This window comes from Marmota flaviventris, chromosome 14 (assembly GCF_047511675.1).
Source record: "Marmota flaviventris isolate mMarFla1 chromosome 14, mMarFla1.hap1, whole genome shotgun sequence".
Lineage (NCBI taxonomy): Eukaryota > Metazoa > Chordata > Mammalia > Rodentia > Sciuridae > Marmota > Marmota flaviventris.
This window is the reverse complement of record NC_092511.1, coordinates 12,214,729-12,358,907: the sequence shown is the minus strand read 5'-3', so window position 1 is coordinate 12,358,907 and position 144,179 is coordinate 12,214,729. Positions and strand designations below refer to the sequence as shown.

The 144,179-nt window shown below is 38.5% G+C and overlaps 1 protein-coding gene across 1 annotated transcript; it reads right to left on the bottom strand.

Moving 5' to 3' along the window:
• Positions 1–3,451: 3,451 nt before the first annotated feature.
• LOC114094622 (zinc finger protein 431-like) lies at positions 3,452–5,143 on the bottom strand. Its single transcript, XM_071601981.1, has 2 exons — positions 4,950–5,143; positions 3,452–4,175 (listed from the first exon to the last, which is right to left on the bottom strand). Exons 1-2 carry the CDS (start codon positions 5,138–5,140, stop codon positions 3,452–3,454), a joined length of 915 nt encoding a protein of 304 aa, XP_071458082.1. The 5' UTR covers positions 5,141–5,143.
• Between the last annotated feature and the right edge of the window lie 139,036 nt (positions 5,144–144,179).

Genomic DNA, 144,179 nt, shown 5'->3' with positions numbered 1-144,179 from the left:
CTAAGAGTCTGTCAATTTTATTTATTTTTTCAAAAAACTAACTTTTTGTTTTGTCAATTTTTTCAATTGTTTCTTTTGTTTCAATTTCATTGATTTCAACTCTAGTTCTAATTATTTCTTGCCTTCTACAGCTTTTGCTGTTGGTTTGCTCTTCTTTTTCTAGGGCTTTGAGATGTAGTGTGAGTCATTTATTTGTTGACTTTTTCTTCTTTTAAGGGATGAACTCCATGCAATGAATTTTCCTCTTAGTACTGCTTATATAGTGTCGCAGAGATTTTGATATGTTGTGTCTATGTTCTCATTTAACTCTAAGAATTTTTTAATCTCCTCTTTGATGTCTTCTATGACCCATTTTTCATTCAGTAGCATATTGTTTAGTCTCCAGGTGTTAGAGAAATTTTTAGATTTTATTGTCATTGATTTCCAATTTTATTCCATTATGATCTGATAAAATGCCTGGTAGTATCTCTACTTTCTTGTATTTGCTAAGAGTTGCTTTGTGGCATAGTATATGGTCTATTTTAGAGAAGGATCCATGTGCTATTGAGAAGAAAGTATATCCACTTAATGCAGGTTGAAATATTCTATATATGTCAGTTAAGTCTAAGTTATTGATTGTGTTATCTAGTTCTATAGTTTCCTTATTCATCTTTTCTTTGGAATATCTATCCATTGGTGAGAGGTGTGTTAAAGTCACCCAAGATTATTGCGTTGTGGTCAATTTGACTCTTGAACTTGAGAACAAGAGTTTGTTTGATGAACATAGCTGCACCATTGTTTGGGGCATATATATTTATGATTGTTATGTCTTGTTGGTGTATGGTTCTTTTGAGCAGTATGTAATGTCCATTTTTATCCCTTTTGATTAACCTTGGCTTGAAGTCTACTTTATTTGATATGACTATGGAAACCCCTGCTTGTTTCTACTGTCCATGTGAGTGGTGTGATTTTTCCCAACTTTTCACCTTCAGTCTGTGTATATCTTTTCCTATCAGATGAGTCTCCTGGAGGCAGCATATTTTTAGGTCTTATTTTAATCCAATCTGGTAGCCTATATCTTTTGATTGGTGAATTTAAGCCATTATATTTAGGGTTACTATTAAGACATGATTTGTATTTCCAGCCATATTTGTTTATTTTTGTTATTTTACTTGAGTTGGCTTTCCTCTTTGATTAGTTTTTCCTTTAGTGTACTACCTCCCTCTGCTGATTTTCATTGCTGTTTTTCATTTCCTCTTCATGAAATATTTTACCAAGGATGTTTTGTAGTGCTGGTTTTCTAGCTATAAATTCTTTTAACTTTTGTTTATCATAGAAGGATTTTATTTCATCTTCAAATCTGAAGCTTAATTTTGATGGACACAAGATTCTTGGTTGGCACCCATTATCTTTCAGAGCTTGATATATTTTGTTCCAGGATCTTCTAGCTTTCAGAGTCTGTGTTGAAAAATCTTCCATTATCCTCATTGGTTTTCCCTTATATGTAACCTGATTCCTTTCTCTCATTGCTTTTAAAATTCTCTCCTTATTCTGTATGTTGGACATTTTCATTACAATATGCCTTGGTGTGGGTCTATTGTGATTTTGTACTCGGCGTCCTGTAGGCTTCTTGAATTTGGATTTCCAATTTATTCTTCATGTTTGAAAAGTTTTGTGATATTATTTCATTGAATAGATTGTTCATTCCATTGGTTTGGATCTCTATGCCTTCCTCTATCCCAATACCTCTTAAATTTGGTCTTTTTATGCTATCCCATATTTCTTGAATGTTCTGCTTGTGGTTTCTTCTCATTTTCATTGTGTGTTTTATGTTCTTTTCAAGGTGATTTATTTGATCTTCATTGTCTGATGTCCTATCTTCTAAGTGGTCTACTCTGTTGGTGATGCTTTCATTTGAGTTTTTAATTTGGTTTACTATTTCTTTCATTTCAAGGATTTCTGTTTTTTTTTTTGAGCAATCTCCAGAGAGAGAGCTCTAATGCAGCTTTCTCTGGGTCATTTTTATTGCAAATTTTCTCATCATTATAGATTCAGATACGCCATTGATTATACAATTTAAAACTTTTGCCAAGACATGACATTTTCTTAACCATGATTAAGGGTACAAAAAATGTAACATTAATTTACATTTTTCCAGGATATGACCTTTAGTTATTTAATTATTAAAAGTACAGAATCATTAATAAAATGCATCAATAATTTACATGTTTCAGATTTTTCCAAGATTTACTATTTTCTTATTAACTAATGCCAAACTACGTAACCAGACTCTAAGTCTCCTAACCTATCATTAACCTTTAAATTTAAAGTATACCTTTACTTTATTTCTAATCTAAAATACCCATCTAAAAAAGCCCGCTTAAATCTTATACTTAAAATATCCTAAAGTTTATAAATCATTCTTAAAACATATCAGAAACCCATACAACTAATAACTTAAGAATTTCTAAACCCCAAAATCTAAATAGGATAATATTTCTAACATCGTTGTAAAAATATATCTTATAAAGCTAATTTAATTAATTCCTAAATTTATTCTCATAAAACTGGTTGAGCTGCTTTCTCAAAGAGTTTCTTTGTTTCTCAGTCAAGGTGCACTAGTTCTCATATCTTTATAATCTTCCTCAATAGAAAGTAAGTTCTAAACATCAGTCCACTTTCTGCCAATATTAACTATATTCATCATAAAACCCTATGTAAAGTAAAAAAGGGTTTATAAAAAGAGAAGATTATATCTTTATATGTTTTAACTTTCCTAAGTGTATAATATAACTTTCCTCAATCAAAAATGAGACTACATATGGTGGGCTTTGTAAAATAAGCATAATAATTAGGTTTTCAAAGAGGCCAGAAATATGAGCTTGGGTTCTAGTTGATATAATCAATGTGGTGCCTAAAATTCTCATGACCTTTCAGAGGATGATTGTTGTCCATTATCAGATTTGTTCTCAGTGTTCTGAGATAGAAGAACAGCCTTCTACTTTGTCCTTGATATGCTGAGGGGAAAAAGAACAGCCTTCAAGGCATGAACTACCTGTTATGTTCTAACCATCTGAAATTTAATTTGTTTGGCATTTAACATACTCATGCCTCCTGTCAGGAACATAAGCATGAAAATGAAAAGTCCCAATTATATAAAAAAGGGTCTCATGGTTTCAGTTTCCCACCAACCAGTGCGGCTTTGCCAGCATTCATCCTCACTGTGACCCTATCAAGACAGTGAGTGGGAGATCACCTTCACCATGCCTCAGTGATAGATGACCACCAGACTAAATCCCCAGTAGTATTTATAGATAGATAGATATATTCAAATATGTGAGCACTTTCTTCTCTTTGAATTGGACAAGAAATATTGATTTACCACATTTCACATTCAAAGAAATTTTCTATAGAAAACTTACTACATGGTAATGAGTGAAACCTTATTAACAGAAGACTTTGCCAATTGTTTTCATGAGTACAATTTCTCTGCACTATGGGTTCCTTCATGTAAGTGAAGCTGAGCAGATGTAACAAAGTCTTTACCACATTGTTTACAACCATAGAGCTTCTCTCCAATATGTGTTCTTCCATGTCTTTGAAGATTACTGGAACTAGCAAAGGCTTTGCCACGCCACTTACACTCATAGGGCTTCTCCCAAGTATGCATTCTTCTATGAATCTGAAGGTAACTGGACGTAGAAAAGGCTTTGCCACACTGCTCACACTCATAGGGCTTCTCTACAGTATGATTTTTTTCATGTGAGTGAAGGTAACAGGATGTAGCAAAGGCTCTGCCACACTGCTTACATTCATAGGGCTTCTCCTCAGTATGTGTTGTTCTATGTCTGTGAAGGCTACTGGATGTAGCAAAGGCTTTGCCACACTGCTTACATGCATAAGGCTTCTCTGCAGTATGAATTGTTTTATGTGAGTGAAGGCCAGAGAAATGAGTGAAGGCTTTTCCACACTTCTTACACTCATAGGGCTTCTCTCCAGTATGCGTTCTTCCATGAATTTGAAGGGAAGTGGATCTAGCAAAGGCTTTCCCACACTGCTTACAGTCATAGGGCTTCTCCCCAGTATGTGTTCTTTCATGTATTTGAAGGTCACTGGATCTATCAAAGGCTTTACCACACTGCTTACATTCATAGGGTTTCTCTCCAGTATGTGTTCTGTGATGTCTTCTAAGTAAACTGGGATAAGCAAAGTCTTTTCCACATATCTTGCATTTGAAACGTGCATTCCCTGTGCGTGTGATCCTGTGCCTTTGGAGACTTGTGTGTGAAATAAAGGTTTGAACACCTTGTTTACATTGATAGAGTTTCTCTCCAGAATGAAAAGGCTTTCCCACATATCTCACATTGAAAAGGTTTACCTCCACTGTATGTTCTCATGTGTCTTTGAACATCTGTGGGAGAAGATGAGGCTTCACCACATTGTTTATATTCATAGGGTTGCCACCCAGTATGAGTATCTTCATGCCTTTGAATGTCACTGGAAGAACTGGAAACTTTCCCATGTACTGTACTTTCATAGGGTCCATCTCCAGTTTGTATTAACATTTGTGTGTGAACACTTTTGAGAGAAAACAGGGATTGCCTGTGCTGTTTAAATTCACATGGCTTCTCTTCACATTCTCTCGTGCTTGTAGCATTTGTGTTCAGAGTGAGATGTGATGTGCCTATGAAGGAATAAAGTGCATATGAAGTCCTTGGCACACATATAACAACCACATGGATTTACTATATTAAAATTTTTCTTTGTCCAGTTAAGAAGTGGAATCTCATTGAAAGTTTCCCCACACTATCTTCTTGGCTGTTGAAGTTTACCACATGTCTTCTTCGAAGAATGACCAGCATATTATCAATGCTCAATTCATTCATGATTTTATATTTATTTATAGGTCCTAGGCTTACATTACTACCAGCATCAGGTAAAGGCTAGGTTTTCTGATGTGTTCAAATTGCCTTAGAATGATCTCAGAATTTCTGATCTCATCTTCACCGTTTTTTTCATACCATTTGTTTTCTATAAAAGCCAGGTTTCTGAGGACTTCAAGCATCACATCTCTGTAAAGGTTCCTCTGGGAAGGATCCAGCAATGCCCACTCCTCCTGGGTGAAGTTCACAGCCACATCCTCAAAGGTCACTGAGATCATTTTTATCTTCCTAGGGGACCCAGTGTTCTCTTGAGGAACCCCTGAGCACCAGAGATCTCCGGGACACGGGCTGCTCAGAATCACCTAGGCCTTTTGGGCAGAGCACATGGGGCCCAGAAAGAAGAGCGGAGTTGATGAGTTGTTTTTTGTATAACCTCTATCTCCTTGTTGAGGTGATCTTTTGCTTGTTGGATTTGTTTATGTAGTTCATTGTCAAAGTGATCTTTCACTGCTGTATTTGTTCTCTTGTGTCTTCTTTGAGATCCCAAAACATTTTAACCATGTATATCCTGAAATCTTTCTCTGTAATTTTTTCTGCTGTAGCTGCCAATGCTTCTAACGATGTGTGGTCTTGATTTGTTTGTGGTACTTTCTTCCCTTGTCTTTTCATGTTGCTCATGTGTCTTCCTTTCCAGCTCTGTGCATCTGGTATGTTATTGTTTTTACCCTATAGATTTGTAGTGCTCTTATAGGGTTTAAAGATCTCTTTTTTGTGGGGAAGGACAATGTTAACACATCCCAATATTAACAATACATGACCTATAAACAAATTGTTGTTATTAAGACATTTACAGTTTAGTCTCAATGTCCAGAAATGTTGGATTCAATTATTACTTAAAATGTAATCAGTAGTTTCATAAATAGCTTTGTAGCTTCTGGTGGTGGACAATGAACTTGGGGTGAGGCATAGGATGATATGTTTAGGGGAGAAGATGTGAGGGTATAGAATTAATATATCTTAGGAAATATAAAGGAGAAATCTAGTGAAGAGGGTTAGTAGCATGAGAATAGATAGGAGGTAATTTGGGGTAGACAGTAGAGTACATAAAACAAACACACATATAGTTTTAGAAAAACACAGGATGTTAAAATAGTATAATTTGGAGGGTAAAGAAAGAAGAAAGACAAAAAAAGGGAATGAAAGAAAGAAAAAAAAGAGAGAAGAAAAAGAAAAAAGAAGAAAAAGGAAAGAAAAGGCTTACACAATTCCTCTATATTATATTATTCAGGTCACTCAGTCCTCAAAGTCCTATTTAATGCAAAGTTCTTGGTTTTACATGTTGGGGATGTGAGGGACAGAGGATAGAAGGGTAGAAGAGAAAGAAGAAGGGGAAAAAAATTACTCTTAGAGATCCGTTTCTTTCTCTTCTCATCCAGTAGGTGTCTCTGCCCTCAGGGAATAGTGCCTCACAGGTCTTTTTTTGTGACCACTTGTCTGACTTGGGCCCTCAGTATGGTCTCCCTCTCTTGCCTGGAGATTTCTCAGATCCTGGTCTCTCTGTGATGCTCCAGACTTTAGTCTCTTCCCCTTTCTTACTTATCAGGTCCCAACTGTGGGACTGCTCTCTCCCACAGGCTCACACTAGGTGGGCGGTGCCCTGTTTGCACTGCACTCCTGCCCAACTGAGAGCTGATCTTGTGTTGGGTGGCCACTGTGCTGAGTTAACGCCATTGGGGAGGGGGAGGAATTAGAAATCAGGTACCTGCTCAAATGGTGATCTGATCTGATAGCAATGCCCACCACAAAATGGCGAGGAAGGTTTTCTAAGATGGAGTCGTCTGCTTCCAGCGTGTGGGGGGAGCTGGGCGATGGTAGCCGCAGAGTGACCTGCATGGGAGCGGTGCAGTCTGGAGTTCTGCAGAGGTGCTGGTGCTGGTAGGTGTTTCTGCTAAGCTGCTTGTGAGCCGTGCATGAGCTAGAACTGTGGGCTTTGGGTCTGGAGTCTGGAGACTCACTTGAGCCGAGAGGCTCTGATTTCTGCACAAGTGGTCATAGTACTGGTGATTTCTGCGAAAATCCACTGGCCCCTGGAGATCCGATCTGGGAACTGCCCCCACCTAATATGGCGAGAACATTGAGCCAAGATGGTGGCAGTGTGCTTTCAGCACGGGGGGGGGGGCTGGGGGGGCTGGGGAGGGGGGGCTGTGAGGTTGGGGGAGCTGGGCAATGGCGTTGTGCTGTGGGTAGGTAGCAGCTGAGTGACCTGCGTGGGAGCCAAGCGAAGTCTTGGTGATCTGCTGATGTGTTGATAGGTGATTCTGCTAAGGCGCTAGCTCTCTTTCGTAGACTGGAACTTTGGGCTTTGGATCCTGCTTGAATGCCAGCGTCCCACTGGAACCTCTTCTTGTATTTTAGTAACTTAAGTTTTCTCTCTTTTTCTCTTCATTAGCATGGCCAGGGGTTTATCTATTTTATTTAGTTTTTCAAAGAACCAACTTTTTTTTTGTCAAATTTTTCAATTGTTTCTTTTGTTTCAACTTCATTGATTTCAGCTTCAATTTTAATTATTTCTTGTCTTCTACTGCTTTTGGTGTTGATTTGTTCTTCTTTCTCTAGGATTTTGAGATGTAGTGTTAGGTCATTTACTTGTTGACTTTTTATTCTCTGTCTTTTTCCCCCTCTGGTTGTATATAAAATATATTCACACCAATTTGTGTCTTCATACTGTACTTTGGATAATGATGTCTACAACATTCCACCATAATTTCTAACCCCCTGCCTCCTCCCTTCCCCTCCCACCCTTCTGCCCAATCTAGAGTTCATCTATTCCTCCCATGCTCCCCCTCCCTACCCCACTTTGAGTCAGCCTCCTTATGTCAGAGAAAACATTTGGCACTTTTTTTTTGGCGCGGAGGGCAGATTAACTAACTTCACTTAGCATTATTGAATGCACCAATGCAATAAACTTTCCTCTTAGTACTGCCTTCATAGGGTCCTAGAGACTTGGTATATTGTATCAGTTTTCTCAATTACCTCTAAGAATTTTTAAAATTTCATCCTTGATTTCTTCTGCTATCCAGTTATCATTCAGTTGTATATTATTTAGCTCTATTTATTACAGTAGCTTCTATTTTTATTTTATTGTTGATTTCTAATTTCATCCCATTGTGGTCTGATAGAATGCAGGGTATTTTCTCTGTGTTTTTTTTTTTTTTTTTGTATTTACTAAGAGTTGCTTTGTGGCATAAGATATGGTCTATTTTAGAGAAGAAGCCAAGTGCTGCTGAGAAGAAAGTATATTTGCTCATTGATGGGTGAAAAAAATGTATATATAGTCTAATTATTGATTGTATTATTTAGCTTTATAGTTTCCTTATTTAGTTTTTGTTTGGAAGATCTGTCTAGTAGTGAGAGAGGTGTTAAAGTCACCCAGTACTATTGTATTGTGGTCTATTTGACTCTTGAAATTGAGAAGGGTTTGTTTGATGTACATAGGTACTCCATAGTTTGGGGCATAAATATTTATAATTGTCATGTCCTGCTTATATATACTTCCCTTAAGAAGTATGAAATGTCCTTCTTTGTTTCTTCTGATTAACTTTGGTTGGAAGTCTTCTTTATCTGAGATGAGAATGGAAACCCCTGCTTGTTTACACCATCCATATGGGTGATTAGTTTTTCCCATCCTTTCACCTTCAGACTGTGAATGTCTTTGCCCATGAGGTAAGTCTCTTGAAGACAGCATATTGTTAGGTCCTGATTTTTAATTCAATCTGACAGTCTATGTCTTTTTATTGATCAGTTTAGGCTTTTAACATTCAAGGTTATTACTGAGATATGATTTGTATTACCTGTCATTTTGATTTATTTCTGGTTTTTGATTTGTCATAGTTTCTCATTTGGTTGAATGTCCCTTTAGTGTAGATCCTTCCTTTGCTGGTTTTCACTTTTTTTCTACTTCATCCTCATGGAATTCAATCCTACACTACTCTGTAGTGTAGGATTTCTACTTGTGAATTCTTTTTTTTTTTTTTAAAGAGAGAGTGAGAATTTTTTTAATATTTATTTTTTAGTTTTTGGCGGACACAACATCTTTGTATGTGGTGCTGAGGATCGAACCCGGGCCACACGCATGCCAGGTGAGCGTGCTACCGCTTGAGCCATATCCCCAGCCCCATACTTGTGAATTCTTTTAATTTTTGTTTATCTTGGATTGTTTTAATTTCATCTTCAAATATGAAACTTAATTTTGCTGAATATAAAATTTTTGGTTGGCATCCGTTTTCTTTCAGTGCTTAAAATATATTACTCTAGGACCTTTTAGCTTTGTGGTCTGGGTTGAGAAATCAGTTGAGATCTGAATTAGTTTCCCCCTATATGTAATTTGATTTTTTTCTCTCACAACCTTTAAGATTTTATCTTTATTCTCTGTGTTAGTAATTCTCATTATAATGTGTCTTTGTGTGGGTCTGCTGTAATTCTGTACATTTGGAGTTCTGTAAGCCTCTTGTATTTGATTTTCCATTCAATTCTTTAGGTTTGAGAAATTTTCTGCTATTATGTTATTGAAAAAGATTGTGCATTCCTTTAGTTTGTATCTCTGCTCCTTCATCTATTCGTTTAACACCAAAGTTTGGTCTTTTCATGTTATTCCACAATTCTTGGATGTTCTGTTCATGGTTTCTTACCATCTTCTCCACATGTTCAACTCTATTTTCAAGATTATATATTTTGTCTTTATTGTCAGAGGTTCTGTCTTCCAAGTGGTCTAGTCTCTCTTCCAAGACAGGATCTCACTAAATTTCTGAGGCTGGCCTTGAACTTGTGATCCTCTTGCCTCCTGAGTCACTGGGATTACAGGCGTGCGCTCTGTCCATGCTTGTTTCTGTTTTTTATTACCTGTTCCATTCTTCCTCTAGCTCTTTCTTCAGTTTTAGCATGCAGAGCCTGATTGTCTTGGACGCTTGCTGCAGTCTGGCTGGACACAAATCACAAGCCACTCAAGCAGGAACAAACTTTATTTCTGAACTCTACCAGCACACTCCACACACGCTCCCCGGGAACTCTCCCGAACACCACACGGCTCCTCCCGGAACCACCAACCAGAAATCCCTCCTCCGGCACTTCCCCAACCAATGGGAACTCTCCGGGAATCCCCGCGAGAACTCCAAAGTAGCACGAGAACTCCAAAGTAGCAGGCCGAGGCAGACAGCAGGGGTCTAATATACACAGCTTAACATAATCATTATCATCTCAATGGCTTGCTGGCGTCACCTCTCAACCACTCCGTTCTGGCAAAAATGTCATGCATCATTCAGACTCGGCTATGGCTCTCAGCAGACACTTTGCTAAGGTATCCTACTCCTTCCTCAGCTTCTTCCCTCCCCCTGCTGCTACAGCTACTCTCTGTATATCAACTTATTTATTTCTTTCATTGACCTTAACAATCTGAAATTATAATAGAGCTGCAGAACTATGAAAGTTATTAGATGGGAAGACTGAAAATTCCTATACTCTAGTAGGGGAGACATACATATATATTTAAACCAGTAATATGGAATAAAATATAGAAAATTATTAAATCAAAATAAAGTAGGAGGAAAGTAGTCAGGATTATGATAGGTACATTAAAAGGTTTCCTTATAACCTGTGTGGTGTTCACTTTAAAATAACACAGTAAGTCAAATATTTGATAAATGTGATTTTTTGGATCTGTGTATAATTATACAATAAAATATTATAAAAGTGCTTGAAAAAAATACAATGCTATAGCAACTGGAAGGAAGAAGGAGCTTCCAAGTCTGGTTATCAGAAAGGCAACCTGTGAGGTATACTCAACTTTATAGGATTATTAGGAGGTGAGATATGAGAGGGCTTGGTAGGGAGAAAGGAATAAATAAAATTCCAGAGTGGGAAAACCTAGAGTGTCTTTAGAGAATGACACAGGTCCAAATGTGGTTAATTGCAATTGCCTTTGATGGAGGGGTGGAAATAAAGATAGATTGGGACCTTGGGAACATTTGTGACAACTTGAGGTAGGATCTGTACATTCTTGACTCAGGTAGTCATCTTGGAAATACTTTTGGAATAAATGCATTCTGTATATAGTTAGCTTAGTGCTTGGGTTGATATGAATTTCTCTCTTGATCAAAAAGACTTGTCATATTTTTCAGTGCATCATTGATGCATAAACAAGTACCTGAAGAAGAATGAAAGGAAGATATTTAAAATAATCAGTAGCTGTTTATGCAAAGGGCAGTAAAGAACAGAAGGGGCTCTAAGGCAGAATTATTGGCACATGGTAACTCCATTAATGAAACTTTTTCTTAAGTTTTAAAATGTCTGTGTTACATTATAAACTAGGGAGTGGAATAACTTAGAAACGAGGAAGAAAATCAGTGAATATTGAAGTTGGAAACATCTGGGCAAATAGCAAAAAAAGAGACCAGTTTTGGTTAAAAGTTGGAAGGAATAAGTTGGAAATAAAAAATTAATAGTGCAGTGGGAATTAGTGAGTGGTTGAGCAAGAACGTCAGAAACTCCTGTGTGAATGTGCTTTTGAGGTAGAGTTGAGGCTTTCAATCTTGGTCATTCATTGACAGTGACCTGGGCCAGACACCTACCTTACCAAACCTCATTCCTATTCAGGTCAAACATTGTTGATTTAAGTGAGATATTGCACATACATATCTATCAGTGTGTCTGGTACCCAAGTAGTTCTCAGTAAATAATGGTAACTTTCCACTTTCCCTCAACTTTCATTTAGCATAACTACTGTGCTTCCACACCAAAGATGAGTTAGTAAGATGCAGTAAATTTTGCTTCACAAAGTCAGAATTGGCTTGCTATTTATCCAGCCTGGTGCCTGGATGTCTTTTCATATTTGATCTAAGTAAAGACCAAATTCCATCTGGAGTTTATAAAACATCTTTTACTTGTCATTTTCAAACAGATTTTTCTGCATGTGTCTTCTAGATGGTTTGAAAGCTGTAAGGAGAAAGAAAATGGTGTGAAAAATTTCCAAGGTAACTAGATTTCCTTATTGCACCAAATAATTTTTTATTACTAAAATCACCAAAATTTATTATCACAATTGCCAATTAGACTTTCCATAAGAGAGGAATAGTAAAGTTTTTTATTTAACATATTCAATTATCTTACTAATTCTAACAGAGTAAACCCTAAGTTATTAGTTTGTCAATTACGTCCTCCATCTCTGAGTCTAGGCTTTTCTGTCTTATATATATTTGTAAACTCTGTTTCATATTATCCTTCAAGCCTCTCATTATCTATCTCTTAAGTAGTGAGGCTACTGATTTAAAACTTGATCTCTGTGATTTGAAATTTGTTCTTTTTCCATAACAGAATGCTTTCTTTCTTTTTTGCTTTACGTCAGTTGCAACTGTTTTGATATATACTCTGTACATTCTGGTCTCTATGCTTTTGCTCACAGTATTCCCTCTGCCTGGAGTACCTTTTTGCTCATATATCTTTCTGATTATCTTATTTTTTGTGACCTGGCTCACATGACACCTTCTCATTTATGGTTTTCCTGATGCTTCTAGTTGCAATTGTAGTTCCTCCCCTGTACTCCCAAAGCAGTATGAACTTTTATTATAGCCCAGTATCTTTGTTTTATTAGAGTTAATTATTATGACAGAGATAGTGGTTCGTTCCCTTAACATACCTTTTCTCTCTTCTCTTTGATAAGTGTAGAATTTTCAGTTTTTCATTACACATAAGCAGCATTCTCAGCCTCTCCTGTGGGAAGAAATGCCACAGGATTACATTCTGGCCATTGGGATGCAAGTGGAAATGTCATGTATTAAGGGTACTTAATGGGAGGGTGATTATTCCTTTTCATTCCTGCCTGCTCTAAAAGATGCTTTTCATCTCTGGAACTCAGGCAGCCAAACTGGGCAATGGATTGCAGCTGTATGCAAGAAAAGGGGGAGGAATTAAGAAGGAAGCTCAGACCCCCAACAACTTTAGAATTAATGTACCAATCCTGTCCTACTACAAGTCTTCTTTGGATTTATTTTACATGTGGGACAGACTTCTACTTGTTCAAGCTATTGTTTTGGTGCCTATTATTTGAGCTGAATGTAATTCTATTGATGTTATTATTATCATTCCCATATAGGCTCTCTTCTGCACCCAACCTGACCTCTTTCTCCTCTTACCTGGCTGAACTGCATTTTACATTTGTGTTAGAGGGTTAGGTTCTCTTTCATTTTCAACAAATACATTACCATATGTCAGGCACTGTGTTAGGCAGAAACAATTCAGACATAGTTCATGTCTTAATAGAAGCACAAAATCTAAAGAAGCAGATAGATTGTGATTAATCAATGATAACTGTGGTTCTCAATATTTATTCCATATTATTTTCACCTGGGAGATTTTTCAAGACTACTGAGCTGTGTATCCACTAAATCCTAACAATTAAACAGAGAACTCAGGAGATGGGGACTGAGTATCCATGTTTTAAGAGATTCCCAGGTGATTTTAACGTGCATTGAAGATTGAGAACCATTGAATTAAACCAACAAAAAGGCGTAACAGTGACTTTGATCTGATTAATAAGATACCATATGAGAACTATATCAGTTTCCTGTGACTGCCATAAAGAATTACAAATGGGTGGTGTAGAACAACAGAAATTTATTCTTTTACAATTCTTAAGGCCAGATATCTAAGATGTTGGCAGGCCACACTTCCCTGGAAGTGCTAGAGGAGAATTCTGACTTGCTTCTTCTAGCTTTTGATGGCTCCAGGCACCCCTTACTGTCCTTGGCTTATGGTAACATTACTCCATCTTCATGTTGCCTCCTTTTTTCCTGTTTATCAAACTTGTATATTTCTTATAAAGACAATTTCCACTAGATTTAGGGCCCAATAAGATAATTCAGGTTGATCTCTTTGCCTCAAGATCTCTAACTGATATCTGAAAAGATCTTGTTTTTTTTTTTTTCACCACATAAGGTAACATTCACAAATTCCAGGAATTAGGATATGAACATTTTTGGAGGGTTAATCATTGCAAGAACTTATAGTATGTCAGGTATTAAGACAGCTTTCATGCATCTACTCTTAGTTAATTCTGTTTTTTTAAATTGCAAATTTGGTCTTGAGGTCGCTCTCTGGATAGTGGCCCTGCATTGACTGGGCTCTAGGGGAGATGGTTGTGGATGTTTACTGTGGGTCTTTCATGGGATGCTCCTTTCTCTGGCAGATGGCCCAAAGCCTAAGTGTAGACCCAAGGCCTGATGTCCCTGGCAGTCACCTGTGGTTCTTGTCTGACCGAGGTCAACTTTATTCCTATGGATATCACCACACTCTAGGATAGCTCCAAATGGGAGGAGAGTTAATTTCATATCAAACTGAACAATTGAAGATCAAAGATTCTCATTTGGACAGGCGAGACACAGAGAAGAGAGCACAATAAAACCCTCGAAATAACAGAAGTAGTTTATTACTCTCAGATCCCAGAGAGAAGAAAGGAGCTCATGAGGGCCAGTGGGAAGGCATGTTCAACCAGTTTGTGGAAACCCATACACTGAGTAGGGGAGAAAGCGAGGTGAGGAGCAGAGGGAGAGGGGTTAGGCAGAGAATGGATGAGCACCTTTGGGACTATGCCTTTAGGATCCATGGGACGTACTGGAGAATGAAGTTGACCAAATAACTTCATGTATGGATATGTCACAATGAAGCTCACTCTTATGTACAATTAGAACACAAATTAAAAGTGACCTTAAAAAATCCATGGAGTTATTCCTATGAGAATTGTGGATTGGCTGTTTTAAAGAGAACATACGTGAAGGGGAGACCTTAGTGATTTGTGCTGAACATCAGGACTTTTTCATAGTCAGCACTGCAGGGTGTGCTAGGTTTCGAGTTAGTGAGATGAGAAACAAGTTTTGTGGTTATGGTGAAAAAACACACATACTGGGAGGGGAGGTTTTAACTGGACCAAAGGTATGGGGTCCAAACAACTTATATCAGGTTCTAAACAACTTATATCAGTCATAAAATAGCAACTATATTATAGAAGTTTGTGACAAATCCTAATGTTAGATCTGTGATATCTAAATTTAACAAATGTAAGTATAGAAAACTATGACTTTTTGATAGAAGACAACTACTTTGATATTGTTCTTGGCTTGATTTTTGTCTTTAAAATTATATCTACTATTAGCAATACCAACACTGCTGTATAGGGTATAATGTCATATAACAGGCAAAGAGCAGCCTAAAAAATTATTGTTTCTGTGTTACTGCTAGGACTACCACTCAAAACAGAAAGTTCTGATACAGTGTTTGGGTGAGGGGAAGGCCAATGGTCATGTTGGAGATGAGGTACAATTAATTTCCCTTTGGTTATTGACATATTGTAGGTAATCATATTTTGAATGAACACATAAGATAGGAATATGTTTATTTAGAATACATGATTGTTTCTACTTATGAAAAAGCAAATGAATAGAAGATCACTGCTAATGTTTCTCTCACAGTTTGAGAGAATGAAACAACATTCCTGTAGTTTTACATGCCTAGTCTCTGTAATACTCAAGGCAGGTTGAAAAGCGTCTATTTTGATGCTTTACTTCATCTCATGATTTCCTACTAGCAATGAAAACTGTATACTTCACATTATATGTACCCAAATATGCAGTTACTTGTATATGTAGCATATTCTCAGTTTCCTTTCTGCATTTTAAGTTCTAATGATGATTGATATTTTGGCAGGAAGATGACTGTTTTTAAGAAGATAGGTCTTATGTATATGTTAATCTCAGTTTAAACATGTTGTTAAGAGTGGAAAATAATACCTACCTAGTAGGACAGTCATAAAAATTTAGTGACATTATGAACATAAGAGGACCTGGTACACAGCTATCATTCAGGACTTGGTAGTTACCTTTCCTCCCTTTATATACCTCTCCTAAAGGATGATTGGTAACATTTGCTAGATTCTGATTGCCTATAAAGATAACACTTTTTGCTGAATACATCAAGGAGGAGATTGATCATGTGCATTAAAATCTTTAATTCAATTTAGAAAGTATATTAATGCTAAGAAAATGTAATTCCTTAAGAAATTTTTTTTATTTAATATCAAGAAGACTATAGAATATTTTTATAGAATGTTCTCAAGAAACTCCACTGGTTCTTATTTTTTAATGTAAATAACAGTTAGGCATCATGAAACTGGTCAAAATTGATGAAACTTTAACCCAAGCCTGTATTCATAGCTAAAGAAAAAGAAAAGAAACCTGGGGAAAATGCTGTTTTATTAAGTTCACCACTTCACTTCCTTAGAGAATCTTTGTCTCATAGAAAATGCTACATATTTAATTGTACACAATAGATGATGGGGCTTATTATTTCAGAGAAAGCTCAGAATGGGTGGAAACTAATTAAGGGAGAATCAGGTCTTTTAAATCATAAACACCCGCACATACCCAACAGTATACAAAAGAATGAAAATAAAAGCTCAGTACCTAATTAAAACTCATACTATCTAATTATGCTTTAAACAGTACATAATTAAAACATGCATGCATTTAGTAGGCTATTTTCTGAAAGTTAAAAGTGTTTCAAATAGTAAGAAATAAAAAACATCTAATTTGAGCTATTTCACCTAAGAGAATTCATCAAGTTTAAAACGTTTTAGTAAAGAATAATTCCATTGGATTTTAAAATACTTGCCTTTTGTAAAGAAAGACCACTGAGGCTATGCCTTCCCTCTGTATCCGTTTATGAGAGATGGGCACTTTGGCTCAATGCTGTATGGTGAACATTACTGATTTAATGACATTGCCACCTAGTAACTGGAGGTTTCCTATCTAAGGTTAGGGTCTTTGCACAGGCTGTCAGTGAAAATTTATCTGAGTGCCCCAGAATGCCTTAGGAGGGGACTGGCCTTAATAAGAATACATAGTAAGTCCTCTTTGCTAACTTTCTTTCCTACGCCCTTTTCTCAGAACCTAATTTGTGGTCTGTTGCCATTCCTGTCCTTTTTGTCACTATGAGGAATGATTTACTCATCAGGTGATTTTAACTGGAGTACCTCTGAATGCTTCAGGGGCTGCTTCATGGGGTGAAGGGGTTGCTAAGAGGGACAGACCCTGGTTCACTGACCTTCTTCAATCAGGACAGTGCAGCTCCTTCCCTGTTTGAGTAATTTTAGCTTTACAGAGAAAGTTAGTAAACAACAAATATTAGACTTTGACTTCCAGGATAAACATTTTCTGACACCCTAAGAAGTCAAAAGATTTTTAGATTGAGCAGCCTTATGCCATCCAATGAGACACAACAGGTGTCAACATTTTCGCCAATTTGCTGAATCATTTCAGAGAAAGTTACACCCCTAAACAGTTCAGCATACATCTGCTAAAATTAAGGACATTCTCTTGCTTAGGCAAAATATACTATTATTGCACATAGAAAATTCACAATTCTCACATTTTTTTAACACTTGGTACATACTTTACGTACAAAGTTTGAGCTGTGGCCTATTATTCTAGAATAACTCTTATACAATTTTATCTTTAATGCATTAAATTATTGGAGAAATCAGACCCATTGTCTTGTAGAAAATCTACATTTTGAGCTTATCTGTTGGTTTCCTGTAGTATCTTTTGTTTCTTTATCCCCTGAATTTCCTATAAACTGCAGATGAGGTCAAAAGGCCTGATTAGACATGATTTTTGAATTATTTTTGGAAAAAGTATTTCCACATGAAGCTATAGCTCACCAGTAGATATAAAGCATCGCTATTAGTGATACTTACTTTGATCATTCAGTGAAGGTGGTAATCACAAGATGTCTCTCTTGCAAAGGTTAAGTTTTCCCTGTCGTAGTTAGCAGTCCATCTGAAGGGTGAGATGGGAATACTGTGGTCCATCAGCTTGTCTTCTCATGGATCTATCCACTGATGATCCTTGACTGAATTATTTTTAAAAATTACTTTATAAAGCTATTGTTTCTTCTCCATTTGCTATACATTCTTCTATAAAATAAGAGTTTTCAATCACCAACTTACAGTAATTTATAGTTCATTTTTAAAATAAATGTTTAACTCTTCCTTTGATGGCTGATTTTCACAGGTAAGAGCTAGAATAAGGGGCTGGAGCTGTGGCTCAATGGTAGAGCACTCACCTAGCACATGTGAGGCCCTGGGTTCAATCCTCAGCACCACATAAAAATAAAATAAAGGTATTGTGTCCAACTACAACTAAAAAACCCCCTAAAATATTAAAAAAATTAAAAATAATAAAAAGAGCTGGCATAAGTGCTATCTCAAGTGTGTTTCCTCCCTACCCCCTTCCCGCCTCTCCTCTCTTTCTTTCTTTTCTTTCTCACATTTTCTGGCATTACACAAAATAAAGATGAATGGTAAATTTATGCTAATAAATTAAAAGTGTGTTTTTTCTTAGAGAAAGATTTTAATCAGCCACTGAAAATCACACAGTTAGAGAAAGACAGTGGAAGAAATGGAGAAGGTCAATGTGCTTCTTGAGAGGCACTTTACCCCTGCTTTTGAACAGGGGTTCCACATTTTCGTCTTGCACCGGAACTCTCAAACTGTGGAAAATGCCTTCCTCTGCCGTCTCTTCCTCAGTATTATGTTTGTGAGATTCAGTGACAGGGCAGCATGGGGATGAGTTTGTTCATTCCTACTGCATAAAATAAATCTCATTGCACAAATGAACCTTTCATCTTTGCTATTCTCAACATTTAGCTTGCTCATTGCAGTCCTTACAAAAAAGTTGTGAACCTTCTTATATTTATCTTTTGGTGAAAAACAATTGTATACCTAGGAGTGATATGTTAAGTTATGTTAAGGGATTGTATATTGGTTATATTTTATTGGATAACACCAAATAGGTTTCCAAAGTGGTTATAATAATTTCTATTTCTAAGCATGATATAATGGGAATTCTAATATAGTTTCATATTCTCAACAACACTGGTGTTATGGATTTTTTTATTTGAGACTAGCTTGTGATTTTATTTTGAAAAAAATATTACTAAGGCAGTTGGGTAGCTTTTTTAAAAAAATGTTTATTGGTTTTTGAGTAGACTATAAAAAGCCTGTTAACTCTCTTGTTCATTTGTCTGTATGTGTGTTTGTGTGTATGTGTGTACACTTTCTCTTATTTGTTTTGAAGGAGTTCTTTCTTTTTTTTTTTTTTGTTGGGTACTGGGGATTGAACCAAGGGGTGCTCTACCAATGAGCTGCATCCCCTTTTTAATTTTTTCTTTTTTTTTTTGAGAATGGGTCTCACTAACCTGCTGAAGTTTTTGCTAAATTGCTGAGGCTGGCCTTATACTTGGGATGCTCCTTCCTCAGCCTCCCAAGTTGCTTGGATTACAGGGATATACCGCCACCTCTGGCTGAAGGAGTTCTTTGTATATTCTGGATATGAATCCTTTGGTTCTAAATGTTGCAAAAATCTTTTTTTGTGTTTTGCCCTTTCTATTTCTTTAGAATATCTTGAGGCACAGAGGTTATTTGTGGTTATATAGTCTGAGTTATGACTCTCATAAAGATATTTTTATGTTATTTACTTGAAGTCTTATTAGTTTATCTTTCACGGTTAGAGCCACATACCTATTAGAAATGATTGTTAAGCAAGATGTGAAATAAAGGTCAAGATTCTTTTTTCCCCCTTTGGAAAAAAGTTGACTAGGTTACTGGATAAAGACCACCTTTTCCCCACTGTTCTGCACTCCACCTTTGTCATGAATCAAGGTTTTCCTATATGCATAGTTTTGTTTCAGATTCTATTTTTTACAATTGTTCTACTTGTCTTTGTTTGCTATAATAATACGTGGTTGCCTGGCACTCTAGCACAAACCTATAATTCCAGTGGTTTAGGAGGAGGAGGCAGAAGAATTGCAAGTTCGAGGATAGCCCCAGCAATTTAGCGAGACCCTGTCTCAAAATATAAAATAAAAAAAGCTGGGGATGTGGCTCAGTGGTAAAGCTCTCCTTCCACCCCATTCAATCCCCAGTACCCAAACAATAATTTAATAATAATAATAATAATGCATGGCCATTATTAATATAGCTTTTCAGTATGTCTTCATATCCAGTAGAATATGTCTCTCAACTTTGTTCTTCAAATTTGTCCTAGATATTCTCAGACTTTAGCATTTTGAAATAAATTTTGAATCAACTTGTCAATTTCCACGAAAAACTCTTCATAACTTTGATTAGGATTGGACTTAATTTATGAAGGAATTTGGAGAGAAACTAATAATTTTATAATTAGTGTCTTTGCAACTTCTGAAGGCAGCCTAAGTCTTCTTTAATTTATCTCAATAATTGTTACATGTATTTTTCTATTGTAAATAAAATATTAAAATTTTATTTTCTTGTACTTTGTTCCTGATATATGAAGAGAATTTTATGTATATTGTATGTTAATGTACCCAGTAATCCTGAAATATTCATAAATTCTCATAATTTGACTATAGATTCTTTTGGATTTTCTAGGTATTCTGATTTTTTGTCTGTTTCATATAATGATAGCTTATTGTGCTGATGTTAATGAACTATATCAACTTTCAAATGAGACACCAATTTGCATTCCTGTAATAAATTGAAAATATTTTGCAAAAATTAACATTTAAAATATTGATAGATTTTATTTGCTAATATCTTCTACATCATTTTGCATATATTTCATCATTCCTTATGCTGTTTCTCCTCTCCTCTACCATTCCTTTTATTCTGCTTTCCCTTTTTTGTTTGTCAAAGATCTCCAATATAATGTTTGATAGAAATGCTGATAGCAGACAGTCTTGTCTCCTTCCAACTACTGAGGACAAATTTTCAATATTTCCTTAGTAGAGATAATATCTTCTGAAGGTCTTTGGTTATCTTTATTTTCCTAGATATCCTTATGCAGAATAGGTAAACTTTCTTTTTTGATTTTTATTAGATTTTTCAAAGCCTTTTTCCCTGCAACTATTGAGAAAGAAAAATCATGCAATTTAAAAAAAAAAAATTTTACTGTGCTTATGTAATGAGATACATTGATTGACTTTCAAATGTAATACCAACCTTGCATTTCTTGCAGCCCAGAGTTTTTTGTAAAGCTATTAAATTCAATTTTGTTAATATATTCAATTTTTTTCTAATTTATCTTCTTCCTTTTTCTTGCTAATTAATGTTCTTATAGATATGTCCCTCTCATCTACATACATTGATAATCTTACCAACCGATGTTATAGAGTTAGCTTTTAATAGTCATACATACTTTAAGGAAACTTAAAATATATTTTCTCAGGTATCTATCATTTCTATTGCATTTTTTTTTCTTCCCAAAGGTTCAAATTTGTTTTTGGTATCCTACTCTTTGATCTGAATAAATATCATAAGCAATTTTTGTAGAGCAGATCTGCTGGTGACAAATTTATTTATTTTTCCCTCATCTGAGATTATCTGTATTTCATTATTACTCCTAAAATATTTTCACTGGATATAGCATGAAAATTCTGAGTTGATGGTTTTTTTCTCTTTAATCACTTTAAAGATATTTTTCAACTGTTTTTTCCCTCATAGTTTCTGACAAGATGTCCATAATTATTCAAATTATTGTTCATGATATATAATATAATATTTTCTTTAGTTGTTTTCAATATTTTTATTTTTGATTTATAATGGATCAATGCATAAATTTCTCTGAATTTATTCTGTTTGTTATTCTCTGACACTCTTGGCTCTAAACTGTCATTTCTCATCAAATTTGGGAATATTTTTCCATTAGTTTTTCAAATATATGTTTCCCTAATCTTTTCTTCTGTGACATAAACAGCATATATGTTAAAAATTTTTTGATATTACCCCATAAATTCCTTTTTAAAATTTTATAATAATATATTTCCTATTTCTAAGATTGAATAATAATGTTGTTTAAATCAATAAGCTCCATTAAAAAAAAATAGTCTTAGATTCAGGCAGTATGTGCTGAGTCAGAATGACCCTTTTCCAGTTACGGTTAAGTTTACAATGTTATAAGTCTTATCTCAGTCTATTTTTTTTGACAGATTAATTATAGTGTAAATATGGCTCCCTTTATAAAACTAGCCATTATAAGAAAACAAATACTTTTTTTTTTTTAATGTGTAGAAAAACAGCCTAAACAATTCAGTGGTAATAAAGATGAGAAAAGTCATATGTCTATTGTAACCATATTTAGGAACACATTGGTGACTTCTTGTCCCTTGCTGTAGTGTGGTCTTAGATAAGCAGATCTGGTATCACCGAGGTGGTCATTAGAAACAGAGGCCCCACCCCCTCCCTTACTGAGCCAGAATATGCACTTAAGCAAGATGTCCACATGATTCTCAGGCCCATTAAAGTCTGAGGCGAACTAATCTAACAGCCTGGTTTGGAATACTTTCTTTTGGAAAATTTTTGATTGACTAGTGGGAGTGATTTCACAGTAATACGAAGTCCAAATGACATGAAAGTCTTGAAAGGGCAAGTTTTTCTAGAGAGAATCAAATGCTTTCTAAACAAAATATTTGTATTCACTGCACATTTATGATGAAGTTTGATAACCATTTGTAGTTGAAATTAAGTTCTTCTAAAATGAACACCTCACCCAGAGACTATTAGAGAGAAAGAGAGCCAGATAACAGAGACAAAAATATGACTTCATCAAGTATTTACAGCCAGGAAAAATACTGGTGAATGCTTGGAAAAGATTCATTATTCATTGTTGAATGGTATTTTGATGATGAGACTGAAAATACTTCTACCAGCAAATTAATGTAGATTAACCTTATTATATATTGATGTATAAATTGTTCTAGAAGGAAGAACACATATGAAAGACATTTTTATGGTAACATTTTGTATAGAGGAGAACATACACATAAAATTATGATATTTTAACTTCAAAGATATTAAGAGATGATCTAGACAAAACCCTTCATTTTAAAAATTGGGAAAACTACCCAGACAGATTACAATCAAAAGAGTAACAAGACTCCTGGATATCTCTTCCAACTCCTGCTGCTTCTGGTTTACTCTATAGCCTATCACAATATGAGATAATATGTAAGAAAAGTCAATCCAATGACACAAATTGTCAGGTAGTGGGTATTGTTTTGCAGAATGTGGTGATCACTATAGGTTGGAGAAATTGTGAAGAACATCCAGTCTTAAACTGGATCTATTTCAAACCACTCCTACCTCTACCCCAACATGAGTCACTTACTCCATTTGACTTTTTCCATTATCCTTAACTTCTGTCCTATCATTCACATATTTAATATCTGTCTCCTTGCACCCACTCAGGAATATAAGTTCTACAACAGCAATACTTTTTTGTCTGTTGTTTTACTGATGGGTCCCCAGCTCCTAAGACTGTCTGATACATGGATGAAGCTAAATGAATTATTTGTAGAATGAATAAACTTACAAATGAGTGAGAAAAATAATTTTTAGATTTGAAAACTTCTTCATTTGGAAAATAATGAGAGACAAAAGAGGCAGAAGAGGTAGAGGCTGGAATTTGAAAATTTTGAATGCTGATCACAGAATTTAGAGCTTATAAGAAATGGATTCTTGAAGACCAAAATTGCCACATATATGTTTACCTTCATGAAATTATTGCTTGCTTTTTAAATTAAAATTAATACTTTCCTCTGAGGTTCCTGATAATATGAATGTTTAAGATGCACTAAAAATATTACTTTGTCATGCTGGAAAAAAATCTCTGGAACAAAAATTTTTGTTTTGATTTTGCCAATGTATATGTACTACTTATATATAAACAGGATGTATTTTGAACAGACACATAATTAAGCCAAAGGTAAGACCTGTTATTACCTACATTATATACTGCAAAATATTGCCCAGTAGTTCTCAGTCAATTCAAGTTAGAAATTATCAAGATGTTACAACAAGGCTTTCCCCCCACACAGCAGAACATATTTTAGATTTTTTTCCCCAGTAAAAATTATGTTCTGTTGCTTTTGAATGCAGAGGCCTTTAGTTTTATTGTAAGATAAACGCAGTCAAAAAGCAAATGGAAATACACTGGGAACATTTGGAAAATTACAATTGTTTGGCTTTAACCTCATAATCTTTTTTTCCCCATCTGTGGAAACCACTAATATCCCTCTTTTAATTTAACAATGTCTGGAGGATCCTTCATCGTACTAAATTACAAAAGTTTTTGGCTGACTTATATAGGACATAGATATCAGTGACACACATTTTGAAATAACAAATCCTGGATTTTCTGAGACTTGTAAAGCAATAGAGCTAATGCATGAAAACAAGAAGGGTCTGATCTTCCTATAAGGCTCTGTTTTGTCAATCCCATGAAAATAAATAAAATATGAATGGTATCTCCCTGAGTTTAGCCAATATTTGGTCCTACTAGTAGGACAAAGGAAACTGTAATCTGATATAGACACAGACCAGGTTTGAAGAAGTCAAGTGCAAAATTGAGAACTATTTTTATCACAAGAACTATGAAAAAACAGTGCAAAGTCAACTATAAACACAAATAACTTCTTGGGTAATTCCCAGCATGAGTGGTATAGTGATACCTAGTAGAGGAGACCCATTATTACTCAAAGCAACCAGAGACTGGAGTTTGGTCCAAAATCCTGAGGACCTCTCTTTTAATATTGGCTAGGACAAGTCAGCATGCATTCTGAATAGTGTGTCCTTAGTTAATTTCATGGTTGTGCAAACATAATAGAGGATATTTATTCAAACTAAGAAACTACAGCATGTACAACATTAGAATAATATATTAGAAACTAAAACATTAGAATAATACATTTAAAATGATAATGGGTGATATAATTTGATGAGGTCATTGCCATTTATGTAGTCCATTATTAATTGAAATTGACCATTAGGGTTGGAGAATCCAGTAGACTGAAGTCTAATATTGTCTTGTCTTTAATAATTCTTTATTTTTTAAAATATGAAATGATGGTGGAATGTGATGGACATTATTATCCAAAGTACATGTATAAAGACACAAATTGGTGTGAATATACATTGTATACAACCAGAGATGAAAAATTGTGCTCTATATGTGTAATAAGAATTGTAATGCATTTCATTGTCATATATAAATAAAAAATTAATATAAAAAATAAAAAAATCTGAAATGAGAATCATCTTTGAAATCCAGTTTCCAACTGTATAAGAATAAAGCTCAGTTTAATAGACTCCTTTCTTGACATTTACTGCATGTAGGAAATTGTGTAAGATTATCTTTGCTACATGTTTTCCAAAAACACAGTTGTGTTTGAGATTAAGTTACTTGAATAATACACTTGTGAAAATTATTTTGGATACTTGAAATTATAAAGTCATGTTAATATAGGCAGTCAAATAACAATGTTATAAATCAATTTAGTTATAATATTCTTAATTTGTATGAATTTAAATGGTTTCTATTACCACACTGAATTAATGGAGGCAAACAGGCATATTTTATATCAATAAATCATACTATCTGCCAATAAGAAATGCACAAACTTTTATGGATAAAGCAACATATAATGAAAATTGACAATACTGTTTAAATGTACAATAAAAAGGAGACACAGATGGGTTAAATATACATAAGAATACAGACATTTCAGTAAGAATTACTTAACTAGTATAAATATGTAGGTGACATATATTATTTCAAACACCTATGGAACATGTATGTATACAAGGAAGATTTGTCAAACCACAAAAAGAACTAGCAGTAATTCAGGCCAAATTGTTTGATAATAATATAATAAAACTTAAAAGAGCAACCAAGAATATCAGAAAGTTATACCAATAAAAACATATCATCAACAATCCTTTTGAGTAACTTCTGGTTAACTGAAGAAATTGAACTGAAATTTCAAACAATTTGGGAGCAAATTATAGTAAAGAATGAGCTATAGGAACTGCTGCCTAACATGGTATTAGAAGGAAAATGTAAAATATTAGAATAATACATTTAAAATGATAAAAAATTAAACAGAAATTACCTGGGGCAGGCTCAGGAACCAGAGCTGGGCGGGTCCTAATGGGGGTAGTTAGGGGTTGGATTGGTATGAGGAAGTGGTGAGCCTTTCTCAGAAACACCCCTGGGGAGGAAAGCGGGGGGGGGGGGGGGGGGGGGGGGGGGGGGGGGAGGATTTTTTTTAAATGGCACCCGTCACTCAAGATGGCCATCCAGATGCTAAGCAAAGACCTTATAATACTAATCGCATTATCAACAATATGAAAAATATTAAAACTCTTACTACTAAAATGCATATAATTTGTTGTAAAAGCATAAAAACAATGAAGTAGAAGAAAATAAAATATCATTTAGGAAAAGTGGATTGTAAATTAAATATAACCAACTCAGTAACATTAAATACCACTGAGCAAGAATACATATAAGGGGAAAAAAATTCTGCTATGACTAAGTCTAAAATGAAGAGCTGTATCTTTCCTTGGAAATTGATGGTGTAAAGCATCCTGAGACAGGCTTTTGTGAGGAGAATTCATTAAGAACAGTGAGTGTTATCTCAGCCTTGACCCGGAAGATCCCCTTTCAGTAAGGTAATCCTCTGGCAGCTTCTCAAGATAACCTGCCCAATGGAGAACAATGTCCAGTGGTCATTAAGAGGATAGGAAAGGTAGCAGAATACAACAGTTACTAATAGGGCATTATGTAAAAATGTGGATGTGTAACCGATGTGATTCTGCAATCTGTATTTGGGGTAAAATTGGGAGTTCATAACCAACTTGAATCTAATGTATGAAATATGATATGTCAAGAGCTTTATAATATTTTGAACAACCAATAAAAAAAAATAAGTAATGATTCAGCAGGCGTTTTCTTTTATGTTCAGCTCAACTTTTACCATTAATCCAAAAGCTTTTGGTAAAGCCTTTGTATTGGCCCTTATGGTTAGTATAAAGGCATCTAAATGAACTAAGTCAAGTGATCTCTCTGAAGGGTGCTGGAAAGACTGAAGTGGGGGAGTGTGAGGACCCCAATATCCTGTTTACCTTCCATAGGGTCAGGATAATGAATTCAGGTACTAAAGCGGACCCCACCCTCTTGCTTTCCTTTCTAATGTGCAGAAGCATGCTTTTTATAAGTCCTTGGAGGCAGAACACTACCTTCTGATCTCAGGGCTGTAACATTAATTATCCTTGACAGTGGTATAGCACTCCAGATGTTCGAAAGACTTCAGTGTTCAAGACTTTAAGGATTCATGAGCTCCTCCTACCTGCTTGTGAAGTCCATTTCAGACGCGAGATCAATGTCTGAGACTTGAAGAGCACATGGCTTGACATAGGCCAAACTGGCCCCAAAGTGGAATAAATGGGATTAGAACCTAGGTATCTCCAGTCTTTCAAAAACTATACCAAACCCTCTGTGTTCTACAGCCTCTTCTAGTTGAATCCTTTCATTCTGTGTAGGTTTGGGATTGGGGATTTGTATGGGAAACTGAAAAAGGCCATTTCTCTGGAACATTGGATTTCATGAAGTAACAAGAGGTACCACTTTTATTATATACATAAACAGGGTATAATATGTTCATATTTTAAAATTTTTGTCTTTTACTTTTTGTATTCTAAACTGCTAATTGCTTATTTTTTTTTATTTTATATCACCAAGATTGGATAAGTTTGGAGAAGAGGATGGAATTTTCAATTTGACATTTAGGATTTTCTTATTTTACCCCCTATTTCTTTTGTGTGTGCAGGAATTTAGGAGGCATGCAGACACATAAAAGAAAGCTAATAAGTTTTAAGATCTGTGTTTTGTCACTTATTAGCTGTTTCATTATGAACAAGCTACTCACTTTGAATCTTGCTTCCTCTTCTGTAGAATGAGAATAAAAATGCCTGGCTCAAACACAAGGCATCTTCTGTCATAGGCCTTTTGGATGCACCCTCAAAGTTTATATTTTGGAAACATAATCTCTAAGCAGTGGTGTTTTTCAGCATACTATTTCATTTGAACTTGAGGAGTATCTTTGAAAGAAACACTTATTTCTTTGTCAGATGAAGAAACTGAGGCACAAAGAGGCTAATTAGCTGGCTCTAGGTTTCTTGGCAGGTGATAACTGGGATAATGCTAGGTCTTCTATTTCATGGCAGGTGTGCATTGTACTATATGTCTTTCTTTGTATGTTTGTGGGGGACATCATTACCAAACTGGTTGTTTTTACATATACATTTTTCAGTCTCAAAAAAAATCTAACTATGAGCATAAAAGAGAGCAGTTTCTCACTTGGTTCTCTGAGACTAAGCTACCCTTTGCATTCTAAAGAAGCAGCATAAATGGGCGCCTAATGTGTCCCTATCAAGAAAGCATTAGATGTAGCTCAGTGGTTGGATGCTAGCTTTGCATTATGCAAAGCCCTGAATTTGATTCCCAGAACCACCAAAAAATCATTGACAGACTAGCTACCACTATGTTGGTACTGGGTTCTCTGTCTGTCAAGATAAAATGTCTTGCATGGACTTTTCTCTGATTTACTAATGGTTTATTAAAATATTATTATGTGAATATTCATTGAATAGTTATAAAGATGTGTCTTCAAAAAGAGGAATAAGAGTTAAGAGACCAGTGACTAGCTGAACCCTTGCTACCCTTCACCTGGTCTCCTCCAGAAATGCCATCTGACCACATTGTGGCAGACTCTGCAGAGAAGCTTGAGTGTCCACACACCGGGGCTCTATTGAGATTAAATGTTTTGGAAAATGTGTACCTCATTAAACCCACAAAGCCAAAGTCCCTGCTACACACAATTCCCTTTCAGTGTGCAAGTTGCTATGGGCAATTATCTTCTCAGTGCTCCAAATTTCATGTTTTTCATTTTTTCACTATGCTGGGCTCATCCTTCCATTCTTTGCTCCCATTTAAACCCCATCTGTTTTGGGGGGTCTGCTGCCTAGTTTATCAGGCACCAACCTAACCATTCACATCCTTCCCTTTGGCCCTAGATCTTTTCTCTGACCCCTTCCTTAGTTGATATTTGGTTATTTCCCAAAGGCACTGCTCTTCCATGTTCCTGGTGCACAGAGCTCCTTATTTTTCCATTTCCTACATTAGGGCCCAGGGGAGAATTCAACATCCATTTTTTTGAAGTCCTTATTAATGCTGTGCCATGTAACTGCTTCTCCTTCTGCTAACTGCAGAATCCAATACTCTCTAAATTCTCAAGTATACTTAAATGAAATTTATCCACCTAATTTAAAATAAAACTATGTATTTTGTCAAATAATACTCAGGCATGTATGATTACAGACAGTGAGGTGGTTATGCTTACATTTATATGTAGAATTGCTGTATATAGAAACTAACATTCATGCTGCATTAGTGATTCCAATAACTTAAACTATGCTGACATTGATCAGATTATTTTTCAAAATGTTGATCAATTTTCACAATTCTTAGCAAATTCTAAATAAGATCTTCTTTTTGTGTCTTACATGGCTCTTGCATTCCTGAAAAATCCAGTGTATATGAAAACAGCACAAAGAATGTCTTGGATTTGTATTTAAAAAGGAATTTGTTTTTAGAATCAGATAATTGTAAACAGGGTTATAACCCAATGAATGCCAGGAAAGGTATTTTAAAGTTTTAAGGACACAGGGCAATTTGTGATTGTGGAACAGTATCCCACACAGGGGGGACAGTAACAGCACTGGTTTTCACTCACTGATGCCATGGAGAATGACCCACATTGTCTTTTTTGCCTTGCTGTGGCATATATATTCTTTTATTACAGCATATCTAGAACCTGAGTGAATTTGTTTATTCATGAATTTGTGTATTTTCTTAAACTGTAAGTTCTTTGGGGACAGGCAAATCTTTATTTTTCTATCAAGAAAAGCAAACACTACTCTGGGCGCTAAAGGACATTTGATGTGTGAATATATTGTGCATGTAAATGGATGTGTGCACCCGGGTGCACATTTATGTGTGCACACTCTCTCTCTTTTTCTTTCTTTCTTTTTTCTTTTCTTCTTTTTGGTACTGGGGATTGAACTCAAGGTCACTCATCCACTGAGCCACATCCCCAGCCTTTTTTGTATTTTATTTAAAGACAGGGTCTTACTGAGTTGCTTATTGCCTTGCTTTTGCTGAGCCTGGCTTTGAACTCACAATCCTCCTGCCTCAGCCCCGAGCCACTGGGATTACAGGTGTGCACCACTGTGCCTGGCTCATGCTCTCTAAGTTTTAGCAAAATTGAAGAGAGAGGACTGAGAGTTCTCACATACCCCTTTCCCACTCAGATGCAGACTCTCTGATCAGCATCTCATACCATAGCAATCACTTGCCATTACTGATGAACCTACATTGATGCATTATTATCATCCAGAACTCATACTCTACCTCAGGGTTCACTCTTGGTGCTGTATATTCTTTGGGTTTTGATAAATGTATAGTGACATACATCTAAAGATCCTCTGTTTCATCTATTCATTCCTTCTTTCTTCCAAACCATTGGCAACCACTACTCGTTTTACCTTTTCTATAATTTTTCAAGATTTACTTTTCTTGCATGGTATTTCAATTACCAAACGCTGCATAACAAGACGTTCCAAAATTCAGTGACTCTTTGCAGTTGTTTATTATTATCGTTAACCATAGTATGGGCTGCTTGGGTTGCTCTTAGTTGCACTCCCCCAGAGGTTACTGTGAGGTGTGGTTGGCAATGTTTTCATCTAAAGATTTGACTGTATGGATTGCACAAGACCTTCTTGAGTCATGTCTAGAGTCTTAGAATGGCCAGAACAAGTGGGGGCTGGCCAGACCAAGAGTGTCTCTTTTAATGTGGTCTCTCCACATAGGTCAGGTTCCTCACAGCGTGGTGCTGGCAGGAACGTCAGACTTCCTATGTAGCAGCTGGCTTCCCTAAGTGAGCACGGTGCCAAGGAGAACGCAGAAGCTGGCCATTTATTTTAAAGGCTTGAAATGGACACAATATTACATTTGCTGAATTCTACTGATGGACAGAGTCTCAGGTCCAGCCTATGTTTAAGTGGGTGGATAAACAGATCCCATGTCTTCCTAGGGAAGTACCAAGAGTTTTGGTGTTTCTAATACATTACAGATGGAGAGAAGGATGGAAGACATAGCATTTAAATTAAGTCTGGACTGACAGACTGATATTTATGACAGATAAAAATAAGATGGGTAAAGGACAGTCTAAGGAGAGGAAACTGAAATAATATGCTAGGAGAGCAAAGTCCAGAGCATTCCAACTTCCTGAAGTATAGTCAGTAGAAAAGGAACTCGTGAAAAATAAAACTAAAAGATAGGCTAAAGCCAGACCACGGAGGTGCTGCATAGCATGCCGACTGTTCTAGCTGGAGTTAGTAGGCAGTGACTGAAAAAGAATGTCGTTTAACCACCCCAATTTGTCCTATCTTGATGAGATAATGGCTTGCCACTTATGCAGCAACTAGAGTTTTAAAAGTCATTTTTCTGGTAACCTATTCAGTACAATAAGGGATGATTTGGATTGGATGGTAAGAAAAGGATCAGTCTAAAGTCGTTCTCGGCCTTCTCATATCACCTCCAGAAGGAATGTTTCCTTCACTACGTTCCCTTAGTGCTCTCTTCAGTTTTACCACCACCGTCAGTCACAGCCTGTGGTGTCACAATGATTTCTGCCTGTGCCTGTGGCTTCAGTCCCAGAACACAGTCCTCAAGGACCTTTTCTTATTTGGTCTCCAGACCTCGTTAAATGGATCATTCAGCTCCATAAGGTCAAAATGACACCAGAAGACAACTGCATTTCTTACCAGTTGGCCAGAAAATTCATTCCTCTCTTTCTTCTCCATGATCTTGAATCATGGATATGGTTTAGCTGATCATATCTTATCTTTCCTCAACAAGGTCAACGAGAAAGAAGAAATTAAAATAACAATCACTTCTTCATCTTTTGTAAAAAAAAAATGTACTTTGGGTTGAGGGCTGAGGTACTATTTCCTACTCCGCCTCATTCTACTCTTATACTTTCTCCTTAAAAATGTCATTTTGTGAAAGGATCTACATAAATGACAGAATCCACTTGAAGGCAATATGCTTGTAGAAATGTTATGCTTAGTTAAAATTGAGATAATCTGTAAGGGAAGGAAACCATATAAAGTTTTTGACTGTAGTAAAACATAAATTTAAATGAAGGAAGAGAAGATATTTATGAGAGAAAATCTATGAATTTTTCTTCTCTTGAGCATGCACTCACACACATCTACTCAAACATTTGTCCTTTATACTATTTGAAATAAGAAAAGCAAAGTAAAATGACAGCCATTATGAGTGATTTAGAAAAGGGCTCATTATGAGTAATACAGCAAAGGGCTCCTCTTCTATTTAACTATGTCTATTTCTGTAACATGTTAGAGTTTTTTTTCCCCTAATGTTAGAATTGGGACATTAATAAGTAGATAAGATCTTATATGAAATTAATTGTGCTTCTTCACAAGCTGCTCCTGGGTCACACATCCAGAAATGAGTACCTAGCAGCTTAGAATCTCGCTGTTCCTCCTTTGATGTGTGACTCGTGGATTCTTGCTTAACCCCATTGCTCCCAGATTTGCTCATCTGTAAATCAGGAGATTCCCATGAGGAGGTGGCACATTATATTTGAATATGGTTTCGTAAATAGGTGTTGAGAATTCAAGTTAAAAGTGAGAGAGAAGTTCACAGATATTCTTTAGGTCAGCCTCTGGACTTCAAGAAAGAGACTGACTGTGTCTGTCCCAAGTATATTACCAGCTAGCCACATTATCTTTTATGTTCCCTAAAGTTTGTAGTCTTGGGATGCTTGTCTTTCTAATAATATTTTAAAACACCCCAGGATATACTGGATTTAACTGAAGTGAGACAAGAATCTTGAACTTTTTATTTGAATAAAGAATTCAACATTTTTATGATATTGTTACTACATTTATATATAATAGAAGGAAAATGAGAATACCCAAAGTGCTCTTCTGGCCTAAAAAAGCAAAAACTGCCAGTATTAATACCTTTCAGAAAACAAGAGTGTCAGTTTGAATATTATTACGGAGGTGAATGATAATCAGAATATTGACTATTAGAATTGCCAACTTAGAAGCCTAAGAGGTTAAATATTATTTGTTCTAAAAGATGCCTTCATACAAATAATACTTCCAATGACAGTTTCAGTAACTCAGCATGGATTAGATTATATTTCCCACGTTTCAAGTAGTATAAGATTGTAAATGTCCTCCATTTACTCCTTTATGAAAAGGAGAACTTGCATTTAGGAGCATGTGTGCTTCCAAATCTTAGCATTGAATATCTTAGCACCCAGGGGAAGAGAAAGGGTGGCCTAAGAAAGTAATAACTTGAAATACAGAAAAGGAAAGGACACAGAGAGTTTTTACAAAGGAAGCTGTGTAACATCTAATGTTGTGTATTTACCATTCTGCTGTTTTCTGACTGTAATGAGCATTCCATCTTAAATTTGGATTTCTGTAGCCTCTCTTAACTATCTCACTGTGGGGTGATACTTCTTTAGCACCTCAGGGAGGATATTTCTGATGTATTCTTAAAGATTTCATTGCTTGTAGCAATTCAGAAACATTATTTATACAGTATTCCCCCTCATCTTTGATTATACATGACAAGAATTCCAGTGGATTCCTGAAAGCTTGAATGATACCAAACTCTATGGATACTGTGTCATTTCCCCCATATACTCTATAGTGGTGCCTCTTCGTACTAGAGTTTATCTATCTTTCCAAGTTTTATGCCCTGGTGTCTCTTTTCCATCTCTACTCTTGCATTTTGGGGCTTTACAATTCGGTAAAATAAGTATTATGTACAAGACTATTATACTAAGAGAGTGGATCTGATAATAGAGATGAACACTAAATAGATCTGTTAGGCAGAGGGATGATTCACATCCCAGAAGAGATGGAGTTGCATGGCACAATTTCTTTATGCTACTCAGAATGTTGTACAATTTAAAATTTATGAATTGTTTGTGTCTGGAATTTTTCCATGGAAGATTTTTGGAGTATGATTTTCCATAGGTAACAGAACTGGGGAAAGTGAAGCTGTGGATAAGGGGCAAATACTGTGCATGTAAATGAGCACTCTCTTGCTTATTTTATTTTCTATTTCTTCATTTCCTACAAGGATACCAGCTGATATAAATAAGCTGTTATCTTTAGTGTAGTGTAACTAACTTATCAACTTTCTTCTGGATGGGGATGATGAACTGATGGATATACATTGAATGGACTGGAATACAGTTGGAGGGGCCTTTAAAAGATGTGAACATATCACACCTTCAGTGACTAAGGTGAAACTCCAAGCCACTCCCAATGGAGACCATATTTGGAGAAGCAGTCCTGCCTTCTCACACTGTGCCTTTGTTTTAAAAGGTTGGTTGGGTTCTTGATCTCTCTGACCCATGAGATAACCTCACAGGTTGGACAGGCTGTATCATGAAATCATGTTGCCTCAGCCCTTCCTCAGGGAGGATGAAACTCTCCCTTTTGGAGCTTTGGGAGGTTAAAATTTGTAGTCTTTAAAACTTCAGGTGTTAAAGTGAAACCAAGCTGTGATATACTCTGTAAGGGTCTCAATTAAGTGAGATTATGTATTTAGTTACTAATACTGTTTTTCAAAAATATGATAATACTTATGACAAAATAATCCAGAGATAATAGTCCCTATATATAGACCAGAGAGTTCTTTGTTTCTCTGGGGTGACATGGGAAACTACTAATTCTACCATTCTTTATTCTGACTAATACTATGCCAAGAACTTTTAGGGTTACCCCTGCAGGTACTAAACTGAAACTGTCACTTCAGGTGAAAGAATCTTTTGTGAGGTGTTGTGAGAGCAGACCCTACATGTAGAAATGCTTAAGGATGTGTTAAGACTGTGTCTTTGTCATAGAGAGAATGCAGTAGCAGTCGCTCAGTGCAGGCAAATCATTTTTGGAAGATTTAGCTCTGTCGTCTTGAAAATAAATTCTTCTCTTACAGTTAACACTCAGTGACAAAACCAGGGACAGTATTGATGGGACAGAGCATTTAGGAATTATTAAAGCACTCACTGAGGACATAACTAGCACTTTTGGTTTTAGGGCCATTTGTAAGTCTCGTCCTTTGCATTTAATGGAAGAGACTGGATTACAAGCCTCTCTCTTGCAACAGTTCTCAAGCAAGAGTGTGTTTTCAATGAGAAAATAGTCAAATTGGTACCTGGAAGAAAGGGAATATTAGAATAGCAGTTGGGACTTAAACTTTTTTGAAAAGTTTTTCTTTCCTTTTTCTATTTTTATGTTTCTAGATAAAACAGAGAATTCCAGGGCACTCTATAAGGATACAGGTAGGGAGCCCTGTATTTATGGGAGATCAGTTAAAATCTAGCCAAGAACAGTAAGGGAAGTCAAAAGCATGTCTCTGATTGACAAGCTTATGGACGAATGCTGTCTCCTTGGATACTGTTCTCTCTTATGTGGACTAGGTCAGGAAGGTCTGGACAACTTTAATACAAAACTGAATTTCTATTTTTAGGATTAGTTTAGTATTTCTAGATAGCTAAAAAAAATAAAACTTCATATCTCTACAAGAAACTTCCCATTTTCATTTTGGATCTGGGACCAATGCGTCACTGGTCCTGGTGTCAAAAACAAAACAATAGCCAGAAACATATTAGGGTAAGAGGTTTCAATTGAAGATAGTAGGTCTGCATACTTAGCTGATTATTAAAAGTCAGCAGGCTGTGAGGAGGACTTCTGGTAAGTTTCTGGTGGTACTCACTCTCCATTTGAACTCAGTCATGTCTCAGTGTCTTGTCCCTGGTTGTCCAGGGCTACTGCACAGCTTCTCACGATTGCAAATGGAATACAGTCACATAACTTACTAGTGTTGTGTAATTATAAAGCACAACATCATTTAGCACTTACATTTTTCTAGTGAGTGATCACTGGGAAAGTATTTGGAAATATCATATGCCATCCATTAATATTTTATGTGGGAAGTTCTCAGTCTTCTGTTTTCTATCGACCTCATGTTCGTAGGACCTTGGAGGAGTGCAACTAATCAGTTCTGTTTCTGCACAAACTTTAGTTGGTTAATATTTTCAGAATTTGTTTTAATATCCTGCTATCCATTGATACAGCCTGTGAAACACTGATGTGTTTGGAGGGCTTTACAGAGATTCCTTTGCAATCCCTCATCTAAGATAAGTACTTTGATAACTCCTTATAACAAATATTCTAACCAGGGAAATACAGTCTTTAAAAGTGTTTTTCTAATTATTATTTACATACTAAAATGAACATATTCATACTATTGCATTCATATGAGCATATATATTTTTTGTTTTATTCTTTATTTTAAAAGATTTTTACAAAAAAATTAATTGTACATATTATATTAAAGGGGTTTGGTGTGATATTTCCATTTTATATAGCACATATGATTGTTTCAAAATATGAATAAAATCAATGGTCTCCAAAGGAAAAGATAAGGCTGCATTCACCATTCACCATATGAGCTTTCTCATATTTATGACCTAAAAGATAAAGTGATTTTTATAATAAAATTGAATAATATTGAAAATTTTTGGAGGGTGCTAATCATGTTAAGCATTCTCAGCATCCCTTTATGTTTTTATATCTCTGCTATTAATTACAGGAAAGACATGAGGAAGTAAAAATTTTTGTGCTACTCAGTAGCTTATCTGAGAAATGTCAATTATAACCTATATGAAAAAGACACTCTGAGTGTTGTCTCACATATTATCCATCTATAAATCCATCTTATCAATTTATTTATTTAAATATAGTTTAAATTCTCTCTCTTATTTATTAATCTTAAAGTGAAATTTAATTTTTCCAATGAATCATTAAAACATACTTTTATTATTTTATTTTAATATTAAGGGAAGAATCCTAGGACATTTGTCATTGAAAGTGTATCTCCAGAGACACCATACCATTTGTTTTTGCTTCATCAACTTAAAACATTTCAGCAACTAATTTTCCAGTTCTTAGTATTTATTGATGAAACTAAGAGGGTAGTTGAGTGTTCATTCCTTAAAAGAAAAGAGAAGATTAAGTAGGGGTGGGACAGTGCAGAATTGGTAGGACTGTTACTTTGGAGTGGAAGAATGGGGGAGTCAGGGCACTCCAGGGAGTTAGATGTAGGGATACCAAGAGTGGTTAGAGAGATATATACAGTTGAGATTATGGAGGGACTAGTTTCTAGAAATGAATTTTAAATCACAGTAATGGGATTGGAGTAGCTGAGATATCATGGAGAACTCACCATTTGGAAGAGAAAAATTCAAGAAACAGAGGCTCTGGTATTGGATCCATAATTTACTCATATCCAATTCATCGAGAATCTAGGTGAGGAAAGTTTTAGAGAAAGTGTAAGTCAGGAACTAAAATGATCGAGAAATGAAAGTGTCTTTGGGGTCAGGGGTAAAGGGTGGTATAATCCAATGGTATAAGATTTAGTATCCAGGATTTTACAGAGAAGGTGAGTGATGGTATGGGAAAGTCAGTAATGCACAACAGCAACCCTGTGTCCAGTCCCAAGGGTAGAAAGGCTGTGAGTGGTTAAACAGTCACCACCAGAAGGACAGCAGAGAAGCAGTGACCTGTGGCAAAGCCAGGTTTCCATCAGGAGAAGAAGGCAAACAGAATTGTAAAGATGAACTTGAAGGGGCTGGGATCAGGGCTCAGTGGTAGAGTGCTTGCCTTCCATGTGTGAGGCACTGGGTTTGATTCTCAGCACCGCATATAAATAAATGAATAAAATAAAGGTCCATCAACAACTAAAAAAATTTAAAAAAAAATGAAGATTCAGGGAAAATTGCATATGATGCACTAAAATGGCCGAGAACACAAAGAGTTGTTTTAGGATTTACAGAAGGTGGGAAATAGGTCAAATAGGGACACATAGAGCCTTATAAGGATTAGAAAGGGAGAAGATGGGTGATCTGAATAATATGATTTTCAGTGAACAACATAAATACAGATAAAGAAGGAAATGGGATTACTTTAATATGGTCAAATTTATCAGCATTTTTCATGATTAAAGCATTTTATGTTTTGTGAAAGACCTAAAATAAAATAAATAAAACATATTCCTCTGCATTTTCTTCTAAATGTTAAACAAAGCTAAGAAATTTGCATTTAAAAAAAATCACATAAGCAAGAAGGAACTAGAAAATATTTTCATTCAGAGAAATAAAGCCACTGGTTTGAAGATTACTGTTAGTGCTATAGATAAAATGGGCTGAAGTGGGAGAAATGTGATTAAAAGACAATTTATAAGCCTATTGAATTTTCTTAATGGAAGATGACACAGAGAAAGAGAGAGGGTCAGGGGTTGGGGAGAGTGCCAGCGAGTGCGCATGCCCTCGCAAGTGAGCGAGCTGCCTGGGCACATCTGGGGTAAAATCAACACGATGCTGTGATTGGGCATAGGGTTTGAGGGTGAGGCAGGAGTCAGTGATGACTCTGGGGTTTCATTATTTGATTTCAAGGGAGAGAATACAGCTCAGAGCTCAGCTTTTCTATATTTAGCATGTTGTGTTTTCTTAGGAAATAGTACTTGGATATGCAGTGAAAACCACCTCATGACATTTTCTGAATAATATGAGGCACACATATGTACATATGATAGGAAGATATTTTGTGCCCTTGTGTATATTCTAAGTTTGATATTTGGAAGGTAAATGTTATGCGACATGGTTATAAGTGGTTTCCCTTTCGGCTTTTGGGAGAACCACAACAGACCTTTTTAAAAATATAAGAATTAGACAAAGTCACACAAAACCAAATGTCAAAGGAGATCAAATGCTTAGCTCTGTGACTGGCTCATGGGATAAAATCAGGATGATTTTCTGACAGTTCCCCAAATAGCCTAACAAAAGGGAAATATAATTTCAAACGCACTGGAGCAGTAAGTGCGGCAATAGTACAGCAGATGCTACATGTTTTTTGCTATAACCCTCATTCTGAAGGGGTCCAACGCGGGTCTCTTGTGCCTAGAGTATAATCTGGTTGCCTCGTTGCAGTGAAGCCCTCCAGTATAGGGATGCTTTCAGGTCAACACAAGCAATACATGCTCACCATCACATCCCACCCATCTTCTGGCTCAGAAAGCACACTGCCTTTAAAAGTATGTTTTAATTAGAAGTTTATCTGCAGCTCGCACTACCACAAACTTAATGCATTGCCCTTTCATTCTCTTGTTCCCTGTAACATATGCTTTCCAGAGGCTTCCTACAACTGCTCTATTTGAATAGCTCACAAGTCCTTTGGGAGGGAATTTAAAATGACAGCACACCATCACACTGGCAACTCTCTATTTTTCATAAGAATTCATATTATATGAGATTCAAGGACTTCAATAGCAAAATAAAAAAATACATAAATTGTCCAGTTCACCTTCTAAAGGAGATAGATTTTTCATTGTCAACTAGTGTCAGTCTTAAATTTTCAACACAGGTTAGTTTTTGAATAAGTAAACTCTTAGGTTTTCCTTAACTATTTAGCCAGTCTACTAATAGATTTTTCATCTGGGGAAAGATCTGTAACTCTGTTCTTTCTTTAAAATTGTTAACTCAGAAAAGCCTCAAATATCAAAGATCAAATGAAGTTCTTTAACAATGACAATATCATAAATGATTAAGTTGATGCAAGGTTAGAACTTCACTTGGCAATGATTTTGCTGGCTGTAAATTTCGAACAGTGGGACATTTACATTGTGTTGGGACACAGGCAAGGGTGTTACCAGTACTATGGGGCCGGGTTGACTTCTCTGCCTTAGTTTACTCATCGTGAAAATAGAGAGCAAAATGGCTACTTGATAAGATTCTCCAGATAATTAAAGAAGATAAGATGATTTATGTAAAGTTTTTAAAGCATAGTAGACTTTCAATAAAATATGGCTGCTGAATATTAAGTACTAGTCATGGTGCAGTTGTAAAGCTTGTAATAGAGAGTTTATTTTTGTCTCTACAGGGTAATCCTGTCCAAAGCCAGTGGTAGATGGTTTTTAAAATATTGGTCATTCCATTGTTGTTTGATGTTGATTGCTTTCCTCTGGGGAACTGGCTTTACAGTCAGTAGACCCTTCCATCTTCCCAGAATATCTCATGGTTTCTGATTTTCAATAAGTGCTTTGAATCATGGGATCTCAGACCAGTAAGGGATATAAGGATAACAGTTCTACTTAGTTTCTGTCTTTTTTTTTTTGCCTTTAAAAAATACTTCTTCCATGAAGCACACATTAAGAAAAGAAAGCAACATAGATTTTGGAGTCATACCTGAGTTTGATTCCCAGATTTTCATGAATTCATCCTGTATCATTGGCAAACTACTTCATTTCTGTGGGACTATTTCCTCACCAGAAAAACATCAGATAATTGTAAAGATTCAATTAGATGTCAAATGGAAGACATCTGGCACAATGTCTGATATTGTAGGGTTTAATGTTATTCTCAAGAAATTTACCTAAGGCCACGGTGCTGGTGACATCAAAGGACTTACCAAAACCCAAACATCTCGATTTCAACGGCAGCATTGCTTCAGTAGTGTTCAAGGGGAGACATGTGGGCAAGGAGGTTAGGAGTATAACAGAGCATGCATAAAGTGGCATCAGGTCACAGAACAGCCAATGTCCCCCTTGCCATAAATAAAGGCAAAAAGCAAATATCAGAGCAGGAGAAGAATTTTTCAATCCATATAATCAATAAAAGATTAGTATCCCTAAACAAACAAACAAACAACACCCTCCAATAAATCCTCAAGAACAGAAAAACAAGATTCTGATTAGAACATTTTCAAAGATGGAAACCTGGTAAAGTAGGATTTTTCAATAGGGATTTTGGAGTCAAAGTATTACTGAGTTGAGTAAGACAGTTCCTTTCTTCCAATCCATATTTTTGTGGCCCTAAAAACCTTTGCTGCTTTACTGCCAGCCTATAGAAGGATCTGGCTCAGTGACTGGCACACAGCACCTCAATAAACATTTTGAATAAATGAATGAATGTACTGATAGACGCTTCCCCAGCTTTACTGCCTGGTGCCTGTCCATTGGGAATCCGCCTCTGGTGCATCCTCAGCATCCAGAGAGACACCACTCTGTAGCCGCCACCAGCTATTCTATGCCAGTGTGATGCTGCTGGCTGGCAATGCCACTGCCGCTCCCACCCTGTCTGCACAGTCTTCTCCCTCTCCCCGTTTCCCATGTTTTCAGAGACTGCTCCTCCTTTCTGAATTATGTATTACCTGCTTGGCTAGGGGCGATGGAGTGAGTAGAGTTCCCAACACCAGACTAATTGGTTCCCAAATTCTTCATGAATTATTGTGACACTCTTTCAGTTAACATCTACAGAGCTGACCCCTCCAGAGTGTGTCCAAATCGATTGCGTTGGTGAAAGGCAGGTTCTGCCTAGGTTTACCATTTCCTTCTGATCGTAACACATTGTTTATAAATCAGTTTCCCTGTAACACATTCATGCCTTCTTCCTGATGAACTTTCTCTCTTTGAAATCCATGGCAACTAGCTTCTATCAACACTGGTCTCTCAGGCTCTTGAACCCACCTCAAACATGTCTGTGCTACTGAAGTTTCTTCATTTGCTATGTAAACAAGTATAGCCCAGTGGGAGCATAGATAAAGCTACAGTCCCCCTCCATTCACTGAATATTTCTGAATCTTAGCTCTAGATGAGATAATAATAACTACTGGCAGAGTTGTAAGGATTAGTGAGATAATATAACACCAGGCATATGGTAGGTAGGCTTCTCAATAAATGGAAACCATATCATCAGGGTCTGTGAGCAGATTTCCTAGAGCTAAATAGGGTGCTCAGTGTTAGAAAAAATGGGAATTATGGCAAACTATCAAGGCAAGGCACAGAAGAAAAAGAAAAAAAATAGATTACAAAGAAAGTGTGGAATAGTATTGCCAAAGCAAAGGTAAAGCTGCTAGTTTTTTAAGTTTTTTTTTTAAAAAAACATTGTTTTAGCTGTAGATGGACACAATGTCTTTATTTTATTTATTTATTTTTATGTGGCACTGATTACTCAGTGCCTTACATGTACCTGGCAAGTGATATACCACTGAGCTATAATCCTAGCCCCTAGAATACACTTTTAAGGCCAGTACAAGGTAATCTCTTGCCAGAGACTATCTTTCCTAACTACCAAACCAGCAGTGCTCTGCCTACCGGATGGGAGGTGAGCCAGGCTCACATCTCCTGTATACCATTCATTCGCTAACCACTTCTGTTAGGTTGGGGTGTCTGAGCAGCTTAGTTCAAGACAGGACTATTTATTAAGAAAAATAGCTGTGAGGAAAATGGGGAGCTGGGGCATGCTGGAAGGACCCTTATACTACAACAATGTTCTTCTGATGATAGTAGAGGAAAGAGGGAGGGTTGGATGGAAAATCCCAATGGTGTGAAGTTCTAAAAATGTTTGAAAAGATGGATGCTGACTCCTTGAGATGAACTGCAAAGTCTTCCTTAAGAGGAGTCCTGCATCTCCTAGGAATAGACCTCCTCTGAGATTCCTCCTGCATGTGATCGTGGTCTAGGTGCCCAAGAAGGGGTGGATTTCAGAATGTGGAAGCTGAGGCCAGCAGTCAACTATGTTCTTTGTAAGGGAACAGATGAAAGGTACACTTATGTAACCACCACATTCAGTATCAAACTTGGTGTTCTCATGTCCTTGTCTCGTTTAGAGGCAAAGTAAAGATATTCACCGAGATTTGTCTTTGTTAAGTGTACACATTGCAGTGTTTAAGAACAACTACAAAAATAAAGAAAAAAAAATTTAAAATCCAAAAGGATATATGGGGGAAATAAAAGAAGCTGAAAAAAGTGAACAAATAGAAATCACATAATAAAAATGTACAAATGTATCAAAAATTGCATCAGTAATTCAAATAAATAAAAATGGACTAAATTCTCACTTTGAAAGGCACAGTTTGTTAGATGGTAAACAAGACGCAAATGATGACGTATGTTTTTACAAGTGTCATACCTAAAACAAAAGGATGCATAAAAATAGGATTTAAGGAATGGAAAGACATGAAAGACAGACAAAATAGCACTGGATTAGTTGTGTTAAAACCAGAAGACTTCAAGGCAAAACATGTCACCCATAGAAAGTGATTGGGGTCTTTAGAAAGTTTTAACTTGTTTTGTGTGTAAGGATGCATTCACCAAATAAAACTTGATAGACTGCAAGTGAGAAGTTGATTAATCTTTCATGCTAGAGGGAAGATATAACACAGTATATGAGTTCAGACAAAAATATATCAGGAAGGATGAACAATATCTGAATATTAAAAATAATAATGCTGACCTCTTGGTAATATAAGGAATGCTGCACACAATCATTGGAAACTTTTCCAAGTATAACTGGAATATTTAGGAGAATTAACCACATATGCAGTCATAAAACATGATGCACTTCAAAAGACTCATACTGTATGAAAAATCAGTAACAAAAATAGTGGGGAAAAGGCATGCAGAAATGAAAAAAATAGACTGGAAAATAACTCATGATTCAGGAAGCAGACATGGAAATAAATATTAAACTCAAAACTTGAAAAACAAGGAAAAAATAAAGTAGAATTAAATGTACTGAAAATAATGAGGTAAACTTAATAAAAAGAGAAAATAGATATATAAAACTGAGAAACAAGAAAGCCAAAAGTCATTATTCCTGACAAGTACAACATTGACAAATAAATAAATAAAAATGGCAATTTTTATCAACACAGAGAATAAAGGTGCAAATAAACACCATTTGAAGTAAAAAGTGTATATATTGTTTAAGTTAAACAAATGAATAAGCATATTGTGAAAAAAATTATGCAAATATGAGGCTTAGATGGATTGAAAAAAATCCCTTGAAAAATTTAATCTGCCCATGAAGAATAGAAAATGTGTTAACGATAAGAGTTGTACCTGGCCAAATAACATCAATTAATTCTGCCAAACACGAAAGAAGAAATAGTCTAAATTTTTAAAAACAATTCCTCCTCAGAGAAGGAAATACAAAAATGAAAAAGAACAATTGAATTCATTTTATGAAGTGACAAAGATCCGATGATAACAAGAGCTCAGTAAGCAATAAGAAAACTAGCAACACTCCGGTGGGTGACGCATGTAGAGTGGGTAAGACGAACAACCAAAGGCAGGTCTCGTGTTCTCCTGCAGTCATTGACGCTAAGCTAAGAGGATGCCATCCTTTGAAGTCCACTGTCAGAGGAAAGTAATTCTTGTAAAGGTTGGTGTTTTAGACCCTTAATTCTCAATCTTAAATTTCCCTCCTTTAAGACTCACAGTTTTATGTCCTATCTCCTCCAGAGTGACCACACTCTAGCTCAGGTATGGCTTGTCTTTCTGAAAACCACTGCTGCTCTATTTCTACCAAATAGATAAATACGAGTAATAACCTGCCACCTGGCCCATTTACTTGCAATTAATGCACCAAAGACCAATTTGCTCATCTTTGCTAGAATATTCTCCCCACCAAGTTTCACTTGGTTAAAGATCAATTCTTCATGGGATATATATTTAACTATTTTTACTAGTTATTGATGTACCTTTATTTATTTATTTGTTTATATGTGGTGCTGAGAATCAAACCCAGTGCCTCATACATGCTAGGCAAGTGCTCTACCACTGAGCCGCAACCCCAGCCCCAGGATTCATATTTTGAATGCAAATATGTCTCAATATTTATAGGGTTGACTTTTCCTTAAATGCAGTTACCATTTTTTTTTTTTTCTGACTGATATCCTGAACCCGTGTCTGCCTCTCCAAGTAAATGGCTATGAAAAACCAGTTTGAGGTGCTTGGTAGTTTTTGATGATATAGAAAACTATCTTTTAGAAAATTGTTATTTTCATAACTCAACATGAAGTCCACAAAACTATTATGTTATATGCCAGATGCAGTACTTATTAGGAAGCATCAAGATGAACAAAATATGGTCTCTGTCTTCTGAGAAAAGACTCTTTCGAGTCTATGTCCCCAGTACTTAGCATACTCTCTAGTGTGCCATACTAGAGAGTATGAATGAATGTTTGAATGAGAAACTCAGTGTCTGGTAAGGGATGTAGACATGAATAATGACAATGTAAGACAATATTTACAACAACAGATATATATTAAGGCAACTGCAGATATGTAAAGACTGATGGTGGAGCATGAATGCATGGTAGAATAGACTAGAGAAACTTAGCAGAGATGTTTAAATTAATCATAAAGGATCTAGTTTATGTTTTGCTTCTTGTATTTTGCAAAAACACTTAGTAAGCAAATAAGAGACAGAGGTCATTACAACCTGAAAGACTAACTTGAACATAGCACAGGGGCTATACAAATGTACTCACAGGTGTTATTTTCTATTGCTGCCTAACCCATAGCATAAAAACAGCACACCTTTGCTCTTGCACAGACCCCATGGATCAGGATTGCAGGTATGGCTTACCTAGGTCTTCTGCTCAGGGACTCCCAAAACAGCACTTATGTTGTGAAGTGGGCTGCATGCCCTTGGGGAGCAAAGGATTTTCTTCCAAGTTACAGTGTTTAGCAAAATTCAGCTCTTGGTGTTCTTGAGGAAGGCCCTCAAATCCTAGATACTGCCTGTGTTTCCCAGCTTTCTGTCCTTCTCCATTCATCCCTTACCAATCTGACTTGACTCTTCAAGGCCGGCAGAAGAGTCTCTCTAGTGCATTTAGCAATACAGAGTCATGTAGATATTGTGACTAGATCATGGCAACGACATTTCACCACATTTGTTACCTAAGATAACCTAATCACAAAAGTGGAAGCTAATCATCTTGACTATGTTACATTGGCTAGAAGAAAGTGACAGGTCCTGACTACACGGATTACACAATAGCTTAGACTCTTGGGGGAGACTCATTGAGGTCCAATTCAGGCTACATCCACTACATGTAGTTGGGGAACAATAGAAAATGAAGCTGCTGCTTTTGAGAGTGGCAGGGATTGGATCTTACAAAACGGTTCAATGTCCTGTGGATGTCTTAGTTAGCTTTTCATTGCTGTGATCAAAATACCTAAGAATAACCCAGAGGAGGAAGAGTCTGTTTTGGTTCACGGTTTCAGAGGTTCAGTCCATTGTTGGCTGATTTTATAGTTCTGGGCCCAAATTGAGGTAGAACACCATGACAGAAGGGTGTGGTGGAGGAAAGCCGCTTAGGACACAGCAACCAAGAAGGAGAGAGAGACAAAGAGAGAGAAAGGGAGAGATCTCTCTCTCTGCTCATCAGGAATAAAATATAAACCCCAAAGTCATGCCCTCAGTGACCTTCTTCTTCTAGCCACATCCTACCTGCTTACAGTTACCACCCAGTTAATCCATATTAGTGCACCAAATAGGTTACACACCTCTCATAATCTAGTAATTTCACCCCTGAACATTCTTGCATTGTGTCACACGTTAACTTTTGGCGATACCTCATCTCTAAACTATAACACTGGGAAATTGAAAATAAAAGATTAAAAGACAGCAAACTAAGTTTATCCTTATGTTTTTTTAAAAAGAACTTAGTGGCATAAGCAAGTTTGCAGGGAACATATGCTAATGTGTCTCAGATCACTATGAATATTTGAATAATATGGAACTATTTGCTTTAGAGAAAAATAAGTGATACAGCATTTTTTCTTTTCTGTTCAGGTAGTTTAAATTGGTACACTTCCACAGTCTTGCTGAAAAGCAAGATGCAGACACTCTGTCCAACTTCTTTGAGTTATATAGCACCATTGTATTTGAGGAAGCTTTCCTAGCTGTTCTCCTGGAGCATTAGAGAATTATAAACATCTGACCCAAATGTTGACTTTTATCTTTTATTACTCTCAAGGAGGAGGAGGAAGAAGAGGAGGAGGAAGAAGAGGAGGAGGAGGGAGGGGGAGGGGAGGAGGGAGAAAGGAGAAAAGGAGAAAGGAGAAAGAAGGGGAAGGGGAAGGAGAAGAAAAAACCAACAACTGAAGGGAAGTGTATCTACCATCAACTCTTTCTGGAGATGACTTTGCTTTGAGCTTCATTGAAGTTGAAAGGACTGTCAGGATTACATTGGGTTCCCGTGTCCCATAGAAAACTGCAAGTTGAGAATGGGTGTGTCAGTTTTTATAATTTGTTTATTTTGTGAATCTGTTTTTACCTGATGAGAGATTGTCAATGGCAGTCTAAGTCTCCTTTTCACAGTATTTTTAAACAATGGGGAAGTCATACATATAATATTATAGGGAATAGTTCCAGAAGTTCCCATGCATTCAGAATCTGTCTTCCATAGTCATCAATACCCTGTCAAACTTGTTAACCTATTCTCCTCTCTCCTTTGCCACATCTATTCTTTAGAATATGTTAAAGCAAATCCCAGACTAATTCAATTTCATTTGTAACATACTCCTGTCTATGTCTCTAAAAGACACCCTTTTAAAAATAACCATTATGTCATTAAGTCATCTAAATATTAAGTAATTTGACATTATAATCTAATATTAAAGCAGTTTTAAAGTTTTCTTAATTTTTTAAAAAATTATTTTTGATTATTTGACAGGAGCCTAATGAAGTCCACATCTGTGTTTCACCAATAAGTCTGCTGTATCTTTCCTCTTTATAAGTATTTTCCCCTCACCTTTTAAAATTTCCACCTAAATTTGTTGTTGTTATTAAGATCTAGGTGGATTGTTTTGTTTGAATATTGTCAATTGCTTCACTTTGGAATTTAATTTAACTTTTATACTTAGGTCAAAATGGTCAAGCATTGGCAATTTTATATGATTCAGCTAATTATTAGGTCTACAAGTGGGATCGAATTATGCTTCAAATTTCTGATAAGAATACTTAATAATGGTGAGAACTTCATATTTCATAACTGCATGTGAAATCTAATGGTTGTTTTGTTTTTCTTTTTGTAATGTTAGGATTAATCAGTATATTAGGGGAAATCAGCTTGATTCAGCTATTAACCTGGTTTAAGAAGCTCTTGAGCCTTCGTTTCATTAGAGCTTCCAATGTGGTGCTATTATTTACTAATTAATGTAATTTTTTTTAAAAAAAGAGTAATTCTTTATCAACTGTTTGGTTATCCAGAGGAACAAGACACATGCTTGTTTCTTTGCATTTCGTTAACAGCTTTTTAGAGTTGTGTGCTGATTCTCTAAGCATCCTCCAATGGTGAATAATGAGTTGGTTTTTAATTTCCCTTTTTAGAATAGTCTAAAAACAGAGGATTCCTTTAAATTTCATGAAGACATTAATTGACTCTGATGCTTAAGTTGATATGCCTTTGATTAATTGGGTCTCTCCAACTTGATTTTTGAGTCTTTTTTTTTTTTACAACTCACAAAGACTTTGCTAACTTCCTTGATTTTTTGAACGGAAAAATGTTGTACATTTATTGTCCTAGACCTAGAATCAGCAATTTCTTGAAGGTACCACTGTTTGTTCTGGTGGGAAATGCCACAGGAAACATTTTAGGGAATAAGGGTGCCTGCAGGTATCGAAGCATCATTTCTAGGTCTTTTTAGTGGACAGAAGTTGGAAATGCATATTTTAAAAAGATGACCAATCTTTAATTTATACTATCTATTCCAACTAACGTTATTACTACAGGATTTTTAATTAACATCCTGATTCTATACTTGTATTTCTATTTTCCCACAGCAAACGTTTTACTCCCAAACTATCAACATAATTGCCTACCTGTTTTATCCTACTCACATACCCAAAGTTCAGAATAATGACCTCACTATTACCACCACTAGGGATACCAAAAATCAAGATTTCTTTGCAGTTCCTTTTTGCTGTTAGAATAAGTAGTTTTAGGGGCATAGAGGCAAGCCATTGTGTTTCTAAGTTACTTGAAATAATTTCTCTCTGTGTGGTTAAACCAAAACTCAGTTCTCAGTCAAATTCATTTGTTTCATATTGATTCCAACTCATAAGAGTTATTTTATTTTATTTGTCTAATATTTTTTTCTTAGCCATTGATGGACCTTTATTTTATTTATTTATTTAGATGTGGTGCTGAGAATTGAACCCAGTGCCTCCCACATGCCAGGCAAGTTCTCTTAACACTGAGTCACAACCTCCACCCCTATTTAATTTTTGAATAATTTTGTTTTACAGTTTTAAAAATATTGCACGATTTTGTAGGAGAGTACAATAGTTTTAGAAACGATCCTTTCTCCTTCTTACGACTGGTAGTAATCCAGCATGTAAATGTACTAAAGTTTATTTAATAAGTCTTCTGTTGAATGGGCCTTTGAGTTTCTACTCTTTTGCTGTTATGAGCAATGACACAATGCCTTTATGAAGAGATTTTTTTTCCCCAGGGGACAGAGTCAAATCATTATTGTGTTAACCATCATTAGCAGGAGCCTGCTGATTCAAATGGAAAAAGCATATGTACTTGTACTAAATGTTGTTTAATTCTGTTCTCTACAGGTTGTTCCATTTGGCATTCCACCAGCAATGTATGAGATTAATTTCCCCAAAGTCTAACCAACAGAATATATTACTAAACTTTAAGATGTTTTGACAGTCACCTGGAAAAGATATCTATGTAGTTTTAATCTGCAGCTACCTTATGAAGAAAGATATTGAGCATATTTTAATGTTATAGGACAATTTACCTTTCTTTTTCTGTTAAGTGTATATACATATCTCTTGCTAATTTTCTATTAGTTATTGGAATTATTTTTCTCAATAATAGACCATCTTTCTTTTTGTTGACACCAATCCTTTTCTTTCATGTAGGTTGCAAATATTTTTTCTAGTTTGTCACCTTTTTTCTATTTTGCTTACAATTTATTTTGCCATACTATTTAAAATGTTTGTCATTTCTTTCTTTCTTTATTTATTGCTTCTTACTTATGCTTGTTCTCTTCCAGGTTATGGAGAATTTACTCAGGCTTTATTCTAGTATTTGTATGTTTTTAATTTTTATATTTAAATATCTTATCAATAGCATTATTTTCTGGTGTAGGTGTGAGAAATAATCCAGTTTTATCTCTCTTTTTTGTGATATGGATATACAGTTACATCACCATCACTTGCTATGAGTTTTTCTTTCCTCCACTGATTTGCAATGCTGCTTATTAAATATACCAGGTGCCATATGCACCTGGTTCAGTTTCTAGATATTCAATTGTGTTTTATCTATTTGTATGTTAAGCAATTTTCCTGTGCCACATAATTTTACTTTTAGAGGGCTTATCTTTTACTATATAGTATATACCATTGTTCCCTTTCCATTCTTAGTCATTCTAGAGCTATCTGGCTATTCATGCTTATTGTTTTTTTTTTTTTTTTTTTTGAGAGAGAGAGGGGTGTGGGGAAGGAGGGAGGGAGAGAATTTTCAGTGGACACAACATCTTTATTTTATTTTATGTGGTGCTGAGGATCGAACCCAGGGCCCCATGCATGCCAGGAGAGCGCGTTACCGCTTGAGCCACATCCCCAGCCCTATTGTTATTTTTAATAATAAACTTCATAATTTACTTGTCTAGCCCCAAGAAAAAAATGTTTTTTTCTTACTGAGCTCACATTGCATTTGTAATTTAACTGAATGATAATTGCCTTTTTTTTTTTTTTTTGGTACCAACTCTTCTTACTCAAGAACATGGAATATCTTTCTGTTGTACAAGTCTGGATTTGTACCCTTCAGGAATGCTTCATATTGTTTTGTTCAGCAGATGTTGAACATTTTTGATGCATGTTTTACCTAGGTTATTTATTTGTATGGTAAATGAGAAGCTTTTCCCTCTTGTTATTTCTTCTTACTCTTTTCTGTGCATGTTCCATGCACAGAAAAGGTTCTAAATCATAACGTGGTATTCTAGGCTTTCCATATCTCTCTTTTCGACTTTGTTTTCTACATTTTTTTGGTGCAAACTGTGCACCCAGGAAAACCTCTAAGTGTTCCCAGGGAGACCTATTTTTTCCTAGTACCTCAGCATTGCTATGCTCCCTCCTGCCTTGGTTTTCCCTGATCCTTCTCTCTCATCTTCAGTTCTGTGAACCCTTCTCTACCTCTTAGGTTCTCACTTCCACATGTATCTCCCACAGCATTTAGGTCTCTGTTCATCCATGTGCTGTCTGACTTGAGCTAATTTCAATTACCATCTTTGGATGTACTTGTCTATTATCTGATGCAATCTTCTGCTATAAAAAATGACAGCAACTGTGCTTTGCTTCACACTTCTATTTCTTTCTTGTTACTCAGTGCTTTGTAAATAGTGTATATTCAATAAAATTTAACCACTGATTTTCACCAAATATTTTAAATTGTTTCTGGTTACTCTCATCAACTAATCTTTGGAAGAACTTGAAACATTCTTATCCTGGTGATCTAATATTCTAATTACCAAAGACAGCCCACTAGAAGATTAAGGGAAATTTCCCACAGGCAGATACTATAAGCCAGGGTTTGATGTCAGCTCTTCTAAGAGTTCAGGGCTTTTCCTACTAAACTCTTTGACCTCCCTCTGCTGAAAGGGATAAATCCATATTTATCCTAAATAGGTCTCAAGGGTCTCTTCTCTCAAGATCAAGTCTTGTATCCATCTCAAGGAATAAGTTGATGGAGTTTGAGAAAGAAGGAGAGTTTGGAGTCATTAAAACTTCAGTTTTTATGACTGCACAATTCAAGCCGTGGTCATTGTTAATCTTGAAACAAGAATGACCAAACTGCTTGTTTTAGAAATAAACCACAGAAACCTGAAAATGATGACAACTCTCTTAACCTTTTCAAGGTATTTGATCAATAACTAGAAAAATAGTAGCCCCACTTGACTAAAGCATCTATTTTGAGGCCACAAATAGACTTTGACCAAAGAAAAGGTGCATCCTTCCCACCTGTGCACTGCGCTGTTCTTCCACACACACTGCTTTCAGACCTCTTCCTTCTTGGGAGACATAGTGGCTCTGTGAATAGAAGCAGTGGTTTAAGCAGAGACCTAATTCCTTTCTTTCTTTCTTCTTTCATTCCTTACTGTTCACTGGGCATGTAACTTAATCTCTTTGGCTTCCTAAACCTTCCCACCATAGTGGCAGAGATTGAGAAAACTTTTGTGGAGCGCTTTGCAATCAGGAAATGAAATGTGCTATGTAAAACCCCTACCAGGTTGTTGTCAATCATAATCGGGACTTAAGTCAGCTGTCAGTATTGCAAGGAGGAGCAAGTCCACGGGGTAAATTGTCAATCCCTCTATGAGCTTTCAAATGCACAGAACTTGCTGACATCAATACTGCAGCTAGTCCAAGACTGGAAAATCAAGGAAATGACTGCAATGGAATAAAATGGCATGTGCAGGCTTTGTATCAGAGAATGCTCAGTGAAGGAAAAGAGTAATCCAAAGAGGATTTGTTTAAAAACTAGAGGCTACTGGGATAGTGAAGCTGCAAAATCCTTCCTGCCTGCGTCTAGCCCTGTGAGAACTTGAAGTGCATGCACACGCATTGGCATCTGACAGGAGAAAACGGAGTTTCTTCAGAGGACCCAGAAAATCTCCTGGTGTCGTGACTATGCTTACGCAGATTCCAATTCTCTCCCGTTGCTCTAAAAGGTGTTGTGCTTGGCAAGTCATAAGTGCTCAGTCAATGCTACCTATGGCCACTTTATTTGGAAAGAGAAAAATCTGCTTGGATTGGTCACTGCACACTTAAGAATGAAGCATTTAACATTGTTGTTACAAATAGCAAAATGTGTGCTTATCTGTCTCTACCTGAGCTGGTAAAGAATAATTCCCAATCTATTTTTTCCCTCAGAAAAAAAAATAGTTGGAACCTTTTGGAGCTCATCCTGTTTTATCTCTGAAACTAGATGTGATTCCAGTGTAGACTTTGTTCTTTGACTGCTTCCTCTAGACAAAAAGTTATTTCACAGCTATGGCAGGACATTGGCTCCTGGACTTGTTCATAGAATTCACTAGAGCAAAGGTTATGTCTGCCCAATTAAGTGATGAGAAGAAGCACAAAGAGGCTGATAACTCTTCTCCAGACTGGCCATACAGGGACACTAATAACTTTTATGTACATATTATTTCTTGACTTCTCTTTCCTCCTTTACCACCAGCTGGCTTGCTGAGTATTCAGGCAGCTGAGCTCAGGGACTCCAGCCTCCTCCTTCCTGAGAAACTCTTGGCCTCCTCAGTATATCTGCATCCTTTTGCTATGTAGGCCTGACCACCAACTAGAAACAAACTCCTAAGATCTCCCCAGGGACACAAGCAAGGGTGAGTGCATGCTACTCCCCATCATGAGGGTTCAGTTCTTCTCACCATGCAGAGCCCTTTTCCTTATCCCTGGTTTAAGAGGAACTATTTTTAGAGCATCTCTGAAGGCAGTTTTGCCCACAGAGTAACCTCAGAAGATAATAAGAGTAGCTGTCATTTGTTGAAGGCTTAGTTGTGGATGTGTTGTTGTGGCAAGTCTTTAACAAACACCACTATCTCATTAAAACAACTTGAAGCTCAGAAAGATGTGTAACTTTTCCAGCACTACACAACAAGGGAGTTACCAGGAATCATACTTAGGCTTGTCTAGCCTATATTTTTCATCATTATTAGTAATGTCAATAACAGAAGCCCAGGAATTCTCAGGCTATGCAGTTGGCCACATTTTCTTCTTGGTGTTATGCAATGAATAAATAAAGATTTCCCAAGATTAAAAAAAGCAAATGAATATACAAAAAGATAAGAACCGAGATTATGAAGATGCCTATGGATGCTGCTTTGGTCATTTAAGAATTTTACTTTCACTGCATTATGTAGCTACACATGGGGCAGGTTCAAACATTTCTTCTTGCTGGGGATATAATTTCTGCAGGCTGTTCTTTGAAATGGAACTGAACTCAATGCCATTAAAGAGTAATTACCATTAGCTGCTGCTTCTGCAGCATCATATTTAACAGGGCTTCACAGGAATTGTCATAATGATATGAAATGGGGTTTAGGTTTTCAGCTTAATTGCAAAAAGAAAATAGGTGCTTTTTAAAATCCACCAAAGAGTGTTTGATAGGAGTGCTTTCATCTCCAATAAGCAGACTACCCTGGTTTGGTTTGGTTTTAGGTATCAGGGATTGAACTCAGGGGCACTTTTCCACCGTGCCACATCCCCAGCCACTTTTATTTTTTATTTTTGAGACAGGGTCTTGCTGAATTGCTTTGGGCTTTGGTAAGTCGATGAGGCTGGTCTTGAACTTGCAATCCTCCTGCCTCGGCTTCCTGGGTTGCTGGTATTACAGGTGTATGCCACCTGTACACCATGTAAAATAAACTACATTAATTTTAATGAGATAATGCACCTGCAAAGAAAATGCAATTGCAGGACAGGAAGCTCAGTTTGGACAGAAAGGTCTAGAAGGTGAGGTCGTCCTGCAGTTTCAGCACAATGCTGAACACTGACCTTCATGCTCTCTTATCTAAGCAACAAATTAACAAAAATGTAAAACACATGCCTAGAAAATGAATAAATCACTTAATAGAGGTCCTTGTTTTCAGTGTAACACAGTGTGAGGAAAGATGGTACCCCCAATCTTAGTGTCCATTTCACTTCCTGTGACAATTCAGTACTTTGCTGAAATGTCTGCAAAATTGTGGGTGAGGAAGGCTAATATTGTCAAGGGCATGAGTTCAGTCTCAAAAGAAGACTGTTTTGTTTAAGTGCACATTTGTTATGCTCCCAAGTTGCAGGGACCTTTGCTCCAATGGATATTTTGAGCCATAAAGTCCTAGTTCAGAGCCACCTACATGGAAGTCAAGAACAGCTTAAGTAAGTATCTACACTTGGCTTGGGCCCCTTCTACAGCTATCAACTTTTCAAATCACTTGGTAAATTGGGAAAAGTAGAATATATATCTCAGGATGTCTTGCTTCTTTCTCTAACAAAGCCTGTCCAACGTACTTTTTTTCTTAAGCAATTTGCTGCTCCATGTCCTATAGATATAATGTGTTTAATGGAATAAATCAGCATGATACCTGTTTTAGTCAGCGTTTTCTCCACTGTCACCAAAAGACCTGACAAGAACAATTAGAGGAGGAAAAGTTTATTTGGGGGCTCACAGTTTCAAAGGTCTCAGTCCATTCCTCTGGGCCTGTGTAGTGGAGGAAAGCTATTTAAGACAATCAGGAGGCAGAGAGAGAGAGTTGTAGCTCAGCTCACAAAACCCCAAAGGCATGACCCCAGTGACTCACCTCCTCCAGCCACACCCTACCAGTCTGCAGTTACCACCCAGTTAATCCCTGTCAGAGGATTAATAATATGCTGATTAGGTTGAGGGTCTCATAAACCAATCATTTCTCCTCTAATCTTTCTTGAATTGTCTCACACGTGAGCTTTTGGGGAACACCTCATATCTAAACCATAACAATACCCACATGCTTGTGAGGTATTCTTGAGCACTAGACTGTGACAGACTTGGGAGTCTGACAACCCAGAGTTGACACCCCCAGGACAGTTTAGGACAATTTTGTCCTCATTAAGTGAAGGCAAACTACTTCTAGTGTTGTAAGAGGCATTATCACTGAGTTCTTGTTCCTATCACAGTTTTTCCTGATCTGCCAGAAATCAACACATATGCAACTTTTGCTATTTTATGGTGGCATCTTTGTGGTTCAGGAGGATTTGGATTATATGTTGGTAGCGATGAGGGTAATGCCAATATGTTCATTTGGTTTTTAAAACAGAGTAGTTCTGAATTCGTAGATCAGGATCCAGTTGAGCATTTTGCAAGAGGGAGTAAAAAAAAAAATGTTTTGTACTTATTCCAACTAGATATTTGTGAATTTTGGTCTTACCATAGGATGAGGAGAACATCAATAAAAATGTATTTGGGTAAAAGATAAAGGGAAAATAATAATATGATTGTCACCATTACCTGGTGTAGGTATTTACTAAATTAATGTATTGGACCTTTGTGAAGATTAAAGATAATGGATGAGAAGGAGATTTTAAAACATCGGTTTCCTCTCCCACCACAGTGGTGTACTTCTTTTAAGGGCAGGTATCATATCTCATCTACCTTTGCGTTGTCAAACCTGACTGGCATATAGCTTGGCCACAGAAAAGAGAAATCCAGAAATTTATATTGAGTTAAATTGAAGAAACTTTATAATTTATATCGCACAATTCTTTCAGCACTAGAGGGTAGCAGTCAGGGTATTAGAACAAGGGAAACTAGATGAGCTTGAGAGATACTCATGCTATAGATTGACATCTTGTCTAGAACAAGGAAAAGGACATGTTCGTAGGAAAACCATGTGCATTGGAATCAGAGAGACCTCAGATTTTAATTGCTGTGCTGGTTGTTGTTATTTTAATGGGCAGCAGGAGAGGTTCATGTTCTGCACATCCAATTCAGGTATGAATTTCAGCAAGAATATTCCAGATTGCATAAGGCTGTCCAGGCTGTGAAGGGTTTTATACATCATTGAATACAGAATTTTTTCTTTACACTGAACAAAATTGAGATCATAAAATTATAGCTACTTCATGGAAAAATTCAAATTCAATTTATGTCTAAGATCATACAGCTAGAAAAGGGCTAATATATACTAGCTCCATGACTTTGAAGCATCAACTAATCCACACAAATCTTAGTTTTTTCATTTGCTGGGTTTTTGCAGGATGATGAACATAAGTGTCCAAAAAAGTGCCTGGCATAGCAGATGACAGCTTATTGGTAAGGTTATTGATTATAAACTGCTGCACAAGAGTTTTTCTCTAGTCCATTGGAGTTATCATGATTTAAAGATTTTCTGCTTTATAAACATCAGGTTGCATGTTCATAAACTTTCTTTGTAGCATTTTTTTTTTTTTTGGTATAGTGCTAGGGATTGAACCTAGGGCCTTGTGCTTGCTAGGCCAGCAGTCTACCAACTGAGCTACATCCCCAGCTCCCTTTGTAGCATTTTTAAAACCAGCCTTTTTAAAGAACTCTTCTTTTCTCTTGATATTCTTCTTTCTAATCTGATAATAACATCAAAGATAACATCCCTTTTATTCAATGTTCCCTCTCCTATGGGGAGTTTCCACATGCACACAGCAGTTTCCTGTACTTTCCTGCCTGAGCGTGTTCTCTGGGAGAGTGCTTTCTTCACTAGAAGGGAAGTTCTGGAGAATTTAAAGTCCCAGGAATGACTCTCCAGTTACATGGGTCAGGAGGTGGTGGATTAACAAAGACCCCAGGTTCCTTGCTTCTTTGTGGGATAATTTTGAGATTGTTCCACTCCCTCCTAGCAGGTCCTTATTGGAATTGTGCTTTATGCATTCATTAAATGTTCATATTCACTTTTCTCCATTAATAAGCCACTTTTCCCTTCTCCAAGTGCTTATTAAGACCACCTCCCCAAATCCCTCTTTTATCCAAATCCCTGCTTCAGGGTCTTTTCTCAAGAGAACATTTCACCCAGAATACCAATTTGCCTGATTATACTGCTCTGATTCTGCCACTTAAAATCTGCTAGACAGGATTGGTCTCATCTATAATGAACATTTTATTTGTTTTACTTCAGAAGACAAGTTTAATATCCAAGTTCAGAAGGTACCACACTGTTACTTTATATCGATGCTGCAAAGTTTCAGAAAAGGCACTGATACTCAATTACTTGTTAATAAGAGTGGTTTTTTTTTTTTTTGGTGGGGTTCTTTTTTTTTTTTTTTTGTCTTTTTTGGAACTGGGGGGTCGAACCCAGGCAGACGCTTTGCCACTGAGCTACATCCCAGCCCTTGATAAGAGTACTCTGAAAGAAACTGGGAGCCCAAAGATCAGTTATGAACCTTCTGTGCTTTTGAACAATCCAGACAAGAGATAATGGGAACCCAGACCAGGGCTGGACGTATGGCATAGGAGGCAACAAATATGAAAGAATTTTGAGAACTGAAACTCACAGGATTTGGTAATATTTCCCCCGACTTCTTTATGCTTTGCTCTAAGATCATTGAGATTTCCTTCTACAAAACTAAGCCTTAGACTTAGGAGATAGAGATTGCTTCAGGTTCTAGAATTATGGAATATTTGCACTGACATCAAGCCAGTATTATTTAGAAGAAAGAGCTGTGACTGATTGGATTTGTCATATGAGAAAGCTGAAAATAAGAGAGGGGGAAATGGGGCTTTCAAAGTCAAGCATCTTAGGATGGGGTGGGAGTTGGGGCAATGTCTCTGTTCAGGATCCTGGATCTTTGTTCTGCCCAGAGTTTCTGTCAATAGAGGACAATATAAGCATTAATCTTTGGGAAAGCTTAGATCTTCAGCCTTGATTTTTGTTACATTTGGATTTTATTTACCAGAATATTAATGATATTGTGCATTTCTTTTTGACCCATTATTATTAATTTAAAATTATTTTTACTGACCATGTCTTGAAAATATTCTACACTGAGTCCCTAGTGATAATATTGCTTTGGTCTTGTGCTTTTTTATTTTTCCATGAGAATGTATTATTATTTTTGAATCTTATTACTACCTAAAAATGAAAGCAGAATAGCTATTCTCCCCATTTTACACATGTGAAGACTAAAGAAAAGAGAGAATGATTTGTTGGAAAAACATTTATGAAAGTTCTGAGAATCTGAAAGACTCTTGGGTCTTTCCTTATGAATTAGCCTGTATTACATTGCTTGTCAAGAGCAAGGAGTCTGGAGCCGGATTCCCTGAGCTGGAATTCTAATTGTGCCACTAGCCTTGAACAAATGGCTAGGCCTCTCTCGGACTCAGTTTTCTCATCTGAGGATTAAATAAGAATTAAATACATTAATGCAATTTAAAGTACTCCACAGAGCCAGAAGCTATTATCGTTCTGTCTACAGCTATTGAAGAAGCAGTAAGTGGACATGTTAACATTGTACAACCTAAATAAATGTAAAAGTAGGGGATTTTAAACATGCCACCTTAAAAGGTGGAATACTTTTCTATAGAGTTCTAGGCTACCTTTACCTTCATCAGTGAGTGGACCAAATAGAAAAAAATGGTCTCATTGTTTTAAACTTGAAGTAGTAGCTTTATGCCAAGCTCTTCCGTTAGCATTCAGAGAGGCTTTGCATTAAAAGCACTGGCCTGACAAATTGCTGTTGGTTTTCCAAGTGATTCAGCCCACCCATTTCCCCCAGTGATGACAAAGCCACCATTCCCAGTCACTGACCCAGTATTTCAGGAAGATGGGGAGCTCACACAAAGTACTTCACCATTACTTTCAGGAACTAGATGGCTGTATTTAAATCTGCTAGCACAAATTCATGGGTGATATATGTGTCTCTGTCTACTTCTTTCTCTTTCTTGAATACAGAGCAGGTAGTTAAGATTGGAAGTTGAAAGATTATAACTGTGAAATCTATGGTGTAAATTTTAATACATGTATTAGCATTTCAGGTGTATTTTATGGATGAAAACAGAGCTGAGCAGATAGAAACTAAATTATAGTTTGTGGTTTACAGAAAAATATGAAGCGTGTTTTTTTTTGTAGTAGGGAATGAACGCAGGGGCATTTCACCACTGAATCACATCTCTGGCCCTTTTTATTTTTTTATTTTGAGAAAATGTCTTGCTAAGTTGCTTAGAGCCTTGCTAAATTGCTGAGGCTGGCTTTGAACTTGTGATCCTCCTGCCTCAGCCTTCCTAGCTGCTGGGATTACAGACTGCACCACTGTTTCCAGCTGAAGTACTCTTAATGTAAATATATTTTTGATCTTAGGGGCTCTTTGGTTTACATTATGTTGATAAACGTATGAATCTTAACAATTTGTCATAAAATATACAGAATATTTTAAGAAATTTGCCTTTTGAGTGTTGTAGACATTTCTTTGTATTGATTCAAATGATTTCATTATGTTGGAGAAAGGACTTGCTTTATTTTTATAAACCCATTAATTTTATGAAGGTTAGGGATTTGGATGTTTTGTAGTCATACCTTTTATTAAACTGGCTTGATGTTATTCTGCTGGGTTTTACTTCCTTCAATATCATGGTAAAATCCTTCTGCTTTAAGTTCTGTAACTGCTATTTATATTCCTAATGGAAGATAAGGCCTTGGAGGCTTCTAGAGTTTCTCTTACTGCAATTGTCTACTATTAACAGGTTGTTGGTCCCCTGAGATGGAACAGCACCCAGACTTGTTACACATTGTAATTTAATATCCATCTCATAAGAACTGCTGGAGGTCGATCTTTAATTTGTCAGTGTCTTGCACTTGAGGCATTGGTTTGTGAGAAACCTGTATCATTTTTGGTAATTCCCACCTATACAATAATGGCAAATCAATATCAGTTGATGTGTTATATTTCTATCTGTTTAAACATAATATAGTACAAAATTGGTCGTCAGAAGACTTGAGGTTTAATCTGAGTTTTCCTTCAGCTCGCTTTGGCAATGTCACCTCCCTGTGCCTTGGTGTCTTTGTCTATGAAATGAAGAGGGAAAGACGGGGCCAGTTCTGAGCATCTGAAAGCTGCTTTTCTCTTTCCCTTTCTGAGCTTCTCCATGGTGGACCTGGACTAGCTTTGGAAGACTCAGAATGTGATAAGGTTGCTTGAAGTTGGAAAAAAAGATACAAGGAAATTCCTTAGGTCAATTGGGGACTGGCAAAATTAAACTGTACAGAAGGGAAAGTTCAAGTAGGGACTGCTCAAAGGTCCTATGTGTAGGCCCCAAAGGCTTGCATCATTAGGTGAAGTTCATTGCTATGCCATTGACAGAGCTGTGGTGGTGGGAAAGAGAGTGCAAATTCTCTGAAAGAGGAGTTCAGAGAAAAATTGCTGTTAGCAGGCATTGTTCAGGGTCAGGTGTTACAAAAGCATGGCTCTGGATTACAGAATAGACAGGGTCAAGAGAACCAGGATCTAGCCACAAGGGGTGGCTCAGAGCAGCATGGGATAGAAGCACAGGAAATGCCACAGCTGAGAATCTAGAGGGCTGTTGAAAGTTCAGCCCTGGGATACAGACACTGGGTCTGTTGGTAGGAAAATATTAATGCTAAATTCTGCCAGCTGTAGGTGACGTATATTTAAGAGTAAGCATGTCTCCTGAGGGATTATGGATGAAGACAGGGAGGACAGACCTGAGCTGCTATTGCTCCTTCTGTAAGACCTTATTAGTGCTTTTCAAAAATTTCCACTACACAAAAAGAGAATCAGAAAGAAGATGCAGGAGGAGGAGAAATACTCGGAGAAGAAAATTTTGAAAACTGAAAGGATCTGTTTTAGCTAGAATGGGAAAGATGTTTCTTTGGTTACAGATCTTTATATGTGGTAGAATTACGGTGAAAACATTTTAAGGAAAATTGCTTGATTGCCAGGGATATCAGAGTTTTTCAACAAATATTTCATTGAATAGAAATGGTTACGGCACCTGCTACGTGCAAAGCTTTGAACTGAGTGCTCTGGGGGGATATGAAAAATTATACTGCATCATTCCTGTCCCCAAGGAGTCCATTCTTAAGTTTAAGAGGCAAAGGAGCAGATTAAATGGTAACACAAGACTTAAAGGTCCATACATAATGCTGTGGTATGAGAAGGCCTCTCTCCCCTCCCGAGTTCTGGGCCAGTGGAGAAATGTGCCCAGCAGCAAGCACATAGGGCAATGGCTAGCCTTTCCTCTTTGGGCATAAAGGCTACATTGAAATACACGCAGCTGGGTAGAGATCTCAGTGGGCTGTTTGACCCTGGAATCAGAATTAGATTTATACTCTTAGCCCCATAGTGCCTTTGCTCTCAGGGAACAGGGAGGGGCTAGTCTTTGTGGAAGAGCGAGGTTCCAAGAAGGGAAGGACAGCTGAGCCCACTGCAAGGTTAGTCCTCCCTATGTTAGCCTGAGATGAAGCACATAAAGGGTAGGGAAACATCCTTATTGAAGCTTCTTGTCCTGGCAGAATTTCTCACGAAAAGGGAAGAGGCATGTTTCCTAATAAAAGATAACAGCATAAGAAAGGAAGAAAAGACCCAGAAAGTGTCAGGTCCAGACTGTAGGTGCTGGAGAAAGGAAGGACCTTCTAGGCAGACAGCGCTGGGACAGATGTGCCAGGCAGAGGGGTTTGAGTCTTTTTTTTTTTTTTTAGTGATGATAAAGTGGCACAGAAAAGATCCTGCTGGTGGGGATGATGCGGACAAAACATTGAGAATATGAGAAAGAATGTGGGCACTGCATTGGGGTAACGAGAATGGACACTGGAAGAAAGAGTTGAGGTAGGGTGAACTGAGAAGTGGGTGCTAGTGAGGGGGAGGAAAAGAAAAGGAGGAGAAAAGAAGGAATGCTGAGCTCATGGGCAAGATCTGAGTTCTCATTCACCCTCGGTACCTTAGTGTGTCGCTAACCTCTCTAGGTCTACCTCAGTTTCCTTAGTTGCATGAGAGAGTTTAGACAGCTAGGCTTCTCTACTCTTTGTACAGCGTGGCCAGTTCTGCTGGGAGGAGCTACGGTCAGGTAACACCAGAAAGGTAAAAAAAAAAATAACAGAGCAGATGTGCAGCGTTGTTTTCAGATGCCTGAGAACAATATGGGGATGAGGAGGCTGTCAGACATCAGCAGAGGTTTCTGGGAACAAGGCTGTGTTATTTCCTTGAGTGATGGTGGCATTTGTCATGGGACCAACCTTCATAGCCATAGCATGCTCCACAGGCAGAATGGGGAGCACAAGGAAGCTCATCTAGAACTCGCTTGGCCTTCAGTGCTCAGATCCAACGACACAGCAGAGAACGCATAGGAAGAGCAGAGGGGCAACCTTGTTTTGTACTCACCTTCCCCAGGTGACCCATTCTAGAACAGATTGGTCTTTAGAGGCGGAGGAGAGAATTTTCTTTGCACCTTGAGGTTATTCACTGGGATTCTCTTGGCCTTTCCAAATTCATAAATCTACGAATACTTTGGAACAAAGCATAGTCAAGGTAGTAACCGACCTTCAATATCTTTCTGTATTCCCCTGAATGTTCAGTCTTTCATTATTTTAGTGCATATTTGGTGAGGTTTATTACGTATTTTAAGGAAGCAGTATTTTATCTAAGCTTAAAAAAAAATGGATATATATTCCAGAAGGCTCTCATCCTAAAGAAGGGAATCTGGGAGCTATGTGGAGAGGTGCCAATCTGTAAAGTAGTTATTTTCAAATATGATACACTGAATACTGTGTGCACAGTTGACAGACTTTTAATAATGAACTGATGCCTAATTTAGCTCAGTCACAAACAAATAACAATGCCTTATTAATATGGAGCGCTGAGTGCTGAGCTGGTCTCGGTTTATAATCCGTTCATTCATTTACTCATTATCGAATATTTATGAGCTTTATTGAGCACTAAGTCCTGTGTTGAGAGCTAAGGACATAATGGTGAGCAAAACAGCTGGAATTTCTGCCTTTTGGGAGCTGGTTTAGGATAAGGTAGAGGTGACAGAGAGACAAATGTGAGCAAATATTGCAAATATCTAATTACAATCCATGAGACTTGCTTTACAGGAAAAATACGAGCTGCTTCAGCGATTTCTAATCAAACCAGCAATCCATTTCCAAGGCATGGGAATGCAGAGCTCTCTGTCCTCTGTGCTCTAGCCTCATGGAGTCTAGATCAAAACATGCATTTGTAATCCTTGGTTGTTTTCTAGAATATTCTGTTTTATCTCTCCCTCTTCGGGCCTATGAACTCCTATTATCCCTTCTGGTCCAGCTCTAATGTTAGTTTCTTGTTAGCCAGTTTGAGATGATCTCATTGAGCCTGGACGGCCCTCCGCCTTGCCTCAGTTAACCCCCAACTCCTCCTCTCAAAACGGCATGGCCTCAGTTTAAGACCATGACCTGACTCTGTGCTTACCTCTCTCTGCTGCCTTCAAACAGCCATGTTTCCTCTGTCCATACATAGTTAACCTGAAAGCTGTGTCAGTTTATTGAAGTACACATTAAGAGTGAGTGCTGAAGTTGTAATCTACTTCACCTGGAATTAAACATGTCAGAGTCCTGCTCTTTGGCACTTCAGGTTGTACTATGAGACTTCATCAAGAGCTCTGGGTGGTGGTCTCCTAGGCTCCCAAGCTTGGGCATACCCGAAATGGTCATTTCAGTTCTGGTCTGTGATGAATTCTCATTCTGAAACCCTGTACTGAAACTGGATTTGTAATTATCAAGTGCTTAATGAATGTTTGCAGAACCTGAAGAAAAAAAGACAAAATATATATAAATGGATGAACAATGACTATAGGAGGAAAAATAATCGCATTCTGGAAAAGCCTGGTAAGTGGCCAGAAGTTCTGTTGTCCTCAGGAGAAGGGCCTTTAGTACCCCAACACAGGTTAAGGGGACTACCTGAAAGTCCACAAGTATTTGGAGGGATCACCCAGGCCATGGACAGATTCCAGCAGGCTGATGCAGACCTGAGGTCCCTTCTCATGGGCTAGAGACATCTGTCCTATGCTAAGAGACTGAGCTTGGCACAAGTATCCTTCTCACTGTTAGGTGGGGCCGGGAAAATGTGTCACTCGGGATCTTAACTGACAAAGGTAGACATCATTCCATGAAGCCAAGTTTTAGTCTTGGGGAGGAGAGCTCTAAGATCTCTTGAAGCAGGAAATGACTTCTTGAGGCATGGGGTGGGGAAAGGGAAGGAGCAGGATTTTAGAAGTAGACTGTAAAATGTTCTCCTGCAGCTAAGCTCCAGCTCCGTAACCTAGGGTTTATTTCTTTTGAGAGCTTCATCTACAGCTTAGCTTCCTGGGTCCTGTGATTTCAGCTATCCCTGTCAGGGAGTAAACATGCAAACAGGGTTCCACCAGATGATAGCTGTATAGAAACAGATGGGAAACCTTTCTGCAAGGAGGACCCTTTTATTGTTTTAAAGAGTGTCTCTGACTAGCACTGTCAGTACCTCATCATTGCAGCACGATTGAGCCCCAGCCATGCACCCTGCACTTTCTGTAGCCTCTCAGCTGCTCCTTCCACGTCACTGACTGCTGAACCATCCTCTCTTAGCAAGCTCGCAGGCTGATGCTGCATTGCAGCAGAACGTGGGAGTACTGCGAGTTCACGTCATCTCTCTAGCCACTCACATGGGTGTGCCGTGCACCTGTCTGGATTTCAGGGGACTCTGTGCACAGGTACAGTGGAACTAGGGGCTCTCTCTATGATGGATGCAGAGCCGAGCTACAATGGACTGAGGTTTGGAGACTGCACAGGGTGACAGGAAACAGGATCGTTTTTGTTTACAGTCCAAGGTCAGAAAGTAGCAGCAGACCAGAAATGGAGTGTTAGCTTGTTCGTTGTGCTCGGTTGTGAATTTAGCCAAAGGTTGCATTCTGGATTGTTCCCAGGATGGTGTGAGATTCTGGGGAAGGCTAGAAACAGTCACTTCTGCCTCTGGGTAGATTGAACTCTGAACCCTGATGCTGGACAAGCTAGTACAAATTAGTCAGCATTACTGGGTACCTACTATGCATAGTGTTGTTCTGAACCTTGCTGGGAAGAGGCGGAAAAATAAAAATTGGTCCCCATGGCTTGCATTTGAGGAGAAAATGGGATAAGTTTTAATGAAATTTGTGAGTGTTCAATACTCAGCATGAATTACGTGAAATAGAAAAGAGGAGGAAGAGAGCATGAAGAGGGCTCCCTGGAGGAGGTGGGCTTTGAACTGAACCTTAGGGGATGAGGGCAGACAGCAAGGAGACTGGAGCTGCACCTAGCACCAGAGGCACCCTGCAGACTTGGAGTGATGGCGGCTTCTTCCTTGAGGACATCAGCTCTGGAGGAAGAATTTCACTCCTCCAACCCACTAACTTAGGGACTTTTAGGAAAGGAGGCAGTATTAACCCAAAAGGATGGCCACGAGGATTTCAATAGCCTTTAATGCAATTATTCAGTGCAATTGTATTCAGCCTAAGGAAGATTTTATTGAACGTGATCTGTTCAGAGTTGTGGAGAATACGGCGCGAGGAGACCTGCCCCTGTCCTCCAGGGGCACAGACTTCACAGAGACACTTATGCCCAGTGGATGGTGACAGGGGCTGGAGCAGGAGCAGGGACAGTCTGATGAAAAGATAAGGGGTACAGGCAACAGATCTATGAGTCTTGTCCCATTGTCCCTTGTTTTCTTTTACTTTCAAGTAAATCATTTCATCTCGTGCACTTCTAGTTTGTTTATTTGTAAAATGGATTGACTCTGCCTTTTCTTTTTCTTGATAAGAGAGTTTGAAAAGCAGATGGGATCAGGCATGTGAAAGCGTTTTGATGAGCATATACCAAGGCAGGGAAGTGCATCATTGCCTCGCGCGAATCATGCAGACCTCGTCTTTCAATTGTGCCCATGGCTTATGATTGAAGTGTGCTAACCTCCCACAGTTACTTTCAGTATATGTTTCTACTAGAAGCATTTTGATGGTCTACTTTGAATTCCTGTGGATTTAAAAAGAATAAAGCTCTCCTTTAAAGAGATCCCACCATATCTTTTCATTAATAGAGATTGACCCTTACATATAATTGGTTTGACTTTAAATTGGGTAATATGCTGTAGATGCAAGATAAAAGAAAATCATATTTGTGTAATGTGTTTGTCAAGATGCTGAAAAGAAAAATAAGAGAAGAAAGAAGGAGGATGATTTTAAAAATACAAAAAGGCACATGAAATAAATTATACACTGATTAAAAAAAAAAAGCAGAGGGATACTGGATGGAGGTCAGGAATCCAGAATTCTAGTCCAAGCCTGCTTCAAATCCAAATCTCTTTCCAAATCTCTTACCTTTTTGGAGTCTCTCTCTCTCTCTCTCTCTCTCTCTCTCTCTCTCTATATATATATATATATATATATATATATATATATATATAGTCTAAGATGACAAATGATAAGCATTAAGATTTTTTTTTGCCAGCTTAGGAATTCATGATTCTAATCTTAAAGGGAAAGATGACTTAAGGCTATAATAGAGAACATCTAGGCCTTTGGGGTCAGAGACTCTGAATGTCACCAAAAGTTCATCCGGTTTCCTGGGTAAGCTTCCTTTAGCTATCAGCATTCTGATCTACCCTCTGTTCAGATATAATTACGACTTATTGCGTGTGTCCCAGAGGAGCCATGAGTGCATGTCTGTGAGACAGCCTGAGCTGCTCACATGAAAGGTGGCCCAAATAAATATGTGGCTGCACAGTCTGTTAAGGAGTTTCTGGGTTTGCATAGATGCTTGCTTCAGAGAGGTTGTCTGGAAAAGGCAGGACAGAGGATGGGGTATTCAGCATTAGATAAGTTATGAAAGAAATAAAACCTAACAGAGAAGGAAGACATGGGGTAAAGAAGCAATGCTGGTGAAAATATCATAAATCATCTTAGAGTTTCATATAGAAAAGAAGGTGAATATGCAGTCCCATCAACCTGTGACATTTCTGGCTTTCTTCTACAAGAATGTTTAAACATTTTAAATGATAGAAATTAATTATAAAGATCAACATCTTCATCATTGAAGAAATGTTGCTCCCAGACACCTTTTTTTGTCTGAGTCTGGCCATTTCATTCTGAAAACTAATCTTCCATTTTCATAAGCCGGTAGCATGTAACCCAGAGCAAAAGGCCTCAGGCAAAGGCAATGGGATGGAGAGGGGTTGGTGGTGTCCTCCTGTCTGTAGTGATGGCTTTAAACATTGCTTTCCACTTACTAATTCAGGGCCAGATTCCAAAAGATCTGGAATAAATGGCTCCTGCCTGACACACCCATCTCAGGTGCTGTGTGGGATCACAGGCAGAGCGAGAGGAAAGGCACACTGGTATCTCACAGCCCAATCAGCACTCAGCTCCAGACCAGTCCCCTCATATGCTCCAATGCGCATAGCTCACACACCCAGCCCACGGATGGCTCACAACAGCTTACCTTAGCTCCAGAGACCCCAAGTGTGTTCATGCTCCTTTGCAGTTGCAAAGTCTAATCTCTCTCTCTCTTCCTCTCTCTAACCCATCTATCTATCTATCTATCTATCTATCTATCTATCTATCTATCTACCTACCTACTATCTATCCTCTTTCCTTTTTGTTTTCACTCAGAAATTTATGGGATTTGTTAGTCATTCATCTTTGGATGAGAGAAGAGTTCCACTTAATTCACGCCATAAAAACATTCATACATTGCTGGTGGGACTGAAAATATGTGCAACCACTATGGAAAGCAATATGGAGATTCCTTAAAAAACTTGGAATGCAACCACCATTTGACCCAGCTGTTCTACTCCTTGGTTTATACCTAAAGGACTTAAAATCAGCATACTAAACCTAGGTGTCTTTCAATAGATGAATGGATAAAGAAAATGTGATATATGTATGTGTGCGTATATATATATATATTTTCAATTGAATATTACTCAGCTATAAAGAAGAGAGAAATTATGGCATTTTCCAGTTAATTGCTGGAGTTGGAGAATAATCATGCTAAGTGAAATAAGCCAATCCCCAAAACCAAAGGCCAAACGTTTTCTCTAACATATGGATGTTAATTCACAGTAAGTTAGGGGGTACTAGAGAAAAACAGTGCTACTTTAGATTAGGTAGAGGGAAGTGAAGGGAGGAGAGAAGAGGGAAATGGGGATAGGAAAGAGAGTAAAACGAAACAGACATTATTACCTATGTATAGATGTGTCTGCATGACCAATGTGATTCTGTAACATGTACACTCAGAAAAATGAGAAATTATATCCCATCTATGTATGGTCTATCAAAGTGCATAAGTGCATTCTACTATCATGTATAACTAACTAAATCAAATAATTAATAAAAAAGTATATAATTTAAAAAAATCTTCTGATCTACCTATATATTTCTTGAATAAATCAGCATGGATAGTTAATAGTCTATCTTTACTCTATTATGTCATCTGGTAATTGTATCTTTCTTCTTCAAGAACTCTGTTTTTAATTTATGAAACGAGAAGATTTTGTTAAATTGGGCTTGTACTTTTGCAGCATTCTATAATCTACAATGAATCTCTAGCCCACCCACCATCTTGAACAGGAATTCCTGGCATTTCCAAGTAACTTCTTTTTCTCACACATGTGATTTATTTTATTTTAATTCATTTTTTTGGGTAATGCTGGGAATAGAACTCAGGGCCTTAAAGTGCCTGCTATTGCATTCCACCCCCATGCCTACATGATTTTATCTGATCAGGGATGTACATATGTGAATGAACATATAGATATTTTAAAAGGAGTCCCAGAAACATCTGACTTATCTTGACCTTGTGCATTAGAGGAGTGAGCGTGGGTTGGATAAGACCTTCCTAATACCTGCTAGTATTTTGATGAATGAAATTGCTTTAACAAGGAACAAAAATTTTATTTTATAGAAAGATTAGAAAATAACTGAAGAGGGCTGTGGCTGTGGCTCAGCAGTAGTGCGCTCACCTAGCACGTGCGAGGTGCTGGGTTTGATCCTCAGCACCATATAAAACAAATAAAACAGTGGAAATTTACTTGACTCTCTAAGTGGGAGGAGGGCAGAACTGCATTGATTGCTCTGAAACATGCACATGCATTCATATTTGGCATGCAAAGTCATCTGGAGCTTTGAAACCCAATGATGCAAGACATGCTTCTGTTTATTGGGTATGAATGATTTATTGTGTATCTAAACTCCAAACCTTTAATATGCTTGTCAGGATGTGTCTGGTTTGGGAAATTATAAGGACATGAACTGCGGGAAAATGAAGAACAGTTTTGATGATTCCTTTTCTTTCCTTCAGAAATTGACTCTTCTTCAGACATTAGAAGTGGATTCATAATTAAATCTGTTTCTGTATATACTTGTTATTAATAGAAAATTGCTTATTGCTTTATTCGTATTAGGAAAACATTGAACAAATATTTAAGGAAGATTTGTCCAAAAGGGGTTCAAGATCTCCACAGAAGTTCAGTTTGCTTCTGCCTTCCATGCCAGTTAAGTCATGGTTGACAGTGACAGAGCCATCTCGATGCACAGACCTCACAAGTGGAAATCCTAAGGCCCAGGATCCTCAGTCTCTCTATTCCTTGGTCAGCATTATCCTTGTCTTAGCTGTTACCTCTTCAGATAACATTTTGTTTTGGCAGGACTCTGCTACCTTTCTTCGACAGGTTTTAGAACATTCTAAGAGTCAAAATAGTTGTGCTCCCAACTTAATTTGTCTTTAAAGAGTTATTGCTGGCGTCTCCCTTTCCCTCAGCAGATACGTTCTGTGCTGGCTCAGCAGAGGACACCCTGGGGAACAAGGTGGATATAAGCAAATCCTTTCATCTCAGGATGTATTTGTCAGCTTTGCATCACTGTGACCAACAGAACAGACAAGAACGATTTAGAGGAAGAGAAATTTATTTTAGCTCATGGTTTCAGAAGTTCATTCCATGGTCAGCTGACTCCATAGCTCTGGGCCCAAGGTGAGAAAGCACATCGTGGCAAAACGGTACGGCAGAGGAAAGCAGCTCAGGATGTGACAGTCTGGAGGCAGAGAGAGTTCTGCTCACCAGGGATAAAACATAACCCCCAAAGGCATGTCCTTCATAATCTACTTCCTCCAGACACGTGTACCTGCTTACAGTTACCACCCCGGTGATCCATTCTACTGAATTAATGCACCAATTAGGTCACAGTCTTCATAATTTAATCATCTCACCTCTGCATATTTTTTCAGTGTCTCACAGATGAGCTCTTGGGGGACACCACATATCTAAACCATAAGAGGTATGCTCATTAGTTTCTCAAAATGATAAGGTAAAAGATTTGTCTTAGCTTTGCATGCTTTCATGAGGTCCCGAGGATGCGTTTCTGAGTTAATATTCGTTTCAAATATAGAGTGAATTATACTTAGGGCTAGTATCTGTGCCAGGTGTTTCAGGAATTCCTGAGTAAAATGAGGTATTTGTTTTAAAGTAAAAATAATATTGCTCTCCTAGAGCAATTCCAGGCATAACTGAAGATTAGGATTGGGAAGAGGGTATACTTTATTGGGTGTGGGAGGCCCTATGGAATTATGAGTCTGTGGTCAAAGGGGCAACGGAAACAGCACTTGATATAAAGAATGATGCTCCAGTTGGCTTTCGAGGTGGGAGAACTTCCATTGTTTTTCAGGAAAAACAGCCAGCGGTGGAGACCTCATCAGCAGGTGACATTTGCACTTGAGCCATTTGTACAAATTTGTTGGGATTCCGACTGTGGAGATGAACAGGGAAGCCACAGTAAGTAGAGGAAAAGAAATAAAAGATGAGGCAGAAAGACATGGAGCATGTTTGGAATGCTGACTGGCTGAGATTGGCTGAAGCACAGAGCCAAAGTAAGGGGATGGCTGGATATAGGGCTAAAATCACTGGTTTGGGCCACAGCACAATGTGGCTTGGATCTGAGGAACTGGAAATTAATTCAGTAGTTAATGAGAGTTATTAAAAGCTTTTGTGCATGGAATTGATAGGATCAGAATTTCACAGTAGGATTAATTCTGAAAGAGTGTATAAGATATAGATGGGGTGGAGAAATAAGGAAGAAAGAGATTAGCTGAATGGTCATTATAGTTTTTCATTTCATGTCAGAGGTAATGGATGAGGCAATAGGTGTGCAACTGCACAGGTGAGGATGGATTTAGAGGCCATTTCCCCAAGTGGAATGTTGAGGAGTTTTCAATTGACCATTAGGGACAAAGTGGGAAACAACAACAACAAAAAATAATTCCAAGCAATTCAAACCATGCTGACTGGAGCGGAGGTCGAAGGTAACAATATTGTTTATGGAGTACTGGTTTCTGCTTGGAGACTTCCTTCCCCATCCTATTGTGCTTTTAATTGGAAAGATTTTTTCTCTTTTGCATTCTCATGTATTTTGTTAATAATTTTATTAGAGCATGTATCATGCATTTCAAACTGCATTGTAATTTATTTAATGGTAATTTTGATTTTAAGTCTCCATGAAAGCATCTCCAGACTTCTGACAAAGTACTTTACATGCAGCAGATCTGCTATCCAACACTTAACTTTTTCAGGATATTGTCAGAAGGTGGTAGTTGAGTAAAGCTGAGAGATTTAAGTTCAATAGTTTTCAATAGTTTTTGGTTAAGTACCAGTTATGTTATGTGATGGGAAACGCAAGTACACATGGAGAGAAGGGGAGGCTGAGGCTGGGGAAGCTTCTTAGGGAAGCCAGTAGCTCTGGATGTGGACCACCGTAAGAATAACTTTATGATGGAAGAGGGGTAAAGAAAGTGAACTATGTTTGTATTGTTCTCTGGGAGAAAGACTTGCAGGAAAGGTGGGGAGAGAGAAAGAGAAAGATCTATCAATCAATCTATCTATCTATCTATAGAGAGATTCATTTTTATTTTTTCGAGGCCAGAACCTCGAGGAAGATGTGTGTGTGTGTGTGTGTGTGTGTGTGTGTGTGTGTGTGGTGCCAGGACCATTTGGTCTCATGGTGTCCTATCATTAATTGCTACAAATGTTATTTCTCTGACTACATTTCTAAGTGCCGTTTTACTCTCAATCAGATCTTTTTCTTCAATCCCTACTGAGGTACTGAGGGATACAGTGAGGGCTCCTCTAAGGACAGGAGATGCAGTTTTTGTTGCAGTTTCCTGATTGACTTCTGATCTTCCTGGAGAAGGAGCAGAATGGAAAAGGGTAGACAATGGCCAAGTGGGTTAGCTCTTAGCCTTTAGAATAACTGGTGACCACCAACTCTAGAAACAATCAAGACATCATTGACACACATATCAAAGGGAAAAGGGATTCCTGTTCAGGATGCTGAATTGGAAGCAAAATAGGAATGATTCAGCAAAAGGAAACTGACAAATCTGAGAGATGTGCTTTGACTTACCTGAAAACTTTGCCGAAGAGGTAGATATTTTTAGAAATCTTTTACATCTTATGGACTAAAGTAAAGATATTTTGTTGAAAAGGAAAAGAGTTCTTAAACAATTTCTGGGAAAGAAGAGAAGAAACAGAACTGAAAAAATTGGGGGCCACAAAAATATTAGTTGATCTGTAACTTTTTCCTGAAAAGACTCAATTACAGAAATGATATCCCACTTGCAATTTGTCACATTGAAGCTACCTTAAAATAGTTTGCTCTATAATTAAAGTATATTTAATAGTGACAAATGAAACTCTTGTTTATCCTAAAAAATCACTAATAAAATAGATTACTTAAAAAATCTATTTCTATTGGTTTGGTATTAAGATGAAATTGATATTATTTTTATTAAAATTTTCATTGAACTGTACAAAGATTGTAGTTTAAATTTTAATTTACTAACAGTGACAAATTTTGAAAATCCTTTATTTTAAAATAGACAAACCTAGTAGTTTCTTTCATTAAAAATATCTGAACTTCCTTCACTGGAGCTTATGTGTCAATATCTCTATGAAATTTTTCCCAAAGCATCCATTTCTTTCTTTTTCTTGGGAAGGGGGTTGAACTCAGGGGCACCCGACCACTGAGTCACATCCCTAGTCCTATTTTATATTTTATTTAGAGACAGGGTTTCATTGAGTTGCTTAGCACCTTGTTTTTGCTGAGGCTGGCTTTGAACTCGAAATCCTACTGCCTCAGCCTCCTGAGCTGCTGGGATTACAGGCAAGAGCCACCGGGTCCCGCTAAATGCATCCATTTCTAATTATCTTTCTGCTTTCAATACTCCTTATTTTTATTGTTAAGTATAACATTAATAGGGAAAAGCATATTAAACTTGTACATGCAACTTAGCAAACAACTGTCAGGCTCAAATCAGGACAACCAGTGCCTACCTAAGTCAAGAAGCAGTGTGTTGCAATCGCCTCCTTTGTGCTGACCGTGTACTTGCTTTGCATGACACTTCTGTGTTTTCATCTGCAAATGATACAGTTTAATTTTGTCTCTTTTGAGACACTAAACAAATGAAGTCATATGGAATAGGTTTCTTGTGTCTTTTGTCATTTTGCTCCATCCTGTATTTTTGAGAATCATTCATATTATTGCAGGCAACTGTAGGTTACTTCCCTTGTTGTATGGTAATCCATAGCACAATTTCTCCACAACTTGAGCATTCTTCTGCATTTGCATTATTTCCAATTTAGAGTATTATGAAAAATATTGTCATGAACATCCTCGTTCTGTTGTCCTGGTGCACCTGTGTGTTAAGTTTAAAGATCGAAGTCCTTAGACTTTCATTCATATCACCTAGGAACATATTCAAAATGAAAATTCTTAGATTCCTTTCCAACCTACTCAGTTGTAAACTCTGGGGCTAGGGCTCAAAAATATGTGCTTTAACTAGTCTTACAAATGATTCTGATGATTATTAAAAAGTGAGAATCTTCTAGAGCACATATCCAAGACCAGAATTAAGTCTTAGGTTATATGTATCTTCAACTTTTCTAGATAGGGTCAAACTGTTAAGTAAATTGGTTATAACAATTTACATTATGACTAGCAGTGTATTAATACATAACTTGATTGCATGAAAACTTGGGGCCCTGTTGCTGTACACAAGCTTTCAAACATGCTTATAAAAGTTCAAATACATTATTATTTATTCATGGATACTAATACATTCTAATTTTTTAATATGAATAAGCAGATACTAGACAGTTATGGCTTTTCCATTCTGGACAAGAATTCATTTCTTTATTTACTTATACCTACTATTTATTTTAAATTAGTTAATTAATTTGTAAAAATGTGCTGTATGCAAAATGTGCACACTTCAGAAGTTGCAAAAATGCATATGACACAAAGAAACCAAGTCTCCTTCCAATTTTATCTTTCAATCACATATTTCTTCTCTTAAGCTGACCACAATGATAAGTTTACCAGCAAGATTTAAAAACAGCTTCTCTGTGTGTTTGTTTTATGTGCCATTTATGATTAGAGGTTTCTCTTGTCTCCACCCGCAGCCCTATGGCTTACCATTATCATGAAATTTATAAGATGAAGTGGCAATTGTTTACATTTCTGTCTCCCTCCTTAAACTGGGAAATAGTTAGGTGTGAAGATTGAGTTTCATTATACTCATATCCTTAGTACAAATAGTGCTGGGCACAGCAAAAGCAATCAATAAAAATGTGACACCAGAATGAATTAACCTCATAATTTTCTCTTTTGGCTCTGATGCTCTCTTAACTTTGAAGGTCGGGCTTTCTCACCTGATTTTTCTTTCCCAGCAAGTCTCCCTTTCGGTAGTTTGTAGAATGGCATCTCATGATGAATGTGGCTCTGCCCAGGTAGATAAATAGCTAATGAGCTTTGTTGGCCTTTAGAGCCCCAGGGGTCTGGAAGGCAAACCTCTTCTCCATCTCTGCTCTCTGCAAGGCTGCAAGGGACACTGCTGCTTTCCAGCTTTGAAAAGGCTTCTAAATAGTCTGGTTTGCAGAATCCATCCATTCTCATTGATTACAGAGCAACAAGACACCCATTTGATTAGTGGAAACGATTAGTTAGGATTTTGTTCCCCTAGCAAAGCCAATGTTTGCTGAATGGGAGTTTCTTTTTTCCTAAATGAAGTTTATTCTCTGGCAAACTTACAGGTTTGCATGTTCCTGGACATTCTGGGACCCTGTCTGTTTTTATTGGTCTCACTGTGACTAGATATCCTCCTTTTGAATCTAACATGTCTTTCTATTAAGGTCCTCATTGAGTTTAGGAAAGGATTTTAGTTTCATTCTCTCTGAATTTCTTGAATGTTGAGAAACCGTCTTTTAAGGTCTGTATTTGTCAAAATAATTGCTCAGAATTACAACTAGCAAATTGATTGATCTTTCTTTCTCCGCTGTGAAGAAACTGAAAAAAAAAATTCTTTTTGTTGTTGTGAACTTGAAAGTGGTTTTTTTTGAGCTACAAGTTCTGATTAAAAGTTACTCCAAGCTTGTGTTGGGTTGATACAGTGAATAAACTGGTCGGGGCTTTTGATTTGTGTTGTCTGTGCAACGAGAAGTTGCTGCCTGGAATTTTCCTATTTCTTGTGCACAACATCATAAATAACACAAATGAAAACTTTGCCTTTCAAAGTCCTGTGGCATGGCCAGGTTCTAATAAAACTCTGTTCTTCAAGCTAAGTTCTGTTGAAATGAGTATTATGACCTTTTTCTTCCTTCGATTTTTCTGAAAGAGTCAAGAAAAATGAGTTTCACTTTTGGCTCTTAAGAAACTGAGTTGTGTTTTTAAATAGAACAAGCGAGGTATCTGTTATTGTGGAACCCCCTTTAACGTGTGTCACCACTGGTACATGTAGAGTGGAGAATATTATTTATAAGATAATCCCACTTATGTCTTAACAAAGAGTATTTGTATGCATTGACTCAGAGACCAGGCAAGGCTGGGTGCTTTTTGGTAGAGAGAGTAGGACAATCATGGAGACAGGTGGATAAGACTTTTTTTTTTTTTTCATTCTAATTGACAAATGTTTTGTCACGAGTTTAGTATCACTTTTGTGAAAAATAAAAGGAACATTGGATAGATAAACACACTCAAAGTCCAGCTGTGTGACATTCTTTATATGCACTTGATGGCTTGAACTTCAGTCTTCTTATCTGAAGCAATCAATGATAATTACTTCAGCAATTATTGCCTGGAATTGTCCTCCTTCTTGTGTTCTGAATCATAAACACGTGGATGAAAACCTTCCTTTGGAAAGGAAGGCCTGTAGCATGGCTGGGTGCTGATGGAATGTGGTTTGGCAAGCTAAGTCCTCTTGAAATTGATATTATCTCCTTTTCCTCACTTACGTTTAATGAGACTGCTAAGGTAAAGTTACCCCTTGCTCATGAGGCTTTTGTGGAGAGCACGTGGAGAAATTATTTTAGTGAATATTTTTTGAAAAGATACTGTGCTTCAATGTTATAAGAAGTCTGAAGAGACTTGCTCCTTTAAAGAATATAGTCTGGTTAAGGAAGCAAAGAAATTCAAACATGTGAGTTTTAAAAGTAACTCTCCTTCATCTCTTCTCCTAATGTCAAGCCTTTCTGAATATTACCGCATGTGCTTAAATTGAGGCACCTATTTTCTTCTTGTATTCAGTGAGATAACAATACTGCCTATCGAGCTGGGCTGTTTTTTTCCAAGACAGAAATGACTGAAGAAATAGTAAAGCTTTCAATATTAAGATTGCCTTTTAAGGGAGGGAAATAGTGTTTTTCGGTTTTAATGGTTATAGCAACTTTAGTCATAGTGATCTAAATCTAGAAACAGCACAAATGTACATCAACATAAGAGTGGATTAAGCATGGCATATTTGTATAGTGGAATGCTACTTGGCAATGAAAATAATTGACCTTTAAATCAGACTACATTATGGAAATAGTAGTTTTTAAGGAAGAAACAAAACATTATTTGAAGGTAGTTATGGACTGTGAATTCCTTGAGGTTTCCACGTATGAGCTAATTTATATAACCCCAGCACCTAGCATATATCTGGATAATAGTAGGTGTTATTACAATGTACGTTGAGGGGCTGGGGTTGTAGCTCAGTGGTAGACCTCTTGCCTCGCATGCACGAGGCACTGGGTTCGATCCTCAGCACCATATAAAAATGAATAAATAAAATAAAATGTATGTTGATATGAGGAAATATGAGCAAGAAGTATCATCTATGAACCTGGAGGCAGGCCGTCACCAGGCACAGCATCTATCTGTACTCTGATATTAAGCCTCTGGAGTGATGAGAAATTTCTGTTTCTACATGGAAAAAAATGTATGTAGAATACTTCAGTGACTATTTTGATAAATGTTCTTACCTTTATTAAGTTTTAAAGAAACGCAGTGAAAATCATAGCTAAGCAGCATAGAAATTAGCAATTCTTATCCTATAAGTATTTGGAAAATAAAGGAGGTAAAATTGTGCTATGGAATGAATGGTTATGTCCCCCTAATACCCTAAATTCATATGTGGAAGCCCTAATCTCCAATGTAGTGATATTTGGAAATGAAGCTTTTGAAAGTAATTAGAGTCAGATGAGGTCATGAGGATGGGGCCTTTATGGTGGAATTAGTGCCTTTGTAAGAACTCTCCCCTTTCTTCTCACAATGTAAGGTCACAGAGAGGTCACAATGTAAGGTCATAGAGGCTGGCTGTAAGCCAGGAGGACAGACCTCACCAGAAATGAATTGGCTGTGACTTTGATCTTGGCCTTCCCAGTCTACATAACCAAGAGAGAATAAATTTCTGTCGTCTGAGCCACTCATTGGTATTTTGTCATGACATCTTTAACAGACTGATATGGATGGGGAATATTAATTTAATATCAAAGTGCTGGCAAAGTGCTTTGCATAGATTATTTCATTTATATCTCATATCTAATGTGGTGTATGATTTATTTCGTTTTACACAAAAGGAAACTGAAGCAAAGAAAGATTCTGAGAAATTGGTTAGGAAGTGGTAAGACCAGGATTTTAGTGGATATTTGCCTGATTTTAAAAATTGAGTTCTTTATAGTACTCCAACTTTTGAAGGCAGTTTATTTTTTCCCTCTCTAAAATCTGGATACATTTTCTTTTATTGTGTTTTTGATCTTCATATTTAGTCAGATGTCAGTGTCCACAGGACTATCATTAATAGATTCACATTGCTCTAAACCAAGGTACATTGCCTTTGAAATCTTGGGCTACTGTTTTACATCACATTTGTCATGAGGGTGGTAAGGTGAGAAGCAGGAATCTATTTTTGAACTGGTTAGTTGAGTCCCACAGCACTTATTGAATAATTTCCCCTCTAATTTGAAACATTTTTTATCATGTGACTTATTCTTACCCATACTTGAGGTGTGATGTTTCTTCTGATCTATTACCTATTAGAATGCCATTGCTTTTTTAAAAATTATATGGACTATAATATGAATTATAATAAATATTATTACCTCCAATCATAGTAATGTTAGAAAGATCTTTTCTTTTTATGTGGTCACTTTTATTTTTTTATTTATGAAAGTGAACACACACATATCTACTGAAAGCACATCACATTTTATAAATTGGTTTGTATATAATTGATCTTTCAAAATGTTGTCACCTTATCTAGGAAAACAGTATTTCTTTTACACTTCTTTTATCATCCTTAGAGAATTCTGTGGCTTTCTTTTTGTAGATCTTATACACTTCTGACTGAGTTAGAGTATTTTTGTCATATTTTCTCTTGGTTATTGGAGCTATTTAGGGAAATATGGAATAGTGTATTGTGTAAGTGACCATGTTATTAATGGCATTCAAATTTTGTAGTATTTCCCTTGATTTTTCAGAGAGACAAATTGCCAATGATAGTAATTATGGTGTTTTTAATATTTTTCTCATTAATTAAAAATGGTGGTATTGGTAATCATAGTTATAATTGTGAAAGTAGATTGTCATCATTATATATGGTATCATCTTTTGATTTAAGATTGATACTATTTAAGAAATTTTTCTGATTACAAATTAATTTTTTAGAATTCAGTTGTGGACATTTTCATTACCTATAGAACTTCCCTGCACCTTTTGTAGTCAATGCTCACCCTGATCCCAGCCCCAGGCCACCACGGGTCCACTTTATGTTCCTGTTGTTTTGCATTCACTTGTATTTTAAAATTATTGCATAGTGTTCCATTACATGGAGGTAGTAAAATTTATTTAGTCAATCTTACATCAAGAATAATGTTGCAAAGAACATCATGGCATGTGTACCTTTTGCATTTTAATAGATTATGGAAACACATTTTCTATTTTTATAGATATGGAGACTAGCCTTACAAAAGTCATAAAATTTACATTCATACTATCAGTTCATGAGCATTTTCTCATATCCTCAGTATTGCTGGGAATATTCATTTTGATGTTAACCATTCTAGAAGGTGAAATATGATCAAATCATGCTTTCATACCTAGTCTCAGGAAGAAGATGACCTTGGCATGAATCTGTCCTACTACTTACTAGCAGTGAGACTTAGGTGATAAACTTCTTATAGTTTTATTGTTATTGTTCATTCAGATTTTGTACAATCTGTTGAAATTTTATATTACTGCTCTCAATCTTTTTCAATATTTGTGTGGTATGTAAATGTAGATATGGATGTAGATTTAGATGTATTGATATAATTATCCTGTGGATAACTGTATTTTAATTCATGCTGCCTTATTCAACTATAAATAGATGTTAAAACTTTTTCTTTTATTCATTTGAGTTTCTGTTACTCTCTTTACATGTTTCAGTTCCTAAGGGCAGGAAGATGCCTTCTTTATTTTTGAATGTCCAGAATCTAGTATATTTCCTGAAAATAATGAGAACTTAATATATTCATATGGATTTGTAGATTGAGTGAATGAGCACACAAGTAAAATATTTGCAGATATAAAGGTCTATCGCTTCCTTTCAGATGTGACCATGGGGACAACTACTGATTCTGTTCAGCATTCACAGCAAAAAGTTGTGAGAATGCAAACGAGCAGTATCAGGCATCCTTTTGCTGTTCTATGATGGAAAGAAAAAAAATTTAATATTCCCCAGCTTCATTTTGGGAGCTTTTGAAAGGCCATTTCTATTTATTTTCAGGAAGAGTGCAATATTGGCAGTGGGGTTCAATTTCCTTTTTCCTTGTGTGTGATAAAAAGCACACTTCTCAGTACGATTAAGTTTGAAAGCTGAGCATGTGGCTGTTGCTGGAGAATTGACTTTGGTGATGAGCCTCTAGTCAACACTTTTAGTGAAGACTCAGATGAAGCTGCATGAGAGAGAGGGTCTTGTCAACTTTGCAGCCTTTCAAACTGAAATCAAAGAGGAACATGAGAGGCCAGAGCACTGAATTGAAACCAGCAAGTCTGATCCTTAAAAGGTATATGACAAATACTGCTTTTAAGTTTAAATAGTCACCTGGACAAGTTAGAGAAACTCAGCTTGGTAGCACTTCTAGCAAAAAAGATCTTGCTTTTAATTGACCACAAGATCAATTGAGCCCCATGTAGCCCCTGACTGCTAATACCTGAACGGAAACTTAGCTTTACTAATTGGTACACAGTGTGGGTGCTACTTATTTCTCCTGGGTTGAGATCATACCTGGAATGTTGGGCTCAGTTCCTAATGAAAACATTAGGAAGGACTTAATCAATTGTTATTGTAGGGAACAATCAGGATTTTGAACGAATTCAACTATGCTTCCTCATTTTACAAGCCATGGCTAAAGAACTGAATACATCTTGGAAAAGTAAATTTCAGAAGTTCAGTGGCACTGTGAACTGAGAGGATGCCATGTGTAAATGGGACAATTCTCACTTAATTCTCAGTCTGACTCCAGAAGACAAAATGAGAATGACAGAAATAAAGTTATAGGTGGCAACTTTGTGTTACAAGTGTAACTTCGGTAGTGATAAAGAACTATATGACTTTATGAGTTTGAAGTCATAAACCATTTTATGTAGATGGACTCCACGTCTCAGGCCAGAGCTAATGGCTAGGAGCTTTTTCTAACTGCAATTTCCACTCTCTTGTCACCAGCTGCTCTCCAGACATGGTGTGGGCTGTCCCTTGAGGTAATGATTATCTTCTAGTAAGGGAACTGGTGAGCAGAGCTGTGACTGAGCATCCTTTTGTCAGGGATGTTGTAGAAGCTGTTTTTGAATTGGGTGGGTTGTAGGGTCAGATTCTTTGATAAGAACACAGTCTGAGATAGTGTTTCCTAAACCAATACTATGTTGATCCTGTTCTGCAGTACTGTAAGAGGTTCCCCATGAAAATGAAATGCTTTCATTGAATAAGTTTGCACTTGGGAAATGTTGGGTTAAGCCAAGTTTCACAGGTGTCTTTACTATAGGGCATCTTAAGCCCTTAGTGTCTTTGTGTGTGTTGTGATTGTCTAAATGTATTTAACAAAGAAAATCCCGTTTTCTTATAGTATTCACTTTTATTTCTTAAGTTTGTGAAACACTATGCTGATATCTCTTTCATTTGGAAGAGGCCATGATAACTTTTAAAAATTCCAGATTGATTCAACAATTTCTACTCTTCTTATACAACAGTGGTAAATGTATGAATCAAAACCAACTTTGAAGAAAAGGATTTTGGTATGTGGGTGATCTGCTATTTCCTTTTCCTTTCTCTAGAACATGAATCTGAATAACAACCTGAATTTTTACCCTAGAAGGTAATGATTAACATAAGCAGGGTATATTCTGCCTCTTTTTTCTCTTCTTTTTTGGGGATTTGTGAGAGGGATTGAGGAAGTCTCCATCTGGATGCACAAGACAGGAGGAAAACTGAGGTATAGAAGATACCAGAAGTTGAGACAGGAAGGATGATTAGTCCATATATCCCAAATGATTTAAGTATTTTCTACCTAGGCACCGCAGATCCCCTGAGCCAGACTATTCCTGTGAATTTAACAGGACTCCAGGGAAAGTGAGTCATGATTCAGATGAGTCACTTTCAAGTAGCAGAATTATTGTTAAGTGAAGTGATTCAGTTTGGCCCCGTGATGGTTAATTTTACATGTCAACTTGACTAGGCCACTAGGTGCCCAGATATTTGGTCAAAGATTATTGTGGGTGTATCTGAGATGATTTTGATGAGATTAGCATCCCATGGGTAAACCATAACTGTAATCATTCCCAGTGGATAAAACAGATTGTTCTCTATTAAGTGAATGGGCCTCATCCCATCAATTGAAGACCAGAATAGGAAAAAAAAAAAGGTGAATGTAAGAGTTTTAGTCAACTTTTCATTACTGTGACCAAAGTACTTGACCAGAATGATTAGAGGAGGAAATGTTTATTTGGAGTTTATGGTTTCAGAGGTCTTGTTTCACAGATAGCCAACTCCATTGTTCTGGGCCCAAGGTGAGGCAGAACATCATGGGGGTAGGGCATGGCAGAAGGAAGCTGCTCCCACCATGGCAGTAAGGAAGGAGAGGGAGAGGGAGGGGGAGAAAAGAAGAAGAAGAGGAGGAAGAGGAGGAGGAGAAGGAGAAAGAAGAGGAGGAAGAAGAGGGGGAGAGGGTAGGGTAGGGTAGGTTAGGGGAGTCTGTAGGAAAGATGTACCCTTTCAGGGCATGCCCTCTGTGACGCAGCTCCTGCAGTTACTCCCCACCTGCCTACAGTTACCACCTAGTCAGTCCATTCAAACTAGGATAGACTGATTAGGTTACAGCTCTCACAATCCAATCACATTATTTCTGATTTTCTGTATCTATTGCATTAATACAGGGGCTTTTGAAGGACACCTCATATCTAAACCATAACCGTAATCACTTCCACAAGATTGCTTGGTCTTCTCTTGCCTTCAGATTGTAACTATGTCATCAACTTTTCTGAGTCTTCAGCTGGCTGGCTGTAGAATTTGAGTTTTCTCAGCTTTCATAATTGTATGAAGCAATTCCTTATAATCTTTCTCCCATCTGTTCTTTTATTTTTATTTATCTATTATCCATCATCTAGCTATCTTATTCTGTTCCTGTGAAGAACTCAAACTAGTACTGAAACTCAAGTTATCACATGTCAATAGATGATATCCATGTGAAAATATGTGAATATATATCCTTGGATCATCTCACTTGATAAGGCTAGAAAAAGCTGAGCAATCTGGTATTGACAGAGCTGGGCTGCAGATGGGGTTTTAACATGTTCTTAATCTACTCAGCTACTTTGTGGATATTTGTTCAAATACCCACTTGTTAAAGATTTACTTATCTGTAGTCTTAATCCTATGTGTATTTTCATACTTTACAGACCTTGCTTATTCTTAGAATCTGCTTTCTTACACATTTTTCTTGTATATGGTGAATCTGTATCTTATTGCATCTCTTAAATTCAGTCTCTACTTGTGTCTCATTTTCAAGATATATTAGTTCAGTTTTCAGAAGGAGAAACATAATGATCTCTGCTCCATCTTTTCATGCCAGGTCATATAAAATCACTCGTTTTTCAATGGATTGAGTTTCTGTGGTTAGATCTTGAAGTATTTCTTGGTCCATTCAACTAGGACTAGAAGATCGATGCTCATATTCCATAAGACATGACCATCTGGGCTTTTTCATCAGCAGACTGCTTGTCTTAGAAGACTTGTGGTGTGGCCTAAACTGTTAACTGTCACGGCTAAAATAATGTTTGCACACACATGTAGAAGGATGAAGGGAAGGGTGGGCATTGGAGAAGTAGCTTAGTGGTGACATGTCTCATTTCACTTTATTTATTTATTTACCAGGGATTGAATACAGGGACACTTAGTCACTGAGCCACACCTCTAGGCTCTCATTAAATTGCTTAGGACCTTGCTGAGTTGCTATGGCTGGCTTTGAACTTGTGACCCCACTGCCTCAGCTTCCTGAGCCACTGGGATTACAGATGTGTGCCACTATCCTTGGATCATCTCACTTGATAAGGTGATGATGCACGTGCTTGATTTTGTTTTTTCATTAAAATATTAGTATCTCAAAAGATCAGGAAATAGTTTTAACACAATTCCGATGGTGAAATTATAGAAACAATCAAAGAAGTGACATTTAGTAAGTGAATCAGCGTCAACACGTGTAAGTCAACTAAAATACATAATAACTGAAAAATACAACTTAGAGGAGGAGGGAAAGTTTATTTTGGGCTCATGGTTTCTGAGGTCTCAGTCCATGGTTGGCTGGCTTCATTGCTCTGGGCCTGAGATGAGAGGGGTGGGGGTGTGGAGGGAGAGAGAGAGGACACCAGGGAATGGTAAACACTTCCAGGACATGCCTTTAGTGAGCTACTTCCTTCAATGAGGTCTCATCTCCTGGTAGTTCAGTAACCTATTAATGTATTAACCCAGCAATTGAATTAGTCTCCTGATGAGGTCAGAGCCCTAATCATTCCCTTAAAAGCCCCACTTCTGAACCTTTCTCCAGAGGATCATGCTTTCAGCAAACGAACTTTTGGAAGAAATTCCGTATCCAGACCATAACAGTAGATTTTTTTTTTCATGTTTGCATAAATATCCAAAACGTTTTCTGTTCTACTCTGTTCAGCTTTCCATATTCCAAGACTCAGCTGTGTTCTTCATCTCTTGGGGAATATTCCTACCTGCTGGCCCTTACTGGCCCCCTTTTTTTGGAGGTCCAATAGTACCAACAGAATGCAGCAGAGACTTTTTTGGGGAAGACACCCAGACACTTCTGCCCACCCCCCACGGTTAATCCACTTACCCACCTTCCTCACTCGCTCACAGGAGGTGGGGAAGGGACAGGCCTGGGATCTCTACAGAACTTCAGAAGTTGACGGGCAGGTTCTACCTTCACTTCTCTTTTCAAACCCTCCTTGGTGACAGGTGGAGAGCAGGGGCCAGATTTTCATGACAGCCTTTATTCAGGGATCTTCTCCCAAATTTTCGTTAGCTCAATTGACTAGAAATCTTGTTGAAAATGGGTATCCTACTTCAATCAGAAATTAAATTCCACACTGAAAACAGTTGCTCTGCTGTCAGGAAGGAGGGACAGTGGCAGCACTGTTCCTTCTGCCAAGTCTCTACAAGTAGATAAGCCCTTCTCTTTTGGCCTCTTCTCCAAAGGGCACTTCTCACCACCTGGACAGGGCTGTGGGCTTCTTGGTGGCTCTCCTCCCTTGTTTTCACTTGTAAGGAGAAAACGTGGGAAACAAATAACTCTTTGCAAATGAGAGATATGTTATGTTAGAGCTTATCTTCCATTAGTAGAGACAATTTTAATATTCATCACTTACTAGTGCCTATTCTGTACCTGAAACAGTTCCTTAATTATCGAGTCATAATGATAAAAACAATAGCTGACGATCATTGGCTATCTACGATGCGCAAGACATTGTTTTAAGTTTCATATAAGTTTATTATTTTTCCACTGAAGTTTTAAACATTGAGTCAAGTAATTGGTGTTCTTTCTTTTTACAATTTGGGGAGTCAAATTCAACAAGGTTAAACGAATCAACCAAGAGCTCTATCTAGTCAGCTACGATATTGAAACCCAAATCCAGCTCTTCATGCCTGGTATTCATCCTGTGTGTGAGACTCTTGCACTGTCAGAGAATGGGAACTCTCTTGGGCCACACACAGAAAAGAAGGGTTGGTGAAGACAATGGAAGAATGTTTCTGTACTGGGAAGCTCTCCAGGACCCAGGGATGCTCTGCCCTTGGTGGGGTCTTAGTTTTTTCTCTCTACTCTCAGCTTGCTCTTGTCTGGCTAATGCTCTTTGGAGTTGCTGGTCCAAAGTCAGAGGGTTGTTTATTTGGATTTCATCTGCCCCACCTAGGCCTCCTAGATGGACAGCAGAGCTTGCTTGGAGCCGAGAGGTTTGGAGGAGGCAGCAGTAGCAGCCTGGGCTCAGATGCTCCGGAGGAAACCTTGAATTCAAGCCATGTGTTTACCGACCATCTTGATCTCTTTTCTGAAGCCTCTAGGCAGCAGCATTGTGATAACAGAACTAAAAAAAATCTCTCACCAGAGTAAGCAATAGATTTGCAGTTAATCTAGGGGAAAAACACTGTTTTTGAAATGTGTATTGAGGGGCATAGAACAAATTTTTAATCTTGATACCAAGACTATTTCCTCCCGAACTGGGTAAAAGACAAACGTGAAATCCTAATGTTGTCTTCCCCACTCTGAGCTTTGAGTCCCTGTAAGTCCCTCTCGTTTCCTCTATAGTCTCCTCATCTCATGTCCTTGCGTATCCTCCATTCTAACCACACTGCTCCTGCTTCTCTGGTATCCACTTTGGTTTTCTTCCACCCAAAGAAATACCTTCTTGGGGTTATAGAGTTAGATACTTATGAATTCCAAATGGTCATAATATAAAGTAAATACACAAATCTGAGAAACTTTAAAGAATTAAAATAATCTAGTCTCTTAAGTTTGTTTTGTGTTGTTGGAACCAACTACCCAAGTGTAGGTGATTTGTATTGAATAGAAATTGTATGGGTTTACAGTTCTGGAGCCTGGGAAGTTCAAGATCAGGTTTGTAGCACGAAAAGGTGTTCTTGCTGTGTCATGGTGTGCAGAAGGCATGAGGGCAGTGGTGCAACAGGGCACACCCATTCCCTGAGCACTTTCTGAAGGACATTGATCCGTTTACCAGGGTGGAGCTCTCAGACACAACTCCCACAGGACCTCACCTCCCAACTTGTCACTTTGGGGATTAAGTTTCCCACCAGTGGATGCTGGAGAACACATTAAGAATCAATCATGCAGGTAGCATTTTGTATTTTTGCCTAGTCTTGTTTTGACTTTTCCTGTATTACATCCGTGGATTGTTTCAAAGGCTCACCTTTATAGTACTTGTTGGCTTTTCTGGGCCTTGACAATGACTTTTTCATTAATAGTTCCTAACTAAACAGTAGGAGTTTTAAAATTGCCTTCTATGTACTTCTGAATAATACTAAAATTGTGTTAGTGGCTTTTTTTTCGTTTTAATTGTGCACTGATGGTTACTTCTTCATGTGTACAGCTTGCGTTTAGCTTGGACAGGGAGAAATTCCAGATCTCATAATGCCATCTGCATCCCCTGTGATGATCTTTCTCCAGTTGGATGATTTGAATCGCCCCTGATTCCCCTGCTGCCTCATCTGGCAAGAGACCAGTGATCCTTAGTCCTGTCAGTACATTAGAATCTTCTAGGGTGCTTCAAGGATATTGATATCCAGTTCCTTCCCCAAAGATTTGGGTTTAATATTGTGGGGTGGAATTAAGTGATCAGTATTTTTAAAATTTATCCCATGAGGTTTTCATAGGAGTTAACTCATCCTTGAGTTCTCTTCCAACCTATGAGTTTGTGGATACATAAGACCCCGAGTTTGCCCCCATCCCTGGCAGTTGTTAGATATAATACCTATTTCTTTTTTTCATTCAGAATTCTCCTGCCATCTTTTAAGCTTTGCCTCTTTGCTAAAGAATCACTTTTAATTTTGAAAGAGGACCAATCATTTCCCACCAGAACCTTCTATATTCATTTAAATACAGAGATGCAGAATTGATTCTAAAAAGTGTCATAACTCCAAAACAGCAGATGATTTTCTTTTTTCTAGATCTCCATCATGTTACCAGGGGATTTCCATCCCAAGGCTTGCTCATTTGTATCCTGGTTTACCAAGTGGACAGCTCTTACAAAGCATGAAGAATGGATTTATCTAAGTTAAAGAAAAACCAACGTGATTACTCATGCTACTTCTGCTGCCAACCTTCTGTCCTCAACCACACATTGATAGATCTGCTTCAGGGGACAACATCAGCAATTTGACTGGTCCCAAATTTTCCTCTGCTTGAAGAGGAGCTTTGTGTGTTTGGGGCAAGACCTGAGTCCACGGGAAGAGGGGCATGGTCATGTATTTGGGATTCAGAAACATAGTGTTTGAGGCTTTTCTTCTATGCACTTAAACTCTGTACTTACCAGAAAATACCCAACAGCAACTTTACTTTGATTTTCTGTTTTATTAAAACAGTGACAATTAAAGAGAGAACATTACTCTAATTAAGTAATTGAATAAAATAGCGAACAGATGCACTCTGACTGCTGTGGACAGCCATCCTCATTTACAATGGTGAGCACAGCAAAGCCATCTGGACCTTTTTGTATTCTTTCGTCCAAATTGTTTTTTGTTTTTGAGATGTCACTCCAAGAATTTCCATACCATTAAAGTCCCTGTTTCCAACACCACAAGGACAGAATAGAGAGGAGTGCTCACATTATGATTCATGAAGTTGTCATCTTAGACATCACAGACCTGCTAGGAAGGACCAAAGGGACTTGCTCATGCCTTTTCTCTGTTGCTAGATCATCACTTGGTGAGCATACTGCCCTGAGGTTAGGGTACCCTTGCACAAGTAGCATTCAACAAGAGTCATTCTCAGGGTTTGAACTTCCTATGTGCCTGATTGCCTAGAGCAGAAAAGGGGTGGAGACTTCCAAGGTGAACGAGGCAGTATGACTTCTCTTACTTTGAGGACTGCTCTGATGTTGAGTGTGGTGCTATCTGCCTCAGTAGCAGGAATGGATTCCTGTTTTCAGAGGGTGGAGTATGACATTTAATCCTTTACCCTTATAGTCTTATGAAATGTGAATGCATCTAATCGTTCATCTGATGGGTTCTGGCTTGGTTTGTGAGTTTTTCTGAGTTTGGAAAAAAAATCAAAAGCCATTTTTGACTCTTATTCAGGATGCACTCTGTCCATCAGATTCTTCTTTTTCTGTTACCAGGATTTTTGTTTTGTGTTTTTTTTTTTTTTTGAGAGAATGGATTTCTATTTCCCTTAGAATTTTTTTGAACATTAAAAAGGAGCTATAGACTGCATCTAATTTTGTAGAGTCTCAGGGAACCTGACACTAAGAACAATATTTCATAATAGGCCAAGTAGAGTTTCAATAAACTATGTTAGGTCTTCAGAGTTGAACTCAAGACAGTGCACTTCAAACTCAACTTAAGACCAAGATATTAGTACCCAAGAGAACTGTAGGTGTGATATGTGTGTGTGTGTGGGGGGGTGGTGCCTAGTAGGATGTCACATACTGTCCTCCTGCCCCATACCCCAAAGAAAGTAAGATTATCTAGATCACTTGAAGAAGAGATACTTCAGAAAATACCCACATCAGCAAGTGGAAGACAATTTTAGAAACCTTCTGCTAATTCACATAGTAAAATGTGAGATGGACCATCTCAATCTAAGGAACAGACAGTCATAATGAGAGACCAAATTAAAATGAAAGTAGAGATAAAGAGGGAACTGGTTGAAATAAAAGGATTTAAGAAAAACAAAATCCAGTATCTGAATAAAATATGCAAAGGAAGGAGAAAAGAAGTGATATGTGCACAAAAAAAGAAGAAAAGAAATTAAAGACAAATTTGAAATATTCTCTTTAAATGCAGAAGAAAAGAACAAAGTGAAAACATGGAAAAAAGCGTAAGAGTTATGGGGATCAGAAAATGGATGTTTGATGCTAGAAAAACAGATGTTTTTCCCTAAAGAAATAAAAATAAGCAGAATAATAGAAACAAAATTAAAGATTCTATTAGTTATTTTTTTATGGAGCTTAGGAAAATTGTATTTTCAGATTGGAAAGGACTGATATGTTCCAGGTAAAATTTAAAGTAATGACTAATTTTTAAATCTTTGGGGAAATTTCTTAATTTCCTTGTGTTTAAATTTTCTAATTTATAAAGTAGGGATAATACTAGTGTCTGCTTCCCATGGTTGTTAGAGGTTTCAAATAAGTAAACGTAGGTCATTTTGAATAACTGAAGTGTAGAAAGCAGTACTCGTGTTTTAGTGAAATGAATGAATGTCACGTGGAGTTACAGATGGCACTTTGTTGATTGGTAGCTAACAGGTGGTTCTTGGTGTCTGGACTGCTCTGCCTTGTACCTGTACCTTGGTAACCGGGTTCCTATCCCTGCATCTGTCATCTGGCCTCTCTTTCATTCTCTGGTTCCTACTTTTGTACCTATGGTCTGGCTTCAGCTTGTTGTCCACATACAATTGCTTCCAAAGGCATGGGGTAATGGATATCAGTCTCTATTATTGGGAGGCAGCCATCTGCTGCCTCTTGACTAGAATCTTTCCCATGTCTTTTATGTCCGCATGACACTTCAGAGTGGTCACTCTGGCCTGTAGCCAGCCGTTCTGCACAGCTCACACTTGTAAATCTAGGAACCTGTTAATTCTGCATAGATTGCAGCTTCTCAGGAGAGCCCAGCTTATGCTGATACATGGGTATGAATGCCCTTACAATCAAGCAGAAAGTCCCTTAAGCATTCTGGTCAAAGAGGGTCATCTAATTAAACTTTCCCTGTGATTACCTCACTTTTGTGCAGCACTTGTGCCCAAGTACTGATTAAGAAGTGGAGCACATCTCCAAGGGTGCTCTGGACTCAAGGCAGGCTTTCAGAGCCTGTCCACAGGTTCATACATTTGTTTGACCCAAACTAATTTCTTCATGTAGAGGATAGTCAATATGAGTTACAGGCTAGAACCAACGACTAAATAGTATATAGAAATTAACTTAGACATTATTGCATTGCTTTTGGTTATCTAATTAAATGGCTTTAAATTCCAGAAGAAAGTCATTAACCATGTGGGGACCATAAGATAAAGTGATATTATTGCACTTGGTTAACATTTATTTATGCTTAACCTTAGATTGATCCTGTTTCAGCAGGTAATTCTACTAATTTATTTTTTCCCCCCGAAAACTGGATAGGAAGTTCTGTTAGTGTTAACGTACTCTAACCAAAATACCTGATAAGAACAATCTAGAGGACGAAACGTGTGTTCTGGCTCATATTTTCAGAGATGTCAGTTCATGTGGGCTGGCTCCATTGCTCTGGGCTGAGGTGAGGCAGAGCATCCCTGCAGAGGGTGTGGTGAAGGAAAGTCCTGAGCTGAGCTCCTGGCAGCTGGGAAGCAGAGAGGAAGAGAGAGCAAAGGGCTGGGGAGAAGATCAACCCTTCCAGGGCACATCCCCAGTGACCTCTTCCCTCACATCATCCATTTAACTATCATTGGATTAATCCACTGATGAGGTCAGAGCCCTCATGATCCAATCATTGCTGAAAAGCCTCATCTCTGAACCTTGCTGCATTGGGAACCATGCTTTCAACACATGAGCCTTTTGGGGGACAGTCCAGATCCAAACTATAACAGCAGTCCAGGCATAGTTTTGAATAAGAACAAGTTTAGAAGCACTATGAGAAATACTATAGGATATGTCACGATTTACCCTTTGCAAAATCCAGCAATGATGTCACTGTGCTTCTGTTCAAAACAACTTGGTGAAAATGTTTTTAAGGCTTACAGAGTTTTGGGGTATGTTTACCTCTAATACAAACTATACTTTGCATAGTAGCTGGTATATAATCATAAGCTTGATGAAGTTTGAACCTACTAAAATAAAGCACAGGGCTGGGGTTGTGGCTCACAAGCGGTAGAGTGCTTGCCTAGCACATGCGAGGCGCTGGGTTCAGTCCTCAGCACCACATAAAAATAAATAAATAACATAAAGGTATTATGTCCAACTACAACTAAAAAAAAAAGAATTTAAAAAAGCACAGAATAATGCCTTACCAATGCAGTTGTAGAATGAAAATACGCTTTGGAATAAGACGATTTATGTTTGAAGCTCAGGGCTGCCACTCAGGTGCTATGTGACCCTAGGAAGTTGCTTAATTGGGCCTTATACATTCTGTCTCACAGATTATTGGGCATATTCTCTGTTAATATGTATATACATGTGCTGGTAGCAGGCCTGCCCTGGCCCCTGGGGATTCAACCCCCAGTTCTTTGTTATGCATGTCAATGTAGCCAGCTCACAAGGCCGTGATGCGGGCTTGAGGTTCCCTGTTTATCTGCCTGGAGCATATGTGTCTCTCGGGAACATCTTGACCTGTTCGAGCCTCCTGATAGGGGACGGTGACGTGACGGTAACCCAAGGACGGTAACCCTCCTCACTTTTGAGTGATTTCCCGCAGCTGTTAAAAAGATATATAAGGGGAACAAATCTGGCAATAAAGCGCGCACACGCTCCCTCCTGGATGAAGAACCTTGGTGTCCTGTGTATTTTTTAACCCCGCCGTCCCTCGCCGGACTCGACTCCGTTAGCTGGACGCGGCATACATGCCAACTGTCTGCCTGGATTTGGTATATACTCAAGAAATGCTGGTCCCTTTCTTCTTTAGGGAGTGTGGAGGGCCTACTAGTTTAAGATAGTGGCTTCTCATGGAAATCCCATCTCATGAGGCCAGCAACACTAAAGGACTATCTCACTATCAGTCATGACATTTAATAGAAACTTAGTGAAAATAAAGGTGTGAGTTCTTTGAAAGTTAGGACAGACAAACTCTCAAAGTGGCCCTAAATCTTCTGACTCCAACTCCCATCTCTCAAGGATTCTGTCTTCCTCCAGGAAGATTTCTCTAACCATTCTAGCACTGGATAACCTTTGCTTTCTTCTAAAACTGTAGCTCATAGGGTACTTTATGAAGCCCTGGGGAAACTCTTGCATTGCCTTTAAAGTGCATGGGGATGACTCAGCATCTGAAATCTCTTAAGTGGAAGGAGCTGCATTCTCTCTCTCTCTCTCTCTCTCTCTCTCTCTCTGTCGCATCTAATGGGAGAAGAACTAAGGAAGAAAGCAGAGACCATACGTCAATTTCCAGGCTGTATGAGGCACCCAGGAGAGACATCTCCTCACCTCTGGAATTGTTTCCAGGACTAGAACGGGGCATGCTCATTTGCATTATACAGGTTAGAGGAACAGCCATACATTTAATCTCTATTTTCCCCTCCTCCCTACAAAGTATTTTTTAATGTAATATTATTCTCCACTTCCTATTCTATTGGGGAAAATTTCCATTCTTTGAAAATTAGACTTTTCCATTTGTGCACATTTTTGCATGCCAACTTTTCTAATGAAAGCTACAAATCATTATTACTGTAGTAAATTATCTTTGTGCTCCACCTGTCCCTTGCTTGGCAAGGATATTTAGAAATTCTTTTTCTTTTCTATTGGATGAGTGAAATAATGTAGGATGCATCATGATAGAAGGTGTAAAAGCATTCAGAACAACGCTTAGCACGTGGTGAGCACATGGGACCTTACTGGGGGAATGTTCATCGCTTGCTGGAGGTGAAGGGCTGTGTGTGGAAGGGGGAAGGGGAAAGACACAGAATGCAGAGAGAACACTGAAGGAGTGTGAGTGCCTATGTGAGACCCTGCTTGCAGGTCCTGATGGCTGTTGCAGAGCGTACATGAGGACACAGAGAGAAAGCATGAAAGTTGTCTCTGGAGGCATGGGCAGTGGCCAAGTCACGGAGGCACTGACTGCCGTGCCAGTGGATTTGGACTTTGTTTAAGGTGAGAGAGAGCCACAGAACAGTAGCATCCAGGGGACTGTATATCCACTCCTAGCCCCATACAGTGTGCACAGCACAGGCTTCCTGCCTGACTCCTGCCTTCTGTGAGAGGATTCGGTATTAGACTCTGCTATCTCAGTTCCCCTACCTGTTCATCTCTTGTGCATTTGGAGTCTTCTCTGTGGATTTACTTACATTTTATTAGAAATTATAATATGAAATTTACTTGTAGTCTAAAAGTGAAACCATGAGATATTAAGGAAATTTCAGAGATAGGACGATTGGGCTCTACTCCAGATCATAAAGAGTACGCATGTGTTCTCATTGACTGTGGGATGGCTCATTGGAAAAGCTTGAGAAATGCTGTCCTAGGCCACAAACAGCCACTCAAATGTCTTGATCAGGGGAGTGACATGATTCAAGTACATGGCACTGCTTTGGCTCTGGAGAAGGATTCAGTATTGTTAGGAATAAAAATGTTATGGTATAATAATCCAAGACAATGTTTACTTTTGTGCCAACATGTATAATACAGAAATGAGTGCTCGCTGGGCTCCAAGGAAGGAGAGGTCGCTGTGGGCAGGGAGATGCTTGGGAATTAGAGCATGAGATGAATTTAAGAGGAGAGAAGGATTTGGGAAGATAAAAGAGGGAATAAGAGAACACATGGAAAACGTGTGAAGAACAAGGTGTGATGTGCATTCAAAAGCATGTGTGTGTGCGTGTGCGTGTGTGTGCGTGTGCATGTGTGCATGGATGCAGTCTCTATGTATGTGTGTGAATGAGTTGTAGGAGGTTCAGTACAAAGATGGGACCCCGAAGTTAACATAGAAAGAGAATTCTTTCCCCTTGCACTTTTCATATGCCTTTAAAAGGTGGAGCAAGAGAAGGAGGGTGGATAGAAATATGCAGTTTCAAAGAGGAGAAAGGGAAGGGAAGAAAGAGAGAGAGACAGAGACACAGAAAGAAGCACTGGGCTTGAGAACAGGAAGGGGCATGGGGCGGGAGTCTGGATTGGAGGCCATTGCATTTTTCTTATTTAGTTCTCTATATCTGGGCTTAGCCAGGTTGGGACCAGCAGTAACGAGCTCTTCTCTAAAAAGGGCTAAGAAATGAAGATTCCTATCAGGAGGCAGAAACATTTGGGGTAAACAAGAACATCTAGCAAAGCCATACAAAATGGAAGATTTTTCAGCCAGACCCTATGAACCAGCTCAGTGAAGTGTGAAGTGTGCTTTGAGGGAAAGATAAAAATGAAGTATTAAACTTGCCATCCATGTTTGAGGTGTTTTCATTTGGGCTTTATTTTTAAAGCCCACAGAAAATTCAGCTCTTTCAAGTCATCTTCCCATTCAGGCTCCTCATGTGTGCATTATATTTCTGCAAAGTACTAGAGACTCAGTGAGAATTTTAAAGCAAAGAAAGAAGCAGCCACACCATTCAGCTGTTTTAGCACAGCGACTCTAGAAAGCACGGCCAAGGGAGGCTGAATGTGGTTTCTCCCCCAAAGGAGGACAAACTAGAGGACTTCCACCATCCTGAAAGGTTGAGAGCCGTCAGCAGCTGTTCCAGAAGGCAATTCCAGACTTGTGCTGCTCACGCTGATACCTGATTGTCTCTGCTCATGTGAGTGCTTCCTCCCCATGGCCTCGAGTTCTTGGGACCATTTTTACTATCTGCAAAGCCTCAGCACCAAGGATATTCAATATACGTGAAAAAGAATCTCCTCAGAGGGGCCCAGGGAGTTGGGATCAGATGGTTATGGGGGATTGGACTTTCTGTCCTTTTCTTAAGTAAACCCCAGGAAGTACTGCTGGCCCCGCCCACAGGCTGCCAGCTCTGTAACCATCTCTAATTGCAGAAACAGCTTTGAAGGAAAACTAAGAATAATACCCAGATGGTAGCTGGTTTAGGGCTACTTCCCATCCCCAACAAAAACTAGCATAATTATACTAGTTCTGTGACCAGGGCAGGCCATTCATCTCTACCTGCTCAGTTTCCTGATCTATAAAGTGAGCAGTATAAAACCATTCTAAAAAAGGTTATTATGGGGGTGATGTAGGAGAATGTTTGCAGCCATGCCTGGAGAAATGCTTTATACTCCTTTTCTTGATTTATACTCCTTATCTTGCTACTTCATATCACTCCAACTGAGGACAGCCTGGTCTCCTAATTTTCTTTCTCATTAAAATTGACAGTTATCCAACTAGGAAAAATACAGACTCCATTGTCCTTGTCATATGCTTGATCTTTCATGTCACTTTTTCTTATGTTTACAGTCAAAACCTGTTCTGTGTGTTCCTTCCACCTGAAAGGAACACCTGGATTGGGTGAGCGCAAGCTTTGTAGTTATCTATGGCTGCACAACAAGCCGCTCTCAAACTTCATTGCTTAATACAAAAGTCATCTTCTGTTTATGATCCTGTGGGTCAGGAGCAGGAAGCTTCATCTGGTAGTTTGTCTTTGGTCTACAAGTGTTAACTGGGAAGGCTGGGACCACAAGACCTGCTTTCATGATTGGTTCTCCACTCACAACTCTGGGTCCTCTTTCTTTCCACCTGGCATCTTTAGGGGCTTCTGAGTAGCTTGCATTGAATGCTCATAAGCACACCCTCTGTGAGCAAGCTTGCACAGTAGGCCCACAGGAAACCAGGAAATCCACAATGGGAAAGAACAGTGAAATAGATGAGGTGCACACTAGTTTTCTTAGACCTCTTAAGAGACTGACAACAAATTAGGGCTTGGATTGGAAATTAATTTACGTGGATCAAGGAAAGCCAGAGGACAGATAGTGAAATTAATAGTGTAGAGTAGGAGGAGAACAGGAAGAATTATATGTTAAAGAAAAAGTGAGAAATGAACATACACTGCAATTGGCTTGAGGCAGAGAAAAGTAATTCTACACTTTACAGCAGCACTTCCAATTATTCACTATTGGTGCTAAGGAATATTTATCATCTCTTGGTTTGTAAATGGAGATAAATCTTACATGTTCCGTTGTGTCAGGTTATCATCAGGTCCATGCTAATTGAATTTCTAATAGACCACCTGAGTCCTGACTCTCCACAAAGCTTCTCTTGACTATGCCCTCTCTTGCTGGTCCAGAGTCTTACTCTGCCCCCACCACATAGCTTGGTTACATAGAGCTAATGAACTAGTGTCTAGGTCTAGGATCAGCAGTTCTTTAACGGTACTTCTCCTAGTCCCTAAATGTGCTCAAAAAGTGTGTGTACGCACACACACACACACACACATACATACACACACACACACACACACTCAGCGCTAATGCACATTCACCAACACATTTCTTCTCAGCACAGGTCTAAATTCATGGGAGGCACTTGATAAACATTGGATAAAATAACTGGCCCCCAATATTCAAATACTTAGTGCAAAAGTAATCCACAATCTGTGATTCTTTATGATTCCCATCTAACCTCAAGTGCTAATACCAGGGAGGTCTTGGCCTACTTGCTTCAAGTTCTGTTGATGGTTGTAGCATTTAAGTTATCATTTCCCAAAGTGGTTTCTCCAAAATGTCACTGTGAAATGTTAAACATACTGTATGTACCATTGGGAGACCAACAACTCATGCATTGGCATAGTAAATGCTCTGAGAAGACCTGTAGTAAAGAAAGCCATTTGATGGACTGAACATTTTCTGAATTTATTTGACCATGGGATGGAGATAAATATATATATATATTTTCCCAGGAAGTGATGCTTCCTGGAAAATCTTTGGAAATGACATCTACAAATCTCAGCATTAGTCTTTGTTTTTCTTGGTCTTGTGTTTCCACTGTACCGGTTACCTCCCTTTGCCTGAGACTTAGGGCTTACCATTTTGTTTCTGAGTAGACAGAAACTTGGAGAACCAACATAACAATGACTCTTTGGCCATTTTTGCACTGTTTGGGGCGTAGTGGACCTTGGAAGTACCACACCCAATCTTTCATTTTAGAATGAAGGAAGTGAGTGCAGATGGAGTGGATGTTCCCTGGACACACTAATATCAGAACTGTGATTAAAACTCAGGTGTCCAAGTTTTAGGGAAAGAACATCTCTTCCTTTTTCCTCCATTTATTAGGAAATGTTTTCCTAGAGAGTCAGCATTTCATTGAAAGTAGGCTGGCCCAAAAGCTGGTAGGAAGAATTGAGATTTCCACAGGATGTAATTAGTGATTTTAAGGAGTTCAATGCACTCCCTGGAAATGGAGCGGACTGGCAACTGGAGCCCATATTTTTGGCAGAAGCTGAATGCTGCTTTTAAACCTCCTAGAACAATATAGTGTGTTAGCTACTCCACCTCCCTTTGAAATAAAGGCTTTTGGTTCCCATGGGCTGGGCAAAGCAGAGAGGGAACAACTTGCTTCTCAAAGAAAGATTTTTTTTTGAAAGTCTTCCCAGGAGAAATGATTTGTGGGAGCATAGCTCAGTGGCACTTGATGGAATTGGGAGCAATTAACTTGAGCCCTCGGAAAAGATCCCATCAAACACCCATGGGACATGGGAAGCCCAGAGGAATGAGCTGTGATTTGGAAAGCAAGCCCTCACTTCCCCTGGAGGCCATGCTGATTTCTCTGGGAAGTCTCAGTGCAGGTCAGCTCATCCTAACAGGTTGGCTTCCTGGAGTTTCTGTGGTGAGGCTGAGGCTAGAGGTAGATGGTGAGGTGACAGAGGTAACTAGAAGCTATTAGATCTTACCAGATTCAGCCCAGCCCTCTCCAAGGCCTGGAGGTCTGGTCAGAGCATCAAAGCCAAGGGAAAAAAAATATGGAAGAAATTATGGAAAAGAGTCAAAATTGTCAAGAGGGAAAATAGAAAGGAAAGGCTTTGGTTCAGATCTTGTCAAATAGTTATCTGCATGAGGCCTTGCGACCTCATGTACATTTAGTGATATTGAGAGACAAAGTTCTGCCCTGATCATTTATATACCACAAATTGTTTCTCTCCCGAGAAGATAGGACAGTGAAAAAATTATGCCCAAGGAGGGTCCAGTGTTCCAGTGTCTATTTGGGGATGCGTCTGAATCCACAAACTGTCCACATATGCACATATCCTCTAAGCCATATGAGAAGCCAGTTACTGCTGGTTCTTGGGAGGGTTGATCCAGGGTCTCACCCTGTGGTAAAGAGCCTTATGCCTTTTAGCACATGTAATTATCTGAAAGATTATCCTTTGTCTACAATAAAGGTTCCCCAGCTCTCAGAACACAATACAATTACCCTGGCCCAGGGCCCTTTGTTCAGTAGAACTGCACCTTTGCACATACACACATGCGTGCACCTTCACTGTGGCTAAGTGGAGCAGCTTATGGTCCTCAGTGTTGGACTCAGTCTCTCCTCTCCCTCTCCCTCAGGCCCCATGGGTAGGTGTCCTAGAGCAAGAGAGAAAAAAATTTCACCTCCTGTGGAAGGAGGCAGAGATGTTGTAGTACAGCATTCATCAGCCAACCTTTTCTGTGCAGGAAACAGAAAACAGAAAGGGACAGATGTGTCTGTGGTTCCTGCCCTCAAGGAGCCTTCATTCCTACATAGCTGAGAGGGACTGTGGCATATCTGTCCTTAGGAGCAAGATTGTGTGGAGTTGGGGGAATCTGTGTTGGTTAGAGAAAGGAGATTGGGTTTCCTGAAGGTGCAAGACATTGACTGAGGCCTCCAAACATTGTTCTTTGCCAGAGAGGAATTAACAGATAAGAATCCTAGGCCTTTCTCAGCTTACTCCACACTGCAGGGACCCCAAAGAACCCAGCAGCAGAGTTTCAGCACCTACTTGGTGCTGAAAAGTGGTACAGATGTCAATGCACACCTAGCAAGAAGGAAGGCAAAACACAGGCCAGGGCACAGAGAGAACTGTATGTTAATGGGGTGAGTGGGGAGAACTCAGATATTGCTGATGTGCAAGTATTGTGAGCATAGCTCCGGGCTTAGGCAGAGTGGTTCCTGGTAGCCAAATATGCACATTTGCCTTTTCCATCGATGTGTGGGTATCCTGTGTCCCATTTGACCCCAAACCTAGACTCTTCTTCGGCTAGATTCCAGCCACACAGCTCTTAATTACAACTCAGTGTCCCGTGTTTGATATTTTTTCACTTATACCTTCCTATACCACACTGTAGAAAGGGACAGTGCTGTGTACATCTTCCAAATGGCATTCCCAGCACTACTTCTACCTCATTTTCTGATTATTGTGGGGCCAGCAAATTTACACAGTTCTCTGGTCTTGTGTTGGAATCTCAGAGACAGGAGATGTTTCAGAGGTCACCTGGTCTTTCCATCTAATGGAAAGGTCATGCAGGCCCAGCTTCAGGAGTGGGTGACTGCAGTAGCATAGGGTCTTCAGAAGGCTCCACAAATGGTTTTGTGCTTTCTTTTTCTGAAACTTAATTATTTTATTATTTTTTAAAAGAATCCTACATTTTCAATTTCTACTGAATCCCACAAACTATGAGGTCAGTTCTTGGAGATGTGACTAGGCTCCCAGACTCTATTAGAAGAGCTCCAAGGGCCAAGAGCTCACTTTCCTTCCAGTGCTGGACAGCTCTCAGTGGTAGAAGGTTTTCCTTATATCCACTCGAGAAACACTGACATCCGACCAACTGTCTGAAGTCCAGCTGGGAAAGATGGATGAATGGATGAGTGAATGAGGTGGCCAAAATGGACACAGAAAAGGGCTGGCCACTTGTACATTTCCACTAGGGAAGGACGGGGAGTAACTCAGCCATGTTCCCAGAGGCCTTGTTCATTGTGAGCATTAGCAAAGCCTGATGGGAGGAGAAGAAACTTCCTCCAAGGGAAACTGGTTCAAGTCACTCTGGTGGTCTAATGAGAGTTTCTGTTTTCAGAGCATTTTATAGTTAAAAAACCCACTTTTTCATAGCCTGTCTTATATATTTAACACCTATGCTGTAGGTATAAATATCTCTAGTTTATAGATAAAGAAAAATACTCATGGATTTAAGCGGCTTATCCATTATCACACATCTGGTGTGTGCAAGAGCCAGATTTAGGATCTATATTATTTAATACCAAATCACCTGCACTTTCTACCACATGACTGGGCTTTTTGAGGAGAAGGCTGTGACATATTCTCCTGTATATCTGAAAATCCTAGTAACAGGGCCTGTTAAATGATCATAATCATTATACAATAACAGTAATGTAATATCATAGTGTTTTCATTATACATGATCACATTAATGCTATTATGTAACAAGTGAAAATGTAGGCTTATTTGGGGAAGCCTATGTACCAGGCACTCTGTGAAGAGCTTACAGATATTGCCTTATTTAACAGTCATCACCAACATCTGAGAAGTACTCTTCTCCTCTTTAGAAATGAGTACACAGAGGCTTAGAGAAGGGCAAGGACCTTGCCCAAGGTCACACAGATAGGAAACACAGGTGTCCAGGAAATGTTCGATGAATAAGTGAAGGTAGGTGGTATTTCTCCTAGAGGCCTGGGCTTTGACATAACAGAGCTTCATCTCTGGCGAGTGCCAGAGATGAACTGTCATTTCTGTCTTTGGACCACTGGTATTGTACAAGATCTTCCAGATCTCATGTTGAAATTAAATTCCCTGGAGTTTTCACTCTCTGATTTCAGTCCTGCACTCACCTGTATCATGGGATAGGTTTCACTCCTACTCTTTGTGCCATCCCTGAAAAACATGAGATCAAAGATGAAGGTGAGATTGGAAGAAGACAACTAAAACGTGCAATGAGCACCCAACAAGAGCTAGCATTAGTATCGTCATGGCTATAATTATCACTAAGTGCCCTACATTATTCTAGGCACTTTACTTCCCAAGGGTGCCATTTATAAATGGTAACAACTGCATGAAGAAACCTAAGACTATGAGAGGTCAAGTAACTTTCATGAAACTGTAAGTCCATAGTGACAGTCATTCTTCAAACTCAGGTCTATGTGGCTCTCAAGTCTGTATTCTTTCCACCACAATGTATGTTCTTTGAAGATAATAGTGATTTCCCTCTTGAATTTTCCTTTGCCCTATTAAACTGAAATCACTGTAGAAAATACTGCCTCTCTCTAATTTATTAGACCCTTTGACTTAAGGGACTCTTTGACTTAAGGCTTGGAAATGAAATGTCTCTGCTGTTCATGGTGAGCTTCAGTAGCTTTGACATCACCTCAATCCTGGGCAAACTGTGGCCTGGCAGGCTATGGGAGTGGCAGGATAGATAAATATCACTTATCTCTATAAATGGAGAGGGAAATATTTACAATTCTATCAATAAAATATTTACCAGGGTCTTAAGTAATTTGTTGATAACAAACAGATTTCAGTTAACTGTGAGGTGATGAACAATCCTGTTACTGGTAAAATCCTGATCAGATGAATATTTTCTATAGAATGGTGCTTGGATCATATTAGAGGGAGTAATATGTCCAAGATGAAAATAAAGGTGGATTCTTTAACTTCTTTCTCTTTTCCTTGTTTTCTCTTTTTGGTTTTCTTTCCTTCTTCCTGCAGGAGAATTTCTCTTGCATTCCTCATCATGGGGCTGTTTTGTAAGGACTTGCATCCACTGTAAGCCCCCCTGTCCAATTACTGAAGACAGTGTTAGGGATAAAGACTGTGTCCTTGTTCAATTTGCTTTTCCCCACATCCAGCCCCAATGCACAGGGCATTTCATTATTGAATCCTCTGCTGCAAGCCGAGTTTCTCTGCTTCCCAGGCTGGGTCAGTTGATCTCCAATTCAGATTTTCTGAAAACTCAATATTGCTTTCTTTGCCTCTGCAGTGAGCAGCATGGTGAATTTTTTATTTTTAATTTAAAAAAGAAGTAAAGTTAATTTCCTTGCAGAGGCATTTCCTGAGGGCTGTGCCTGCTGCCCTGGTGAGCTACTGCTTCAGGTCAAGGTTATGTAAGTCCTTCCATGGCCCTGCGCCCTGTGCCAGTGCTGCATAAACTCTTCTGTAGTCGGATGGGGTTGTTGTCTCTGCCCACTCCCCCACCCCTGGAGAATTACTTCTTCAAGGTTCTCGACTGCTGCCTCCACACTGCTTACTTGGAAGGAGAAAGGGACATTGGCAAAGGTGGACTTGGATTTCAGGTTCTGCCTGTGACCTTCTATGTGACCTTGACATAACAAACACTCCAGCGGCAGCTCCCCTGTCTATGAGAGCAGGCAGTGGTGCATGAGCCAGATAGGACTCCAAGCACAGCGCTTGGCACCAGGCTGCCATCAGCAAATGAGGTTATTATAGGTAGGATAGTCTGGGCTGCGTAAGACTTTGGACTTCAGAGTTTCCCTTAAGCTTGGCTGTTGAAAGTGACCTTTGTTCTGAAGACTTGGCTGCTAGTGGGGGAAGTAATGGCAAAAGGAGAATGGAGCAAGCAAGGAGATCCTCACATCAATCCAACACTCTCCAGGTGCCGCTGGGGGAGACACTGTCTTTGCTACCTATGGAAGTGGTCTCACTGGTCACCTGTCCGTCAGTGGAGACTCTGAAAGAGAAGCCACAGTGTGGATTAGGGATTGCATTAGGGAGACAACCACCTCCATCCTACCTTTTAAAATTTATTTTGATGATCCCAACTATCCTCCAAGACAGGCAACTTGTCCCATTAACCAGATGAGGGTTTTCTGTTAAATACCTTGTGGCAATAGCCCCTATAGAAAAAAAAATGGCAGAGTTGGCATTCTGGCAGGTGAACTTCAAAGTCCATGTCAGCACTTTCATATGTGTGTGTGTGTGTGGCGGGGGGCATCTGTGAATTCAATCCACTTGCCAACATTTGGTTCTGTCTCTCGTGTACTGCTGTCAGCTAAAGAGTGTTCTGTGATACTTAAAATATGCTCTCTGTCATGCCCCTAAGATGGGACAGATAATCTCTGAGAGAAAGACTTCATGAAGAGGCACATTGCCTAATTGAAACACGAGTTTCAAGGGTGTCTCTAGCTGCTAGTGGGGAACTGATAGTCCGATTTCCAAGTAACAGTGGGTGTTCGAATTAAGCATTGATTCCCAAACTGTCCTGGATAAAGGAGGGAAGCATTCTATATAGGAATGTCATTACATCAGTGCCCACTGATTTGAAATCTGCAATCGCTCTTGATCAATTTATAATGAACAGGTTTGCGGATTAATAGCCTTCAAAATTGCCATGGTCTCTTACCCAAGGCAATTGGCTTTTCAACTGGGAAATGCTTTGTAGTGGTTCATGGAAGTGTAGCCCCTAAGCAGCTTCATGCAATTCTCTTAAGTTCTTTGAAAGCTACCATAATACACACTTTTTGCATTTAGCTTCTCTTTCTCCTTCATTATTTTATATTACAAAGGCTTTTATTTTAATGTTTTAAAAAATCTGTATGACTACAAGAGAAGCTGCCTCATCTCCATTCTTGTAGAGGAGATATTATGAAATCTTTGAAGCTAAGCCTCATGTTCAGGTATGGGTTAAATATTTTTGTCCTCCCCACAAAATTTATATGTTGAAATCACAATCCCCTATGTGCTGATATTTGGAAATAGGGCCTTTGGGAGCATTAGGCCATGAGGGTGGAGCTCTCATAATGGGATTACTGCCCTTCTAAAAACACACAGGAAAGATCTTGTGTCCTCCTCATGAGGATATGGCTAAAAGGCAGCTGTCCAAAAACCAGAAAATGGGCCCTTATCCAGACACTGAATCTGTCAGCACCTTGTTCTTAGACTTCCTGGACTCCAGAACTGTAAAAAATAAATATGTGTTGTTCAAGCCACCCAGTCTATGGTATTTTTGTAACAGAAGCCTGAACTAACACATGCAATAACTTAGCTTTTCTAGATATATTTGGGTATATTAAACACCAATCTAGGAAGTATTAGTTTTTTCTCTTATTATACTTGTGTGTATCTTGGTAGGAGTCCCTATAGGAAGTAGAGGTAACTGAGTGGTAGGTTGTTAATGGCACTTGTCATTAAATGCCATAAAGCTCCACCTCACTGTTGACAGTTCATATAGGCATATCTGACATTATGGGTCTTCTCAAGCTTTATAAATACAAGTGCTGAGAATCATAGGAGACTAAGGAATCTCAAACCCTACATCACTATAGAAATAGTACTGTCTGTTGTCCATATAAGCAACTACAGTCCCTGGACCTCTGCTTGGATTCTCCTAGTGCTGGGAAGCTCCTATTCATAAGCAAACCCACATGCTCATTGAGCAGCAATGAGTGACAGAAAGATCCTCCTCCTGTATGCTAACATTTTCCTCTCCCTAATCTTCATCCATTGGCTTTTTATAATGATTTGTAATAATAACTTAGGAAATAACAGAAATTGAAGCTTACCCTTGGAAAATGACTGAAGGTACCCAATGGTTTCTATATTTGACTAAGCTTTATGCTTCCTAGATCCACTCCTAGGCATAAGTACTGTTCACAGAACATTGTTAATGTGGTAGAGGTTTTGGAAAGTATGATTGCAACTCAGCATATGTGAATCAGTGAGTCATTTGGGAAGTTAGTCAATGTACAATTATTGCATGCTCCCACTGGGTCAAGTATTTGGGACTAGAGATACAGCAGTGAGATAAAAGCTCTGCTTACAAGGAGTTTACATTCTAGCAGAGAAGAAATAATAATATATAAGAATGATATACAGGTATACCAAGTTTAAAATGAATAAGGCAATTTCAGATGCTCCTAAGTGTTGTAAAACACAGAATTTAGAAAGCAGTGGTGAGGGTGGGCTATGAGGAAGAGGCCAGGCCCCTGAGACTGTGACCATGTGCTCCCAATAGAAGCAGCAGCAACAGGTGCAGTGATGCAGAGATGGAAGTGAGTTGGCATGTGCAAGGGACAGAAAGCAACCAGGGTGACTGGAACACAGCAAAGGAAGAAGGGAGAAGAGGGAGGTGGGGTGGAATATAGAATAGAACCAGATTTCGGGGTCCCCCCTAAGTACAACTGGTGTAAAATAAAATTATAGGACTCTTTTATAAGAATTTATTAAATATTCCAAGATGATGGCAACAGTCCCATCAGATCCATGGTAGACCTTTCTGCTTGTGGTCCCCTGAGTGACTGTATTGGCATTTCTGAGCAGCAGGTCCAGCCTCTAGGACATGGTTAGGAGGTTGGATTTCGTGCTTGCTTCTATTGGAAGCAATTGGAATAAAAATAGAAAGAGAAGACCCTGGGGAGTCATGGAATGCGACTACTAAATATGAGAGAAAGTAACAAAATATGGTGCAGAGCAGCCAGTGACTGAGGATCTTCGGCTTTAGGAGAGCTGGGCTCTGTCAGCTCTGTCTTTTGTTTGCTATGTGATTTTGAACACAGGGAAGCCTCATTCCTCCCACTCCTGCTCCCTCAGCTGCTGCCTACATGATTCTGGAGCAGGGCCTTGGAAACTGGGTGATGCTGACGTGTGACCAGAGTACGCAATATTGCACTGAGGGATCCCTGGCTCATGTGTTTCATGTGTTAGTCTTCTGCTGCTATCAGACCCACCCAGTCTCTGACAAGAGGCTGACAAGTACCCCACAACTGTTGAGTGACTACTTTGCTTTGACAATTCTAGAGAGAAAGCTCTTTTTTTCTCAGACCAAGATATAACAGCTTGGTAGAAATGGTGGTCACTGTGGTATGGAGTTCCAAGGGGAACCAAATCAGTGGTGGAAGTCTCAGGGACTCTCTGGATGCACTGATTCTTTATGTTAAAGGTAAATGCATTTACTGTACTCATTTATTTGATTCTTTGTTTAGTGAAATACTTGTAATTTCACCTTACCAAATTTCCCCCTTTAATTCATCCCCTACTGAAAGATTAAGTGAAATGATAATTCTTCATTATCTCTCAGATTGAAATATAGCATCTTTCCTTAGCCTTTGTTCCTACGTATGGGTGATGATGTGGATGACAAGATTTGAACACATTTCAGCATTTCCAAATCATGCAATTTCAATCATTAGAGAACGCTGACAATCAAAAATTGTAGAATTAGCAAATTTGCATGAAAAACCTCTAAATATTTGTAAAATATTAAAGGACCATATTCAGATGTTAATATGACCTTTTAAACATCTTATCTCCATATTTAAAAAGCTTCACACTGCAGAGTTTATTTGAAATAGTGTGTGGGAGGAGAATCAAAGAAGTCATTTTGTATTTGGAAAAGAAAGAAAAGCACGCTAATTCTACATTGCAGGAAGGGCCCTTTGAAAGGTGTCCTTCACTTGCCTTTGTTTGAGGTTAATTATACACTTTTAAAAGTACTTCCCACAGGAATGATATTTGACTCATGAGTTATTTTTATATGTATATGTTATCCCTCCAAATATTTGCCATACTGCTAAGAAAATAGTAGTCAAAGCAGCATTTCTTTGCTTGTATCCAAAGGTCTTTTTTTCTTGTTAAGAACAATATAACAATAAGACAGATTTGCAAAAGAAAGAAGTAACACCCTCACTCTTACATAAATTTTTTTTATCTTGTACTTCCCCCTTTTATTTAAGGCCATTTTTAAATGATATTCTCACATGATTATATATAGGATGTGACAGAAGACTGGTCAGAATGTAGAATTACATCATGTAACACCATTTCTCTTTCCTTCCTTTTAAACACCATTTGTTTTCTTTTTCTAAGTAGAAGAGTAGATGGTTACAATACTGGGTTTATTTTAGAAATCAGGCCTTGTTTTCCTGTAAAAAAAATAGGCATTTATTATCATACTTCAGAAAAATATCTCCTTTTCTCTATCCCCTCCCCTACTCAAGGTGGTCTCCTCTCTTCCTCAGCACCTTGCGATCTCTGGTTTGTGCATGTTCCTCAGACTTCCAGGTGAGAGTTAGCTACAAAAACCTCAAGGTTTATTAAAATATCATAGTGATTCACTCATTTCCAGGAAGACACAGTGCCATTATTTTATTTGAGAGAATGTGATTCAAGTTTGCTCTTCTGGAGAGGGGGGGCAGGATGTAGCTGTAGTTGTAGCTGGAGTAGGCATCCCAAGCTGTATTAGTGATGTAGTTGCACTGTCAGAACTGGTGTTGCCTGCTGCCCCCAAACAATCCCCCAAAGACAAAAACATCCCTTGCCCCACCAAGAAAAAGAAAAGGAAAAGATTTTGCTGTAGTTGCCTGGCAGTCAGGGAAAATGGAAATCACACGTAAAGAAGCTGCAAAATCAGATTAAGAACCTGAACAGTGGTCTATGAGGATTGTTTCTGATCTTTGCTTTCTGTGCAGAGCCTCCAAGGCAATCTAGAGAGGACTCTGCTCAGGACTAATCTATACGCATTAATCTATACTCAGTCTCAGTTTTGGTGGCAGAGCTGCTTCATGTCTTACATTTTGTCAAAAAAAATTAACCTTTGCTTTGCTTTCAGATTTTTATTTATTCCTTTATCTATTTATGTTCAAGGTAAAAATAGATTATCAGCCAAAATGTGAAAATGAGAGGATAGTCAAGACAATAAAATTAAAGGATTGATTGTATATAAATTTTTCCCAGTTTTTTTCAATAGTTTTTTTATTTATATTTTTTGAAGTTAATTTTTAAAATCATTTAAAAATTATTCTCCTTTCCTTTATGATCTTGTATATTGTTTTATTTTGGTTATTTTCTCCTAATTTTATATATCAAAATGAACTTTCACCAAAACATTGGTAGGACTGGTTATTGATGATTTTTCTGCATGGCTTATACATCTAAGGAGGCTTCCTCTGTGGCTTACAGATCAGAAACCTAGGCTTGGTAGCAAAAAGTAAAATAATGGAAAATAATAAAATATAAAACAACAAAAATGAAATGAAAATTCCTGAAGTTATCATGAGAAAAAGACCTAAAGTATTCAAAACTCAATTTGATTATGAAAAACACTTGATTATCCAACAGTGGGTAACAGAATCAGCCTAAATTCATGTAACTCTTTAATGTAGGTGGCAGAAGTTCTCAGTGTAGTTATGTGCATGGTGATAAGTGCTTGACCTTCATGTCCCTGCAAGCCACCTTATTCTGATTAGAGTTGAGGTACTTTCCATGATGTGTTGGCCTCTACCTCAAGATCAGTAAATCTAGCATGTTTGGTTCCTGACAGCTGCTGCCCTCAAAAATTGTATTTATCTCACTTTTAATTTTTTTCTCATATATTCATTCAGACAGTCCTCAGACATGTAACCAACTGTGGCTTCATGTTTATTTTTATTTTAAATAGTTTAAAATGCAATCTCTTGAACTGAATGCATGCCCACTTTGTAGACAGCAAGCCTGTTTTCTCTCCTCTGTGATCATTCGGCATCTCATTCAGAGCTGTGGCTGCAACCACGCTCCTGACACACGGCTTCAACTTTCCTTCAGTTTGCCTGTGCCAATCTTTTCCAATAATTACTGTTTCATAGGCCTTAACATATAAAGCAAATGAATAAAATTCCAGAAAATGAGCTAATTTCAATGGCAACAGAAAGACTTGCTGAAGGATATTTTGGGAGGCAGAGAGGAGTACATATCACCCAGTCTCCAGCCTGTGCAGAGGAAACTCAGAAGTAATAGGACTTGCCCACCCTCAGCAGCCTCTGGATCTAACACCTCTGGTGATGCCGCCTGTGGTTGAATCAGGGCTGCTGCTGACCATGACAGTCTTCAGGAAGATCATCCTCAAAGATTCCCAATTAGCCTCCTTAAAGCTTTGGTCTGCAACAATGTATCTAGTAATTACTGAGTACTTACATGTATGCCCAGGGCTGTGGGTGTCCCTAGTTTACAAAGGAGGGAAAACACACTTGATAAAGCACTTTCATGTTCAGTGAAAATGAGTCAGGGTATTTTAGGGTAAATAACAGAATCCCACTCCAGCTTCCTTAAACAAAAAGACAATTTGTCAAGGGGACCCAATGATTGGTCCAAGACCATGTGCAGGTGAGTCCAGGTTTCCAAACCATGTCAATAGCAATTCATCTCTTCAAATCTCCAGGATCTTCTTTACTATGTGTTATTGTTTTTATTTTCTTCTTTCTTTCTGTTTGATTCTGTCTGTATGGTGGGAAAGATAATCATTGGTAGCTGTTGACTAACATAAGTGTTAAAGTTGGAATCTTAGAGAAATGAAAGTACCTTTCCCCAGAAGTGCTAGCAAAAATCCAGCAAGGACTCCGATCAGGTTTGGGTCACATGATGTTCCAAGACAGTCTGGGTGTCCTCGCACGTGGTGAGTGTTTGCATTTAGCCCTACCCAGACTACGTGGGATACATTCTCACAGGGAGGAAGGGTTCTGTTACCAGAAGACTCAGTGAAAAGAGAGAACTGTATTTACCTCCGTCCATAGCAAAGAACATGACTAGTCTCCAATATCTGAAAAAAAAAATCATGTTGCTTCTTCCACCCTAACACCTGTGTACCACATGCACACATACACACACGTGGGAGCGCACACACTGTCTCCTTCACTGGTTTCCTGTCTCATCCAGGAAGCATGCTGTGAAGGTTAATTTCATCTGTAAATTCCACTGTCTAAAAAATGCCTAGATTCCTGGTAAGACTGGGTGTGTCCAGAGGATATTTCCAGAAGAGATTAGCACTGGAATGAACTGAGTAAAGGAATGGCCTTCTCCAGTGTGAGTGGCCTATTCTAACTGGCTGATGGCCTACATAGAACAAAACGGTTAAAGAAGGGTGCATTTGCTCTATTTGCTTGAATGGAGGCATCCATCTCCCCAGTCTTTGACAATGATGTTCCTAGTTTTTGAACTTCCAGACTTGACCAGGACTCTCCATCAACACCTCTGATTCTCAGACCTTCAGACCAGAGTGGAAGGACACCAGTGGTCTTCTTCATTCTCCATCTTGCAGATGGAAGATCATGGGATTCTTGGGCCTCAGTAAACTCGTGAGCCAATCCCATGTGTATCTCTATGTCTATCCTATTGGCTCTGTTTCTGTTTTGTTTAGGCCCAATATGTGAAAAAAATTGGTTGGTTTCCGATATTTTAATTCAGATGGTACAAAATGAAATGCTGAATTTTCATGTTTTAGGAGACATTTGCTCTGTGAGGGTATTCTTTTCTTTTCCCCTTCTTTCCTTCCTTCCTTCCTTCCTTCCTTCCTTCCTTCCTTCCTTCCTTCCTTCCTTCCTTCCTTCCTTCCTTCCTTCCTTCCTTCTTCTTTTCTTTTTTGTCAGTCTATGTTTAGTGCCTAGAATACCACCTGGAACACAAAGCAGCTCAATTACTATTTGTTAAAATGAATTTTGTGAGGTTATTGGAAGATGGATTCTGTTTTTCATAGGAACCATTCAGACTAATATGTGTTATTGGAAAATATGAAAAAATGTGTTTTATTTTCATTTATGTCTCTTATAGAGGTTGAGTGGGATAGGGTTGTTAATGAAGCCTCGGTACCACCTTTAAAATTCATTAGCATAAATTCTATGGTTTGCTCATTCAGCCATGCCATGGGAGCACCCTGTATTATTTCCATTTCATCTAATAGAGCTTCATCTTTACTATGAGGTTATTAGGATACATTTATGGCAATTCTGTATAATGTATTTTCTAATCAGACTCATTCCACTATTATAGAAAAGAATGATGTTAGATGAGAAGGAAATATTTTCTTGGTTCATTTTTGGATTTTGGTGATTGTTCCCCTGAGTTTAATATCATATGACTATAAATAATACATTTATCAACAACTAATTTGGGAAGTTGACCAAGATAAAGGGTTTCTCCTAAATTCTGGTGCTCCTAGGACCGGAAGGGTCAACTGCAGCGAACCCCTGTGGTCAGCAGAGGGCAGTGTACATGAGGAGTGGATTGCAAAGGTCTCCTGTCTGGAGAAGCTGTATCCAGGATTCCCGTCTGGCAATCCTTTCCTGACTCAGGCTGGCAGCCCAGAGGTGCTGAGGTAACCAAGAAAATGTCTGTGTGAACTCCGAGTCAAACAGTGAAGAGTTAGACTGGAGGGTAATGTAAGGGTGATCAGCTTGTGCCTGAGGACAAAAGGAATCATCATTCATATTTACTGATCACCTACTGTTTACTAAACTCTAAACCAAATACTACACATATTCTTTCAATGAATCTCACAAGAAATGTGTGAGGCAGGGCTTCTGTTCCCATTGCATAAACAAGGAAATGATTGGGAAGTTTGCTCCAAGTCACACAAATAGCCAGAGAAGGAAAGACAGTCTGTCTGATTGCCAAGCCTGTGTTATTTTCACAGTGTCTTGTTACCTCAAAGGAAAAAGTGAAAGTTGTTCTTTCAGGAATCTGTGTAAGGGAGGAAGGAACAAGGGAGAATGGGGACTCAGCCATCAGGCAGCCTCTGGCTCTGTTAGTCTGACTGGCCTTGCCAGCTGGTTGGAGTCTAAAAATACCAGCTCTGGGTCCTCTGATGACAAGACCTATATATATTTTTCTTTTCGTAATTACAGTTGCCCATTTCCAGTCTTTTGGCACCTCTCTCATCTCCTCTGTGCCTCAGAGATATGAGCCGCAGGCCTGACCCAGACTTCAGGGCTGGGTACTTGCCTGAGGCTGGGCTCAGGGGCCCCTGACAGGGAGCACAGGTTCTCACTGGATTGGATTTTGTCCAGGAACTTGTCTTTGCTTGGCTCTAGTCTCCTTCCTTGGAGTGTGAGCTATTTGAAGTGTAGAGATTATATATGTTTCTTTGCACATCTAATATAGTCACATCTACGGAAGTTTACTGAATGAATAAGGAACCCAGATCACTCTTTGTGGAGGAGTAGAAAGGCAAATTACAGTTGAACACTGAGCCGCCATTTTCTCCCATGGGCATCTTTCCATCTTTTGGCTCTCATCTCAAGGTGGGACCTCTCCAGGCTCCCTGGGATCCTCTCTAGAAACTTTAGAGGGTTCTGAATTCCAGCCTTCCTTGACAGAGATGTGACACATCATGTTTGCCCTTAGCTGTGTTGCTCTGACAACCTTCTTCATAGGCTCTTTCAAAATCTGAGGCAAAATGAGCACTATTTGTTGGTCCCCTTCACAGGTACAGGCTAGCATTTCAGGGTCCCCCTTATATCTCTGATGTGGAAACAGACATTCAGCCTGTTTCTCTCCTTTAATCGCTTTCCCCACCCACTCCATCTATTTACGTTCCCTCCCTTCAGACCCATTGCAGAGTGGAATATGGTCCCCCTTCCTTTATGGTTCCCACGGCACTGCTGATTTCTGTGGGAAAGGGGCCAGGGGAGCTGGGATAAGCAAGGTGCAGGAGCCAGTTCTCCTTGTCATGGCACCCTTGATGGTAAGCTCTTAACTTCCTCAATCTTGGTTTTCAACTGTCAACTATAGTTTTTTTTTCTAAAGATGATGCTTACCAAACTTCCCCTGGTTCTATTTGAGTAAAACTGATGGCCCTTCTCCTGGTGAGTGAGGGGTAGAACTTCTCACGTGGACCTTTGTCATGTGTTTGGTTTTCCAGATCCACTGATCCTCAGTTGAGCAGGACTCTGTCCTACCCAGGAATGATGCCCTTTTAACATTTCCTTAGAAAATGCCTCTACCTTTTTTTCTATATGTGAAATCATTTGCAAAAACATATCCTGAACTTTATTTCTTAGTGTCCTGTTCCCTTGAGTTCTGTTTCTTTTTTAAAGATCCTGGTAGAGAGGGTCAGAACTTTCTTTTTTTTTTTTAATTGTTCTACAATTCCTTTTCCTAAGGATGTTGGGCTCAGCTCATATCAAGAGTTTTCATGTTTTCTATCCTTGGAAGACTTGAAGCTTAGAATGACATGGCTATATTTTCTGAAAGTTTCGGCTCCACCCCAGACTTCATCTCATTTATACCTGTAAGTAAAACAGGCAGCATTTACTCTTGAGGTTTTCTTCTTTCCCTTATTCTTGAAATGTTCTACATCAAAATAGGTTAGGATGATGTTATGGTTTGGATGTGAGGTGTCCCCCAGAAGCTCACGTGCAAGAAGGTTCAGAGAAGAAATGATTGGGTTGTCAGAGTCCTGACCCAATCAGTGATTTAATCCCCTGATAGGGAGTAACTGAGTGGTAACTGAAGTGGTGGGGGTGTGGTTGGAGGAGGTGGGATTTGGGGTGTGGCTATGGGGTATGTACTTTGTATGTCAAGAGTGGAGACTCTGCTTCCTGATGATGGGAGCTGCTTCCCTCTGCCACCCTCTCCTGCCATGATGTTCAGCTTCACCTTAAGTCCCAAGGAATGGAACCAGCCTTTTATGGACTAAGACCTCCAAAACAATGAACCCTCAAGTAATTCTTTCTTTCTTTACAATTGTGCTAGTTGGGTCCCAGCCTCACATTCACCTTGGAGGAGAAGGTACATAGTTTTAACTGCATTTTTGGTAGGTCCCTCTAGAAAACTTCTAGTATCTGGATTTTAATGTATCCAAATCAACTCATTACTGCCCCTGCCTCTTGCCTTCCTAACCAAGTCCTTCTCCTGAGATCTTGACCTTGTCTACAGGTCCCTTTGCTCAGTATAGATTGTATAGATGGGAAGCCTAAGATTCAGCATCCATCCTTCATCCTGAGTCCTCAGATCCAGGTGACTGCTAATTTCATTTTTGATCTCAGATGCCACCCCCCAAGTTCCAGCTTTTTCATTTTTTAAAAATATTTTTTTAGTTTTAGGTGGACATAATACCTTTATTTTATTTGTTCTTTTTTTATGTGGTGCTGTGGATTGAACCCAGTGCCTCATGCATGCTAGGCAAACCCTCTACCACTGAGCCAGAACCCCAGCCCCACTGAGCCACAACCCCAGCCCTCATTTTTTATCTGAACTATTATAATTAATTTTATACTGGTTTCTTTGCCTTTATTATTATTTTTTTCCTCTATTTATTTCTCACTGTTGCATTAGTTTCTGTTTTGTAAGGAAAATCAAATCAAGGCATCTTTCTGATTAGCGAGGTTTTCTAAAATTAGAATGATTTTCTTCTATGAGAACTTTGGCTTCTAATAGCTTTGAAGCAGGTCCTCACTATGGCATCAAAGACCATTTATAAGCTGCCTTTGTGTCCTCAACAGACCTTTCTCTTTATAACTCTATAGCTTCTTTTAAGTGATTGCTACTGAAAGTCCTCCCCAAATCTCTAATATCTGATGATTTCCTTCCTCTGAAACGTTAAAGTTTTCTGACCCCACTCTTTCCAGACCATTCTATGATAAAGTAAGTTAAACTGGAGAGTAAATTTCTTTAAGGGAGAGTTGGCTTTGTTGAAATGATGATCCAATAAATCCTCCATGGGTTGAACTGAGCCTCCATGACCTTCATATCAAATTGAAGCTCAAATTTCCCAAAGAAATTAAAGAAATTCTGCCTGAGATAGAGAAGAACAAAGGGTCTCAGGTCAGCTGGGATTAGGCCAGCATATTTGGTGGAAGGTCCTGAATGTCAGGTTGATGATTTGGATCTTACTTTTGATGATTAATCATCAAATATGTGTATGCTATGGAGAGATACGATTGGAGTTGCAATTCGGAAAGGCCACTTCACCCCATCAGCAGTGTGTGGGATAGTTTGGGTGTAGGAGTGAGTGAGGAGGTAGGGTAACCTGCAATGACCTAGACGAAGCTTAGCAAACTTTTCTGTGAAGTGGGAGATAGGAAGTACTTTTGCCTTATGGGCCAAATGTGTTCTGCATTGCTAATACTCAACTCTGCCACTGTAACTTTAAAGCAGTTCTAGACAAGATGCAAATGAATGGGTATGACTGTTGTTTATAACTCACTTGAGTCAAATGTATGAAAGATGATATGTCATGAGCTTTGTAATGTTTTGAACAACCAATAAAAAAAAATTACAAAAGTTGGTAGAGCCAGAATTTAGCCTAAAGGTTATAGTTTGATAATTCCTGATCTTGATAAATGATAATAAGCCCTTATCTTGAGCTAGGATTGAGTTAGAGTAGGTCAAAAGGGAGAAAGCTAGTGAGATCTGATTAACAAGTGGATTTACAGGGCAGAGTGAAGGAGAAAGACTCAAGTTATGTCTTAGGCCACTAGCATAGGTTGTGGGGTAGTGCTACAGTCCAAGATTGAGAGTATGGGGGTTATGGACTCATTTATGCACTGGATAAATTTTCAATGCTTGTTGGACTTATAGAGGTGACTGTCCATAGGCAAGTGAATATGTGGTATAGTGGACTTTCCACTGTCATAGGCAATGCTACTGTTAGACCTCTTTAGTTTCCTTCATTTATATCCATTCAGAATTGAGTATTTTCCTTTTGATCATCTCACCTACAGAAAGTACCCTTTTGAATCTAGTTCATGTTGTCTCCATATGACCAGTATGTCCCTTGTAACCAAAGTAACTCTTCACAGACTAAAGGATCATTCAACTCATACAAAAATTATTCTTGCAGGAAGATTTTAGCCTTCTCTTGGGTGGCTGAAGTTCACTTCATGTTGCAGGTAGGAAATACTTTCTGTTTCTCTGACTGTAGATTGGTCAACCAGAAATCTTACGAAGTTTCCCTCCCTCTTCCTCCTTTTTCTTATTCCCAGTTGTGAACTGTTCAAGGGGACACTTGACCTCAGAAATGACCATTGCTCTACTTTCGATAGGAACCAGCGTTCACATGTCTTCACCCTCCCAGCTCTAAAAGGGCTTGCAGACCTAATTGCCTCTAGGTGCTCTGAGGTCCTTTTGCTAGAGGTTGTAAAGACTGTCATTCCCCTAACAGATGAAACTTTTTCGGGTTGTTTTCCAAAACTACAGGAATTGATCTAGCAGCCATAGTAGACTCAGTCCAGAGGGAAAGTGGTCAAGACTTCTGTAACTGTCACTGGGTGCTATTTTTTTTTTTTTGCCTATCCTAATATATCTTTTAGTATTGTACATTTCTGTTAAAATGTGACAAATCCTCATTTTTCTGAGACAGCTTAGAGGCTGGCTTGTTACTTATTATTTTGGGGCTACTTAGGATAGGTATAAGCATAGCTTAAAGTGGAGAATCAATGAATCAAATGTTCTATCAAAGATTTGCAATTCTGATTGGACATTAAAACACATTGGGGAATTTTAAATAAATTTTGATGCCCAGATCAATTGAATAAAAATCTCTGGAGGTAGGTTCTGGGAATTCGTATTTTTCGAAATCACCCCAGATTATTCTAAAGTGAAGCTAGATTGGAAGCATGGCACCAGAATCAAATTTAATTTTTTGATTATGTAGGAAATTGCAATAAGTAAGCACTGAGAAGTAAACATCATTCTCATTTGCTTGCTTGTGAAGGGCCAATATTTAACTAGCAGCCATGTGTCCTCACAGGACAAACCCCAAACATTAAGAGAGCCCTAAAAATGACATCTGCCACCATTGACACAAATGTAAGAGGGCATTTGATCATAGTTTTATTGAGTCAAACTCATGCCCTTTGAAAAAACATGTTATAGGCAATAACAACATTCTTCTGTCCTATGTTCTAAAGGAAAATAGGCTCTTTAAACTCTGTGCTCTACATACACATAAATGAAATATATTAAACACAGATGTGAAAAATGTCAACAGCACATACATAGTTCCTGAGGGACTGTGGTGCCTTGGGCAACAGTTCAGAGAAATACAACGTCTTCCTCTGAAGTGGTGCCCAGGGTGGAGAGAAGTCATGAGAAGTAAGTAGTTAGGAAGCTAACATGCTGTGAGCCCTTCGTGGGCTATGGGGCAATTAAATGGCCAGTGGTGAGCACAGGAAGAAGGGAGACAAGGAACTGCTCAGGAAGATCACCGTAGAAAAGGTGGTGTGGGAACTGAGCCTTAAAGGAGGACTGGTCTTTGGACCTGAGGACATCAGGGCAAGGGCTTTCCAGGAGGCTAACCATCAAATGAAAGTGAGAAATTACCAATTGTGGTTATTGTTTTAGTGAAGATTTGAAAGCAAGAGAAGAAAAATCTGAAATTCTCATTTTCAGTAATGGAAATTGTTTGTTTATTTAATTATCTCTTTATTATGTGGATTGAACCCAGGGGGTGCTTTACCACTAAGCCACACCTCCAGCCCTTTTTATTTTTTATTTTAAGGCAGGACCTTGCTAAGGTTCTTAGCATGTTGCTAAATTACTGAGTCTGGCTTTAAATTATGATCCTTCTCCAGACTCAGCCTCTTGAACCCCTAGGATTATAGGTGTGCACCACTATTTTTTATTTTTGTTATTGACAGTTTTAAAGTGCATCTTTCACTCTTTTGTCTTTAAAGCTAGCCACCCTAGTGAGGGCTAAGCCTTATTTCCTATTTTTTATAAATAAAACTATCGTTCCCCTGTGAATCATAACAGAGCACAGTATTAAGTGTTCAAGGTTAGGTATAGAAAGCTCACCAGTGTGGAAAATGTAAATACAATTTCCCATCTTTTCTTGCTTAATTGCTAGATAACAAGTCTCAGGCATTACTCAGAACCACAGCGGACGTGGGAAATCCCAAAATAGATTCTTCCCTTTTGACAGATTGTAGATTGCAATGGAGGAGGGCCCAGTCAGGCAGCCTTGCTGATGGCAGCTTTGCCTTGAGTCAAGTCTGGTAAACTAAGGTAAAGACAGCACCTCAGAGTGCTGGGCCATTCCCCACCCAAGTAAACGAGGAGGAGAAGCAGTTCATGAGCTCTTAGGAAGCCCTGTTTTAGGTTTGGCTGTGCTAAGAGGAGGTACCAACATTTAAGGCACATCCCCCGACCTCCTAGAGATCAAGCTGTGCATAAATAGGGGAAGCATATATATTTTTTCTTCTCACCAAACCAAAATCCCCATTGATGACTACAATTTGAGACATCACATGCCCTTCTAAGGATGAAACTGCCAGGGACATCAAGCCTCTCCTTCCATTCTGTCCCTCTACACACCTTTACACTCCTGTCTGGGTTTTCAGCTGGATGTTTGGAATAGGGATTAGTGATGAGATTACAATTTCATGTAATCATTCATCTGTGTGATGCAATAACTATTATTGGAGCCTTGTTTAAAATACTGTGAGTGTATGTGTGTGTATGTGTGTGATCACTACCTCTGAAAATAAAAATAAAAATTTCTGGCTAAAATTTCATTAGTTGTAACGGGTCTGTGCATAGTGAATGAAGCCATGTCGTGTTTGGCTGGAGTTTCATGAAGTAGTGTCAGTCCTTCTGATCTGTGTCCTGGAGTGTCAGCTGCAGGATGCACACCCAGCAGCTCCTTTGAGCCCACGAGGTGGGGAGCTGTTGGTGACCTGGCTGTGCAGGGAGTACTTTGCCCCCATGTTAGGCCTCAGAAATCAACCTATTTGTCTGGAGTACTGACAAGAGCATCAACATCCATCAGGCTGGAGGCTCAGTGGAAAGTTCCCACTGGTTCTAAGAAGCGTTTCAGGGCAGCCACTTTCAACTCCCGCACAAGCTCTTTTCCTTGGCGTCACAGCTGAAGTAGATCAAATCTGGGTGGCAGTGCTTTCAAAGCGTGATGCAGTGCATGGGGCTGCTGGTGGCTGCTCAATTCAAGCTGTTCAGGGATGCTGGGCAGGGGAGCTCTTGCCATGGGAGGATGGACACACTGTCAGTGAAGGGACCAAGAACAATGTCAGGAAACGACTCTGGGCTGCATCCCAAGAAATGACTAGTGAGGGATAGATCCTGGATGTTGGGAGTCAGGGAGATGGGTGAGAGATCCAGAGGAGGAAAAGGAGGACGTCAGAGACGTCTGCCACCAATGGGTAATGTCCAAGGCTCGTTTTTATTGAACACTTATGGAGCAATGTGTGGGGCTGGGACTGATCAGCCTGGATTAAAGGCATACACTGCAGTGGATTCTTTTATAACTGGGAAGGGAAGGACTCTCTTCCTCCAAGGCAACCTTCACTAGGGAGATTTTGACGGGTCAGTTGAGGGCATCTAACCCAGCAAATTCTAGTGAAGTTGGAAGAAATTGAAAACACTGTAACTGCTCAGTAAGCCTGATTGGAATCTCAATAGACCTTATTGGAGAAGGGAGGTGAATGAGAGAAGATACCACTTCCTGTGGGAGGTAGAACTATGGGCATGGGAAGGACGGAGATTTCTGAGATGGACATCACTCAGATGGAGGAAAAGGGGAGCAAGGAAGCCTGAGAACACAGTGGGGCTTGAGGTCCTGCAGGATGAGTGTCAGTGAGCACCTCTGCAGAAAACCTCAGGAGGAAAGGGAGGTGAAGTGCCAGCTTTGTCCTGTGAATGTTCTGTGGCTGCCCCCCTCAAGTAGCAAAAGTCACAAGGGAGGACAGCATCATCCATGTGTTCCTGACACAATGAAGTGTGGTCACATTGGGGGTGGCGTAAGAAGTGGGTGGTTTGAATGGAGGAGAGGACTTGGAGCAGAGAGTTTGAGAGCAGCTTGCACCCCTTTGAAGGAACTTCCTGGGCCAGAGACAAGGGACCACTTTGTTGCAGCCTGGAGGATAGGGCCCAGGAGGAGGCAATCTGACATTTGGAGCTGTTGTGTGCTGGCTAATGGGCAGGATTCTGGGGAGAAGGTTACCAAGTAAGGGCTGACCCTTTACTGATGTGGTAAAAAGGAGAGGTGTCATGAGGCTGAATGTTGGAACCATGACTATTAAAAGGTTCTTTCTTTGAGCTGACTCTGGCTATCAAAGAAGGCATCCTGGATACTGGAGGAAGGAGAGGAACTACTGAAAGTCTGGACTACAGGAGAGAAGTTTCGGAAGGCTAGATGAGAGGAGAGAGCAGGGGAGAGCTGTCTCTGAAAACGTTGGCTCACGAGTCCCAAATCTTTTCTCATTCTAGTGCAAGAGAAGAGTATGACCTCTAGGGAAGAACAAATGTTGAAAGTGAAAGCAGAAAGGAAATGTGGATATAAACATACCTGGAATGAGAGGCCAGCAACTGGGGACCAGGAATGCAGCAAGGTCTAAGGGGGGGCCCAGAGAGGGCACAGGATCTGTGTTGATTGCCCTGCCTGTGCCCCAACTTGCCCCTTTTGTGCAGATTCTGGTTCCTATTGATAATTAGGAGGCAGAGTCCTAAAGGAATCTAACTAGAGTGGGACCACTTGGAACTCAGCAGAGGAGGGTCCACATTCTAGCATTAGTACAGCAGGAATGGCTGGGGACTGCGATGGATGTTGGGAAACCCAAGTGGGAGTGGGGTATGGTGATGCCTGTGCATTCTTTACCTGGAGAGTTATCTGACAAAGGCTTCTTCCATCTATCTCTGAATCATATCTCACTCTTCAAGAAACTTTTTTGTAAGTGGGAGGTTATTATTATTCAGGCAACTACAGAGCCTCTGAAAATCAGTGGTATGCTTTTGTGGTGCCTTTATAAACACTTTGATTGTATCTAGTTTCTATGTATATGTGAAAAAAAGGATAGATACAGGTAGTGAAGCAGCTTAAATTGATAGAATTCTCTTCTTGCCCAGAAAAAAATTATTTTCCTTCCTGGAAATCAATATATTTTTGAGCCACACCACTGTTGGATCATAAAGCTGAGGGTACTAGAAAACAAACTCTTGTTTGGTAATTATGCTGATATTTCTGTGTCAGCTTCTGTAATACCACGGTCATAGCTTTGGTTTTGGCTTGATGGGGTTCCAATCCTGGCTGTGTCACCCACAGACAGTGTAACTTGGAGAAATCACTTATCTTTCCTGAGTTTCTCCTTTCTCATATGAGAATTTGAGATGCTGTACCAATTTCACAGGCTGTTGTGAGTGAACTGACCTGTTGTTAACCAGATCCTCAGAAGTCAGGGAGACTTGTCCCTCAGGATGGACACCAAGGGGATTTCTCTCCTTTGGTACCTATCAAGTGCTTTCTGTACTGAAACCCTGAATGAAATCCACATCAATCAGTCCCATCAATGAAGACTCTCAAGTGGTTCAACTTCTAAATAGAGTAATCTAACACTCTTAAGGGTGGGAAATGGAGGTCCAGAAGAGAGGAATACCCCAGTCAGTCAGAGGACACGGTGCTGCCTCCCCGTTCTTTTGCTTCCTGACTCTTGGCTTTTCTCACCATGCTCTAGTAATGGCAGCTTGACTGTGGGAAAGGTCCTTGGTTGGGAATAAGTACTACCAACTATTTATTGAATAATTGCTTCCTAAATCATGGTGGTTAAGAGCATGGACTTGCAAGCCAGACTATCGGGCTTCAAATGTTAGCTCCAACACCTACCAGATGGAAACTTGAGGAGAGTCATCAACCTGCTCACCACCTCAGTTGCCTTTTCTGTACAATAATAGTATTTTTATGGAGATTAAACAAGTTATTTTATCTGTATGTTTCAATCTGTATCTGCATTACAGACAATGGTTGTAATCTTAGAATAGCACCTGGCACATTGTAAGTACTTCATATTATTAGCATGTGTATAAGCATTGTCTTTGGTGAAGAAGGCAAGAAAGAAGTAGGTGATGATAAGTCCTAGCTGATGCCTTTTCCTGGAATAATTTTTAAAATTCTATTCCCTTTAATTTGTAAGAGCATCCCAGTTTGGGCAATAAATTTAATGGTCACCCAAGTAGTGAAAAAATGCACCTGTTTGTAACAAAATTTTCTCTCTCCATCAGAAAATGTTTGTGACCATTTGGGCTTGTAACCTCTTTGTATACTAGTTTCTTCATATTTAAAATGGATGTTTAGATTAAATCCAATTTAAATTCATGTCAACATCCACTTTTCAGATGTCTACTATGTATATGACACTACTGAAAGCACATAAAGTTATGCAAAGATCAATAGGACATACTGGTGAATGTTTTTCTTTTCTAAAATTAGTATTGTGATGGGATAGAAAACATGGTGTATCATGTGCTTGAAATACAAGAAGACATTCTGTTCCTGAGCACTTCATGGCTTAGTGGAAGAGGCCGTTAGAGATGGAGAGCGGTGACCAGCATTAGGTACGTGAAGTGGTCAGTGAGGGAAGAAGGAGGTGTGAGGACATTCAGAGTTTATATTTCAAAGAAGACTTCTGTTCAAGGTGGATTTTGAGGTCGTCTGGAGAAAGGCAATGCAACGGTGAGAGCATGGATCTTAATGGAGTGGCGTTTAAACCCTGCCTCTCTCAATAGTGGTGTGCTTTGAATATATGACTTTGCTGAGCTTCTAGTTCTTATCTGTGAGATGGAGACAGTGACCCTTGGTGACTTAAGTGCAGGAATAGATGCACCCTGTTGGATAATTAATAAACACGTGGAGAAGAGTTAAGAAGGCATTTCAGATACATGGTGTCAATGAGTATAATCACAGAGGCAAGAAAGTTCAGAGGATGTTGGAAATCAATGGGCAGTGCTGCCTTTTGGAGTTGAGGATTTATAATGGAGGCAATGGGAAATTAGAATAGCCTTGGACTCACTGCTTGATCCACACGCATTGGTCCTCAGCAAGACATCCCTGCTATTTTCATGGCCAGTTGACTTCATGTGTTAACATGAAGGGAACCCTATAAAGTTAATTTTAAAAATGTCATAATTAGAACTGAGCTAGGGAAACTATTTGACACTTCTCTGTGACATCATAAGATAGTACATTGTTAATCCAGAGATAATACTTGTCACTGACTGGCAGATGAATGGTGTCTTATTGTACCATTGGTCTATGTGACTTTTCATTTGGTAGTTAGAAAGCTCACTGAAGAATCATCAAACAGCTCAGCTTTTTTTTTTTTTTTGATTTATGAGATAGTTTCCATAAATCTGCATGATTACCAGAAGGCATTCTTAATGTGGTGGTGAAAAGCTATATTAAGGCATCAGCAGTGCAGCTCAAAATCCTGAATTGCAGGCCAGAGAAAGCAGCCAGGCTTGACTAGAGGCTCACTGAATTATTGATAAGGTCAGTTGGGGGTGAGTGGATAGTTGACCCCACCCCTACACCCCATCTCCCAGCTTCAAGAAGGAAACAGCACAGAGTTTAGAAAAGACATCAGCCATCAGACCTCTATTCTCTTTGGAAAAAATTCTCATTTCTTCCTCAGAATTATGTCCAGAATTATAAGACTTTTTAATTGTTCATTTAGCATTCTTTCTTCTACTTTTATTTTTAATGAAAATAATGTGACTCAATAAATTTTAGTAAGTATTAATAGGAGCCTAGTAATATAATTTAATTATATTCTTACATTATATTACCAAGTTAATGTTAAATTATATTAATGCACATTAATATTAATAATAAATATTTTAATAAATATGGCTCATTTTGGAGGAAGCAGGTTAAAAATAACTAGTATAATTTTATACATGAGGACATTGAAATTCAAAAATTTAAAAGCCTTGACTAAAGGCCCTCAGTTATAGATTGTTGGATTCCAAAGTGTTCACTTACTCATTTTGGCCAAAGGGTGATTCTAATGGGAAAGACCTAACAAAGGAAGTCAGGGAATCTGGGTATTATTTCCAACATCACTACTTTCTAGTCCTGTATCTTCTGGCAAGACACGAAACCTCATCTATAAAATGCTGATAACATTAGCTTTGTATACCAGAAGTGATATGAGGATTATGTCAGAAAATGAATGTGTAAGCATTTCATAAAGCAAAAGCATTATGCAAATAAATGCAAATATAGACAATGTTAATTACTAAATTATTCACAGAGTCTTATTTCATTAATAGCTCTGCTGCTTTCTATAGCCCTTTGGGGAATTCCACTGCCAGTTAGTGAAGGGGGAGCTTGCGTCTGCCGTTCACCCTCCTCTGTGCTTGACCATGCCCGAGATGCCAGGGTGCAGAGATGAGTGCAACAGGACCCCTGCCCTCTGGGGCCTCTGTCTGGTTGAAGGAGATAACTCTCAGGCTAAAATACAACTTCTAACCTGAAAATTCAAGTGACATTTTATGAATAATGATTAAGAGCTAAGCACAGTGCTGTTTCCTAAGGGTATAAAAATTAATAAGGCATAGTCTTTGCATTCCATAATGTCACCATCTAATCGGAACACAGATAAGTAAACAGGGATAATGGCAAACAGGCAAAGTGGAGGTGAGCCTAGCAAGGTAGAACCCAGGCCCCAGGCTCTACAAATCCATTTTAGCATGAAAGATGGGGCTAAAAATACCTTCATAGCACTGTTGGGAATCTCAGCAGCTCTGAAATTTAAATGAAAAGGATGGGTTCCTAGATGGAATGAAGTAAGATTTTTGCCAAGGGTTCTGGCACACACAAGGTTCTGGAAAACTGACACATGGGAAAGTGGCAGAATGTCTCAGGTAAGGCACCTGGTGGCATGTCTGGTTTGCTGGGGACTGATGGCATTTCCTGATTCCTTACATAACATTGGCTTATTTATGTTCCTGGTGTACTGAGCAACTAGGAGCTGCATTCAGATTCGGATTAGAATGTGGCTGATGAAAGGAAACGGATTTTTACATGATTTTTCTGACTAGACAAAACTCCAGATTCTCATTTGATCATCTTGGAGGGAAGATAGATTGGAAATCTTGTCATCTTTGTGGGGAGTCTTTCTCTGGGCAGCGGCCTGAGAACAAATTTTTCTAGAAGCTGGCTTTAGAAAGAACAATCTACTACTAGTCTCCAAGGTCCCCAGAGACAGTAGCGCATGGAATGGCTCACCTATTGGGAATGCAGATGAGAGAGGCTGTGCTTTTTTGATGACAGTTTCTGGATACCTACAGACAGGAGAGCTGCAGTATTTTTATGCCCCTAATTTCTCAGCATAGTATGGAGGTTTCACTACATTTACTACTAAGTAATTTTGTGTATTTTTATTTCAGTTGTTTATTGCTATAAACTATCCCATATCTTCATGGCTGATAACAACAACATTTACATTTTCATGTATAGACTTGCTTTAGCTAGATGGTTCTTGGATTTGTGCATGAGCTTATAGAGTCTTCTGAAGTTTCACCTGGGTTACAGATACAAGACGAGTCACTCATGCAGCTGGTGGTGAATGCTGGAAAACAGCTCATCCAGGGCAACCTACTGATATGCCTTCATCTGGCCCCTTCATGAAGCTTGGCTTTGTACCATGTGGTGGTTGAATTCCAAAAGTGAGTGGTCCAAGAACAGTTTCTTGTTTGGAACTTGCTGGTGCCTTGAGGCACAACCTAGAAACTGCCATCATCAATTGCATCATATTATTTAATCAAAGCAGTTAAGGAGCTTACCCAGGTTTGACAGAATGGACACAGAAGCCTTCTTCTGGTGTCAGGAATATCAAAGTAATTATCAAAGGCAAGGGGAGAGAACATAAAATGAATTTATTGATAAGAGCAATGTGAAAATATTTATGTTCATCTTTAATCTGCTGTGGTACTGATTTTTAATTTTATTTCTAGTTATTTGTTGCTGATATATAAAAATGGTATTGATATTCTTTGATGACCTTGTATTCTATGATACTGTTCTATTTATTTATTAGGTCTAGTTAACACACACACTCATGTCCCTTTGGGTTATCTACACAGGCAAATCTGCCCTCTGTGAATATAACTATTTCTACTTTTTTATTTTTTTAATTCTTATGCTTTAAAATTTTATTTTTTAACTTGATTTTACTAGCTTAATGTTCCAATACAGTGCTAAATTAATGTGGCATCAAGGGACATCCTGTCTTCATCCTAATCTAAAGGTGTAATACAATTTATGATTTCATCATTAATAAGATAGTAACTTTTAGGTTTTGTATAGATGATCTTCATTAGATTGAGGAAGTTTTCTTATTTTCCGAGTTTGCTAAGAGTTTTTCATGTGTATAGGTTTTGAATTTCATCAAATGCTTTCATTATCCATTGTAATTGCCATATGGCTTTTCCTCTTTAGTGTATTAATTGCAAATTACATTGATTTTTTTTTAAATGCCAAGGCCACATTGTATTCCTGGCATAAAACCCACTTGGTCATTATATTGCCATTTTATGTGTTGGGTTGAATTTGCTACATTTTGTTAAGGATTTTTGTGTCTAAGCTCATGTGCAATACTGATAGGGACCAACATTTTTTCCCTCTCTCCCTCCCTCCCTTCCTTCCTTCCTTCCTTATTTTTCTCTGTTGTCTTTGCTTGGGAATACTCATTGTAAGTTAGAAATATTTCTTCTTTTTCTATTTAAAAAGTATTTTGTATAAAATTGACATTACATTTTCCTTAAATATTTGATGAAATTCACCAATAAAACCATTTGAAACTGATATTTTCTTTGCAAAGGGATTATTAGTTTATTAAAAAAGATATGAGTTACTCAAGTATCTATTTCTGCTTGAGGGAGCTTTGATAGTTCTTGTTTTTCACAAATTTCCTCATTCCACCTAAGTTGTGAAATTTATTGGCATAAAGATCTTATTTTTCTTTCAGTTTTCATAAAAATCTGTTGCTATATCACCCCTCTTAATCATAACATTGGCAATATTTCAATTTTATTAAATCCTTCAATGTGCCAGTTTTTATTGCATCAACTTTCTCTTTTATTTTCATATTTCCTAATTCACTGATTTTCTTCCTCTCATTTTAATTATTTTCTGTGTTCTGCATACTTTGATTTCAATTTGCTTTTCTATTTTAGTATCTGAACATAGATGAGACATTAATTTGTGAGCATTTTTCTTTGTTAATATCCACATTTAATATTATGAATTTATATTTAAGTACTACTATTAGTGGTATCCCATATATTTTAATACCTCATATTTAAATTTTCATTCAGTTCAACATTTTTCAAATTTCTCTTGTGATTTGGTCATTGTGGTTTTGTTTTCAAGTTTGTTAATCATTTTTTTTCCTGCAAATTCAGCTGCTATTCTGTTAATCTTTACTTCAGATATTATATTTTGTAATTATAGAATTCCCAGTTGATTACTTTTAAGAGTTTTCCTTTTATCTTGGAATTTCCTATCTGTACATCAGTTATTTTAGTCTCTGATACCTCTTTAACATATTCAATTAGGTATTTAAAAATCCTTATCTACTGGTTCCAATAGCTTAGTAATCTGCTAGTCTGCTCCTAATGACTGATTTGTACTCTTGGGATGGTCACATCTGTTTTTTTTTTTTTTTTTCCTCATAGTTTTATATTGCATTCCACACACCACATGTGAAGAAACAATGGGGAGGAAATTATAGTACTGTTTTGACCAGGATAATTTGCCCTTCAGTCTGTTAGGGTGAGAACTGATCATTTAGATTCCTTTACAAGGAAACTTGAGATTTTGGTAGGCCTAACTTTTTAATAGATTGAGCCATTCAATCCCTGTTTCTTTTTTCTTTTTTCTTTCCTTTTTCTTTTTTGGTCTTGTCAGTATTTGAGTTGGCAGAAAGTTGGGCTGTGTTTCAATATAGTTTTGGTTACCTTTTGCATTGAATCAGAGCTCCTATGACTCTAGAATCCAAATACCCCAAAGGATTCCCAAGCTGTACAGATTTTCTTTACTGTTGAGGTCCCCTATAGCTATTCTCTTGGGAAAAAATATTCAGGGGGAAAAACTAATGAGGCAGGGAAAGAGTTGCTGGGTAGTGTTTCGTGTCTGTCTTGAGGTCTTTTGCACATCTATCTCACTAGCTCCCACTATAATTCAAAGGTTCAACCTGTTTGTGGGAATGATTCTTTTCAGAATCCTGGCCCCCTATATTGAAGCTTCTGCATCTTCTGACTCACATATTAATGGCTTGTTTCTCTCTGGAATTCAGTTTATCAAGGCCACCTAGAATTCTCTGCTTTTCAATGTCTTCTTTAGAAGAATAGTTTTTATTTTGTTATCTTGGGAGATAAAGGACATTCACATTCTCCTACATATCATAACAGAAGCAGAAGTTCCTCAGAGAAATTGAGACAAATTGATTGTAACCAACAAAGTTTAAGAAATAAAAGCACAGAAAAGGAGAAGATAGAGGGAAACTTCATCAATGCAACCAAGGTCAGAAGGGGACACAGAAAAGAAAAAAAGAAAGAAGAGGATTTTAATAAAGGTTGTGGAGGAAGTAATTTCAATTACCATAGCCATTATAAAACTATAGATGAATTAAATTCACCTTTTAAAAGAGAGATTGTTAAATTGTGATTAACTTTTGAATAGATCCTGCTTTCAACACATGTGTCTAGAGACAGTGGCAACAGCTGGTGTGTCAAACCTCTGATACAGCACAGCTGCTGAACCACCACAATACATGTGTACCATAGAGAACCAGCATGCACCTTCTGAATACGTCTAATGTCTCAGAGAACAGATGACAACAGAGAAATGGAAGTAAGCAAAACCCAACAAACTCCAGAGAACTGGTCTAGTGATGCCAACGTTGGACAGAAAAGATTTTATGAGGAAATTCTTTTGTAGGGATAAACAAGGCCAACATGCAAAGCCAGTTGAAATCAAGTAAGAAATTTACTGCTTTTGATGCACCTAATAACCTAATTTCCAAATTATTAAACAATAATTGACAAACATAAAAGTACAAACAGAAATAGAAGCAAACGCAAGAATTTTAGGAGGTTGTACTTGGCAAGGTGGTGAGGGTCTATAGTCCCAGCTACTCAGAAGGCTGAGGTGGGTTGACCACTCCAGCTTGTGAGTTAGAAACCAGCCTGGGCAACAGAGAAAGACTCACCACCACCACCAAAAAATAAATCTGGGTATACATTTTTATAAAATGAGTATAAATACTATGTTGAACATAACGCAATTAAATGTAATAGATATTAAATGCAACATAAGTATAGGTATTATACTACAGGTAGAATATATATTGTTTTCAGACTTGAAGATGTTTATTTTTTATAACATAGTATAATGGTGATATTGTAATTGAAGAAAATTATGTATAACTAAATAGTTCAGAAAATACTGGACATTAAAACTTGTGAAATGTGGCTATAGGAGGATTTAGAAGGAAGTGTACATCTTGAAATTTATTTAATGAAAAATTTAAAGTTACAAGAGAAATGTTCACTTAGAAATCTAGAGAAAAGAACAACAGTATAAAACTAAAACATGAAGGAAGGATAAAATAAAATTAAGGTAACAAATTAATAAATTAGAAAGCAAATAATGAGTAATATAAATAAATTGAAGGGCTACGTCTTTGAAAATAAAAGAGTGGGCAATTTGCTTAGTGGGTCAATGATTAAATAATGGACAAACCTAATATTAAGGGACAAAGGAAATTTAATAAAAATTAGAGATTTAACAGATTCCCAAGAGAAAAATACAATTAACTTTATGCCAGTAACTTGAGAGCTTGGTTGAAAAGGATAATTTAATATAAAATCAAAACAAACTATTAAGCATTAAGTATTTTGAATTGGATCCTTCAAAGTTATCACGTCTGGGATTTTAGTCTTATCAAACAATTAAGGAACTGCCTGCCACAGTTTCCAGGTTGGAAAGAGAAGTAGAAGTTCTCGCTTCCTATTTAACAAAATTTGCAATTCAATTCCCCAGTCAGTATGACAGCATTGTATGTCATACCTACCATATTCAAGTGCTCAGTAGCCAAGAGTAACCAGTAGCCACTGTGATAGACAATGAGGGTTAGAGAAAATTTTTATCATCACCGAAATTTCTGTTGCAGAACTTGGATTTAGATTGAAAAATTGTCAAAGGTATAGGCCAGTAAACTAATGGAGTAGACTAGGGAAATCTTGAAATAGCTTTTGAGGCAATTGGCGACAAGAGACATTATGAATTAATATGGCCAAAGAATATAGTGCTGGCAAATTAGATATTCATATGGGAAATGCCTACAATCATATCCTAAATCTATTCCCTCTAAGTGAAAATTTTTAGATAGAATTAAAATCAACATGTAAAATCATAAAATAGAAAAAATAAGCCATATAATTAAAATATGTATAAACAGAGGTCCAGTTTGCAAAAGATACAGTCACAAAAATGAATATTTTATATAATCTGTATAATTATTGTAATTAAATATGAAAAACAATAACCCAATGGAATAACAAGCAAAGGGTTAGAAGAGGGAATTGATGGAAGCATGAACCCAAAGACAATAAGCATATAAAACAGTGCTCAAAGTTATTAATAGTTGGGAAAATAAAATGAGACACCCCTTCACATTTGTTTTGCCAGAAATTTTTTTTTTCCTGTCAAAATATCCTAAAGTGTTAAGGATGTGGCATAAAAGGAATTGTAATATCCTGTTAATGGAATTTAAGTTATGTGATCAATTCACAGGGGAAAAAAACATGACATTTTCAAGTAATGTGGAAGATTTGGATCCCCTTTGGCCTCAGGGGTATTAAACTAAGGAGCTCGCACACACATCCCCGCTATCTGTATCCAAGGATGCTCACGCAGCATTGTATGTAAACATGAAAACGTTCATGACCTAAGTGTTCAGGTGTACGATGACAGATAAGCACACTGTGGTACACCCACCCATGAAACAGAATAATATAACACCATTAATAGTCAATGAAATTCTTCTAAAGCTGAACATAACGTTACGGTCAGCTCCATCAATCGTGCTCTTTGATAGTTACTTGAAGGAGTTGAAAACTTTAAGTCCACATAAAAATCTGCACATGGATACTTACAGCAACTTTCTTCAAATTGACAAATTTGTCCTCCAGACAAATGAATATTATTTAGAACCAAAAAGATCTAGATATCCAGCCAGGAAAAGACATGTAGAAAACTCAAATGTGAATTACTAAGTCAAAGAATGCAATCCGAAAAGGCTCCATACTGTGTATGTCCAACTATGTGACCTTCTGGGAAAGACAAAACCAAGGCACCCAAAAAAGATCAGTGGTTGCCAGGGGTGAGGGAGAGAAGGGGATGGGTAGATGGGCACAGAAGATTTAAGGGCAAAGAAAGTACTTTCTGTGATACTGTGGATATATATTATATCAATTTGCCCAAACTCATAAATAAAAAACACTAAGAGTAAACAGTAATATAAACTCTGTGCCCTGCCTGGGTGATAATAATGTGTTGATATAAATTCATCAGCTGAAATATACATGCTCTTCTGGTAGGAGATATAGAGGATGGGGGAAGCTATGCATGCATCTGGAAGGAATATTTAGGAAATGTCTGCATCTTCTGCTCAATTTTCTTGTGAACCTGTAGATTCTCTTTAAAAAAAAGTCTATTTAAAAATCAACAAAATAGAACCATAAGATACAACATAGACACATTAAAAAAGCCTTCAATGTTAAGTGGAACAAGTTACAGAATGATATGTAGGAATAAAGCATTTATATGCATCTGAAAATATTCAAAATCTGCACTAAGATAAAGCATCATGGAGGGTAAACACCTCTACCAAGACGCATACTATCTCTGAGTGCTTTACAAATGCTTTTTCTTTACATCTCAGCCTTTTATGTTCAGGCACACTGAGCTCCTAACAATTCCCAAACATCTTGTACTGCCTTCACTTGGCCTTTGCATATAGCTCTGCCTATAAACACTTCACACTGTTTTTTGGTCAAATTTTACAAAATGATAGAATGTAGCTCTAAATTTCCTTTTCAAGTCAGGCTCTTCTGAATTCTGAGGTAGGGTCAAAATTTTTCATTCTCCATTGAAATTGAATATTTACTTCTCAGTTGCTGAATAGGACATTTCTTTAGCATTGGGTTTCTGTCTCATTGGTCTTTGAATCCTCAGTGTAACATAGTGCCTGGTACTCAGCCAGCACTGAGTTAGTACTTGTTGAATAACAAAATGAAGGATGTTCTCTTGTGGCCTCCGGGAAGGCTCAGTTTGCTTTGAAGAAACCTTTGGGTGTCGGTGGGAGTCTTTAGGAGTGGTATTGTCCCAGAAAAGTGGTGATACCCATTCAGCATGAACAGCTTGGGTCCATCCACTAAGTCCTGCCCATTGAAATGGACTCTAACTTAAAAGAGCTTCCTATCCCGCAGGATTTCTTAGTGGGTTTATAACTTAACCTGGGCAGCTGGGTAGTCTACCAGGAATCCTAACATTAGTGGGATAGGTCAGCCACATGCTCAGAATGAGTTCTGCATCTGATGTTTTAGCCCCTTGTTTTTGTTTGTCGTTGTTTGTTTATTTTTGCATTCCTGAACTCAAATGCACATGTAATTAACTGCCTGGTTTCTATGGGCTCTTGCGTTCAATTAACTATTTACTCCCTTGCCAAGAATCATGCCTCACATTGTCAAATTCCAAAGTCATGGTATTAGCTCTATTGTCATGAAAACCTTCTGTTTACACGTGCTAGTGGATGTTGCCTAAGAGAGTATATGTATTTTAAGAATCATATTGAGGATCTCAGAAATTCCAAAGATCTCTAATATCCTAAAAGGGATGACTCTTAAAGGGGGAATTCAGGTGTTATGTCAGAGGTTTAGGGGATGCTCCAGACTGAATTATCTCTGAAGTTATTTCAAGGACCGAACCTGCCAAGGTGCCTCTTTCTGGCTGTGGCAGCCATGGAGATATCCTGCTCCCTGTCTCTCCCCTATACAAGAAGAATCCTTACCCAGCCATGGGGAACATGATTAGCTGAACAACTCCTAGCTCTTTGCTCCTTCAGGATCTGCCTCAGCTCTAGCTGTGGTTGTGCTGTTCTCTGATGGATTCTGGTCAGAGGCTGAGCAAAGCAGTGACACCGAGGCTTAGGTATTTCTGCCCATAATGAGATTTCTCTAATAGGAAATTTTCATCCTGGAGCCCCTTTTTGGGCTGGTGGAATATCAGTAGATTAGCACTCTGATCTGAGAGCTCTCACTGTCCAATCCTGCTTCCTCTCTTTTCCTTTAACAGATATTACTAGTCAATAAACCTTTGCATTCTTAACTCCTTATCAATGTCCATTTCCCTCAGAACACAACGAGTGGCACAGACTGTAGGACCTTCATAATTCTAGGGTATGCAGTTGGTGTCTGGGTGGCTTGCTGGGCTAAAGGCAAGGGTGGAGAGGTACTGCTAATATCAGTGCTTCTCTGACTTTGGATGTTGACAGGCCAAAATAATGTGTGGGGTCTGTGTTGGGGAAGGGAACAGCATGGTCAGACTGAGGTCTAGACTGAGGTCTAGTTTGCACTGTACTCTGGGATGTGTTGTGTTTGACCCAACTCCAGGGCAGCTGGGGAGTGCATCTAGGAAGGTAGTTTGAGGTCAGCCTTGAACATTTGTGCTGAGGTCTTCCGAGTTTTATTTTGTAGGGAGTTACTACATTGGAAACAAGGTCATGCTTAATATTCTTTGAGGAATTATCTGGTTTGGGCCCACACTGGGATTTAAATCTAGCTAAGCAGAAGCTAATTAACAAGCAGGTATTTTGTATTTGGGTTTACCTTGGAAATCTGCTTTTTAAATATAGGATTAATGTGGGGGGAGTGTATTGCAGGCTCATCATCAGCTGTGTGAGTGTCCACTGGTCCTTCTGTGGTCTGTCAGCTTGTTTTGCTCTAAATCCTGGGTTCCTCAGAGATGGTACTGGGGCAGTAGTCCCTCCAAATGCAAACTTCCTTTCAGATGGGTTCTGCCCTAGGACCCTTTTATTTGCTGACCTGAGGAATTAACTGAATAGACCTTCAGAAAGATACCTTGAAATCAGAGTGGCCAGATTTAGGGGAAAAAATTAAATAAAAATAAAGAAACAACCACACAATAAAACATAAAACGTGTTTATGTGCATGCATATATGATGTGCTAAAATTATTTTTTGCTTATATGGATATGTATAGACTCTAAGGTTGGTTTCTAAGACCCTCCCTCATGCAGTGTGGCACAGGGATTCCCAGAGGCAGTGCAGAACTGCAGCAAGCTGTCCAGGGTGAAGAGCTATGGCTTGGCCAGAGGACATAGGACTCCAGGTAGCAGTCATTTAGCAATAGATTGCAAGTAGACCGCATCCGGTACAGGAAAGTGTCCAAGAAATAAGAGGAGAGCAGCCTTCTCAGACTTTAAAGCTTTAATTATTGTTTATTTATTGGTAATCAGCATTAAGCAATAGGTTTCCTGAGAATGGAATTTGTACCATTTACATCATATTCTCTGTGCCTAGTATAGAACCAGGAACGTATCAGAGACTCATTAACTATTTCTGAACTAGATGAGTAAATTAAGGAATATCAAAATTACTATGTGAAAAGTAGGAAATTGGAAAAATATCTTATGTGGATAATTCATTCACACAACCAATAGTTTTGGAGTAGCTCTCCATGCTCACTGTTTTAGGCACTGCTGATATTGCCATGGTTCTCATTAGAATTGAACTTGTTTGGGCTATTAGAAATAATTTAATTTCCAATTTAGATACACCAGATAAGAGTCCGGAGTAGGAAGAGATGAGTTGGGGTGGGACTAGAGTAGACTTTGTGGTTCTCCAGAGTTGGCTTTTATGAATGATGTGACAGCATCCCCAAAAGAGGCATCCAGGACCAAGGTTAAAGATAGGAAATCTCATAATGTGTGCTGGCCATGAGGTTGTCATTAATGAGAAATTAGATCAAAGGAGTTACCTGGGAGTAACTGAGAAGATTGCCATAACAAAAACCCACTGATTGGGTGGTTTAAAATGAAATTTTTTGTTTTATTTCTAAAGACTGAAAGTCCAAGATCAACATTTTGGCAGGTGTGGGTCCTTTTGAGGTCTCATCCCTTGACTTGTAGATAGTTGTGTTCTTCTGTGTCCTCAGGTGATCTTTTCATCCCTGGTGTTTCTCTGTGTGCTCAAATTTCTTCTTATTATTAGGACACCAGTCAGATTGGATTAGAGCTCATCCTCATTGCCTCATTTTAGCTTAGTCAACTCCCAAAATCCAGTCACCCAAGGCAGTTACATTCTGAGGCACTGTGGGCTAAGAGCTCAACATAGAAGTGTTTTGGAAGAGGGAGGATGCAATTCGTCTCATAGCAGGCATAACTACATGGTAGTCTAGAAAGAACTATTAGGATTCTTGAGAAGGGAGATGACATCTTAGGAGTGGAATAAGGGTGATTTCATCTATGCTTGGTGTGAGCAGTGGGGACTCTGTTAAATTAATTATTTGGAGTTATTACAGATTCAACTGCTGGATATTGATGTAAGCCACCACTATGAAAAAAGAAAATTTACCCTCTTTGACTTATTGCTAATCATTATAAGCTTTGACCACATAATTTTATCACAGTTTAAATGTTTTTGAAAATCAATGACTTTGTCCTTTAGCTTTCCATAACTCATAATGGATATTTTCCCTGAAGTCTCTGTTGTTATTTCAGGTTTCAGCAAGGGAACATCATGACAGACAGGAGCAAAGGAACACAGAGGCTTGAAAATACACATGGCATAACTTGATATCTTGATGGGTTATGGCAGGTCCTACCCCCCGTCATCTGTCTCTGATTGTCTGAGATAAATGTTGGTAACATTATTTTATCAACTTTTGAAGGTGGAATTAATTGGTCAATCCAGAAAATGACTGATTTTTATTTGGTTTATTTCCTTTTTGACTTTATTTTTGGCATGGAGACCGACTCTTCATTTTAATTGCCAAGTAGTAGAAATAAAATGATCATACACTGTGTTCATTAAAATAATTGTATTTATAGAAAAATTTGCTTTAGGTACTATGATGCTGAAGATGCAGATGATTAAGAAATGTCACTTCTTTTAAAAAAAAAATTCTTGTTTGGTTCAACACTCAAATTCTAGAATTTTGATGTCTTCAGTACCTAGCTTTAGGCTAGTCTTCCCAAAAATCTTTGTCAATGACCCCAATGTGTTTCGATCTACAAAATTTTTCTTCTTTGTAATATTTTCTCATCTTTGTATTTTAAAATTTACTTTATTCATGTAAAAATAGAATCACCTTCTCTTTATCCAAACGCCAATTGTCAATTTAAAACGTCTCAGAATAAATTTGAGAATTAAAATGTGCTCACCCTCACTACTATTTGTTAGTATATCTAGGCTACTCCTGCACGATTGTTTTTGACAATTTAGTGTTCTATTGTTTATTTACAGCCTGGTTTTAAATGACTGAGTTCAATATGTATCGCTGAGCTTCCCCCCTTATCTTAGATGCCATTTCTTACAGCCCTCCCAAATATTCCAATGGATGAAATTTGTTTTCTCTTTCCATGGAATCATTTTCTTTGATTATTGATATATCCATTGCTCAGTCCAATTCGTGAGTTAGGGCAGGGAGACAATAAGCATAGTGGTTGAACAGAATTTGGAAATTTAGAAAGAAGATAGACCGCAGCTTGCTGCAGATGGGAGTGTTTTTTTCTGAATGGTCTAATAGGAATCAAGTCCAAAGCTCTGAAAGGAGGAAGAATCAGTACGTTCACTGATTAACAGTTATCCCAGTCAGCTGTGCTCACTTGGTTGTTTGACATTCAATCTTTTGTCTTCCTGACAGTCATTACTGTCCCCAATAAAGACTTGGAGATTTTATGTGTCCTTCATCATAGAATTGGAAATGGCTCATGTTTTTACATACCTTACACCTGATTGAGGCATGAAGTCTTCAGGTACGGACAGCTACCACTTGTAGTAGAAATATGAGAGCCTCACAGAGGCTAAAGGTTTCTCTTTGATGGGGTTGAGTCTCCAACCAGGCTTTAGTTGTTATGTGTACATATCACTGATTCTCCTAGAGTCTCCATTTCACTGTTGACTGAATCCAAGAGAGAGCTACAGCATTTCTGGTCAGACCCCTTTGTCATTTCCCACTCTCAACCCACCACTCACACTCTCACACCCATCAGGATAGATCTCAATATTAGTCAGAATAGATTAGCTGCTCTGAAATACACTCCCCACAGCCCATCAATTTAGCAGAGTAGGTCTTTAGTTCTCTCATATGCAGTTCAATCCAGGTGCTCCCTGTGATTCTGGGACCCAAGCTGCTGCCATCTTGTAGATCCCTCCTCCTTTTTCTTTCTAGTGTTTTAATTTCCAATCTGTTCCTTCTTAAACAGCCATGGTGTCTGGTCTCTCTTTAAATTTATGAATCCTAACATCAGATGGACTCCTGGTGCTATGTATGATAATTATGCTGCCTTTCTCTAGTTCAGTGATTCTCAACCCTTAGTATGCAACAGAGTCACTTGGAGGGCTTAATAAAACAATGCTAAGTTTCTGCTTCAGTGAGTTTGGCGGATGTGGAGAATTTGCATTTCTGACCAATTTCCAGGCGATGCTCATCTAAGAACCACACTTTGAGACATAGTTCATTTACTCTTACATTTTCTAATTAGTTAACATTTACTCTGGCTTCCAATTGCTAATACCTCTTCTGGTTGGCAGTGACCTTGAATCCTATATTAGCTATCAGGGAAGAAGGGCTCCTCCTCCTCCTCCTCCTCCTCCTCCTCCTCCTCCTCCTCCTCCTCCTCCTCCTCCTCCTCCTCTCCTTCTTCCTCTTCTTTGTTGTATTTTTCTTTCTAGTGTTTTAATTTTCAATCTGTTACTTCTTAAAGTACAATAAGTATTTATTATGGTCTACAAGAAGAGGTGTGTGTGGGGAGAGACAAGAGACAAAAATAGGCCTCAAATATTTAATATTAGATTTAGCAGACATATAAGCACTCTATCATGTCACCATATTACTTTACAAAAACACACTATCCATTTATGTCCTTATTTCAACAAGAACCAGAAAACAATAATTTGTGGACAAGTGGCTCTCCACGGTGCCTGAATAGCACTGCTCTATGAGCCTGAAAATACAGACACCTTCTCTCCCCGCTCATTCCCATACAACTTTCCACAAGACTTTCCCATAAATCCCCATTACTTCATTGAAACTGTCAATACTCTTAAATGCGCCCCAATCTTCCTGTCTACTCAATGAAATTGTTCTAGAATTTTTTCTTTCTTTTCCCAAATTCCATTTCTTTTCTCTATCACATCATTCCAGTCTGGAAACAAAACAATCCTGTGGGACTTCTGGCCTCCACTCCCCACTCTGCTCCACCTTCTTAAAAAACATACAAACAAACAAACAAAGGCTTTCTGGACATCATATTTTTCTCCAAGTGTTTCTTTTCTCCTCATTTTTAAAAAAGGAATGTAATTTTAAATTGATAAATTGTAATTGCATGCATTTATAGAATACAATGTTTTGATGTATGTGTACAATGTAGAATGAATGAACACAGCTGTTTCTCTTATAAGAAAATCCTTGGGAAAGCTTATGGTCATAAAAGCCCATGTAGTCTCTGGACTCATGAATCCTTCAGCCCATCCCAGCTGCTGGTGCAGAATGAAACCTGACCTTGGGCTGCTAGCCTTCAGCAGTGGTGGGGAGAGGAGTGCTGATGGATGGATCAATTTGTCCCCATGGGACCTTTCACCAACTCCACCCAATTCCCATGCTTCCCACCCAGGTTCAAGCCTGAGGGGTTTAGTTCAGGTATTGTGGTTATCTTCACTTTTTCCTTAATGTGGATGTTGACTGAGCAGGACCCATACCAGGCTTGATGTCCTAAACACTCACCTCTTCAGAGACCAGCTAACCCTTCCATCTCACAAAGCTTTCTTTGCAATTTCTGCCTTAGCAGGAGCCAATTTCAATTACTGCTTCAAGGGTAATCTCATCAGACAATGTTAAGCCCTTAATAAAAATCAAGATCTATTACAGTTTTTGTTTTTCCTCCTTCTGCTTCCTCATTTTCATGCTAAAATGATCCTTTGTGAGGTATGATTTGTAGTCTTGATGCTCATTGCCCCCTAAATGTTATTTTCACTCATGCAGATTTCCCTTCTTTTAAATATAATTTGGTTACATTTGGTTATGGTAGCTGTTGCCTTTGTCCTATGAAAATTCACAAAACTCTCATTTACTATCTTGACTTTTTTCTCCTGTTCTTATCCAATTTTCTGCATTTTCCAAGGACACTGTGTTTTCTTTGAAGTGTGTGCCAATGAAATTACCTTCCTTTACATTACCTATTTGTTTGACAAAAGAATCATTTCTCTGCTTTGCTCTTTCCACTCCTCCACCAGAATGGTTTTTTTTTTGTTGTTGTTTTTTGTTTTTTTTTTGCCTTCCCAGGAGTCACCTCCACCTGAATCTACCTCCATCTCAGGGCAAATAGGGATGTGTGATTTCCATAGACCATTTCCACCAACCTTGATATGGATGTGGAGGGAGGGAGGTGTGAAAAGCAATTTAGAGGCTGGAAATCATTGTAATAATTTTGTTATTTTCTTTCCTGAAGATTTTCAGCAGATACAAGGGGGAACCGGGACTGGTGCACTATTCTTGAGTGAGAGTAAGAGAGCAGAGAATGCCAATCATGTTAGTGAGGCAGGAATTTGGCCTTTCTGGATGCAGGCCCTGGACCTGTGACCACAGGGATAAGTATGAAACCACAGAGATAAAAACAACTTACCAATTTGCTACAGTGGGTAGGTGATCACTCTTCTTTGTTTGCCTGGAGCATTACAAGTTCTAGCTGTGTTAGCACTACTCCTTGGAAGACCCCTCAATCCCACAAAATTCAAGATATTTGGTTACCCTGTATGGCACAGATTCTTCCTCTTCCCTGTTGGATATGGATGACCAATGGCCTCTCCTGGCAATGGGCCTTCAGGGACGTTTCTTTGTTCAGCTCAAGCAACAGCAGTCTTCCATGTGCACGTGTTTGTGTGGATGTGGGTGGTGGGAGGGGGAAACCAGGAGAGAGAAAATAGTCCCTCACAACAGTATGAAGAGCACAGGAGGAGGGAATCTGTGCCCACTGTTCTCACATCAGAGTCTGTGTTAGTCAGCCTTTGTTGCTGTAACTAAAATGCCCGACAAGAACAACGTGAAGGAAGACTGATTTATTTTGGCTCGTGGTTTCAGAGGATTCAGTCCACGGTTGGCTGACTCCAAGAGGAAACCTCACGGTGGAAGGGTGTGGCCCAGGAAAGCTGCTCTGCTGAAGGCAGCAGAGAAAGAGAACAGGAGTGAGAGCAAGAACAAGAGCCAGAGAGAAAGAAGGAAGGAGAAGGAAGGAACCAGGGATGAGACAAACCCTTCCTGGGCATCCCTCCGAGGACCCCTTTCTTCCAACCAGGTCCCACCTTTCGGGAGTCCATTCAGCTTTCAGAGGCCTCGTGGTGTAAAAGCCCCACCTCTGAACCTTGTTGCACCGGGGGCTATGCATTCAGTCTTTGGGGGACACTCTAGATCCCAAACCGAAACAGAGCTCTCTGTTCACGACTCACCCCTGGGTAGAATATGCAGAATAAACTGTGTATTTTGAACATGACATAAATGACTCGGGTATTAAGATTTGGTATTAAAAGGTATACGCTGTAGACATTCAGCAAGGGAGGGCTCAGCATTCTATGGTGGAGGCAAGACGGGCTTCACAGCAGATGATTTGCTGATTTGTGACTGTTATTTGGTTAGACAGAGAACTGGAGACAGTATTCAGGTCTAGGTGACACTCTTTCCTGCTTATTTATTCACTCATTCAATAAATAATATTGTCGTAAAAATCCATCTTCTTTCTTCTCAAGTGACCCAGACCAGAGGTTAAAAATTCAAATGCTTATTGGAGCCAGAAAAGTATACTCTTCAATGAAAGGAACCCCACAGAGGACAATAGTGGTGAATACCACAGCAAATTGGGAAGAGCATGTCTTGTCTAAATTTGGAACCACTCCTTTCTTCCAGATGCCTGTTGCTACAGGCAATCAGACATCGTGTGACCAAATCTAATTTTACAAGAAATCTTAAGAATCTAGATTTTTTTTTATATGAAATCTCGGATTTCTTAAAGTAGGCAACCAATTAAAATATTCTCTGGGGCAAGCAAAACAGAGGCTCAAGCCTTTTGACTGCCACCACTGATTTAGAATTTGTATAAAAAGAATAACTTGCTCAGGAAGACATTTTTAAAGTTTTTTAATCTGGAAAATTTCATGGTTTGAATCATGTTCAAAAAACGCTCTTGAAAATGTGTTGGAGAATTGCAGGAGAGGTCAGTTAGGCAATTAATTCAGTAATACAGGAAAGAGATCATGCTACTTGAACTCAATACAGTTGTATAGAATTGGGCAATTTGTGAAAACTTTTAGAAGTAGATTTAACTGCTATTGATGGGTTGCATAAAGGTAGATTGAGACAAAGGAAGTGAATGGAACAAGGCTCATTTCCATGTTTCTGCAATGAACTGGGGAGATAAAGATGATGTTTGCCTAGAATAAGGAGCAGGAGAAAATGTTACTGAAGGAAGGAAGGAAGAAAAAAGTATGTGGTATTATTAAATTCCTTTCACAGGGATCTTGGGTGGTTAACCAACACCGAAAAGATCACATGGAAATTTAAATGTATTACAGAGCTAGAAATTAGACACAAGACTTCTGGTTTCTAACTCAGAATTATTTCCACTCCCTCGTGATTCCTACTGTGAATTCATTGTCTTTGACCTGAAGTGGGTGTTGATAGGAGGAACCTATTGATCTGCTTTAGGTAGAGGACTTGGAGGAAAGACTGGTCCCCCATGGACAATGATAATAATGCAGCTCTGATGAATTCTAACCTGGGGGAGGGATAAAGAACAACAAGCACTTAGCTTCAGCTAGGTGCTTACAGAAGAAAGCAATATCTCGTGGGTGAAGAATTATAATTCTTTAAATGTGCTATTATGCTATGAAGAAGGATAGGGCAGAGAGTGGGGAAGATAAGAGTACAATTGCACAAAGTATTAAAACACTAACACGAGGCAACTGCAAATCATGTTTTGACATATCTGTTCTAATTAACATCTAGGAAGTTCGTGAATTAACACTGGGCCTCTTCTGTGCTGGGTGGCTTGCACATTCGTAAATAATAACCAAAGAACTGCTCCTTCAAGGGCTTGGGACCAATAAAAACAAAGATATGTTCCTTGTAAGAGAGATTTGCAAAGCAGCCAAGTAGAAAAGGAGGAAATGACTAGGATCACAATCTGAATGTGAGGAACAGCTTGCTCTCACCCAGTGTATTCTGGGAACTCACACCCGGCTTGGTTCTCTGATGTGACCTCAGACCTCAGAGAGTCTCTCTATCCTTAAGATGGATAGAAATGCTAGAGAACAGGATAGCAAATGGTTATAAGAGTTGATTAGAATCTTTATTGAAAGGACCTTCTTGATAAAGAAGAAAGAAAGGGCTTTAGAGGCAGAGATGGAGGGAGATCCTTCTCTTTGCTAGCTGTTTGAAGGTGAAGGAGAACTCAAGAGGTCCATGGCAGATCTAGTCACTGAGCCAGAATGTTCAGGTTACTGGGCCACATTAGAAGGCATGTAATTAACAAGCATAGTCTGGGAGATGCCATATACAATGTGAAAGAGGGGATATTCTCAGGCACTGGAGAGAGGATGTGAAACTGCGTAGACTCTAGGCTATGGAAATGCTGCAGGATCTATGAGGCAGGGGAAGGAAGCCAACTGACAGGAAATCTATGAAGCTTCAGCCCTGTAGGATCCATCTGCCTCCTCGAAATGTCAAATATCTCCCTTAATGACTATTGGGCTACCAACAGTATTTGAAGCCAGTAATGTGGACAAAATCTACTTAGATTATTTGAAAGAAGGGTCTCAGTAAACACATATAGAACTATCTGCATGCTGGCCATTTCTTAAACGAAGAACCAATTCTTTGAAAACCTCTAAATAAATTTTAAAAATAGAAATTTATCCAATGTATGCTTAAAGTGAATGGTCACATTTATTTATGGCTTAGTTCTGCTACAAAAACTTTACACTGCTTGTTAGATCTGAGAATTTTCCATTTTCTTGGTCAGTGAGGTTAATTTGAAACAAAGAGGAGAAGGAGGTGGTGGTGTTACTTTCAGGGACTAGCATGAAACAAAACAACTCTGGAAACGCCAGCTCATACTGGGGAAGACGAGGTTGATATGTGATTTTCCACTTGGGGTTGAGTTCCTGACAGACAAGGACCTGGGGAGTAAAGATGAGCATCCTTCCCACTTGTAGTTTTGGGAGGAGGTTGTCTTTCAAATGTAGTTGATGACCATGCACACAAATTGCTCTCTGTACTTGGCCATATGGATGGAATGTGTGCTAGAAATGGCTGAGGTGGTAGCAGTAGACTCTGTCTTGGAAAAAAATCTCGGTCCAAGTAGGGAACACGGACAGGGCAGAATCTTGGGACTCTGATGAGAGGAAGTACACTTTTCTCTGACTGTGGGGAGTAATGATGGAAAATTCTTAAGAAACTTTACTCCTGCTGAAAATCTGGCTTGAATCCTGTGGAAGCCAAACTTGGGAAGGGTGAGAATGTGATAAGGGGACAGACTGGAGAGCTGAGTCACTCATGTCTCTGGCAGTGGATAAGCTCAATTTCTAGTGCTTTCCATTCTTTTTCTGGAGATGTGGACCACAGACAAGAAACTGAAGTAGACAGGCTACCCTCCATGATAACATTCTTCTTAGTGTTTGGCATTCAAAGCTCCAGGACTGGTCCTGTCTCCAATTGAGATAAGGGAAGTTGGACGACAAAGTGTAGAATTCAGCCCACTCCTTTTGACAGAATGAAGGTTTAGAAGCCTTTGCTGGATGGAAGAGACCCAGTATGGAAGTTATCAGCCTAAAGTAAAGGATGAGTAATTATGCAGAATTGGGAAGATCCCCATTCAGTATCAAATAAAAAAAAAAAAAAGAGAGATTGGCCAAAGGAGAATCATGAGGCAGCCAACCTCTGTCCAGGTGCAAGATTCACCGTCCT

Coding starts and splice junctions, on each gene's coding strand:
- LOC114094622 (XM_071601981.1), bottom strand. CDS start 5,140: ATGATCTCAGTGACCTTTGAGGATGTGGCTGTGAACTTCACCCAGGAG. Junction 4,176..4,949: donor AATTCTGAGATCATTCTAAG/GCAATTTGAACA, acceptor TGCTTATCCCAG/TTTACTTAGAAGACATCACA.